Source organism: Xenopus tropicalis, chromosome 2 (assembly GCF_000004195.4).
Source record: "Xenopus tropicalis strain Nigerian chromosome 2, UCB_Xtro_10.0, whole genome shotgun sequence".
Lineage (NCBI taxonomy): Eukaryota > Metazoa > Chordata > Amphibia > Anura > Pipidae > Xenopus > Xenopus tropicalis.
Genome location: NC_030678.2, coordinates 27,597,879 through 27,742,057, shown reverse-complemented (window position 1 = coordinate 27,742,057; position 144,179 = coordinate 27,597,879). Strand labels below are relative to the sequence as shown.

The 144,179-nt window shown below is 41.0% G+C and overlaps 4 protein-coding genes and 3 long non-coding RNA genes across 8 annotated transcripts; 2 read left to right on the top strand and 5 right to left on the bottom strand.

Annotated features, from left to right (window-relative positions):
• Window positions 1-3,127: 3,127 nt before the first annotated feature.
• btg3 (BTG family member 3) lies at window positions 3,128-12,084 on the top strand. The gene is given in 5 exon segments (NM_001097371.1): window positions 3,128-3,221; window positions 5,882-6,060; window positions 6,561-6,698; window positions 9,982-10,192; window positions 11,463-12,084. Coding segments are annotated over 4 exon segments (750 nt in total). The 5' UTR covers window positions 3,128-3,221; window positions 5,882-5,887; the 3' UTR covers window positions 11,691-12,084.
• Window positions 12,085-55,508: 43,424 nt separating this feature from the next.
• cxadr (CXADR, Ig-like cell adhesion molecule) lies at window positions 55,509-81,561 on the top strand. 2 transcript variants are annotated; one of them, NM_001011084.1, is made up of 8 exons: window positions 56,579-56,753; window positions 68,928-69,097; window positions 69,859-70,060; window positions 71,165-71,320; window positions 71,947-72,069; window positions 72,549-72,687; window positions 74,414-74,600; window positions 80,553-81,561. In NM_001011084.1, exons 1-8 carry the CDS (start codon window positions 56,711-56,713, stop codon window positions 80,574-80,576), a joined length of 1,044 nt encoding a protein of 347 aa, NP_001011084.1. In that variant the 5' UTR covers window positions 56,579-56,710; the 3' UTR covers window positions 80,577-81,561. The 2 variants fall into 2 exon arrangements, with proteins under 2 accessions (XP_012812297.2, NP_001011084.1); XM_012956843.3 differs by lacking the exon at window positions 80,553-81,561 and having other exon boundaries at window positions 55,509-56,753; window positions 74,414-77,701.
• A 16,248-nt stretch (window positions 81,562-97,809) lies between these two features.
• On the bottom strand, window positions 97,810-98,652 carry LOC116408770. The gene is made up of 2 exons (XR_004221217.1): window positions 98,611-98,652; window positions 97,810-98,066 (listed from the first exon to the last, which is right to left on the bottom strand). It is a non-coding gene; the product is annotated as an uncharacterized LOC116408770 (long non-coding RNA).
• Window positions 98,653-98,686: 34 nt separating this feature from the next.
• Window positions 98,687-100,452, bottom strand: LOC116408769 (serine/threonine-protein kinase N2-like). The gene is made up of 3 exons (XM_031896617.1): window positions 100,215-100,452; window positions 100,016-100,096; window positions 98,687-99,868 (listed from the first exon to the last, which is right to left on the bottom strand). The coding sequence occupies exons 1-3, from the start codon at window positions 100,287-100,289 to the stop codon at window positions 99,704-99,706; spliced, it is 321 nt and encodes a 106-aa protein (XP_031752477.1). The 5' UTR covers window positions 100,290-100,452; the 3' UTR covers window positions 98,687-99,703.
• A 10,390-nt stretch (window positions 100,453-110,842) lies between these two features.
• LOC116408670 lies at window positions 110,843-115,230 on the bottom strand. Its single transcript, XR_004221137.1, has 2 exons — window positions 115,025-115,230; window positions 110,843-111,047 (listed from the first exon to the last, which is right to left on the bottom strand). It is a non-coding gene; the product is annotated as an uncharacterized LOC116408670 (long non-coding RNA).
• A 2,857-nt stretch (window positions 115,231-118,087) lies between these two features.
• LOC108645756 (serine/threonine-protein kinase N2) lies at window positions 118,088-121,609 on the bottom strand. The gene is made up of 8 exons (XM_031896616.1): window positions 121,529-121,609; window positions 121,289-121,365; window positions 120,939-121,081; window positions 120,513-120,620; window positions 120,314-120,394; window positions 119,030-120,126; window positions 118,871-118,932; window positions 118,088-118,324 (listed from the first exon to the last, which is right to left on the bottom strand). The coding sequence occupies exons 3-6, from the start codon at window positions 121,029-121,031 to the stop codon at window positions 119,962-119,964; spliced, it is 447 nt and encodes a 148-aa protein (XP_031752476.1). The 5' UTR covers window positions 121,032-121,081; window positions 121,289-121,365; window positions 121,529-121,609; the 3' UTR covers window positions 118,088-118,324; window positions 118,871-118,932; window positions 119,030-119,961.
• Window positions 121,610-121,626: 17 nt separating this feature from the next.
• LOC116408768 lies at window positions 121,627-123,762 on the bottom strand. The gene is made up of 2 exons (XR_004221216.1): window positions 122,247-123,762; window positions 121,627-122,165 (listed from the first exon to the last, which is right to left on the bottom strand). It is a non-coding gene; the product is annotated as an uncharacterized LOC116408768 (long non-coding RNA).
• Window positions 123,763-144,179: the final 20,417 nt, after the last annotated feature.

The following is a 144,179-nucleotide window of genomic DNA, read 5'->3' as shown; positions in this document are numbered from 1 at the left end:
GCTCAGCTCCGTTGTCTATGTGTAATGGGGAGGGGGGAGGGAGAGACCTTAGAAGCAGGCACGGGAGAGCTTAAAGGAGACATATCCTATAAAAATTATGAATGTACCAGTGAATTATACTCCTCTAGAAATAGAAGGATTGTGTTAAAAAAGTTGTGTTTTGGACTGATTTTTTGAGAAATTCGCCCAAAACCCCACCCATCCATTTCACTTCCTGCTGGCTGAATTCTCTGGATGAGCTGGGGAGCTGGCGGCCCTCCATACACTGCACTGTAGGATAGGAACCAATCAGCAGCTAGGCGGACCTGATAGGGAACTGAAGCCTGTATTTGCTTGTGTTAGTGCAGGGCTGTGATTGGCTCTCCCCCCTCCTACTGTGCTTCTGGCAGGGACCGTTAGGACACGCCCACTCTTCATTTCACACTGGACGGAAGTGATACGATCTATAGGGAGCTCCAAAAAAGGGGCCATTGTTACAGATAGGATTAATGTTTAGCCCAAAGGGAAACCAGCACCATATATTATTCATAATTGCCTACAAAATTAAGGTTTTTCCCCATTTATCCAATATGTCTCCTTTAAGCTGGCCTGTTAATTACATTCTTTGTGTGAAGAGCAGAGAGGGGGGGAAGCCCTTTGAAGTAGGTAGGCAATGGAAAGATCAAGCCTGCCTGCTATCTAGTTCACAACACCATGCAATGCTATGCAAGGGAGGGAGGAAGGGGGAGCTCCTTGAAACAAACGGCAAGCTGAATCCTCCCAGTTTATGAGGTAGTCCTTTTGACAGATTGAGAAGCTACAGTCGGGTTGCCAGACAGTCGGGTTCAGGATCTTCAGTAGGATTTATGTAGAGAAACAGGACTTTTAGGAAAAAACAGTCAACATGACCTATAGGTAAGTTTGGAAGTAGGTTCATTTTTTATAAGAAATTTTTTAGTGTCAGTATCACTTTAATATAACCCTAAAAATCACCAAAACTATTTTCTTTAAAATCTATCTGTTCTAGCCAGAAATGGTGCCCATCGATCAGTCTGTATGGGTTCCTGCCCTGTACCAACAACAGTGATAGTTACTCTTTTCTTCTATGCTTTTGTATTAATAGATTTGTGAGATTTGTGACTGAGAGCAAAAACATTGCACAATTTATTGGAATTCCACTGCCTCCCTCTGAGAATCGTGCTAGCAGCCAGACAATAGAATGGCATGCAATACTGGAACAGCCAGGCCTCATCATCCAACCTCACTAATGCTTTTATGGGAGCAAATCCCACCAAAATTGTCCCAACATCTAATGACAAACCTTCCCAGAAGGGCAGAGGCTGTTGTAGCAGCAAAGTTATGGTAGGTGTCTGGAAACCTTTGGCAGTATAGTGTATACCACACACACACAACACACACCTGCTTACCTTGCCATGGGAGCTTGGAATGTTGTTTGGAAGCAAACAGCTGATTTATTGCTATAGGCTGCTAGACTTGGAGCCAGCATTGCACTTGTTATTCCATTAATCCCTGAAAATAATAATGAAAAAAAGAAGATAAAAAATGGCAGGTTTAGCACTTTACACACTACCCTGCCATATAATGACCCTTGAGGCTTACATATGGGGGGGGTGTACACCAGTCATGGGCCCCATTTTTGTTACTGGAACCCCATTCCACTTGTAGTAGGCTAATAGCTGGAGCCTTGCTTACCTGTTATTATAAAGGCCTATGGTCGTTACACACGGGGGGGGGTACACCAATCACGGGCCCCATTTTTGTTATTGGAACCCCATTCCACTTGTAGTGGGCTAATAACTGGAGCCTTGCTTACGTGTTATTATGAAGCCCTACAGTGGTTACACATGGGGGGGGGTACACCAGTCATGGGCCCCATTTTTGTTATTGGAACCCCATTCCACTTGTAGTAGGCTAATAATACACATGGGGGGGCACTCCAGTCATGGGCTCCATTTTTTGTCATTGGGACCCCATTCCACTTGTAGTAGGCTAATAATACACATGGGGGGGTACTCCAGTCATGGGCTCCATTTTTTGTTATTGGAACCCCATTCCACTTGTAGTAGGCTAATAATACACATGGGGGGGCACTCCAGTCATGGGCTCCATTTTTTGTCATTGGGACCCCATTCCACTTGTAGTAGGCTAATAATACACATGGGGGGGTACTCCAGTCATGGGCTCCATTTTTTGTCATTGGGACCCCATTCCACTTGTAGTAGGCTAATAATACACATGGGGGGGTACTCCAGTCATGGGCTCCATTTTTGTTATTGAAACCCCATTCCACTTGTAGTAAGCTAATAACTGGGGCCTTGCTTACGTGTTATTATGAAGCCCTACAGTGGTTACACACGGGGGGGGGTACTCCAGTCAAGGGCCCCATTTTTGTTATTGGAACCCCATTCCACTTGTAGTAGGCTAATAATACACATGGGGGGGTACTCCAGTCATGGGCCCCATTTTTGTTATTGGAACCCCATTCCACTTGTAGTAGGCTAATAATACACATGGGGGGGGGTACTCCAGTCATGGGCCCCATTTTTGTCATTGGGACCCCATTCCACTTGCAGTGGGCTAATAACTGGGGCCTTGCTTACGTGTTATTATGAAGCCCTACATGGGGGGGGGGGGGGTACACCAGTCAAGAGCCCCATTTTTGTCATTGGAACCCCATTCCACTTGCAGTGGGCTAATAACTGGGGCCTTACGTGTGATGCCACAAGCAGTGCCTATGTACTGTTCCCGCAGTCACTGTACCAGCAGTAAGATACAGTAAAGTACCTGAGACACTATAAATACCACTCAGTGTCGCACATGCGCACGTAACACCACCCCACAAACCCTGTCATGCAGCACCGCGGTCTCTCACAGGGAAGCACAAAGCCCTTCCGCGTCCCCGCAGGTTAAGGTCCGCCTAACAGCACAATACTATTAGCGCTAAACCGATCAGCGCTTTACCTAAATCACACATTGTCAATGAAATGAAAAAAAAAAAAAAACTACGACCGAACCAAAGACTACTTAGTGCATCGCTATAGCAACAGGCTCCGCCTCTGTGTTCGCTCCGGATCCACGCCTACTGCGCCACCTAGAGGCTGCCGGCCCGCTCAGTTAATGGAGCGCAGTCCCGGATGGAGGTGTGACGTCAGTATGAGCGGGAGCCCAGGCGGGAGGTTTCTGTGAGCGGCACCGAGCGGCCTGTGGGAGAGCACAGATGGGTAAGGACACGTTTCCCCGGTTCTCCAGCTCCGTGTTAGCCCCTATAGCAGCAGCAGCCGAGCTAAACGGCACTTTCCTGGGAATGACCGAGGGCGGGCTGGTTCGGAACTACAACTCCCATCTGTCCTCCAGCTGTGCAGTTTGGTGTAGCTGTGCAACATCTGGTGGGGAGGAATGAATGTGGCTTGAGCAGATGTTTGCTTTCGGATAGGTGGCCAGTGGTTGCTATGGGTTACTAGACCTCTGCTAGTTTTATTATGATACAAAGGTGTATAATGTGCTGTGTGTGTGTGTGTGTGTATTATAAGCTGTGCTCTGCAGTACCTGTGTTGTATGATTCATTTGTACTGATAAGGCTGCTGAGATGCATCTGTGCGGTTGGTCGTGTTTAAACACAGAAGTTTCCCTAAATATAAATGCCGGCAGCTGGGGTACTGATTGGGCAGCTCCTGTGTATCCCAGTGCCAGTAGTGTGGGACCTGGTGGTTGTTGAGATGCAAGCGCAGAATTTCTCTTCCTGCCAGGCCAGGGCCTGTTTGGGACCTGCTTGGGATCAGTGAGTTGTAGTTCTACAGGAGTTGGTCTCATAGAGAGATAGATAGATGGGTACAGCCCAGTTTTGCTCCTGTAGAGCCTCTTGCGAGAGCAAAGCTCTCAGTCGTCATAATAAATAAATGGCTATAATTATTTATAATCTTTGGGGTAATGTATTAAAAGGTGCAAGATGGGATCCAGGTGTAGTCACGTACAGCAGCCAGCAATTATTTGAAACTAAATCTCTGGTTGCCAGGGGTTACTAGACCTGGGCAGACTTTGTTCCGTTTCTGACATTACTCAGTTTGGTTTCTGTCCAAAGCGGCAGCTTGAGGCCCAGTGAGACTTGCTTTCTAAAAGGTGCAAAGAGTGCAAGTGCCGTTACCCATAGCAACCAGTCAGACATTCTTTTTAATCGAATTTAAAGCTAACTGCGATCTGATTGATTGCCATTACTCATATTTCCCAATAGATCAGTACCCAGCAAGACCACTTGTTATTGCTGCTCTCAGTATTGACCTCCTTTTCATTTGGGTACAGAACTACGTGTTAACCCATGTGTTGCCATGCACTGCACGAGAATCATGTGTCTGAATTGTGTCATTACCTTGAGTTGTGCTTTACCTCCCAGTGTGTCTGGTGCTTTAGGGCAGAACAGATAGTAGCCCATTATAAATATGCAACAAATACCCCCTTTCCCCTCATAGATAAGCTATATAGCCTAGAAGGAAGGTGGGGCTTGCATGTATTGTACTGCCCCCCATATAACTGTGTCTGTAACATGAATGATTTACCTAGTAAAGGGGATGTTCACCTTTTTGTATTAACTTACGTATAATGTAGACCAGTGCTGTCCAACTGGCGGCCCCCCTCTGTGTGGCCCTTCACCTGTCTGGCTGCTTTGATGGCTTACCTTTTGTGTAAGCTTTAAATGGTATCAGTACTGAGATTACCTGGCCCCCTGCATGGTTCTCACCTCAGATTCAGGCTGTAATCCCCCTGCATTGTTTAAACATGTAATCCCCTGTGTTGTTCACACCTTTTAATCCCTGCATTATTCACCCCCTGCAGTGTTCACACCTCAGGCTCAGACTGTAATCACCCACATTGTTCACCTGTTCACACCTCAGACATTGTAGGTACTGCCTGGCCTTTGCTGCCTGTGTGTATGGCACACAGGGAGAATAGGGTAGGCAGATTATGGCACATAGGCAACATAGGGCAGGAAGTGTATGGCACGTACAGGCAGAGTATGGCACACACAGGCAGCATAGGGCAGGCAGAGTATGGCACACACAGGCAGCATAGTGCAGGCGCAGAGTATGGCACACACGGGCAGGGTAGGACAGGCAGAGTGCTGCCTGTGTGTGCCATACTCTGCTTGCCCTTTGCTGCCTGTGGGCGGTGAACCTGGCAGGGGTTTGTTCTGGGAGTTTATTAGCAGTTGAAAATAGCCATTAAATGGTCCCTAAGGTGTGTAATTATGTGCTGGGGGTTGCTGTGCTATCCACAGGGGAGGAGGAGGCATATAGATTTAAGGATATATCTTAATATGACATAATATAATTCTTTCACATATGAATAACGGTTGATATCCCTGCAGTAAGGGCCAAGCATTTGGGTTTTTGCTGCACTACCACCATTGTGATAAAATGGGTGTGGTTTGAAGTGGGTGTGGTTAAAAAAGAAGAGTGGTCAAAACTGGCTTCTATTAGAGGCCCTCCACCATGTATGCTAGAAAAATTCCGGCCCTCGGCACCGCAGAAGTTGGACAGCACTGATGTAGACAATGATATTCTAAGACCATTAGCAATTGGTTTTCATTTGAGATTTTAGGGTCTTCTTTACCTTAGCAACCAGCCAGTCATTTGAATGGAAACTAGAATATGAATAGGAGAGGGCCTGAAAAGAAAGATAATTAATACAAAATAATAATATTGTAAGCTCACAGAGCAATAGATTTTTTTTTTATCTACCAGGGTCAGTGACCCCCATTTGATAGGACATTCTGTATAAAGTTAAGTTACTCGTAAATGGGTGATTCATCTTCCATTTAATTGCAGTGCATTAATGCGCAGGTACGGATTCACCTCTCATATACAACATTGAATTTGTTTTCCTGCAGTTGAAGATGAAGAACGAAATAGCCGCCGTGGTGTTTTTTCTTTCCAAGCTGATAAGAAAGAATGAGAAAATAAGGAAGGAGGAGGTGGACAGGTTTTCAGAGGAACTGACGAGGCTGCTGTACGACAAGTTTGTGAATCACTGGTACCCAGCAACGCCAACGAAGGGTCAGGCATACAGGTATGTGTGGGAGTATGGTCTGTGCTCTAACAGGCAGGCAGCTAGCTGTGCGCTTATTGTGTGTACAGTATATTCAACTGAAAATTAGCTTTCAATATATTTTAAAGTGACCATACAGGCACAAATAAAATGTGATGCATGGTATACAGGGGATCGGGCAGGTTTGATTCACTGTGTAGGCCAGATGTGGTGTTAGAACTCCGTTCTGTGTTCTAAACCTCCCAAAGGTCACAATGGGGGCTTATTAACATTTTCATGTGGTTTGATAAGTTTCAGTCTATTTAACCCATTCCAGACCATAAGGAGGAATGTTGTCTTGACAGTCAGGAAAGTGTTCATTGTGAAAACACTCAAGCCTCAGTGTGCTCCATGGGTTATTCTCCACCTCTAGGTACAAAGGCCTGTGTCTCTGACTGACCCCATGATCGTTCCATGTTCAGTTTATTATAAAAACGTGTTGTCCTGTATCTAATTGGATGCAATGGTTTCTCTCTATTTAGATGTATCCGCGTCAACAAATTTCAAGGTCCTGATCCTGACCTCCTGAAAGCTTGCCTGAATAGCGGCCTGGAGTATGAAGACCTGGGACTGCCCAAGGAATTCACTTTATGGGTGGATCCATGGGAAGTGTGCTGCAGGTGAGGGGTTTTATATTTCATATTATTTATTCATTTATTATCAATTATATAGCACCAACATGTTCACACGGCATTTTAATATACATTCTTCATATAAGGCCTTGCCCCATTGACGCTTACAATCTAATGTTCCGATCACATTTACACTGTGGTCAGATTCAGCAGGAGCCAATTAACTTGCCTGTATGTTTTTGGAGGGAGGAAACCAGAGCACATGGAAGAAACCCAAACTGCCTGCAGAGGCCCCTGGCTGGAATTGAACCTACATTTCATTGACTTGTGACTAAGCTATCTGCTACTGATAACTAGGGAGACTAGTAGTGGGATCCTAGTGGTCAAACTCTGACTCAGAGCTGTTACTTTTTTTCTTTGGGAAAAGCCGCAGGCTTTTTTACAGAAATCTTAGACATATTGGATAAATGGGGAAAAAAAGGTAATTTTGTAGGCAATTATGAATAATATATGGTGCTGGTTTCCCTTTGGGCTAAACATTAACCCTATCTGTAACAATGGCCCCTTTATTGGAGCTCCCTATAGATCCTATCACTTCTCTGTCCGAGTTTGAAATGAAGAGTGGGCGTGTCCTAACGGTCCCTGCCAGAAGCACAGTAGGAGGGGGAGAGCCAATCACAGCCCTGCAGTCACACAAGCACAGACAGGCTTCAGTTCCCTATCAGGTCAGCCTAGCTGCTGATTGGTTCCAATCCTACAGTGCAGGGTACGGAGGGCCGCCGGCTCCCCAGCTCATCCAGAGAATTCAGCCAGCAGGAAGTGGAACAGATGGGCGGGGCTAGTAGGGTTTTGGTGGAATTTCTTAAAAAATCAGTCAGAAACACAACTTTTTAAGCACAATCCTTCTATATCTAGAGGAGTATAATTCCCTGGTACATTCATAATTTTTATAGGATATGTCTCCTTTAATTTTTATTATTAGTGTAAAAAAAAAAAAGGGCACTTGCAATTTGTTTGGAGTTTGGCTAAATCTAAGCTAATCATTCCTCAAACCCAGCTGTGTCTAATGTATTGGACCTTTTACAGGACGTAGAAATACTTTTAACCCTTTAAGCGCCAGCAGAAATTTACATTTCTGTTCCCCTCATTGCCAGACGTTTTGTAAACATTCTGTGCTCTCTCATTTTAGGGGCATTTACTGGATGGGGGGGGGGGGGGTTAGTTTAGGTAGGAAAACTATGTGGAGAACCTGAGCTTTCCAAATCTGCCTGAGTTTTGTGTATTTCTACTTCTGGAACAAACAAAAGGAATTCTGGGAATGAATTCCAAACTCTTAAAAAAAATCCCATTTACATAGGTTTATCCTATAGGCTACAGCTCACCCACTGGGTTTAAAGTGTAGTGCAGGGTTTTCTGATCAGCTTAGGTAGAGTCACCGTGTGGTAGTACTTCTGGAACACGATTTAGAGCTCTAAATACAAAAAAAGGGAAAATGGATATTTTTCATGATATAGGGATTTATGCCATTAACATATTTTATTTTATGGACAAAAATTCAACTGATTTGGAAAGCCTCATGTCTCTCGAATGTGCCAATACCTGATTTCAGACTTCTATAGATCAAAAACTCCCAGCAGTAATTTGCCAATTTTGCAAAGCAAGACAGCAGAATACAGCAAAAAAAACAAAATTCCTGGAACATTAGGTTTACCCCAGGAAACAATATATTTTTGAAAACTACACATTCTGCCGAATGAAATGGGTAACCATGTCTTTAAACTCCTAAGTACTAAACAGCAATGCTTTTCTGGAGTTAGCAGTTTCCTTAAAATATTAAGAAAATTTTCTGGCATTTAGAGACCCCAAAAGAAAGTTAGTGCACACATATTTCATGGCATATAAATCAGGCGTTATATTTTATTTGGTAGTAGAAATAAATGTCATAAAAGTGTGAAATAAGTAAGTTGACCCCCGAAAACCTCATATTTTCAGAAAATACATATTCTGCTGAATAAAACATTCTAAATATGAATGCCAGAGGCCCACTGCACAATATGCATAGATTTACCAAACTATGTGGCGTATAGAGGCACCCAAATTCATATATAGCAGACAAAATTTCCACGGGCAAAGACAAAGAATGGAAAAAAACAAGAAAAAAGAACAATGCGAAATGCAATAAAATCGCTAAAATCAATGTTTTTTGGGTTTTTTTCCGCCTTGCGTAATCTGCAGTCAGAATTATAGTTTGAGTATTTTGGCTTGGGCAAATTCGTTTTACGGACAAAATCAAGCGAACAACACCTATGCAGAACTAAAAATGCACCAAATCACAGAAAATTTAATAAAAGCACAGAAATAACATACAAAAGGTATTGCGCAGTGCAGTTAGCGATTTTTTTTCAGGAAAAAAAATGCAATAAAAAAAAAAACGTGTAAGTGTGTGTACACTTGGCAAAATGTGTGGTGTGTGAGTGCTGTGAGTGTGTTATGTTTTCTTTTATTAGGCAAAAAAAGACTTTGGGTTCTGTCCTTTTAAGGAATACAGCAGCTTAGTTCTGAACTAGGAAACACGGGATTGATTACTATTTTTGTTAAACTTTAAACCTTTTTAAAATCCATTCGGCTGTAGGCATATACACAGACAAGGTGGCACAGGTACTTTGTGCAGAGCCTATGTGCAAGTACAGTAGTGAAACCTTTTAAGCCTAGCACTTGTAGACAGGAATCTTTTAATGTAGGCAGCATTAACGAGCCTTGCCTCTGTGTGCTAATTTAATGCTACTGCAGGATTTAAGTGCATGTTGGTTGCCAGTATTGGTTCCAGTTGGGTGATTAATAGTAGTTTAGTAACCTATAGCAACCAATCTACAAGCTCTTGAGGTGGCCATACACATTAAGATCCACTCATTTGGTAAGGTCGCCAACGAGAGGATCTCCCAATATGCTCACCTAAGGTGGGGCAATATTGGGTTAATACGATTGTTAAGCCCTAGGGCCAAACTATCAAATTACAATGGCAGGAATAGGCGCTGACGGACTGCATCAAAATCAAACTTGGCTGGGTTTCAGCCAGATATCATTTGGGGTGGCTCGTTGGGGGCCCCACACACAGGCAGATTGGTGTAAAGGTTTTGAATCGGAATCTTAAATCTGCCTGTGTTTGGCCACCTTTACTCACCTAGTGCAGGTATAGTAAGAAGGAATTGTTTATTACTGACAGGGGGTGAACTTGGCTCTGACTACACTATTCTCCCTGACTCACTTTGGTGCTGTTGACATGAGATATTGTTTCCCTAACTGGGACCCATTTGTAATGCTTAATTGGCAGGTGCGGAGAGAAGAATCATGCATTCCTTGTTGCAAGCATTGAAAGTAAAGATAATGATAGGATGGAGATCTCTGAGCAAGTTACCCATGTGGTGGATAAAGCAGTGACATCCGATTACCATTCCGGATCCTCTTCAGATGATGAAGTCTACTTCAGTACTAGAAAAGCTCAGACTGGCCCCGGCTTCATAGGCGCAACTCACACACATCAGGTATTTCCAGAAAGCAGATTTCTACCCAAACCTAAAATATTTGTGTGCAAAAGAGCAGCGAAAGCAGATGAAAACTAGCCATTTTTCTATTGTTTTCAACTTTTCTCTCACTTTAGCAGCTCTGCTACCTGCTTAGCAAGATAAACAGTTGGTATGATGCAGACAATACAGCGGCATCCTGAGAAGAACAAAAATAGATCAAACAAGTTTCTAAAGTAACAGGGAGTTCTTTAGAACTATATAAACCAGCCCAACTGCATTGAACATGTAGAGCCGTTTGTCACAGGAATGTGTTGCCTCTAACTCTTGTTCCTCTGTATTCTTCCATGAATCTGAGCCCACAGCTTAAGCTAGCACTACAAAGGCCCAAGTTGAAGATCCAGTTGGACATGGACTGTGTGGGCAGTTTATTTGGCCTTCTGCTGGTGGGTCTGCACAAGCCCCTACTGTGATCTAATTATTCTTCTAGGGACCAGATCATTGGATAAGCCCAGTTGTGCCCACCACACAGGTCATGTGTTTAGGAGATCCCGTTTTCTGACAGCGTTACCAGATGTGTCATTAGTTCTGTGTATGTCCAGCTTTACTGTGTGGGCAGCCATCCTTTCACTGTGCATTAGCTCACAGGTGCTGAAAGAGGACTTTATTTTAAGCCTCTTTGGAAGGCCAACCTTTGGTCAGGGGCCCCATAGTTCATAACAAGGTTACAGGTATGAGAAAACAATGGAAGATCAATCATGGACAGAAAATGAGAGCTCACCCCAAATCTCATTAAGTGAACTTCAATCTGGGTTTATGGTGTCTCTTGTGGGACAAAGAGGGGCCCTCTCCCCTCAAATCTCCCCTAACTGGCCTTTTGGCTGAGCACCATTGCCAATGATCCTTTACCCCTGGGAGGCTAACACTACAGTTTGGGAATCTAGAAAGTTTATTACTGTGTTAGATCACTTTTATATGAAATTTTTGCTTTCATGATGGATCCCCTTTGTTCTTATTACAGCAAAAAAAAAGCAGAACTGCCCATAAACAATGTACCTTCAGCCATGTTTGTAAACGGAACCTCCATGGCAGATACAGTTCTTCAGGAACAATGTACTAAAAGCATAGCGGCGTAGAGGAAATTTAAAGGGAAAGTAAATTAGTTATGGAGAGGGTTATACTCCTTAGATGTATGTTGATAAATTCCATGCAACACATTAGTAATTGACAAACAGTCACTTTCACTGCAAGGAGCTCCTTAATCATTTCTCTGTTACCTTTCTTCCCCCAGGGTCTGGGAGTCAAGCTGCAACCAGTTCCAGCTTGGAATAAGTATCATAAGAGAAAGCAGGGGCCCCTCTATCAGTATGATCAGCGCATGATGGCGGGTTATGTGCAGCAACCAAGGGGAAGCAAGATGCACAGCCAGGTGCCATGGCTACCCCCGATCTTGCAGAATGACAGCAGCCACTGGGCTGGGCTACCTTTACTCCCTGCCGGCCCCCAATGCCTGGTGTAAATAATGTGTTCTATATATGTTCTCAGTAATGTACAAATTATACAAATGCAGTGGACCAAATTCTATAGAAAAAAGTATTTTCTACTTTAGTCTATATTTTTTTCTTTTTAATGTAACTTAACGTTTTTGCACTTTGGATAGCTTATATAGCGTTGTAGCAAGAAACACTTTAGTAGGGTTAGAGAAAGTGCCTCAATATTTTTAATATTGGAATTGTATTAATATAATATATATATTGTGACTTGCACATAATCATGTGACCTGTATTGTAATGAAATGCTGTTCTTTGATATTACTGTAGTAGAGTATTTATTTACAATTCATATTTTATGCTTTATGTAGACTAATGACAGTTTATTCTAATAATAAATTATTTTGTAACTCAGTATTGGAACCATGGATGTGGCCGTTGCCTTATTGTACTGCTAAATGTGTTACATGCAAAAGCAGAAATGTGACTGAAATATAATATGGAAACTCTAAAAGTGCTTTATTGAATGTTATTGACCTGACAATCTGAAAGAAGTGACAGCCAACTAGTGTGTCCCATTCCTTCCACGCCTTGGGTGGGCTAAGGAGTGATCAGCAGTAGCCAAGGAGATTGTGGAAGACGAGAGCACCAAGTAAGTGCAACATATCACCACTCCATGTTGCCCAGTGCTGTGCTTTTTATTCCTTGCTTTTAGGAGCAGTTACAAACAGACTAGGGCAGTGCTGTCCAACTTCTGTTGTACCGAGGGCCGGAATTTTTCCGACCTACATGGTGGAGGGCCGATAATGGAAGCCAGTTTTGAACACTCCCCTTTTTGAAACTGCACCCACTTGAAACCACACCCATGTTATCACATGACCATACCCATATTAATGGTTGTAGTACAGCAAAAACCTGCCATACTCTGCCTTCCCTACCCTGCCTGTGTGCCATACTCTGCCTTCCCTACCCTGCCTGTGTGCCATACATTCACTGTGTGTGCCATTCTTGGCTGGTTTGTGCCATACTTGGTCTATGTGTGCCATACTCTGCCTGCCCTACCCTGCCTGTGTGTGCCATACTCTGCATACCCTACCCTGCCTGTGTTTGCCATACTCTGCTTGCCCTATGCTGCCTGTGTGTATGGCACACACAGGCAGCCTACAGTGACACAATGCTGGCACTGCTCCTACAGTCTGCACAATAACTATATATTAAAAAAAAATTTAATTGAAGTACCACCTCAGTATATGTTCTTTTTGTAGTGTGCAGGGATTATTTGTGGGTTTCTACTGCTCCTGAGGTGTGAACAGGGGAACAATGGGGGTGATTACAGCCTGAGCCTGAGGTGTGAACACTGCAGGAGGTGAACAATGCAGAGATTAAAAGGTGTGAACAGTACAGGGGATTACATATTTAAACAATACAGCCTGAATCTGAGGTGAGAACCATGCAGGGGGGGCAGTTAATCACAGTACTGATACCATTTAGAGTTTACACAAAGGTAAGCCATCAAAGCAGCCAGACAGGTGGGGGGCCACACAGAGGGGGGTCGCGGGCCGCATGCGGCCCGCGGGCCGCCAGTTGGACAGCACTGGACTAGGGTATTTGGTTCCCCAGAGACAAAATGCCCTGTGTGCCCATAGCCCTAAACCTTATAATAGCCTTTGGGTAAATGAGTAACTGAAGGTTCATGGGAGATCATTGTAAACATCAGTGACATTTTTGCATGTAGTAGAGGAAAGTGTGCAGGAAGGGTGAGTGCTGGGGGCACAGACAGAACTTGAACAGCAGCTTTAATCTACACATTGGAGTTTGCATGCTGAAGCGGAGGGCAATGTATCAAGAGAAATATAATGTATTTAATGTAGGTTTAAATACTGACCCTGTACATAAATGCTGCTATCATGGCCTAAACCTAATCTATAAATCTAATCTATACTACTAGGGTCATTATCTGTCCCTCCCATCTTCTCTTCCACCCTATTCTGCCGGACACTATGAAAACAAACTTCTTGAAGTGACTGGCCCAAAGCACATGACTTCTCCAGGACCAGTAGAGCATTACTGTTCATTTGCTGTGTAAATTTGTCTAATAAAATTAGACAAATTAAAATAAAAGTTCAATTACTGTACTTTTGCATAACCCCCCCACCTCCACTACAAGGAAGGTGTGTATGGGTCAGCTTGCAGTTTTTATCTTTGCTTAAACTGCCATTGTTTCTGAAAGTGGGTAGTCATCACCTCCCATAGTCCTCCTTTGTGTTGTAGTCTCTCAAAACAATAAGCCAGAAAGCAGCATTACCTTGAAGCCTAGGAAACATGGCATAAAATCAGCGCGGTCAGTTGGTCAGAGCTGTAAATGGAAGTCATCATAGCCAGGACAACTCCAGAGTACATCTTTAGCGGGCTTAAAGATCCCAAGTTTTGCTCTGTGCCATGTTGGGTGGCACCAATAGGCCAAAAAGAACCACCACACAGGCAAGTTTTGGTGAAGTTGCTTGGGCTGAAGCGACATATGTGTCAGCTGACACTAGGCGTATATTTATCATGCTGTGTATAAAGTGGAGTGAAGCATTACTGGTGATGTTGCCCAGGGCAACCAATCAGCAATTAGATTTCAACAGTTAGAAAACCAAAGCAAAGTATCTGATTGGCTGCTATAAGCAACATCACTGGTAATGTTTTACTCCACTTTTTACACAGCATGATAAATATACCCCTAAGTGCCATCTTGTACTTATACCTCAGTTTCTGAAGGCATAAAGGAATTATTTGCATATTGTTCCTCAGCAAATAGTAAAATCCCTGATTTTGCTTAAAAATTCTGGTGCATGTGCATAAACAACAATGAAATTGAATCATCTTCAGGAATAAAATCTTTTATATAAACCTAAAATAACCACTGTAAACATGTACAAACCCCCATGTTATTCCAAAAATGTTAAAAAAATGCTAAAAATCTGCCCCAAGTGTTCTCCTACAGTACATTAAATGCAGTTCTAAATTCAGACCATTGGAGCGCTCTAAAGAAATGTAAAAAAAAACCCAGTGTATCTAAAGGTGGCCATACACAGGCCAAATTTAGCTGCTGATATCGCTCCTTTAGGCTGATTCAGCAGCTTATCTGCCTGTGTATGGGCATGAACAGCGGGCCTTCCAGCCCAGCATATGGCCTCAAATTGGGCAGATCTTGATCGGGCAGGTTTGATTTTACCATCTGATTGGGACAGCATTGGCTCGTTGATGCGGTCCCCAAACCCACAGCACCTATACCAGCCATTTTAATTTGATCATTTGGCCCTAGGGCCACAAATAAAAACCCGTTCCTTTTATCAAACGCCATGTTACAGTGCAGCATGTTCTTATGGTTTTGGTCACAGTTAATAATGTAAAACAAAGGGGGCAGGATGGTATGATATTACATTTGCTGTACATTGCTGCCTGCTCAAGCAGTGCTATATAAATATCCATGAAATTCATTTATATGCATTTAGACTTATAACAATTGCAGAAGATAACCACTAGAGGGTACTTTGCCACTTAGCCTCTTTAAATGTAACTCCCTTATTACATTTAGCCGGATACACATAGAAACAAGTGTATTTATGCTCTAATCACTTATTTTTGTCATCAGGGAAACATGAAAACAAACTCCCTGGGATTACTGCAGCAATATATTATTCACTAATAGTAAGCGCATTTGCTAAATGCATTAATGAGTATTTATTAGAGCCTTTTTTTTTTCGTGTGCCACGTCCCATACAGGCCAGTGTTATACAAAGCTTGTGACTGCCCCATAACAACAGTGCTGCTATCACCATGCTATGGGACTGGTTAAGGGACTGGGCATCTTATTAAAACAAAAGGAAGAATGTATGGTATAAATATATGGAAAATACTGCAAAAGAACCTGTGTTCAGGCTGCTATAAACTAAAGTTTGGCAAATTTTTAGCAGGACAATAGTCCCAAATGTAAGGTCAGAAAGGTAAATATGCCCCAATGGATCAGAGGCCACTCATTTAGATTAAAGGAACAGAACTTGCATTTGAAGCAGTGTAAGTGGTTTATCATGGGGGCAGTGAGGTTGGGGAATGCCCTTCCCAGTGATGTTGAGATGGCAGATTCTATTAAAGGGGTTGTTCATCTTTAAATACATTTTTAGTATAATGTACAGAGTGCTATTCAATTTTGGAGTCAAATTGCCATTGGTCTTCATTGTTTTTTATTTGCGGATTTTGTTCAGCAGCTCTCCAGTTTGAAATTTCAGCAGGTCAAATTTAACCAAGCAACCAGGCAGTGATTTGAAAATGAAACTGGAATATCAATAGAGGAGGCCATACATATAAAGATAAGTATTAAAAAAACAACAATGACAATAAAATAACCTCACAGAGCAATAGTTTTTTGGTTGCTGGGGTCAGTGACCACCATTAGAAAGCTGAAAAAAGTTAGAAGACAAATAATTCAAAAAGTAGAAAAAATGAAGACCAGTTGAAAAGTTGCTAAGAATATGCCATTCTATAACATAATAAAAGTTAACATGAAGTTGAATCACCCCTTTAATGCCTATAAAAGGGGCTTTGATGATTTCTTGAACAAGCATAATTTCAAAGGCTATTGTGATACTAATATCTACAGTTAGTAAAGCTATTGGTATATATAGTTTATATATATATAGGAAATTGTTATACAGGTATCGGACCCCTTATCCGGAAACCCGTTATCCAGAAAGCTCCGAATTACGGAATGCCTGTCTCCCATAGACTCCATTTTAATCAAATAATTCAGAATTTTAAAACTGATTTCCTTTTTCTCTGTAGAAATAAAACAGAACCTTGTAATTGATTCCAACTAAGATATAATTAATCATTATTGGATACAAAACAACCCTATTGGGTTTAATCAATGTTTTATTGATTTTTTAGTAGACTTAAGGTATTGAGATCCAAATTATGGAAAGACCCCTTATCCGGAATACCCTTGGTCCCGAGCATTCTGGATAATGGGTCCTATACCTGTACATAGTTTATATATGTGAGTATATAAATAGGTTGGTATTAGTGTGTGTATCTATGTGCAGTGGGGTTGAACTTGATGGACTTTGGTCTTTTTTTTTTAACCCAAATTAACTATGTAACTATGTAACTATGTAATAGCCCTGGCCTCTATCAAAACGCAAATTTGTGATGCTATTTTAAAATCAAGAAGCCAAGTTCCATTGGAGTGATCTGAACAATGTGCAGCAAATCTGTTTGGGAGCCATTTTGGCCCATTCTTCCAAACAGTGAGCCAAATACTGGGGCAAGATGTACACAATGTTTAGGCACAGTTGCAGTTGGTGCAAAGTGGCTGCTGCTTTATGCCCGACTTATCTCAGCACCAAGCGGAAGAAAATCCTGCCTTGATTAAAAGAAAAACAGAATGTTGAATTGAGGAAATAACAGTTTTTATAGTTACAGTTCAAGGTACGTTATATGTTTAATTATGTGAGTCAGCAAAGCAATCCGCAAAGTAATCCGCAAAGTCTGAGAAATGTTCTATAATTACTACTGTACTGCATGTGTGAATGTTGTTTGAGACACAAATCAAGACACGTCTCTGATTACCTACAACATAATAATTGGATTTCCTGGCTGCAAACTGACCTTCCTGCCTCCCACATATATATAGAAACTATATAAGCAAAGATTCTCACATTTTTTTTTGTTTGTTTTGTAAAAGATAAATGACTATAAATCAGGGATCAGTATTAATTATCTTTAGACCCCCTCGCCAAAATAAAATGATGCGTTTTCTACTTCAAATATTTGCCAATGCCAGAGCTTAAAGAGAAAATGTGACAAGGACACTGACATAAAAACAATATGTGTATTGTGTAAGCCCATTCCTGCCCTGGTAAAGTTCATCCACTGGCTTAGTAAATCAATAAACAGAAACTAAGCCTAAAATAACATAAAGGCATGAAAATAACTCAGCAGGGAATTTACTAGATGTAGTCACAGATGTATATTTTATTCCTGCTGGGTGAGTGTGTCCATCTGCCTAATGGAATGAATGGCATCCACAACAATATTTATATTCACTGACATGGAGAGGCCTCACCTAAACTACTATATTGCAGAAAGTCAGCCCATCCCCTGACTGTGCAGTTACATGCACAAATATACATGCTTGCACTTCTGTATTACTTACGACGACAGCAGACAAATCATACAAATTGAGCATTCTTTTAAATATATATTAGAGCATGGATGTCTACAAACAATTATCTGGGGAGCAAAGTTATCAACCAAAAGCAACATATATTAAGGCTTATATTACATTATATAATATTCTATATTGTACTGTGTTGCAGGCTTCCTAGACTACGCCTCCATACAGGGGCTAAGGGAATGCTTAGGAAATTTATATTATTGGCAAAGCCCAGAGTCGCTCACAGCTTCCATAATTGTGTAACTAGGGGGCGCTGTTTAAGTAGAGTATAAATCATGAGAATGGGTTGCACTATACATAACCTAATCATAGGTGATATTATTTGAGTTGGTCCATGTGAAGACACGCTTAGTGGAATTCAACGTAAAACTGCATGCGCGAGCAGTTCTGTGCCAAATGTATTTTATTGTGCCTGCACCAGCCAACAATCAGCAATACTTTCATTGAATAATTCATTAAATGCTTATCTATAGATCTGTGAAGAGACATATGTCATAGATCAGAGACTGATGGTGAGAAGGTAGGTAGCAAGGCAGCTAATGAGAGTGTATGAAATTTTATCATCATCATAGGAGGATTTTTTCCATTATAAGGCAGTAAAATGTTTGAATAAAGCAGTTTAGAAAACAGCTGTTGTGCATACAAATGTAACGGAAAGTGTGCATTTGAGGTGTGTGATGTGGACTGCAGGGGGGTCATAGTGCAGATAGGGTTAATAATTTCTCTCAGGTAATTAAAGGCAGTTGAGAGAGGAGCTGCCTGGAGGGGCTAAGGCACACGGGGAGATTAGTCGCCCGCGACAAAACTCCCTGTTCGCGGGCGACTAATCTCCCCGAGTTGCCTTCACCTGCCATCCCACCGGCGACAATGTAAGTCGCCCGCGACAAATCTCCTGTGTCTCGGGCGACTAATCTCCCCGAAATGCCATCCCACCGGCGAAAATGTAAATCCTCGAGCGGAAACTTGGCGATTTCATTGAAATCGCGCCGCCGCATATGCCATCCCACCGGCGATTTACATTTTCGCCGGTGGGATGGCATTTCGGGGAGATTAGTCGCCCGAGACACAGGATATTTGTCGTGTGCCAGAGCCCAAAGGGGCTGTACTCCCACACCTGGGGGTCACTCAGTGTGAGAGGTCTCTCAGAGTGAGGGGGTCATTCAGAGCAGGAAGGCTGCCTGCCTCTGTTAGGAACTCCCAGATAAGCTGGGGTGCTGCCTGCCACTGCAAGGAGCAGAGGGAGCCGTGGCCAAGTGTATGAGAGCTGAGAAAAGCCAGAGTGTTCCAGAGGCTGGGGAGCTGGTGTCCCGAGAGTCAGAAAGGCTTGGTGAGTGTTCCTGAGTCACCATGGAGGTCACTGGGGATAGTGAGAAGCCCAGGAAAGATCCAGATTGTGGAATTACCCTGGATGGTGAGAGTCCCATAGGGGAATAAGTTTGTTGTGTTCCTGTTATCTTTATGTTGGGAAGAGATTGCCCCAAATAAACCTGTTATTGCCAGAAGATGTGGGTTCCCTGTCTCTGCTCCAGATCCTCTGCTTACCTGCCTACCATAGCTAATTTCCCCTCATAATTATGTGCACAGGCAGACAGCATGTCACACAAGCAAATGAATAGCAGAGCTTAATATAGTAGTTGGGCACGAAATGCTATCTGCTGATATCACCATTAAACACATTGATGTTTGCTGAAAGAACAAAAGGCTATTCTCTTCTTACCCATTTCAACAGAACCTCTGAACCGTGAAAGGTATTTTTTGTTCAATCACTTTCAGCAAAAGGTTTCGTGTCATTTTCAAATCCCTGAGAAAAATTGATCCTAAATTCATTTGAACGCAGGATTTCTGACATGTTAACAAGTTGCTGAGATGTTCGATGCTCCGACTTGAGGTAATGATTTTTCCAAGAAGTGGAACATGACACATCAATGCAGATGCTCCCTGTGACCCCATGGGGAGTGTGTTAGTTGGTCTTGACTTCTAGGACAGGGTTGGAATATGATTCCGGGACCAGCGGTGTCTTTTCTGGAATCCCTACAGCTTCTTTCTGTTAGTATTGACTTTCAACAGTTTCACGAAGGCTCGCCTTTTGAAATAGCTATTGGTTTGCCAGCGATTTCCCTCCAAGGGTTTCTCTTTATAAACATGCTTGTCTATTTTGGCCAAAGAACAGTCCCAATCCAAGACTAGTTTTGTTTGCACTAATAAATGCATTATTCTCTTGATAATATTACACAGGAGTTAAAGAAAACAAACTCAACAATGGAGTTCATTCTGCTTTAACTGATCGAAGAATAAATTATACATTTTTTTATAACTAAAACCATAAATTCCATGTCATGCTGAGTGGATCACCAACATGTGTCTTTTTTGTCAGTCAGCAAGCCCACGTGACTGCACAATACTAATACTGTCCTTTCCGACTGTCACTTTAATGGTAACCGCCCTTCCCTTTGCACACTGGGCAACCTCCAGCCCAAAAATGCACACAAGCATTTTCAAAACTTGAAAACCTTGAAAAAACCTTGAAAACCTGAAAATGCAAATAGCACAATTTGGGGGTGAAATTCACCCCTTTGTCCCCAAAGAAGCGGTTGCTGTTAACATGAATGGCAAGTGGTAAGGACAATATCAGGGGGTCCCAGGTGTTTATTCATGGGTGGAGCATCTAGATATAAGACAATGTACAATTTTAACAAGATTTTTCCAGCAGGAAAGCACCATATGCTGTGTGTATTAAAAGACACAAACCAACCAATATTATTCAATAAGATGCTTGCTTTTAAACAGCCGACCAGTAAATGACTACCTGCTTATTGGCAGCTATAGGTGACTAGACTATTATGTCTACAAAAAAAAGATGGTTTTTTTTGGCCTGTGTCTAAGTGTAAATTGTTCTTTATTAAGCTTTAAAGGAGCAGTTCAGAGTAAAAATGAGCGGTGCTATGACGCGGTGATCGCCGATTGGCCAATCGCTGCGTCAATGTTACCAAGTCCTGCCCGGTTTTCCTAATTAGGGCTCTGGCACATGGGGAGATTAGTCGGCCGCGACAAATCTCCCTGGTTGCGGGCGACTAATCTCCCCAAAATGCCAATCCACCGGCGAAAAATGTAAATCGGCGGGGGGATGGCATACGTGGCATTGCGATTTCAGTGAAAGTTTTTTCTCAGGGCAACTTCCGCAATTTCACTGAAATCGCACCGCCGCGTAAATCGCCGGTGGGATGGCATTTCGTGGAGATTAGTCGCCCGCGAACAGGGAGATTTGTTGCGGGCGACTAATCTCCCTATGTGCCAGAGCCCTTAGGGAGACCATGCAGGAGGTTTTGACTTCGGCAGCCCTTCTGAAAACCGGGCTGTCTGGGTCAAACCCAGACAGGTGGCAACCCTACATGTAATGGGTTTCTGCACTGCTGCTTTTGCTGATTAAGACCTATAGTACAGGGGAAATTTTGTAGGACAGTGTCGGATTGACAGAATGCATTCTACAAGGCAGATGTAGTTGCATTTGTAAAAAATAATTAGAAAAATCAGATGTGTAAACTACATGGAAGCTGTGGTGTCTGACACAACGCTGCATGCTGAAATATATTGACCTACCATCCAAGTTTATCTGATCTGACTTACATTACAGCAGGGGGGAGGGCCAGAACCTGAAATCTCCAGTGTAGTTTAGCACTGGAAGAGACAAATTCAACAGACCAGTCTTTGCAACCTAGGTGTTTACTTTATTATGTTTCTGCTGTTGTTGGTTCCCAGTGTTTTGGCCTTGCTGTGATTGGGATTTTACTTCCTGACTTGGACTGCTTATTTAGATCAGACCTGGCCTGATATCTGAGACTGATTTTGTCTTTGTCTATATAGCTAAAGCTTGCCACTGAGGCAGGGGCGATTCTATCACCTGAGTTGCCCTGAGGTGGTTCCTGCTATTCTTTCCCCCCTCGCCCCCCGAGGTGCAACTGTGCTCTCTGCATTAGAAGAGACAAATAACCAGAAATTTGGCTCTTAGGGCTCTGGCACACGGGGGAGATGAGTCGCCTGCGATAAAACTCCCCTGCCATCCCACCGGCGAACATGTAAATCGCCGGCGGGATGGCAGACGCGACTCGCGAGTCTTTTTCGGCGATTCCCTGAAATTTCCCCGCCGCGTCTACCATCCCGCCGGCGACTTACATGTTCGCCGGTGGGATGGCAGGGGTAGGCAACTCGGGGAGATTAGTCGCCCGCGAAAAGGGAGTTTTATCGCGGGCGACTAATCTCCCCCGTGTGCCAGAGCCCTTAAAGTTACAGGAACAGCTTTTTCTTCTCAAGTTTCTTTGTACACAAGGACTGAACTTTGTGATGCAGTCTTTTTCAACTCAACAGTATACTGGCGGATCTACAGTAGTATATCTAGAACTTCAAAGAACTGACGCACACATGGATAAGTGTTTTGTTTGCTTGTTTATATATCCACAGGTAAATTATAAATTAGACAAAAAAATAAATAGTTATGTGCTAGAGCAGTGATCCCCAACCAGTGGCTCCTGAGTGGCCTCAAAGAGGTGCTTATCTTTATATTCTTGACTCAGATGTACTGCCATACAGAGCCTCCTATAGGCTGCCAGTCTATTACCAAATAGCTAATCACAGCCCTTATTTGGCTTCCCCATGAACTTTGAATCCTTGTGTTGCTCCCCAAATCTTTTTATATTTGAATGTGGCTCACTGGTCAAAAAAGGTTGGGGACCCCTGTGCTAGAGGATTCAATGTACAGTTGGGTTGAGGTTCCTACCTAAAGAACTTACAATCTACAATGCAAAGTGCAATATTATTTTCTGAGAAATGTAGTGCCAATAAAGGTGCATGCTATATAGCAGCTGCAAATGCGTGAGGCATCAATTTTGGCATCAGTATCTGATTTATTTGGCGTAAGTCAGCTGCAGCTATGGATTCAATCCACTAAGGGAACCTGGAGCCAGCAATTACTGAGCTCCCTTATGCCTAAGAACACAATTCATCACAGTGACTGAGTTGTCTCATTAGCAATCACAAATTCCTGAGGAGCATGTTTGGATGCAAGTACCTTGGTGATTAACATCAATGTGTGCTCAGTTTTGCATTCACCTTTTGAATTAGCTCTTTGGTCTACTTCCAAAAAACTAGATCTGGCACTGTATTGACTGCTTCTGCCCTTTCATTATGCAACCAGACTGACCAATGATCTGCCTGCTCTGTCCTGGGGCCAGTGATCTGCTAAGTTCAGGCCAGTGTAAAGTCATTCGGGGCACTTCACTTTTCTAAACTTGCATGATGTCCCACTGTGAAGGGCAGATGGAATGGCATTCGCTTTCCCAAAGTCGCCTGAAGTGTCCTTGCGAGGCAACGTCGGTCAACCGAAGTGATGCATATACCATCTCTACAGTGATTTACATTGTTGCCCGTGGGATGGCATACCAGGGAGATTAGTCACCCGCGGAAGTGAAGATTTATCGTGGGCGACTAATCTCCCAGTGTGCCACTGCCCTTAAGGCCAAGGCTGGTGAGATCTATGATTCATTACAAGCAGCAGAGCGTATATGTGACTCCTGCCCAACACCCAGCAAGAGAATTAAGTTAATTATGAGAGAGGAGAGCCACGGAACAAGTAAAAGGAATAGACATGTGAGAGCTGAACAGAGTTTTCTCTTTGTTAGTAAAAAGTTTTTACTTAATAGTAAACAACATTTAAAAGCAAAGTTTTACCTTAGCATTTTGCTGACTCCAAGTTAGGAGAGCCTTTTTTCTAAAGAAGAGCTAATCGTGCTGGATTTTATATACCTCTAAAGTAGTCATTTTATCAGCCTAAGCACATTTATGCCCAGGCTGCCGACAGAAGAGCAAAAAACAAAATGACAACAAAGTGTCTGTGGGCGCCTCTGCAGCTTCCTAATGGATATGTGTTTGTCAAAAGTGTCTCTGAAGATTTAGCTCTTGTGATTGAATAAATTCTGATTTGTGCCTCAGCTGTCATTATCCATTGCACTGCCCTTGTTTGCTGATGCTCCTTCCTTGGCTCTATCTAGTCTCAGTGTATATTAACATTAGCTCTGTTCACCTTTATTTTAGGTCAATGACAACACGAGGAGATGTCGCCCTGCACATAATCGCCTCTAGTGGTGACAAATAATCTTCTGTGAATGCTTTCCTACCGGCAAAAATATAAATTGGCAGTAGGAAAACATATGTGTCACTTATGCTTTCGAAGTCACTTGAAGTTGCCTTGCAGGCGACTTCGGAAAGCCAAAGCGACACATCTGTTTTCCTACCGGGAATTTACATTTTCACCAGTAGAAATGCATTCAGAGAAGATTACCTAAAGGGTACACATTGAAGGATTCGTATCATTGGTTTAGGTACAGAAATCATTTTTTTTTAAAGTTATATGTGAACAAATCCCCACCGAAAATGTTCATCTCATGCCAAGAAAGAGAAGATGAAACAGGATTGATCTGTTTGCAGCCACAATCAAACATACAGTATCTACAGTAATGCCAGGGGCCAATTAAGCAGATTGTACAATTTCCTCCCATTGTGTTTTTTACCAGGTGGATCATATGCCCCCCTGTAGCTCACTCGGCCTCAAAAGCATGAATTTTTAGGCCAATCTCTGCTCCATGTAGCTTCACTCAGGCTAACCCTATGCCTGTCAGTGGGGTTACAAACAGAACATACACACTGTGTGGCATCACAATGTGCCTCAGACTAATGTCACAATTATTAGAGAAATCTAAGCCAGTCACCAGATAAACCAAAAACAAAACATACTGAAAATCCAGTGTGAGCTCCAAAGGTTATAAATGTAATGTACAGATGTACAAAGAACAAACAGTCTGTGCATTAGTTAAAACAATAATACCCTAGCTACCTATCACAGTGCAAACTTTCCTAAATTACACACACAACTGGGCACTCATGAAAGAAAAATACAGGTATTTTATCCTTTATCCCTTAAGATATTTGTTGTACACATGTAAAGCTGGCCATACACGTGGCGATCCGACGATGTTTCGTACGACCATCGGTCGCACGAAACATCGTCAGATCCGCCACACACCATTCAGGGCTGAATCGGCAGGTAAGGAGGTAGAAACAATAGGATTTCTACCTCCTTCTGCCGATTCAGCTCTGAAGGGAGAATTTTGGTCAGGCGCCTTCTATGGCGCCCGACCAAAATTTTCTAACCTGGCCGATCGACGAGCCGACCGATTTCAGCAGCTTCCTGCGACATCGGTCGGCTCGTTGACATACCATACACGCACCGATTATCGTACGAAACGAGGTTTCGTACGATAATATCGGTGCGTGTATGGCCACCTTTAGGGCAACGTCACACAACAAACTAGCCACCTACTGTAAATCTCCTTTACCAGAGGCAACAAAAATCCTGCAAATGCTTTCTCACTAGCAATACTGTAAATCACCGGTGGAAAAACATATGTGTCACTTCAGATTTCCAAAGTCCCCCAAAGTTTCCTAGGAAGAGATTAGTTGTCCGCAGTGGCGAGGATTTATAGCGGACAACTAATCTCCTTAGGGCCATAAAGCCAGAAATGTGTTTTAGCATTTGGTAAGAATTAGGGGCACATTTACTAATCCACGAATCCTGAATGGGAAAAAATCGGATTGGAAACGAACATGTTGCGACTTTTTCGTATTTTTTGTGATTTTTCTGTCGCCGTCGCGACTTTTTCGCGAATTGTTGCGACTTTTTCGTATTGAGTGCTCGTAAATGGCGGGCAAACCTTTCCGACTTTGCATGATTTTGGAAGCCTCCCATAGGACTCAATGGCTCTCTGCAGCTCCAACCCGGCCCAAGGAAAGTCTCCCATAGGGCTCAATGGCACTCTGCAGCTCCAACCCGGCCCAAGGAAAGTCTCCCATAGGGCTCAATGGCACTCTGCAGCTCCAACCTGGCCCAAGGAAAGTCTCCCATAGGGCTCAATGGCACTCTGCAGCTCCAACCTGGCCCAAGGAAAGTCTCCCATAGGGCTCAATGGCACTCTGCAGCTCCAACCTGGCCCAAGGAAAGTCTCCCATAGGGCTCAATGGCACTCTGCAGCTCCAACCTGGCCCAAGGAAAGTCTCCCATAGGGCTCAATGGCACTCTGCAGCTCCAACCTGGCCAAGGTAAGCCTCCCATAGGGCTCAATGGCACTCTGCAGCTCCAACCTGGCCCGGAAAGTCTTCCCATAGGGCTCAATGGCACTCTGCAGCTCCAACCTGGCCCAAGGAAGTCTCCCATAGGGCTCAATGGCACTCGGCAGCTCCAACCCGGCCCAGGAAAGTCTCCCATAGGGCTCAATGGCACTCTGCAGCTCCAACCTGGCCCAAGGAAAGTCTCCCATAGGGCTCAATGGCACTCTGCAGCTCCAACCTGGCCCAAGGAAAGTCTCCCATAGGGCTCAATGGCACTCTGCAGCTCCAACCTGGCCCAAGGAAAGTCTCCCATAGGGCTCAATGGCACTCTGCAGCTCCAACCCGGCCCAAGGAAAGTCTCCCATAGGGCTCAATGGCACTCTGCAGCTCCAACCTGGCCCAAGGAAAGTCTCCCATAGGGCTCAATGGCACTCTGCAGCTCCAACCTGGCCCAAGGAAAGTCACAATACTGAAGCATGAATGAATCCAAAACTTTCGTACTCGGCGCGACAGTACGTTTTTTTCGCGGTGACGACGAAAAGTTTGCGACAATTCGCGAAAAAGTCGTGACAGCGACGAAAAAGTCGCACCGGTGACGAAAAATATCGCAGAAATACCGATCATTAAGGAAAAAACGCATTCGGATGCTTTTCGGATGTTTGTGGATTAGTAAATGTGCCCCTTAGTGTGTGTCTTTTTTTATATCAGCTTACCTGGTGTGAGCCCTCTATATGGGTATTTCTCCGTCTCAGACACCAATGCTGACTGAGTGTAATTGCAACCTCCTGTCACTGCTGGTACAGGCGACTTTTGGCCCGAAAATGAAAATCAAAGCATTTCCAGGCCAAACATCCCCCATACCAGCACTGACAGGCATTTCCCATTTCAGTCCAGTGGCCGGGGCAGTTGTAGACATTTTTTTCTCTGTTAGAGAACCGGCCAGGTGTGACAGTAGCCTAAAAACCACCTTTTACTGTTCCTTCCTCTTTCAGCTTCCTTTTCAGATCACACTCACCAACAATGTTTACAAGGAATAGAGTAACATATTTATTAGGGTTTAAGGAATACACAGGTCCATCAAAATGCAGTGCAAGTACAGATATGGGACCTGTTATCCAGAATGCTTAGGACCTGGATTTTTCTGGATAATTTAAATCTTCATGCTTAGTCTACTAAAAAGTCATTTAATTATTAAATGAACCAGACAAGACTGTTCTGCCCCCAATAAGGTTAATTATAGCTTAGTTGGGATCAAGTACAAGGTATTATGTTATTAGTATATAGAAAAAGGAAATACTCTGAAAAATGTTTAATTATTTGATTAAATGGAGTCTATGGATGATGGTCTTCCCATAATTCAGGGTTTCTGAATAATGGATCCCATACCTGTGCAGGTATGGGAGCTGTTATCCAGAATGCTCAGGACCTGTCTATTAAAAAATAATTTAAACATTAAATAAACCCAATAGGATTGTTTTGCCTCCAATAAGGATTAACTATATCTTAGCTGGGATAAAGGTACTGTTTTATTATTACAGATTAAAAATCTAAATTGTTGGATCAAAATGAAGTCTTTGGGAGATGGCCTTCCCATAATAACCCATAACAGGTTTCTGGATGACGGATCCCATACCTGTCCAGAGGGCAGGGGCGATTCTGGACATATCGCCGCCTGAGGCGGCTTCTGGATGCCGCCTTCCCCCCCCCCCCCGCTCCCCAGCGCTTACCTTCTGAGCGCAGGAGCGGGTCCGGGGGCGGTGAGATCGCTAGTGCAGAGAGCGCAATTGTGCTCTCTGCACTAGAAGAGCCGAATTTCCGGTTTAAAAACCGGAAATTCGGCTCTTAAAGTTACCAGGAGCGGCTTTTTGCCGCCCCTGGTAACTGGGGCGCTTCTGCCGCCTGAGGCAGAAGCGCCCCTGCCAGAGGGTGTACACAATGTACTCCTTAACACACACCCTGTAGTAACAATATAAAATACACGATCCTGCTGCTCTTTTGGGTTGTACCATTAGAGCAATGACACACTAGGTGATTAGTTGCTCTGCGATAGATCTTCTGTTCCGTGGGTGACTTATCTCCTGCATATGTTTCCCCACTGGCGAATCCCATTACTGGCGGTGGGAAAATATATACAGGAGATAAGTCACCCATGGTAGAGGAGATCTATTGCAGGGCGACTAATCACCTAGTTTGTAATTGCCTTTATATTCATTCACCAACCATGTACCCAGCAGAGTCTGTTAGAAAGAACAATGCACTCAGACTGGGGTCCCATTCATGTATTTTCTGTGATTAACAAATCCTATGTGTATACAAACCAGCATCTATGTATTAAAGCACAAGTTTTACTATTACTTGTATTATATTCCCAGTGTATAAAAGAGAGATTTCCTACACAACACAATGACTCACACTGCATTGCAGAAACCCTTGCTTTGTTATGAGCACACAATGCAAATGACTCCTCTCACACAAGGAAACATAAAATGAATTCAGTGAAACTGCAGCAGCAAATAACAGTGCATCTCTGGGATATCTTTTCCCTTAACATGACAGATTAACCATTAACTGCTCTGATTTACACTGGCAGGGAGAGTTCCATGGCTCAGCTGCGGAGTTACTATAAATACAGTTTTATCTCTCACACGGTAGGATATGAGCAATGCTTGATCCCTTACACTCTCTGTACTCTCTGTCTCTGTACTCTGTCATCAGAACTGTGTACTCACATTGGGCCGAAACCATTTTATCAGCTGACCCCGTGCCATATGTTGTGGGACCTTGTTACCACAGGTGGATTTGTCATTTTCCCTTTCCGTAGTTACACACATCAAAACAGAAAATAGAAAGCCTGTGGGCATTTTAGCACACTAAATAATTTTGATCTCATTTCAGCTTTGTATATTATATCTTAACCCCTGTTCCAATAAAGTACAGGATACTGGCAAAACCTGCTTTAAAGGAAAATATCAGCTTGTTATAGAAGAATTATGTTGTACCTCACACTTAAGGTCCCCATACACTGGCCGATCCGCTCGCTTGGCGATGTGGCCAAGTGAGCAGATCTTCTCCCAATATCACCACCTACGGGTGGGTGATATCAGGAGAATCCAAGATAATTCGATCGTTTGGCGCTGGGGCCAAACGATCGAATTATAATGGCGGGCATAGGAAAAGTCGGTCCGGGGACCGCATCAACGAGCCGATGACTAGATTTTCTAACCTGCCCGATCGAGATCTGGCTGATTTCAGGCCAGATATCGGTCGGGCAGGCCCGTCGGTAGTGCCCATACACAGGCCGATTAGCTGCCGAATCGGTCTAAGGGACTGATATCGGCAGCTAGAATCGGCCCGTGTATGGGGACCTTTACTTATCTCTGCCTAGACTTGGGTTGCCACCTCTTCCAGCTAAGAGGCAGGTAGGAGGCGGAGGTGACGTCATGAGGGGAGGGGTGGAGGTGACGTCATGGGGGGAGGGGCGGAGGTGGGCGTGGCATCACTCTGTTACAAAAACAGATCTGTTATCTGGAAACCCATTATTCAGAAAGCTCTAAGATCTCCCATAGACCTCATTTTAATTAAAGGAAAATTATACCCCCAGAATGAATACTTAACCATGTTAAGTGGCCTATTAAACAATCTCGACAAATTGTAATATATATATATATATATATATATCAGTAAATATTGCCCTTTTACATCCTTTTCCTTGATCCACCATTTAGTGATGGGCTCTGTGCTCCCTCAGAGATCAGCTGACAGGAAATAATGCAGCTCTGACTGTAACAGGAAGTAACGTGGGAGCAAAAGGCAGAACTCTGTCCATTAATTGGCTGATGGGGCCTAACATGTATGTGTGCCTTGGCTTGTTTGTGTGCACCGTGAATCCTATGATCCCAGGGGGCGGCCCTTAATTCTTAAAATGGCAATTTTCTATTTAGGATTATCCAATAGCACAAACTATTAAAAAAAGTATATTTTTTTGAAAATGGTTTATTTAGATGAAGCAGGGTTTTACATATGAGCTTGTTGATGCAATGTACTTTTATAGAGACCTACATTGTTTGGGGGTAAATGTAACTTTTAAAAATGATTTTCTTTGTAAAAATAAATGTGTTCTTTGTAGTTGATCCTAAGATATAATTACCCCTTATTGAAGGCAAAACAATCCTATTGGGTTTATTTAATGTTTAAATGTTTTTTTTAGAAGACTTAAAGAATTGTGATCCAAATAATGGAAAGACCCCTTATCTGGAAATCGCCAAGTCCCATACCTGTACTGTATGTCCCAGTGCAGAGACTTGCATGAGCGAAAGTGCTCTATGGATACATTTTATAGGAATGCAGTTTTGCATCCCTTATGGCTCCAATCCTTGTGCCAATGGCATTAGTTTTTTGTAAAAGCAAAAGAAGAAGAAAAAATACTGAGCTGTGTACAGAAAGTTCCCATAATGCCTCGGTCTTGCACAGAGACCCAGACCCGTGTACATGCTCAGTTAGTTGGACTATGAGTCAGCTACCTGCTGATTGGCTCAGATCCTCATTCCTAAGGGGGGGAGCAGGAGAGAGCTGCGTGTCTCTGGCACAGGAATTACAGACACAACAAATCTTTTGACTGAGAAGTCAGTGCAGCGTTTCTGTGTGTGCTTATGGCTGTATTCACATAGACCTTTCTGATAAAGCTTACTTAGTTTTTACCTTTCCTTCTCCTTTAACTAAGTAAAAATTCTGCCTCCTGGTCTTTGCAGAGAATACGTGGTATGAAAGTAATCTGTGTTTTACATGGGATGATTTCTGTAAGGAAGATATCAGGATATTACTGTGACATAATGAATCTTGCCTGCAGCTTTTGGCACATGCTTTCATCGGTGTTCTATAAGCAACCTGATTCCAACTGATTATAATGGAAAGCATTGCATTAGTGCCTAGAGACAAACAAATGTTATGTGCTGTACTATGAACTGAGCAAAAACCTTTTCTTAAAGTATATATACTCTGGTTTCATCCCACAGTCCAAAAAAAAGGTACTAGAGGTGCGTAAGTTCACCATGTCTGTGCGGGTTCCCTTTGGGCACTTTGGTTTGGCCCCAGACTCATTTAGCCAGTAGGCAGGGTTACTGTCTTCTGATGAAATGAAACCCTAGTAGGTGAATGTGACACAGGATTTAGACTGTAAGATCCATTGGAGCAGGGACTGATGAGAGTGATGAACAATCTACAAAAAGTGCTGTGTAACAATGATTGCATTATATGTTTAAGCAGTGATCCCCACCCAGTGGATCAGGGGCAACATGTTGCTCACCAACCCCTTGGATGTTGCTCCCAGTGCCCCCAAACCAGGTAGTTATTACTGAATTCCTGACTTGGTGGCAAGTTTTGAATAAAAACAAGATTTCCTACCAAATAAAGCCCCCTGTAAGCTGATAGTGTGCATAGAGGCTCCCTAATAGCCAATCTTAGCCCTTATTTGGCACCTCCATGAACATTTATGGTGCTTGTGTTGCTCCCCAAGTCTTTTTACATTTGACTGTGGCTCACAAGCTGCATGGGAACCAGTACCTCTATGGGAGTACACCTTTCATAGAAAATGTAAACCCTCCCACAAAAAATGTAATCAGTGAACAGCTTCTTTGATATTATTAAATACCTGCTACGCTGGTTGTTAAAAGGTTAATAGTAAGGCTGCAGCATCATTAATGACTTGGGATTTCTTCTCCTCCACTAACCAACTCGCCCTCCGCTCTTAGGAACTTAGGCTGATGCCACACCAGGCGTAGGGCTGATTTTTTGCGGCAAGCGGATAAACGCTTGCCGAAAAAATCAGCCCTACGCCTGGTGTGGCATCAGCCTTACTTTGGCTGTTGGCTACTCAACTCAGGTTACTAAACACACCCTACAGTCTAGCGGCTTAACCATTACAGTGATCATTTCAAGCACAGGACATTTTATTAAAGTAAGTTCTGCCTGTGTAAGCCTGCATTCTTCTTATACATCTTTCCAGCAGCCAGAATACTTTTGCTCTGCAAGGCTACAATTTTTAAAAACCACAGAAAATAAAAGAGGAAATAATAATAATTGCAAGTGACATGTAAAATTGCATTTAAAAAAAATAAAGGTAAAATTCAATTATGCCTTTGAGATACAGGGTAGGGGAAGAGTAGAAGGAGAAAGAAAAAAGTAAGGATATATGATGTAATTATTGACAGGATGCGTTTCATATATAAAGTATGCAAGTATATACTTCAATACATATGTAGGGATCCCCAGATTTGGGCCCCTTAGGTGGATTTCCCTTTAGACAGGCACTAGAGTGTGGCCTTATGGGATTTGGACACCTAAAGGTGGTCCTAGGGAGTTTCCCTGCAAGTTAACAGCAACCACTAGATGGCTCTGTGCTAAAAGTATAAAAAGGGATGACACAAACACTCTGAGAGGTTTTAGTCCTGGGACCTCCCTCTGTAAAAAGGTGTACAACAGGCTTGTGCTCTAGTTAGGAGATTTTGGTAATGGGTCGCTCTAGGAGTGACAGGCAGAATATTTAGACGGGCAGAGATCGCCCTACCAGGAGTAAGAGGGGTGTCTTGGCTATTTATGCTCAGAGGATCCTCAACTGCCTGGTAAGCAGCTACCCCAAGGGAGGGGCACAGTACCGGGAGTTGCAGGAAGTCCCAGTCCAAGGAGGACATTATAGAGTTTCCCAGGGAGGGGAGTTATAGTTCTACCTATACCTACCCTGGCTGGAGGCACTCCATTCAGTAATATTATACTGTTCTTCAATAGTAAGCGGGGGCTCAGGGCTCCTGGTAGAGCCAAAAGTAAGCTATTGAAAGGTGCAAGTAGCAGCACCGTTCCAAAAGTGGGCTACGCATAGGATAAACAACACCCACCATTTTACCATAGGACCTAATTAATCTGATAGTGGTAGTCACTCAAACTAAATCTTACATAGATGGTATCAACCCAGGTATCCCATAATTCCCTGTTTAAGATTTTCATATTATTATGGCACAGCATCTGGTACTCCCATCCACTGTCATTATATCTCCATCTGGTCAAAGGTAAGTAGATATCTCCCTGCAAGCTCCTCAGAGGCATACCAAGCCGTATCTCTATATGTATAGGAGAGTATCTGTCATCTTTGGGGAGAAAGGGTCTATAAATATTGTTCCCATGTTGTGAAAAATTTTTCTACCAGTGATTCTTTTCAGAAGGTAGTTTCTAGCCAATCCATATGGTATACCAGCTCTAGTTTATGTTTTACTAGTTCTAGGGGAGGAGGGGGTGAGGATATACAGTTTTGTAAGATAGATTTCCTTCCCACTACAAATACTATACCCAGGAATGTTTTATGGGCCTTAGGAATGCCTGTGATATCAGCAAAGATGGCCCAAGTTGGTGTATATGGATGTGAAGGTTGAAAGGAAGTAGTGCAGTACGAGGTGCATTTTGGCATTTTGGACACTTATCGGTGTTTGAACAGCCCATTTTGAATTTTAAAATGTAAAAGTGAACAGCCCCTTTAAAGGAGACATAGAGCATAACTAAGTACCCCCTAAGTCTTGTAGGCAGTAATGAATAATATATGGTGCTGGTTTCACTCTGGGCTAAAAATTATCTTTATCTATAAAAATGGCCCCTTTATTGCAGCTCCCCTGTTGTTGTTTCAAATAAAGGGTGGGCGTGGCCTAACAGTCCCTGCCAGAAGCACAGTAGGAGAGGGATAGCCAATCAAAGCCCTGCATTCACACAAACAAAGCTAGGTTTCAGTTCTCTATCAGGTAAGCCTAGCTGCTTAATGGTTCCTATCCTGCAGTGCAGGTGGCCCCCCTATACAGCCTGGGGAAGGAGGCAGCAGGAAGTGGAACAGATGGGTGGGGCTAGTAGGGGTTCTGGAGAAATTTTCAATAAGTCAACCTGAAACACTACTTTTTTTAAGCACATTCCTTCTATATTTAGAGAAGTATAAGGGACTGGGACATTCTTGCTTTCAGCACCAATGAAGCATTTTTATCATTGGTACTAAAAGCAACAGGAAAACTGTCAGTAGAAGGTAAAGCATTATTATTGCTTAAAAATGTGGACAGATATGGTTTTACTTGTTTCTTAGTGATGTTTATAAGAAACTGCCTATGCAGTTAGGGGATTTATATTTTCCTTTAATCCCCTGATGTTGTGTTGTGCAGCATAGCTCCCTCGCTCCCTGCTGTGCCATTTAAGCCTTCTAATTAAAGCACTGTAATACCTGCCAGGATCTTACCCGGAAGGCTCATAAACATAGCAGCAAAGTTGCACATGTCATTAACATTCTTAAGGTAAGCGAACCAGGTACCCAGCTTGCCAGATCAGCCCACGGGCCCAACATATGGAGAGCTACGTGGGGCCACATAGAGCATAGCCCTGTTCCTATGGTTCTGCAGAGCCCATGAATGGTCGCAATAGTTTCTAAACTGCCCAATTCCAAAACTGGTCGATATCTATAGTACATGGATTTCTGTTGGGCTCGGCAGGCACCACCATCATACACTAATAATCACCCAAAACTTTGTAATATTGATATGTGTATGGTCAGTTATAGCCTAAACTTTTAACCATAGCGAACACTGAGGAACATGGTTTTAAAGCAAAAGTTCCCATCTGAGGGACCTAATTTATGGTTTTAAAATAATTTGAATTCTGCCTCATTCCATCCTGCAACTGAAAATGCTGTCTGGCTGAGCCTGAATCTCATTTTCATCTTATTATATTACTTATACCCTGAATTTGTTCACCTTTATTTTAACTTTTAGTATGATGTGCAGAGTGCTACTCTTAGACACTTTGCAGTTGGTCTTCATTTTTTATTATGTGTGGTTTTTGAATTATTTAGCTTTTTGTTCAGCAGCTCTTCAGTTTGGGATTTTAGATCTAGTTGCTAGGGTCCAAATTACTCTAGCAACCAAGCAGTTGTCTGAGTGATCCATTAGAATATAAATAAGAGAAGCCTGAATAGAAAAATAAACAATAATTATAATAAATACAATTGTAGCCTCACAGAGCAACACATTTTTTACTTCTGTGGTCAGTAACATTTTAAAAACTGGAAAGAGTTGAAAAAATGCAAATACCTGTAATTAAAAAACTATAAAAAATAAAAACTGAAGACCAGTTGCTAAGTTGCTAAAAACTGCTCATTCTATAACATACTAAAAGTTAATTTGAAGGTTCTCTGGCCCTCTGCTATTTATTTTCTATTATGCTGCAGTTTGTCACCCCCCAGGTCAGGAGAATAAAGCACCAAACTGCAAGAGACAAGATTTAAATTCATCCATAACTGTTGACCAGAGCAGCGTTTCTACAAAATATACATAAATGCGCTTATTTTATTTGTTCTATCAAGACACAAACTTGACTTAAATTTGGAATAACGATGACTTTATTTGAATAATATGTTCTGCCTGGAGACTTATGTAACTTTATTTGTGCATAAAGTCTAAGGGGAAACTATGACCTACTTATAAGCAGTGTTTATGTTCTATTTCTTTGCCCTTAACTAGACCATAAATTATGAAAGGTTGTTTTATGGTATGTACAGACATTCCTTGTATTATTAACCTTTAGTTATATAGCCCTGACATGTCATGAGTCTCTTTACAGAGATTCATCATCACTCTCAGCAGTCCCTTGCTGTAAGGCTGTGCCAACCAACGAGATTGGTGCAACCTAGTGACGTCAAAGCACCTGCCCACCGTTGTGGCAACAATGCAGTGTTCCAAATTCAAAATAGAACTACTCCAAGACTTGGGTTCAATGCCTGATTATAGGTCCTGTGTGTGTGGTTTTGCTTTATATTATCTGATATTCTGGTTATTGACTCCGAATCAGTTTGCTCCCTTTGCCAACTGAGGGCACTGACATATCTCCCCCCTCCATTGTGGCTACAAGGAGGAAGTGCAGTGCCTGGTGGGTGAGAGGGGTGTGGTGGGCCCCGGACACCCCAGTATGACCCTGTACTTATTGCTAAATGCCTTAACCTGTGCCTGATATTTGACTCTGACTCTGCTTAATCCTTTGGATACCTTGTCATTAGACTGATCTGACTCATTCTTGTTTCCAGTTCTTGACAACTAATTAACCTGCCTGTGTAGCATATTTCTACAATGTATTTATAGTGTGAGCTGCCCTACTACTTGGCAAAGCATGCCAGGAACTATTGGCAAAGCATGCCAGGGACTATTGGCAAAGCATGCCAGGGACTATTGGGAAAGCATGCCAGGGACTATTGGGAAAGCATGCCAGGGACTATTGGCAAAGCATGCCAGGGACTATTGGAAAAGCATGCCAGGGACTATTGGGAAAGCATACCAGGGACTATTGGAAAAGCATGCCAGGGACTATTGGCAAAGCATGCCAGGGACTATTGGCAAAGCATGCCAGGGACTATTGGCAAAGCATGCCAGGGACTATTGGCAAAGCATGCCAGGGACTATTGGAAAAGCATGACTACTGGCATGTGGTTGGTTAGCAACAAACTAGACAGACTTTCCCCATTCTATTAGAGGCATATTGCAATAAATAGCCTGCAGAGCATTCACAGAATCAAGTTTGCCTCAGAGCACTGGATACTTTACATATGAAAACCTGTCCAGCCTGTAGGTCCAGCAGCAGGTTGCTGGTAAACGTTTCAAATTTCATTGAGTTACAATGCCCACTCCTTTTGACAGACAAAAAGCAGGTTATAACTGCTAGCCAAGCTGATATTTTTTTTATAAGCAGTCACAAAAAAAGCTTAATCGTATTAAATGGGCTCCATTGAATTGCATTGTCAATATTATGCTAGGATGTAAATTGCTTCATCCCTTATAGCTAATTAAGAAATATCATATATGAAGATTTTGTAACCAGGAGGTGGCCACGCTGGGGTTAATAGGGAAAATTATACTTAATAAACCATACTAAGCAAATGCATTGACCCACACCAACCAATAACCTGTTAGTTTTTGTTATTGCAAATACACTAGATCTGTTTCACTGGGGCTAGGCAAAACTGCTCCTGGTAACACATAGGGAAGGGAATGTAATAACAGGTGCAAAGTCTGATAGTGGTCTACTTAGGTTTCAGATAGTCAGCTTTTTGAAAACAAACATCTGACTGGTTGTTACGGGTTACTAGGCCTAGGCAAAAAACTATTTGTATTCACACACCTAACTGGCCACCTTTTAGACATTGTTTAGTTTTCATAATTCGATTTATTACTCATCTGTAATAATACCCCCATCATAGAAGCAGTTTTTAGCCCTGAGCTATTGTGCTGCTTTATACATGGGGCTTGGACTTCTAGTGGTTATCACTTGGGCAATCACTGAGCTCAGTGGTTTAAGGAATATTATTGAGTGTGTCTGAGACCAGTTGTATAAAGTTAGCGCCATGCTTTTAGTGCAACAGTTGCATTTAAATTCAAAACATTTCCAATAAATGACTACTACCCAGGTAACTGTTAACTTTAATGGCAAGAATAAGTGTGCACATAGGGGGGTTTTTGGTCACATACAGGTGCTTTTTCCAATCAAAACCCAGTAACAGGCACTTGCCATTAAAGCCAATAGCTGCCAACACGTGCTGTTTGGAGCGGTATTGGTGTTCTCTCTGCCTGAGGGGAAAACGTGCCAAGCAACATCAAGCTTTGAAAGCCATTCTTCTCTCCTACTGAACTGAGACCGATCCTGACCTGGGATTTTATACTGCAAAAATGTTCTTTTGTATTGCTTAGAAAAACAGGGCGCTACAAATGCTCTGCTGACATTTTTTCATTCATAAGCAATGTAGAAATTTTCTATAGATTTCTGAATGTGTAAGAGTAATTGTAATGTCTGTAAGGGTGCTTACCATGGGTGAGGCCTGAGTGTTGCTTATACAAAGCTTATGAAAAAGGGTGAGATCCTGTGGACATATCTTTATGTAAACTATGGTTGTATAGAGAGATTGATTTACAGTAATTGCAAGCAGCATAGCAAGTAGAATATAGGTACTGGTATGAATGAATAGCACACACTGAAAGGAGGAAACAAACGTTTACTGTTCTCCAAGAAAATAAACTGATATCTCCAACTTTATACAAGTTAACTTTTGTGCTTTGAGTTTTGCTGTTTTAGAGCTGATTCCTATTACTGCCTCTATTACAGATGTGAGACATTCTGAGCCAGTCGGCGGCTATGCCTCTGTAGTCTCTATACATTATAGCTCAAGGCACAGTTACAGTGTAGATTTATGGGAGTATCATGCAGGTTCCAGATTCCCAAAGCAAGCAGCAAAATAAAATACCAGTCAACGTCAAATAAATGTGCATATTACATTGTATAAAGTACAAGATACTTATTTGCTAACCTCAGTTATTTTTCATTTTTTTCAGGAGATGAATCCTAAATTATGGGGGAGATATATGGAAATATGGTAATAAGGAATTCTGTGAAATTCTTGCAAACAATGAGAAATGCCACCTATTATAAAAACATAAGGACTGTAACAACTCATGTCTGGATTTTCTATGGACAACTGACCTGAGAGTACATCCCCCCTGTCTTGGATCTAGTCCTATGGATACGATTCTCAAATGTTTTCCATGGGGTTTAGGCATTTGAGGTCCTGGGCATCAATGCTAATAGCCCTATATTCACATGTTCCATATATCTAGGGGCACATTTACTAACCCACCCATTTTCGTAATGATCGGTAATTTTGCGATTTTTTTTCGGCGTCTTTACGATTTTTGCGTAAAAACGCGAGTTTTTCGGTGTCTTTACGATTTTTGCGTAAAAACGCGAGTTTTTCGTAGCCATTACGAAAGTTGCGCAAAGTCGCGGTTTTTTCGTAGCGTTAAAACTTGCGCGAAACGTCGCGCCTTTTAAGTTTTAATGCTACAAAAAAGGCGCGACTTTGCGCGCAAGTGTTAACGCTACGAAAAAATCGCGACTTTGCGCAACTTTCGTAATGGCTACGAAAAACTCGCGTTTTTACGCAAAAATCGTAAAGACGCCGAAAAACTCGCGTTTTTACGCAAAAATCGTAAAGACGCCGAAAAAATCGCAAAAAATACGAAAAAGTTGCAAAATGTTCGTTTCCAATCGGAATTTTTCCAATTCGGATTCGAAATCGTGTCTTAGTAAATCAGCCCCCTAGTGTCTAGCTGGCCAGTTATTTATGTTATTGCCTCTAGGTCAAGGTGCCATGAGGGTTTCCCTGTGCAATTATTGCATTATGTATTTGCTATTACATCTTTCACTGCCACAGAGCCTAGTTTGGAAAACATACCCAGAGATTCTCATGAGGAGGTTCAGCTCGATATTCCTGGATGTCCAGCTCAAAGGCCAATCGGGGTGTTATCTGGGGTGAGAGCATAATTTGCATTATATTTCCTTGAAACTACAGTAAAGTTGGCCATACATGCACAGATATATTCATACAAAACAGTTTTGTACAATTTTTGGATCGTGTGTGGGCTTAGTCAGTTGGACAGGTTAGAAAATTCTAGTCAGATAATGATAATATCTGTGCATGTATTGCCTAGCTGACAATATCCATAGGTGAACTACAATGTATTTATGGGATATAACTTTCGTAGGACTGTTGTCTGGTAATTACTAAGCACCAAAACATTGTCAGATTGTAATCCTACAATTTCAGTCTGAATGTTAGTTTTAGATTGTTGCATTAAACGTACAGTTGATATCTGAACATGTAAAGGGGTCATTTACAAATGCAATGAAAAGCCTCTTTGATGAATAGTGGGCAATTGCCCCATTGTTGAAGGGGAGACCCTGCAGCTATCGCCACCCTGCACCTACCGGTAAGTCCAGGTTTCCAACAGCAGGTTGCATCAATAGATGCACTAGACTTGAGCCTAAGGAATCTGACACAATGTTTTGAATGTGCATTCCTTAAAGGAACAGTAACACCAAAAAATGAAAGAGCTTTAAAGTAATAAAAATATAATGCACTGTTGCCCTGCACTGGTAAAACTGGTGTGTTTGCTACAGTAACACTGGGCAGCCATTCAAGCTGGAAAAAAGGAGAAAAGGCACAGGTTACATAGCAGATAACAGATAAGTTCTGTAGAATACAATAGTGTTTTATCTGTTATCTGCTATGTGCCTGTGCCTTTTCTCCTTTGAATGGCTGCCTCTATGGCTACATAGCAGCTTATTTATATAAATTATAGTAGGCTTTCTGAAGTAAACACACAACTTTTACCAGTGCAGGGCAGCAGCACATTATATTTTAGTTACTTTTATACACTTTCATTTTTTGGTGTTACTGTTCCTTTAAGAACCCAGTGCTACAAGGCCGCAACAACTCCCCCCACCATGCTGCTGCAACATTTACTTTTGAAGTGGTTATTGTGACTTTTTGTTTTAGTCCTTGCCTATTGGAGTTTATTTACCTCTGATCATGTGACTACTTACTGACAATAGCATAGCAATGCCATCTCACTTCTGGCTATATAATATCAGAAAATCAAGGCTATCAATGATCTTTTGTCTCCAAGGCATCTTTATATTTACTGAATAAGGGTTGGCAATTATTTCTCCTGCTCAGTGAAATGTATAGGTATACTTTTACCTAAAAATCATTTTTTTCCCACAGATTCCACAGTGGCATCTGCTCTGCTTTCTAACGTGGCCATAAAAATGGTGCAATGCTTGCACTGTTATATTTATATGTTTTACTGTTTAATTTTTTTGAACACTGAGTACCACTCAAACTTGTGAGTACTTTTTTTATGCTCAAACCACAGGTATGGCAACTGTTATCCAGAATGCTTAGGACCAGGGGTTTTGCTGTAATTTTGATGACTATATGTTAATTCTGCTAAAAAATCCTCTACATGATTAAATAATAAATAACATGAAATAAACCCAATAGGAATGTTTGCCTCAAATAAGGAAAAATGTACATATTGGCAGGGATCAAGTACATGGTACTGTTTTATTATTACAGATAATTATTGCCTATACAATTAAAGTCACACAGTTAATAAGGATATGAATATGCATAAAAACATTATTTTTCTGAACACACCACACCAGAGATATATTCTGTCCCACCAGGCTCTCGCACTTTGCTGCAAATAGACAAGCAGTTTCCCTTTCAGTAGAAAAAACAATGCTCTGAATAGACTAAAGAAATTGGCGGGGGGGGGGGTACCCAGTGCTATTGTGTTAAACACGTAAATAGGTAAGAGTTTCAGTGAAAGAACACTATGAAAAGCTAAAATAAGACAAGACTTGTTACTGCCCCTATATAGAAAGCCTTTGATGATTTCAGACAAAAGTTGTTTCACTGAGTCCAGCAGTAATGACATGTAATATAATATTAAACATTTCTTGGTAAATATTTCATAATAAAGCTAACTAGTTAAACCTAGACCAGGATGTCTTGTAATCAAACAGGGATTTTTATGCCCATGATGGGGGGAATGTTGTCATTTATAACTCCCAGCAGCTGAAGGAGCATGAATTCCTTTGCTAATATCTTTTCACTGAAGCACAGTTGCTACACTGATTTGAAGAGGCATTGGGACAATAGCCTGGATACTGTTGAACGGTTGGCATAATGAAGTGATAAATAGTACCAGCCCCCAGACCGTTCCATTGGTTTCAAGGACACTGATAACTCTGGAATGCAGACAGCCTTGGGAGAATACACAAAGTAGGAAGGGGGTAGTGTTTAATCTGACAGACCCCCAGTATGTGTTTTGTGTGTGAGGGTGGGGGGCTATTTCACTTACAATTAGTATCCATGATGAGCTGTGCACAAACTGGTCGCTCTCGCTGGTAAATCAGTGAAACTAAAATCCATGGTTTAAAGTGATACAGAAAGGTTTGCCCTTACACTGCTTCTGCTATCACCTGCACTCATGTCCAGCAAATAGGTCCTACCTACCCAAGCAGCCCCCCACCAGCTCAATAAATAATGGTTATCTATGGCATCTTGCAGCATTTGCCAGAATCCAGATTGCCAGTCCCGGCCTGCCTGGATCAATGTTCTTCAAAATCTCTAGGGCAGGGAAGGGATAACAGCTGAGCTTGCTTACCCAGTACCACACTGGAATAGGAACTGGGTCCACCTAAAGCTGGCCATACACATTCAATTGTCTTATGATAAATGTTCAGTTGCCTCGAGAGGAGAGTCGCGGGCGACTAATCTCCCCGTGTGCCAGAGCCCTTAAATAACAAATCTAATGCTATTTTGGGCATTAAAATTGCCAGACAACAATGGTATGAAAGTTATGTCCCAGATATACATTGCAGGTCACCCATAGATATTGTCAGATAGGCAATATATGCACAGATATTATCAGAGCCCACACATGGTTGCTTCAGAAAATCCCAATGATCTAACTCATTACAGGTAACATGCAATATTTTAGGAGACTCACATTTGTGTAGGTGAATCTTTTTTTCTCCGCTCATCACAGTTCCATGTTGTTCCATTTTTTGTGTAATTTAATAATCACCCAAGTTCTTGTCTATCTTGGCATTCAGGCACTGCAAGGGCAGCTGATTTGGATAACTAGACATAGAGATGAGCAATCACGATCTGTAATTAACAACATGTTACATTATCTGAATGGAAACTACAGGCCAGCTACAATATAAACAATTGCAAGGCATTTCCTTTGGTTTTAACAACATCTGTTCATCAACTTGACTGGCTACAAGAAATCGTTACTATAGGGCTGGAAGCATCCATAAATCTACTTACAATGAATCACTCCTATGATTGATCTCTGTTTAATTGCCCAGAAAAGAAAAGAAGTCGATAATGGAGTGAGATCATATTATTCATGCTGTTCAGCTCAGGATGAAACTAGGGGGCCTTTGCTTTTCTGCTTATTTTTTTTTTTTATTGTTATTGACTTTCTTTTGCTCTCCTTTCTCTTTCTTAATTACTTCCTTTTCCCTTCTTTCCCTTTTTAATTTCTTGTTTCTTTTATTCACCTTATGGGTCACCAAGCACATGAAGCGCTGTATATTTTTGGTCAGTAACACTGAATCCCAAAACAAAACAATTTTAGAGCCATATTGAAATGGCTCATCTGTAAGGGTGTAATCTGCCCTCTCCTCTCTTGCACCTTCAGGAGTCACAGGGTCTGCTTCCTCTATTCTTACACCCTGGAAACTGATTTCCCATTTCAACCTGTTGGGAATTTCTAACAGTAATGGGTTACTGCAGCACAAATATGGCAGCCCACTCATAGACATCCAATAATGCAAAAGCATCAGACAATACTTTAATGGCAAGATTATACAGCTCATGCATAGACAATGTTATTATTTATTTAAAAAAAAAAAACAGTTTCATTTTAGGTGTATCTCTTTAAGGTGTCTATACACTGGCCGATAAAAGCTGCCAATTTTATTATTCTACCGAGACAACAACTTGTTTTTACAAGTATGGGGCCCACAGATGGGCCTGTACAACCAATATCTTGCAAAAATTCAGATATCAACTAAGCATATTTGATTATCGCACTGCATGACCAGATCAGACAAATCCCACCCAGCATGTGGGTGGCCAAATTTCCAAGATCCATTTGTTTGGTGATTTGACCAAATGACTGTGTATGACCAGCTTTATTAGCAGAACTAGACATATTAGTCTATATTTCTAGTGGGTTCTGAATCCATATACCAAAGTACCATATGAGTGATTGCATCTTAAAAGTGTCAGTACATCAAAACATAAATTCACCCAACAGTGCAAGGATTCCTGTCAGGCCGGGACTGGCAATCTGTGTATTCTGGCAAATGCCAGAGGGGCTGCTGTAAGATGCCATAGACAGTCACTATTTAGTAGGCTTTTGGGGAACTGTTTGGGCCTCTGTGTCCTTGAAATTTCCAGGTCTATTTGAATCCCAGTCCAGGCCTGTTTTCTGTCTCAAATGTTAGGTTCCTTAAGAGAACCTAGTACCTTCCACATTGTTGATAGTTAAAGCTGAATACAATCTATTGTTATCCATCAGACTGTGTCTGATGATGAGTCCATCATCAGACTTAATAGCAGAAATACTGGTGTACTTTGGAAGCCTTTCCTTATGATTGCTGCCTCGCCATATATATCTATAGGGCAATGGCGGGCGACAAATTTCCCTTTGTGCCATTGCCCTTATTTCATGAAAACTTAGTCTTGAGCCTGTTTGGTATATGATGATGATCATACTGGTGACATGGAGCTAACAGAATTAGGCACAGATAGGTGGCAGTTGTGACTAAAATAGAATCATACATTTAAAATAATGTTACTATATACATTTTGGATTTAACACCACTAATTAACTTACTCTAATTGTTTTTAAAAATCAAGAACATATTTGTAGCCCCTATTCCTGTTCAGGCATCATGAATTTAGGAGTGTTCCTAGGACACATGATCACAGAATCAGCACCTTCAGAATCCCTGTTATAGACAGAACAAAGTACAATCACAATAAGGGCAATGGCACATGTGTACAGGATAACTGCTACGTGCTATTTTTGCAAGTTAAATACACTCTGGTGTGATTTTTAGCAATAAATATTCGTGCAGGGTATATAACAGTTTTTTGTTTTTTTTTACCAAACGGGTGCAATCCATGGATGATAGCGAGTGTTTTGGTCACTGAAATGCAACTTGTGTGCGACAGTCCTAAGGGTAACCTCTCACCACATGCTTAGTACTTTGTGTGTGTGTGAATATAGCAGTGTAAAAACTCATATGCAAGCAAAGCAAGAAAAAAAAAAAGCCAGTGAAGCAGGGTACAGTATGAGACTTATGGGTAATAGGTATTCAATATAAGCAGAGCCCTTACATAGCCTCAGTTCTTTTTCTATGCCCGTTGCAGTAGAAGTAGAGAAGATGATTCTGCTGAGCTGCTTTCTATTCTACTAGACAGCCAACAGGTGTTCCAAAAATTGCCTACCTGTGGTTAGGGCCAGCATTAGAAGTCTGTTGTTCCCATACAACTTGGTCAACAACTGCTTTGCATATCCCAGGCATGGTGCTTATGTAAAAAAATGTTGCTGCCTGCCCTACCTCCAGCCTTAAATTGGCCAGGTTCCCTATAAGAGTCATGGTTTCATTCCTTTTCCATGATTTTAGAACAATGCTCAGAGGGCACAAAACATTGAGATTTTACCTTTGTGCCATAGACTTAATTATAAAGTAGAGATGTGCTGATTGCTTTGGTGAGACTGGGATTATGTACAAATCATTACAATGTATGGCATTCAAATCAATTTACAAACTGTTTTAAATTGATAGGGAATGATTCAATCAATTCTCTCCATAATTCACTGATTGATCTGAATTGCACCATTTTCAGACTAATCTTTCCCTAAACTATGTTAAATTGATTCCCAATACAGAATGCAGCTGATCTACAGACCTATATTTATTTGGAATGAGTACAGAGTTTAACCATAATAACCAAGTAACCCTTAAGAAGATTCACGTTTACAGAAAATGTGATTAACATCAGGCCGGGACTGGCGATCTGTGGATTGTGGCAAATGCCAGAGGGGCTGCTGTAAGATGCCATAGACAGTGACTAATTATTGGGCTGCTGGGGGGGCTGTTTGAGCCTCTGTGTACTTGGATTGCCAGGGCCTATTTAGAATCCCAGTCTAGACCTAATTAACATTATACCATGCCATAATGTTATACATATATACATATTGTACATAGATACACTAGCGTTCAACAGTTTGGAATTACCAAGAATTTTCAAGTTTTAGAAATTGAATCATGTATATACCAAGGTACCATTAAATTGATCAAAAATGATATTTAATATACTGACAGTGTTAAAACAATCTTTTTATTTCATAGATCTGTTCTATCCATCAACCTTTACATTTATTTGTAGATGAAAAGCTGTTGAAAAGGCACCCTTGATCCACGATGGAGAGCAGAAAGGTTTTCAAAATCTTGAGGTGAATGGTGGGCCTCAGTGAGAAATAATGCTATCAGGTAGTGGAGATAATCAAAATAGTTATTAGTATTATCCCCAGTACTGAAAATTCAGGGTTGATAGCCTCTATGTCTATGAACATAACACTGCAGAAAAAGAAAGATAAGCACTAAAAATATACTGTATAACCTACATATTCTACAGTTTGTCATGAAATGTTTCCTTGCTGACAAATAATTTAAATATGCTGCTAGCTTTCTTAATACTTATTATTTTTGTCTAAAGAGAACTTAATTGATTGCTGAAGACAATCCATATGAAGTAAAGTTATGATCATTTGTTATATGTATCATCTATTGATTAATTTTAATATGATTATTTTTATTTACAGAGTGTGGTGTTTTTGGATAATTAACTCTAAAAAGTGTCAGTTTACATCAATAAATCTTATGAATAGATAATAGATAGTGGACTGCACCATAAGGGCTCTGGCACACGAGGGAGTTTAGTCGCCAACGACAAATCTCCCTTGTTGCGGGCGACTAAACTCCCCGATATGACATTCCACCGGTGAAAATGTAAATCGCCGGTGGGATGGCATACGAGACGCGGCGTGGCGATTTGGGGAAATCGCCGAAGTTGCCTCGCCTATGCCATCCCACCGGCGATTTACATTTTCACCGGTGGGATGTCATATCGGGGAGTTTAGTTTAATCTTCTTTGTTGCGGGCGACTAAACTCCCTCGTGTGCCAGAGCCCTAAAAGAGTCTTGCCTCTCAGTGCTTAGTTGGGTTGTGGTTTAGATCAAATTGGCATTTTCTCTGATGGTGAATTTTAAAACATCTATGAATATTAAATGGTTACATGACTGGAGTTTAAGGGTGAGTTTGTAAATTGCCCCAAGACTACAGCATTAAAAATCAACTAAGCAATATTATAATCCTGAAGACAAACCAGAAAGTCTGGCATCTAAGTTTAGTGTATTTCCCAGTAGCTTTATATAGGGAACTGGTTACATTTAATCAATTAGACAAGCTGTAGTCTTTCTTCCACTTGCTTATTTAATAGGTGCCTTTCACTATATTCTCCTGGGAACCTATCTGCTGGTCTATTTGAGGACCATGAGGTCTGACACATCACAATACTTGTTTGGAATGTTCAAGTGCCTCTTAACAAGGTGCTTAAGTGTTCAAATACAAGTTTAAAAAAAAAAAAATCTGAAAAAAAAAAATGTCAGATGTCACCTGACTGGACCGGACGCTAGCTGTGGCTAGCTAAACAGACCACATATTTTTAGTGTGTACCCATAACATTTCTGAGCTTTGTATAATTGGTTAACCAAGCTGGTTTGTGCATATCAGCATTTTGCTAGATAAGCTTGTAGCAGTTGCTATGAAGTTGACTGAAGGTTTAACATACTGGATATGTATATGCCCTCCACTGTTTGTGTGATCCCAGTGCCCAGACCTATAGCAACCAATCAGAAATTTGCAGATAGTCCTATTAAAGCAGATGTTGATTTGTTGCTATTGGTTATTGCACTAGGGCAATGCCCACTATTAATAAATAAGCTGTTTTGTAGAACATTAATATTCTTCCTGCTTCTCAACACTGTAACACAACTGCTGGTGATTTTTCCCTCGGGAATTGTCATTTCGTTTTTAAAAACTTTGCCTAAAAACTGTCGTGCTCTGTGGTTGTTGTTTTTGTGGTTTCAATAATGTCTTGATGCAACCAGTTGTGTCATTCATGGGAACCTGGGAATTTGTGAAATAGATGAAAATGTAACAGTATTACAATCAGCCACGTCTTATTCAATTAGCCAGTGTTATCGGGACATCCAGGGCTGAAGCCCTTACCAGCTCTGTAACAAGGGCCCTTTGTTCTACATGACAGTGATTCAGCTGATTCAGGGGGTAGCACAAACAATAACTGGCTTTTACAGTCTAATCCATTCAAGCTCATCATTTTGTTAGCTGAAAAAATATTAATGTGCTTTCTGCAGCTACTCCCTTCAGGTCAATGAGGTCTTTATATGGCTCTTGATATCCAGATATGTATTTATTCAAACTACCTCTAGTGGATATAATTATGACTAAGTTCCACAACAGGCACACAAAATATGTCAGGCTGTTTCGTTAGATATGTTTTTCTGAATACATTTTAATTTTACCTACATCTTTGCATCTTTCCAGTGAATTTTGCTTTAGGGCAGTGATCCCCAACCAGTGGCTCGGGGGCAACATGTGCTCACCAACCCCTTGGATGTTGCTCTCGGTGCCCCCAAACCAGGTAGTTGTTTTTGAATTCCTGACTTGGGGGCAAGTTTTAGTTAAATAAAAACAAGATTTACAACCAAATAAAGCCCCCTGTGCATAGAGGCTCATTATAGCCACTCTTATCCCTTATTTGGCTCCTCCATGAACATTTATTGTGCTTGTGTTGCTCTCCAAGTCTTTTTACATTCGACTGTGGCTCACGAGTAAGAAAGGTTGGGGACCCCTACATTAGGGTGACAGCTTGGGATTGCCACAAGTAAAACATATTACTTGTGACAATCTGGATTAATCATGGGAAATTGCTTCCCTTCACAATTTTCTGAGATAAGTCAGATCACCGCAAGTAAAATGTTTTGCTCATGGCGATCCCAATGTTAGTCTATGACAAGACATTTTCGGTGAGATTTGTACTCAGTGCTCTGTTTATTTCTCATATAGCATGGTTGAGGGCCGGATTAAATTAGAATGATGTCAAATAGCAAATTCTATGGAGCCTTCAAGCAGACTGGGGGCCATAAAAATTCTATGGAGGGCCACATCCGGCCCACGAGCCTCCAGCTGGACAGTCCTGATTTATAACATCTAGTGACAAGGACTCAACTCTAGCAAGGTCCATAACCCTCAAGACACACAGGCACTGCAGCATACCCCACTATATGTTCAAAAATAATGTAATGAATGGGTGGTGAGGGATTAGATAGGTGGCTGGTGTGTATGGGTATGACATTGTGGTATGGCGGGGTGACTGTGAGATTTGGGGTTGTTCTTTTGGGGTTGTTTTTTTATTCGGTGTCTTGTTAAACCTGTAGTCCTAAACAATGGAATGGGTCCCCTAGAGGTGACCTGTGCTGTAGATGGGGATCACAGTTAGGGTGCGATTTCAGCAGGATAACTTTCCTCTCCTTGATACTCAGGAGGCATAGCATGAAGGCCAGAGTGAACTAATAGATAAGGGGCCCCTGTACAAGTGTTGGATCTCAATGCAGAGGGCTTGAACTAAAAGTGTTTGAAGAGCACACAGGACATCCTAACTGTCGTCAATTAAACAAACAATATGTATTTCTGTGTGCATGAGAAATCCTAAATTTGAACTGCCTTTTCAAGCATTTTTTGTAATGTACTTAAGGTTAAAATATGGCATAAAAATTGTGCAATACACAGTACATTGAGCAATACTCATAAGCGTTTAAACAATCAGTTGTGTTTTTAGGCATTACTTTAAATGAAGCATGCCTAATTCTTCTAGCATATAACACGTTCTAATTATCACCATGTGCAGTGCATAAAAAGACACAATACAAGAGCATGTTGAGTTGCTCCTTTTTTTATGCTTGGGACCTGGGGTTTAACGATTTAGGGATCTTTCTGTAATCTGGATCACCTGCTTAACATGAATTAAACCCAGTAGGGCTGTTTTGCCACCAAAATGCTGTATTATTATTACAGAGAAAAAGAAAATCATTTTAAAAAATCTTAATTACTTACTTAAAATAGACTCTATTGGAGATGGTCTTCCCTGAATTCAGAGCTTTTTGGATAACAGGTTTCCACCTAAGAAATCCCATACCTGTACATAAATAAATAAGAGTGTCTTTAAATCTTTCCACTCAAAGATATACATGAGACGTTCCCTTTCACTAAATACACCTTTAGAATCTGCATTATTTTCTAGGCAGAAAAAACACAGACGAGGAGATTTAATGAGAAAACAAGAGTTGGCTGCACCTGTCTGCTTCTTGCAATTTCAATTTGGCTCAGGAAATTAAGTCCCACAAAACGCCTTTAGCGATAAAAACAATTACTTAAACATAATGTGTAACAGTTATCTTTGATTAAACAGCCTTTCTTGCTTCTCATTCCTGCATACACCCACACATCCGTTCAAATGGAATGGGCAACTGTATAATTTGTCATTGTTACTGTAGAAAACAGAATCAATAATAACTGTTCAACTCACTGTAGAGAAGAAACATTAAATGGGAGAAGCATGTAAAATAACTGCACTAAAGCCATGCTTTCCATAAAGGGAACAAGCACTGCTGGTAGAGGATGACAGATGAAAACATCTCAATAACGCTAGGATATCTGCTTGGTTTTCAATAAACATTTACAGTGGTGCTCAAAAGTTTGTGAACAATATGGAATTTTCAGTTTCTGCATAAATATGACCAAAAATGTGATGTTTTTTAGACAAGTCCAAACATTAGATAATGAAATACAAATGAAACAAATTAGTCAAAAACATAATGCTTGTACATTTATTTATTGAGTCATAGTTAACTTATTTTTGTGTAGCAAAAGTCAGTGAAGCTCAGTCTTAAATAACTAGTGTGACCCCCTTTAGGAATTAATAGCTGCAACTTAACTGGTAACTGATCTATTGTGCACATCAGCTTGAAGGAATTTTAGCCCATTCCTTATTAAAAAACAGCTTCCACTCAGGGATGTTGGTGTGTTTCCTTGCATGAAGTCCCTCCATAACATTTTTATAGGAATAAGGACTTTCCTCTGCTTTAAACATTCTTGATGAAATGTCAGCTAGTGTGTTTAGGGAACTTGTCTTTCTGCATGACCCTTTGTCTATGGCCAGAAGCTCAAGAAACATAACCTGCCATTTTCCTGCGTTATTTGCTTGTACATTTCAGAAGTCATAGTTCCATCAATGATGGCAAGCCTTCCTGCTCCAGAAGAGTTATATGTAGGCAGAACAGTCAAATTTATGCTACCATATTTTAGAAGCTCCCCTGGCAGAGGGAAGACTCCACCTACTGGAAGGCGGTTTCTCATAATACATTGCCATGCAACACCATTCTCACCATTCCATCAGTGAGGGATAATCCCAAGAGATCTATATATAACACCAAGGATTTTCATAAGAACATGTCCATATCGCTTTAACTGCTGTAAACATCTGGACAGTGTTTAAAATGATCTCACAGTATGACTGAACCAGCAAGTGAAGTGAAAATGTACTTAGATATGAGAAGCACCCCAATATAAATGACTTAATTTGTATTTTTTATTAATTTCCACACTACAAGTATAAGCCAAACCTCATTTTTATTTAAATGTAGGAAAAGTTAGAAAGACAAATCCTTAGACATAATATCAGTGAAAAACCTTGCTGCTAGAGCTTTAAAACCCTTTGGATAATTGTAATCTTTGCAGTGAATCTGACCAGACTAACTACAGCCTCATTACATCATCACCTCTATCTCCTGTTTATTCTGCGCTCCAGACAGCAGGCAGATGTAGCACTCTCTATTCAAATACAGCCATATGTACGGGTGTAAGCAGATTATTTCTTTTTCAACTGGCTAGCAAAACTATAAGCACGCGGCTTCCAAGCACATTAAATCTTATTATATAAAAATATATATGTTTACAAGTCCAGAAGATCTCCCAACCACAAATGGGTGTTTTTAACATTGGTTCATCTGAAGAAAGGACATAATAGCGTTTTTCTCTTAATGTTCAACATAACAACACCAACAAATAATTTTACAAATAAATTATTGCTCTCACAGCCCTTACCTAGCGCACCGCAAATCAGAAAAAAACTACATTCACTAGAAATTCCTTTCCCCAGTCCTTGTCCACTATGGTTTGAGCTGCCTGAAACCAAGAAGCAATTACAAAAGCTAGCAAAAAACGTAAAAAAAAAAAAAACCCTACAAAGTCAGAAGTTGCGAAGTAAAAAGAAAGGCACAACAAAATAGCACAACAAACAAAACATTTTAAAGAGTACTATAATGGTGCAAAAAGTTCAGAAGTGTCAGATTCACTTTAATGAGTGAGCAAGAAAGGTGAAGCCTTGCTGGAGAAAGACCCAGAAATACCTGTAAATAATACATTTGATTGCAGCAATGATAGTCTTCAGGAGTTACAGTTAAAAAGCATTGTCCTGTATTAAAAGGGGTACAGACATGCAGGACAAGGAGAGGTATGTCATTATGCCCCTGCATAAAGCACCAGTAAAGTCACCTTTATTATCTATAATTCAGGACTTTTCTTTAATCTCCCGTGTGTCTAACTGGTACTTTTACATTTTTTTTTGTGTTTAAACTTCACTGAATGACCTAGATTTCACAGACAAACCTTACCTGATGGGCAAGTCTTCTCTATCAACATCATCTACAAGCCAAGTTGTGCTATCCTAAGTCATTGGTATAATTTCAAATTCTGCAGGTACAGACATACAGGAAAAGGAGATGTATGTAATTTTGCTCCTGCATTAAGCACCAGTAAAGTCACCTTTATTGTATGAAATATTAAGTTCTATAATTCAGGACTTTTCTTTTATCTCTTATGTCTCTAACTGGAAGTACTTTTACATTTTTTTTTGTTTTTCAACTTCACTGGCTGACCTAGATTTTGCAGACAAACCTTACCTGATGGGCAAGTCTTCCCTATCAACGTCATCTACATTACTGGTAAATTCAGAGTGAAGCCAAGTCATGCTATCCTAAAGTCATTGGTATAGTTTCAAATTCTGCAAGTGAAATGGACATCTTTACTGTATCCCACCTGTCCTGGATGTTTTCACTCTTAGACAAGCCTCATGAAATGATTCTAATGGATCTACATGTATGTAGGCAACCCAAGGGGTTATTATTTTTCCTACTGGCTCAGGAAGTATGTTATGGTTCCTATGCTCCATGGGAGTGAAGTATACCAGTGAATTGTCCCAGTGGATTGCAGTTGTAGTTACTGTCCATACACTATAATAGGAGCAAACACATGGTCCTCTCTCTTTGCACTCCACCTGCTGCAGTTGGAGGATGTGCTAGGAAACCTCTATTTGGTGAAATCTATAATTGTACTCAGGGAAGTACTGTACTTATGCCATGCAATAAAGTCTATATTTGTTAAAGAAGGAAAGGCAAAGTCACTTGGGGGTGCCAAAATGTTAGGCACCCCCAAGTGACTTAAATCGCTTACCTGTTACCCCAGGCTGATTCCCCGTCAGGAGAAAACAGCACCAGCCCGGGGTACCTGTAGCGGAGAGCTTCCTCCTTCCTTTTCCTAAAATGCCAGCGGTCAGCGCATGCCAAGTAGAGTGAAAAGCTAACTTTTCTGTTAAAGTTCGTCTTTTCACTCTACTGTGCATGCGCGCGCATGGAACCAGGAAGGAGGAAACGCTGGCAGCTACCCCGGGCTGGTGCTGTTCTCTTCGAACAGGGGCACCAACCCAGGGGTAAAAGGTAGGCGATTTAAGTCACTTGGGGGTGCCTAAAATTTTGGCACCCCCAAGTGACTTTGCCTTTCTTTCTCCTTTAACCCAGGTGTTTTTGTACATTATTATTTATTATGTTATTTATATAGCATCAAAACATGTCCGCATTGCTTTTTACATAATTTCATCATTCACATCAGTTCCTGCCCCAGTGGAGCTAACAATCCAAGGTCCCTATCACATTCTCCCTCAGTAGGGTCAGTTCTATCAGTTACCAGTTAACCTTTCTGTATAGTTTTGAAGTGTTAGGAAACCAAAATACCCAAAGGAAATCCATGAAGACAAGGGGAGAATTACAGTTCAGCAGCATGAAACTGGGCTTAGCTAAAAGGGTCGCAAATTAACAGCATTCTGGTGGTTGGCAGTGCAACCGTTTATACATCAGCTTTCAAAGGGTTACACATACTTTCACATTTTATGGATTCTGGCTGTGTATGGAGGTACGGTTTTTATTGTTGATATTTCACAGACCACATTTTTGTTAAAGTGACTTTTTTTGTTTTCACCATAATGTAAACTTATATGGTGAGAAGTAAAATGAGCTAGCTAGGGCATATTCTCCCAACGTTTAAAAAATCAAAAGGTGGGAAATTTTGCAATGTCTGTTCTCATCAAGCTGGTTACTACAAAGGGCTGTGAACAACAAACACTGATCTGTAAATTAGAGAAAGTTTAACATTTTTTTTTTCCTTGTTAAGATATTGACATCTTTTATGCTTCCATGGAGTAATCCATTTCCTGATATTCATGACTATTTCCATTTCCTTTCTGGCAAACAACAAAGGCCCTGTCTTGCTTTATGGCAGGAATTCTACACTCTGGATGAGAAGCATTGTCTCCCAGTCCAAAGCAGGATCAACTACCCTTTATGTGAATGGCCCATTAACATTTACTGCACTGCTGCCTGGAATGCTTTAATGAAGACAGTCAAACAAAATTAGGAGGTAACGTAACTGAGATATCTTACTGAAATTGTACATACATTTCTATTTGTACATTTAGTTGTTGAAAAGGTTTATTAAAATTGTCTATAACCCAATTTTTTACTACAAAAATTAACATAGCATCCATGTTAACTAAAATGTGATGGACTTTGTTTTGTCACATATGAAATTATTTATGGAAGTGTAAAAGCTAAGAGGTCTCATTTGCCAGATCAGGGCTGGAACTAGAGGTAGGTAGAATAGGAACATGCCTAGGGTGCAAAGGTTTCGGGGTGCTAGGCACGTTCCAGGTCCTAGAAGACAGCAGGATGTGCCTTCACTGATCACACCGCCCCCCACCTCCTCTCTGCTTGTTACTCTCAAATGTGCACCTGGAGGGCTGGGTACTATCTCCAGCTTGCCTAGGGCATATCTCCTGCTTGGCCTGGTGCTGCACACACGGACAGAACGCCACCTGTGCCGGACTAAGAAACATCATATTCAGGAAAATGTAATTTCAGGGTGTGTAAAAGCAGGGTTCTAGTGTATTTGTATTATACAATTAATTATATATAAAATTCACTAATAAATGTATATGGATAATTTTTAGCCAAAACGACTATAAGGCAAATTAAATGCACGTGGGTAGGATGATGGTAAAAAATAACCTGCAATTACCTAAGTGAACCAGGTATAATAAACCAGCCCTGGTGATTTTTCAGGTATGTCTAGTGTAAAGGCCCCCATACACGGGCCCGACTATCGCTGCTGATATCGGTCCCTTGGACCGATTCGGCAGCTAATCGGCCCGTGTATGGGGAGAACAGAGCGGCCTGGCCGACCGATATCTGGCCTGATCTCGATCGGCCAGGTTAGAAAATCCAATCGGATCGGGGACCGCATCGGCTCGTTAATGCGGTCCCCGAACCTACTGCCCCATAACCTCAAATGTAATCCGATCGTTTGGCCCCAGGGCCAAATGATCGGATTATTTTTTTTTTAAGTCCCTTGCTACCCGATATCGCCCACCCGTAGGTGGGGATATCGGGTGAAGATCCGCTCGCTTGGCGACATCGCCAAGCGTGCGGATCTTATAGTGTATGGTCACCTTAAGTTGCCCGGTTTCACACTTTAATATGGTTCATAATAGAACACCGTTTGTAAGCTCTTTTGGGCAGGGCTCTCTTCACCTATTGTATCGGTTATTGATTGCTTTATATGTTACTCTGTATGTCCAATGTATGTAACCCACTCATTGTACAGCACTGCGGAATATGTTGGCGCTTTATAAATAAATGTTAATAATAATAACTATTAAAATTAGTGTAAAAAAGGATTTTATTTTACTAAAAGGAATTATAGCCCTTAGTGTTCATTGGGTAACGATTAAAGAAGCAGGCACAGCTACTATTGGGGGGCCCAGGATGAATAGGGGGCTCAATGAGGCACTGACTTGGGCAGCTTCAATACACGGTTATACCCAAAAACCCTTGTTTCCATATATTATGGGGGTCCCTAGGCTGAATTAGTTGTAGGTAAGTCACTGCTTAGATTGTTTGCGCCATTGGGTAGGGATACACTGGAACTCAGTTACACACCATTCATGTTAATCACAACAAATAAAATGGCGGGCATTAAGTGCACATTACAGAGCCCTTGGCTGTACCTATGTGACCCCCTATCACTTGTAACTGTTTAGCTGAATCTAAATAAATACACTTGTATTCGCTGTATCTCCTTTACAGCCCGTAACTATTCAGTGTTAGTTGACGGAATAATTTCCCCGCTAAATAACTGTAGGGAACTTGCACCTCACACACTAATTCCCCGTTATCGCCCCGGGCCGGGCGGCGCTGGAGAGCACAGTCACAACCCAGCTCAGCCTTTGCCAAATGAACTGAGAAACTTGTGGCTCTGGCATTACAGCAACGCTTGAGGTTTCCCCCGCACAGAAACCAATCGTATCGCACTCTCCCGTCCCTCTCGCATCGCTGAGCAGCAGGGTAATCGCTCTCCCCTCAGCGGCCGGCCCGGTGGGTGGAGCCCTTCAGGAAGTGACGTCACGATTCACCTGCAGCGCGGTGGGCAGAGCTGGGAGAGCGCTAGCGCTAGAGATAGGGAGAGAGAGACAGGGAGACGCTGGGAGTGCGGGAAGTGCTGACGGCTCGGTATCGTCTTCGGAATCGGCACTTGTTCACCTGTGTGGGAAGCGCAGTAAGGCAAGAGGCGCCGGGCAGTAACAGGGAGGTGTGGCCGTGCCTGTAGCTGGAGATACTCGGAGCTTAGCACCCACTGGCACCGTCCTTCTGCTCCGCTATGGACTCACTCGCTGTCCTCTGGCTGCTGCTGCTCAGCTCCGGTAAGTGTCTGCCTTCCACCAACTGCTGTCTCCCCATTCTTCTCTTCGCCTCAGCCTGCAATGTGCATCCTGCGCACCTCCAGCCGCTGCGGCACTGCAGCTCCCACAACCCCCCACCTGTGGAGAGCGTTAGAAAGCTTTAGATTAATAGCCCCGTGTGTCCTGAATCGGGCCGCCAGGGATCATTGGGGGACACTAAGCAGGGGGATGTGGCCCAGCTGGGAAAGTTGTGTTTCCCAAGGGTGCAACATAAAGGGCCCTGGGGCCCCTACATCCCAGAGCCATGGGGCGGGGCATAGCAACTAGTACAAGGGACTTTATATTGTGCAATAGGGCTTTACATGGTCTGTATATACCTCATTGTTGCCCATAAAGCAGTCCCTTTAGTTCTTTCTTCCTGCATTACCCCCATTCTGATCTGGCTCTTTAAATTTCCACAATCCCCTGCCAGTTGCGAGGAGTCCCCCACCCAGGGTGCCCCACCTGATTATTATTGGGTGCCCCCTCCCAGCAGGACACCTTGTTTTAACCGGGAGGCTTGTGTAGCCAGTGACTCTTCAGTTCTTTAATTATAATGGAACCTGCAGGGGATGATGGGACTTGTAGTTTGCAGACAGATTCTATGGCAGACTTGCTTCTGCTACAGGCCCCATCAGTAAAAGGATAGGATGTTAAGCAGTGGCTGGGAGTGTAAATATAAATATTTTATTTTTTTGGGTTTCATTCTAATGTTCATCTCCATGCAGTCCCCCCATACTCCCCGGCCATGTGCTGCCCCTCTATCAGATGTGCAAGGGTTAAGCTGATCAGTTAGACCCTGCTGCACTATTGCTGTGGGGGGAGGGCAGACAAGTCACCCTGGGTTCTCCCAAACAAAAGGGTCACACTAGGAGCTTAGCTGGATTAGCCTTTTATTTTGTTTTAATGGTGAGTTCCCAAATGCTGCCTATTCATCTGTGACTCTGCTTCTCTAAGCACCAACATTTTGCGTTGAGTCTTGATTTTTAGGCTTTAGCCAAGTTGGGGAGCCTACATTAGTGGGGGTTGTCTGCCTCAAAAATCATTTTATTTTGCAGTTGCCTATTTCAGCCGCCCCTGTATTGTTTCATTTACCCAAGCACAGCAAAATAGCCCCCCCCTTATAATAAGTACACACTGAAGCTACATAATAACCTGATGATACTTACAACTCTAAGTTTTCTAGTGCACATGTACAGTAAATTAAAAAGTGAACACTCAGTTTGAAATCTATTTCCCCCTTAATTAGATTCCTTTCACTTTGTAGGGCTCTTGGGCTTGGGTGGTGGTTGTGTTAGCTAAAGTTTCTATAGAAAACAATGTGAGTGGGAGTGAATGTGGGTGAGGGGGTTGGTTGTATATATGAGAGAATACACAGGGTTGAACCCAGATTAGATAAGCAAATGCACTACCCACTACCCAAAGAAAGCATTTACACACGCGGTAGATGGGAGTGAATTGTATGTAAATTCCTACCAATTACTCTAACACTGTTCTGTTATCATTGAAACCTTGCCTTCGTATGTTTTGAGATATTCATCTACGGTACATTGCCCCGCTCCTGGATTCCCCGGGGCCATAAGCAAGATATTATAATCCTTTTTCTCTCCAGTTACTGCATATTCAGAAGAGAAAGCAATGCTGCCATTATAATAATCTTTGTGTTCTACTCATAAACAACTAAAACATGTTTATAGGGTTTTTCTGCCCTAGCCCAGTTATTGAAGATTTATTATGGGCCAGTCATATAGGTTTTCCTGGTATTTTTTTTCTTCGGTTGCCTCGTTTACTCATTTGTGCTGCTATCAAATGCTGATTAGTTGAGCTAATATTCCCTTTTTATATCTGCCAGGCTTCTGTACATGTTGTATTATCTCCCTTCCCGTGACACGGCTAAACCTGTAGAAGCCTGAATGAGCCCGCAGTGCTGCCTGTGCTCTCTGCCAGTATAACCTTACCCTTTTTATATCTGAGTGATCACTCACCTTAGAAGCAAACACTAGAGCCTTAGAAACATACTGGCAGATAGTCAGTCAGAGTGGTTACATAAAAGGAGGACAAAGCACATTCAAATCTTTGTTAGAGGATGTTTTTTCCCTAATAGATTCTCAGTCACCACCAGTGAATCTGTGTTGTGCAATGGTTTCAGGGAAGTTTGCCTCCCTCAGACATGTATGCTGGGAGTTGCCCTTTGTACTCCCCCAGTAGTGAGCTTATCTGCTAATGACTGGGGTATCTGCTGACTTTCAAACAGCGCAGTACTTAGTCTTTCCAGCTGACAGACACGTCCCTAGGATCCCTGCCAGTTATGTATTTCTTATCTGAACTTGTAAACTTTGAAGTTGATGTGCACGCACCACGGTTTCTTCTTTGCTTTTTTGTGCCAAAAACAGAAAAAGAAATCCACTAAAGTCATATTGTAACTACATCTTTGGTAAATTAAGTAACAAGTGTGGGTGCTGCCAAGGAGAGAGATTTTTTTTTGCCCTGCTTTTTTTTTTTTTTTTTTTAGTAAATAAGAAAAGTTGTGAATATGTAAAAATTGGCACTTGGCCATACTCAAGCTAACCTGTACAATACTCCGACTGATACTGTGCAAGCAGATAACATGGATTGTGACTTCTTATATTGTTCTGTAATCACCAAAACGATTGGAAGAGCAGGAAGGTGCTGATAAACAGACATTTTTCCATTAAGAAAAGGGCCCCCCATTTGCCATACATGCCCAGATGGCTGGGTAGTAGTTAAAATCGGGCAAATTGCCTGACCAAAACTAGGAATGCTGGGCCTGCTTTCAGTGCCCATTGGCAGTGTTTTAGCTTTCCCCACAATATTCAGGGGACATCTGAAATAATGAATGTGCTTCTATCTTAAGATGAGGCTCAAACATGCAGCTTATGTTAAAGAAGTTACTTGTATTCCATAGAGCTGCACTATTGCTTTCCACAACAGATACAATAGGATTTTGCCAAGAGGTAGTATATTGTGGGAGTAAGGAAAATGATGTTGATGGCTGAGGGCAAGTTCTGTAGATTTTTGGTACATATGTCAAGATTAGCCTGTTGAGCTGCACACACAGGTAGCCAAATAAATACCCTATTTATCATTTAGTGGTTGCCCTTACAGTTTGGGCAGAGATGACTGTTCATCCATATACTATAATAATGTGGATATCATTTTGCTTATTGTGCCATAGGCAGCATGTACAGGGAAACGCTGGGGCAGTGAATGTTATACAGAGGCACTAAAGATGGGCAAACACTAAAGCGCACGAGTGGTGCATGATACACATGGACAATGCGTGGATGAACTGCGCATGTACAAGTGCCACAACCACACAATAAAGGGGACTGATCAATGTGCATCCGCTGGCCTCGTGTATGTTACTAATTCTTTAAAGGTGCATATGTGTTCGAAAACACACAAGTATGTGCTAGAAGACATGCACAGATGGACCAACACCCATGGATATCCACAGCAGATATTAGAGAAGCTATTTAGCATACAGTAGAACAGGATAGTACTCAGTACTGTGCTCCTGCTAAATGTTTTTCAGTACATAGGAATGCCTGTGCCATCATTGGTATATTACTGGTAAATCTGTACATGCTGCAAGTTAACCTAGGGTTCTGTTCTTTGTGTCTATGCTTCGAGTTCCTGTATACTAGCCACCTGGGGCACCATCTGGGGGGCACAGTTATAGCAGGCTAGTGGCTTTTTATTCTTTAGTTGTGCCCAGCTGTGCTACACTTGTTTATCCTGGCCCCCCTGTTGTCAGTGAGCTGCAGACTTCCACAGGAAGGGCTGGGAGCTCAGGTGCCTGCATAGACTTTCCCACACAGCTTTCCCTACACTCATTTGTCAGTTAAAGGGATACTGTCATGGTTTTTATTGTTTACTTTTTAGTTCTACATTACACTGTTTACATAGCAAATAATTCACTCTACCATTTAAAATTTTATTCTTAAACCAACAATGTATTTTTTTTAGCTGTAATATTGGTGTGTAGGCGCCATCTCAGTGCATTGTGCCTGAGTCTGAGCTTCCAGAAGGAGCCAGCACTGCACTCCCAACTGAAAAATGGATTTTAATGCAGGATTCTGCAAAAAAAAAAAAAATAAAATGTTTTTTTTAAGTGACAGACGGGGAGATTAGTCGCGGGCAAATGTTCATATATCAGCTGTATGTTTAAGTGCAACAATCTGAAACTAACATTCAGACTGAAATTGTAGGATTAAGCCCCTAAAATACAAATCGGGGGATGTTCTGAACATGAAACAGTTGGCAGACACCAATTGTACGAAAGTGACTTCCATTGTAGGTGCCCCAAGGATATGCTCCAATACACAATACATGCACAGATTTTTTCGTGAGCCAACCAAAATTTTCTAACCTGGCCAATCGACTAAATAACCAGTCGCCACGGTATTAAAATTATCAGGACGATAATTCAGAGCCTACACATAGACCGAATATCGTACAAAACTAGGTTCATATGATTTTATTGCTGCGTGTCGGCAGCTTAAGTGTCCTAATGGGCCCTGGCTTTCCATTAAATAATAAAACTAATTGTGATATGCATTTATTAAAAAATCAATAAAATTATTTTATAAAAAAAAAAAGTGGTCCCTTGCCTGCAATTTCCCCCTGACAATCCACTAGCGCTTATTGCACAAATCTTTGTGCCGCTGGTTGGGCTACAGTGACACAATTGGCTGAGTTTTGGACGTCTCGGAACATCACCCGGTGTTATTATTCCATGGCTTTGCCTGGCACTAAAGCTAACCTTGCTCAGAAACAACCTGTGCACTGCTTTTCTGCTGTTCAGAAGTGGTAGCGATGATGGTTTCCAAGCAAAGAGCCAGATAGGTTTCTGTTTTAATGGAGAACCTGGGACCATTAAGGCCCCTGACCACAAATGTGTGTGTTGGTTTTTAAAGGAACAGTAACACCAAAAAATGTATATATTTCAAAGAAATTAAACTATAATGTGCTGCTGCCCTGCACTGGTAAAAGTTTTGTTTGCTTCAGAAACATTACTAGAGTTTATATAAACCCTGCTGTGTAGCCATGGGGGCAGCCATTCAAAAGGAGAAAAGGCACAGGTTATATAGCTGCTAACAGATAAACCCTGTAGAATACAATGGTGTCTTATCTGTTATCTGCTTTGTAACCTGTGCCTTTTCTCCTTTTTTTCAGCTTGAATGGCTGCCCCCATGGCTACACAGCAGCTTATTTATATAAACTATAGTTGGGTTTCTGAAGCAAACACCCCAGTTTTAACAGTGCAGGGCCACAGTACATTATATTTCAATTACTTTAAAACACTTTCATTTTTTGGTGTTACTGTTCCTTTAACCACTAGGCTCCCAGGGGGCAGCCCTGATGATTTCTGGTGGCAGCCTTGCTGGCCAATACGAAACGGCTGAAAGGTTTATTATCTGCTGCATAGTGTGGCAAAATTAAAAGTTTTATTATACCTTTTTTTTTTAATTGGTATGCCTTGTCATGCAGTTCATACTGTTATTCTCGTGCCTTTTTAGCAAGCTCTCCTACTGGTCAAAACCAATCACTAATAGCTAGCTGGCTTCTGCAGCCTTGTGTATTAGTCATATATATCCTTTATCATGTGAGCTATGGCTGCGTGCTAATGCTAAGGCTTATTCTCTAGTAAAACCACTTTTGTGTGCAATGCCTCCCCACGTCCCCCAGCTCACCCTTACTGACCTGTGTCACTATCCGACACAGACTGATGTAGAACAGCTTTTTGATTGAAAGCATACTTAGTGGTGGGACAGCATTCTGATAGGCTGGATGACAAATGTAAACAGTGCCCCAGTCTTTTAGAATTCCCAAGCCCTTATTCCACTCAAGTTTCTGCACCAAAATTGTCTCTGATGCATGTGTACACCACTAAACCACTAAGCCAATGGGAGCAAAGAAATAGCCTCATTGGCTATTGTTATCATTTGTTCCCCTATCCACACCTGAGCAGTGTTACTGTTGGCCAAATATAGGATAATATTAGTTGCTTACTTGGCTGTTTCTAGCTCTTTGCAACATATTGTCATTGTATGGGGCCAAAGCAACACTTCCGTATCACTGATAAATTAGATATCATTCCTAATGTTGAAATGCAAATTTAGTCCAGTGGATCTGAATGATCGGATGAGCCCATTTTGGCCCAAATTCCAGTCAAGATGCAGCAAATGATCTAGCCTCCGCATTCTGACGGTTCTCCATAAGCCCAGCGGTATGATTCAGTTGTTGACCCCTGGGCTGCTGGGTTTATGCCAATTTGACCCAAATCTGGATGAGGTCCACCTAATTGGCGACCATTCCAAATGAGCGGACCTAACCGTGTATGGCCACCTATTGGTGCTTCTGTACATGCACTGATAACATTCTAGTGCCTTTGCCGTTTGTTTTGAGGGTGGCATTGGTAATGTCAGCTGGCACGTGCCCTTGTACAGCTATTACTGTTTATTGTTTAGTTAGGCCCTGCCCAGCCGTGTGCTTATCTGTCACCTTCTTGTAAACCAAGGAGAGCCCATAATGGGGGGCAACTACCCTATACCACCCCACCCTCCTACATCCCATCTGCTCCACTACTGATATGGGCAAACATGTGCCAGGCTAATGGCACACAGAAGCAAAACGTATTTTGTTGTTTTTTTCTTCTTTTTCTTTTGCTATATTTTCTAAAAATATATTTACAAATTGGCTAATTTTGGCTATAGAAGCTTTTGTCTCTTGCTCTCCTAATTGTAAATCTGGCGCCGTCTCTGTACGAGGGTGATGTGTTTTGGCTCAGCCCCTGTTTGTTGGAGTCTATAACGGTCGCCTTCCCCTTTTGTGGAGCCCATGTCGTGGTGCTGTTAGTGCAGCGCAGTGCGCGCGGATGGAATTGTTTTCCATTGTTCGCTCGCTTGTTCCTAATCCCTGTGGAGCGAGGTCATCACTGTACTAGTTGCTAGGGAACCCAGACACAAACTGAACCTGACTCTAGCGACTTGCTGCAGTTTGCAGTGTTGCTTCTTCTGTTGTCAGCAAGGACTAATTATACTTCCATCACTGGACTGGGTTCATTGCATTGTAAATATTGCAGAATTCCTCTTTCATAGGAAGAATTGCAGATTTTGTCGTACAGCACATCATCACATAGAGCAAAAATATCCACCCAGTTAATGGAAATATCCTGATGAGGTTGATGTTAGTATAACCTTGGCCTCACCAGATGAGCAGATCTGTTATGAATATTTGGCTGTACTCCATGGCCAGATGCTTCCATAGAGGTGTCATTTCTCTAAGAGAAATCATACGTTCCTGATGAGATTTATTGCTTTTTCAGCATATTGTAAATGGGTACAAATTTGTGTAATATGGAGTAAATCAAACAATACTATCATTTATTCAAGCTTTTTCAATTCATTGTGCGGAAAGTCATTTTGGCATTTTACAGCCAATAGATTTGCCACATTAGTGCAAGTTAGAACACTATATTTATTCTGTAGAAAGCTTTACTTTTAGCCCTAAAAGCTCCTTCTTTTTGTTTAAGATAGCAGCTGACATTTTAGCTTGGGTTCTTCCTGCTTCCTGCTGCTGGTAGCTCAGATCACACATTCTGATTGGAGGGGGAGTGAATTATTCTGAATTCTTATAGGAGGGGGAGGGGGAGTAGGAGGAGGGAGAGAGGAGAGAGCTGCACCGACTCCAGCCCCGGGAATTAAGGATTTTTCTGAGAGAGGAAGTCAGATACTGTGCAGCGTTTCTGTGAGTGCTTATGGCTGTATTTACATAGACCTTTCTATGTAACATAGCATGCACAATATTTTAGTGTTTGATATAATGCATCATAACAATGTATCATCCCAAAACCCTCCGGTTGCTAACAGCCAGAGCTGCAGAGCTTGGAAGCCTTATGGGAAAGGAAAGTTCTGTGGGTGGTTGCCTCCTGCAAGGGCTTTTCATGTGGTTGACCTGTGCAGTCTGTATGATGTGAGCCCTGATGATTTTAGTCTTTGTTACTCAGATGCAGAAAAAAGACTTTTGGGAAACATTTAAAATAGTTACTGTTGGGCAAACCTGGCTGGTGGTTATATTTTTGAGAAGAATAATGGACAAGGAAAGCTATAGTTATTGCAGGGACCCCACGGTGGTTCTAAACATTTACCTTGCTCCTCTGGTTTAAAAATGTACCATCCCAGGGTACTAGTCAGACTTAGCGCATTCACAATAACAAATCCTTTGGGCATAGTCTGAAAGTATGTTTTGGGGACAGGGGAAACCTGGGAAGCTGGGAAATGGTGGCAGCCTACCCCAGGCCTGAGTGCTTCTTGAAGGATAGGAAAACTGGTCGAGGTAGGATGTTGATCCAAATGATTTGAAACTCTGGTGGGTTCCTAACAAATTCCCCAGTGACTGAGGAAAGCACATTATGTGTCAGGTTAAGCTCTTGGGCACACTTGCTTTTCAGAGATCTCTCCGTACAGGTCTGTTTATTTAAGAGTCTACCTGTTCCGTTTATGGAAGGCTGCAAGGTTTGCAATAAGACTGCATGCCTTTGATTTACTGAAATACACGCTGCCCTGTTTTTCTCTGTAATAGGCCTCTACCTATACTTCATGCCAAACAGTAACTGCTTTGCTCTCATCAGTAAAAAGAAAATCTTTTTGACACAGCCATTTTTTAATTGCAAGAAAAGCCTTTTAATTACAGTGTTACCCTGGCCCCTGTTATGTCTGTTTGGTAAAACTGACTAAAAGCAGGCTTTTTTTGTGGTTCACTAATTAAAAGCAAAATTTTAATTGCCTCAGTGTTTGGCTTATTTTAGAAGGGATAAGCCCTCTAATTCTTGTGCAATTAGCAACTAATTGAGTGACTCACAGTTTAGGACTAAGGCACACTCATACTCTGTTAGACCATTATAGCCGCTAGTGTGAGCTGCCTTGTAGTCTGTCCGTGCATTTTTTGTTAAAGGAACAGTAACACCAAAAAATGAAAGTGTATAAAAGTAACTAAAATATAATGTGCTGCTGCCCTGCACTGGTAAAAGTTGTGTGTTTACTTCAGAAAGTCTACTATAATTTATATAAATAAGCTGCTATGTAGCCATGGGGGCAGCCATTCAAAGGAGAAAAGGCACAGGCACATAGCAGATAACAGATAAAACACTATTGTATTCTACAGAACTTATCTGTTATCTGCTATGTAACCTGTGCCATTTCTCCTTTTTTCCAGCTTGAATGGCTGCCCCCGTGGCTACACAGCAGCTTATTATATAAATTATAGTAGTGTTACTGTAGCAAACACACCAGTTTTACCAGTGCAGGCAACAGTGCATTATATTTTTATTACTTGAAAGCTCTTTCATTTTTTGGTGTTACTGTTCCTTTAAAGGAGAAGGAAAGGTTAAGTCACTTGGGGGTGCCAAAATGTTAGGCACCCCCAAGTGACTTAGAACGCTTACCTTTTACCCCGGGCTGGTGCCCCTGTACGGAGAGAACAGCACCAGCCCGGGGCAGCTGCCGGCGCTACCTGCTTCCTCCTCGCTTGCGCGCGCATGCGCAGTAGAGTGAAAAGCCGAACTTAAACATTAAAGTCGGCTTTTCACTCTACTGCGCATGCGCCGGCCCACGGATTTCGCCAGCAGCGTGCAAAGGAAGGAGGAAGCGGTGTCTACAGGTGCCCCGGGCTGGTGCTGTTTTCTCCTAACAGGGGCACCAGCCCGGGGTACAAGGTAGGTCATGTAAGTCACTTGGGGGTGCCTAACATTTTGGCACTCCCAAGTGACTTAGCCTTTCCTTCTCCTTTAATCTAGTCACAAAACCTAATGTGCTTGTTTTAAATTGCCCATACACATTACAATTACAATCCTTTCCATGACCATTGCTAGCAGGAAAGACCAATCATCCACCCCACTAATGTTAAAGGCCCCCTATCACGATGATTTTGCTTCCCCCTCCAAAGCGCACCTGGAAGGGGAAGCAAAATCATTGTGATAGGCTAATAGAAAACCGCATTCTGGTTGGTTGGGAAACAATAGCTTTTTTTTTTTTGAAAAAAATCCTTGGTGTGGGCATATGCCTAAAGGTCCCCATACACTATAAGGCCGATATCGGCAGCTTCTATCGGCCCGTGTATGGGAGCCTTTAGCGAGGAGTCTCTCATATTACGGACATGCCCGCTAAATAACATGGTCGCCGGCACTGGGAGCTTCCTGCCTTTTTTTTTTTTTGTTTCCCCTGTCTGGAGTGCTGGCGCCGTTAGCCTGCACCTCTGTTGGAAGAAGCAAAATCATAGGTGCCCTTTAAGAGCTAAATTGTCAGCTATGTAGGTTGAAGTAGTTCTACCCCTATCTGACTATACAGCATTTACGTTTGTTGATGTTAGGGCGCCTTCAAAGGTGCCAATCAAAATTTTCAGCCCTGCCCGATTGACAAGACAACCATTTTCCAAGGCTTTTGCCAATATTAGATGCCTTATCTCCCACTGTATGATATTAATGGCCACCATTAGTGTAATTGGTGTAATGGTGTAATTACCATTGGTGTAATGCATTGCTTGTCAGACATTTTCAATTCAAGTCCCTTTGAAGGTCCTGCCTTTGGTCAGAGCCCTCTTAGCCGATGAAATCAGTACAGATATAGGAAAATATTGAGCTATCGGCCACAGTTCCAGTATATTTAGGACCATAAATATATATCGACTACAAATTTGACCCAACTGATCTTTCAAACTGGGCATTCAGGTGCATCCATAAAAGGATAAAGGAGATAAAGGATCAATAACAAGATAAAGGAGAGCGCTCTTCCTCACTCTGACTAACGTAGGAATGTGTGAGTCACGGCTTCTCAGCAATCCCTGCCCAAGTGCCTTTACCCCGGACTGACTGAGCAGTCTTACGTTCATTTACTGGGCCACAGCTACATCTCCCAGGCTATTTGGAGATAATATGACTTGTTCTATAACAGATAAAAACAAAAACTCTACAGTTTTTAAATCAATATCTCTAAAAGGTTTATTTGGTTAGGCCTCACATGACAGTAGCTAGCAATAGCTGTCATTTACCTGTGTCTTTCTTGAGCCAAGTAAATATGGCTTGTATCGAAAATGTTTAAATTTGTTATCCTTTCTATAATTGCTGCCTTTGTCTTATGCATATGCGTAGCATAGTATACAGATGTGTTAAAGGAGACATATCGTGTTATAATTAAGAATGTACGAGTGCATTATACTGGAAGGATTGTGTTTAAAAAAAAAAAAGTTGTGTTTTGGACTGATTTATTGACAAATTCGCCCCAAACCCCACTAGCCCCGCCCATCTGTTCCACTTCCTGCTGGCTGAATTCTCTGGATGCGCAAGGCAGCTGGCGGCTCTCAGTACAGGCACCAATAGGAACCAAACAGCAGCTAGGCTGACCTGATAGGGAACTGAAGCCTGTTTTTGCTTCTGTGGCTGCAGGGCTGTGATTGGCTATCCCTCTCCTACTGTGCTTCTGGCAGGGACTGTTAGGACACGCCCACCCCTTGTTTGGAACACGGACAGAGACCTGATAGGATCTATAGGAAGCTCCAATAAGGGGCCATTTTTACAGACAGTATTGATTTTTAGATCAGTGTAAAACCAGCACATTCATAATTGGGCGGGGGAAAAAAAATTAAGTTTTTGTTTTTTTTTATATCTCCAATAAGTCTCCTTTAAAACTAGGTAGGTTAGCTTGCTTTTGTGCCTTCTCTTCCCACATCTGCAATGTAAAATGAAATTGCTTTCGATTTCACTGCAATCTTTTTTGCAGAAGAAACTATAGATATTAACACACTAAGCAAAATGCATTGTCAATACAAGCTATTTATTGGGCTTGTATAGGACATTGTAGGTATTGCCCCTTTACAACTCTCTTGAGGCGCACAGGGGACAAGTTTGGCAAGATGGCGCTAGAGTGACAGATAATAAGCATGGGCTGCTAGAAGGGATAAATAACTGTAAATGGAGCAGGCATAGACCAGGCGCTACTTTAATAAATTCCAGCATGAATAAAGATATGGTTCAAGGAAGCTGTACCTTCTGTCAGTATAATAAGCCATTGGGCTTTAATTCTGTCATTATAATGTTAGCTGTGCAAAAAAAATTAATTGATTTTTGTTTTCTTTCAGCTTCTATGAGCGCCCTGCAGCTGGTGGCACCTGATCCAAAAACACTTATACTCCCTCAAGGTGATAAAGTGGATTTGGACTGTAAGTTTACGTTAGATCCTGAGGACACAGGGACACTTGATATTGAGTGGTCATTGGTGGCATCAGATACCCAACAAACAGATCAGCAGGTATGTTTTGACCCATATTATAGGGGGTGTTCACCTTTAAATTAACATATGTATGATGTAGAGCAGTTATTCCCAACCAGTGACTCTGGGGCAACATGTTGCTCCCCAACCCCTTTGATGTTGCTCTCAGTGCCCCCAAACCAGGTAGTTATTTTTGAATTCCTGACTTGGTGGCAAATTCTGGTTGAATAAAAACAAGATTTACTCCCAAATAAAGCCCCCTGTAGGCTTATAGTTCCTGGGTGACAAATAAGGGCTGCAATTGGCTATTTGGTAGCCTCTTTATGGACTGGCATCCTACAGGAGTCTCTGTTTGTTTGTTAGTACTCATGGTTTATATGCAACAAAAAATTTGCTTCCAAGTCAGGAATTCAAAAATAAGCACCTGCTTTGGGGCCGCTGGGAGCAACATCCAAGGGGTTGGTGAGCACCGTGTTGCTCTCGAGCCACTGGTTGGGGATCACTGCTCTACTGTATGAGTCCAGCTGCACGAAGAAGTAATTATTTGTGCTTCTAAAATGTTATGCCCTTAGGGTTGTGCCAAAAGGGGCATTGTTTCCACTGCTGTTCTCAAGCAGACAACAGAGGTGGACAAAACACACATTTACGCAGCATAATAAATCTGCCCCAAAGGACAAAATTCCCTCATGCTTTAGTGTCTATTTGAGGAGTATAATATGTACTTTGATAGCAAATCTAGATTCTAAATGAACTATAAAAGGCACTGTGTTCTTTGCTAATGGGGCATAATTTTTTTGCAGATCCTTACTTTTGCTGGAGACAAAACATATACAATGTATGACGAACTGAAAGGCAGAGTGCACTTTGTTTCTCTTGATCCCAAAAGCGGAGATGCAAGCATAGAAATCATCAACCTAAAGCAATCTGACAGTGGAACATATCAGTGCAAAGTAAAAAAAGTGCCAGGTGTGGCAAGCAAGAGGATTACGCTGTCCGTTTTGGGTAAGTCTGAAAAAATGTATAGCTGTCTGGAAACAAAATGGCCTGTTATGTGTGGATCATGGTTCATCACCTACCTTTAGGATCTGTAGCATCTCATAGTATTCCCGCTGACATCCGTATTATCCAAACCTACAGTTCAACTTGTTTAGGCTTTTGGTACTTCCTAATGATACATTTTAATCATCACTACAAAATTCCATGTGTACCATAGCCCCAAGAGGTAAAATTTGGCCATCTTAAAGCTGCATTCTGGCTCCGTGTTCTCAGCCTCTGTTGGCCCACTTAATGTGATACCCATGAGTTGCAGAGCACAGATAGAAATTATTTGTTGAACTATTTTATGTTCTACTGTTTAGTAAAAAGTCTGGGGTGTCCTCTTTATGGGCATTTTATACATTTCAGTAACAGCTGCAGAAGAACTCGTGCACTCTAGTAATAATTCAGCAAAGAGAGTAAACAATAGACTCCCAGATTATACTCTGTACAAGTACAAAGTAATGCTTATTGCCGTGTAGAACTGGCCTCAGCATTCTTTGAACATGTACTTGTACTGCGGTTAATGTGCAGAATGAATGTGTATTTTCAAACAGGACTCTACCTATGTTCACTGTAACTTTTATGGAAGGTGTAAGCCAGTCTTAAAATTCATTGGGATTATTAACAGGCTCTGTCTGGCTATATCCCCACAAAGAAGCAGTTTAAACTACTGTTGGTGGGACGTGAGCTTGCCCCCCATATGAGTTACACTAATGTATCCGCCATTTATTATTTTAATATTGTTATATACCCTTTCCCAGAAACCTTATCCGTATCCTAGCATGCCATTATCCAAAGGATTTTGGTGCCATATCACAACAAAAGTAAACCCACTTTTAAAACACTAATGCAATGAATAGGGCTTGTGCTGATTATACTTATGGATGGGTGCAATATGTTTGGTATGACCTGACTAGATCAAAGTCTATGGAACTAAGATCTCACACTAGCAAGTGTTTGTAGGAATACTAATAACTGTACAAAAATGCTAATAATGAACATAAATTCATAAAAATCACAATTTGATGATTTATAATGAGCTAATTTTGTATGTACACTTATTGCCAGTTAAACCAGCAAAAACACGGTGCTATGTTGAAGGGTCACAGGAAATTGGGCGGGATTTCAGCTTAAAATGTGAATCCAAAGATGGAACTACGCCCCTTACATACACGTGGCAGAAAATCAGCGGGCAAGACAAGAATTCTCCACCTGTACCACTAGGTATGTACATTGCCACTGCTCATTGCTGTTTTTAGGAAATAAGGGTGTGTATTGTTACACAAAGGAGGCCGTGGCCCCCTGATCTGTTGTGCAATATTTATAATGTTTGATGTTATTTTGTTGAAGTGCTTGCCTTGTATTTTAAGATTCACCTACTCAAGTTAAGCATAAATGGATACATAAGGAGTCTCGCTGACTAAGTTCAATCAAGCATGGATTTTGAATTTCCAGTGCTATTTATTGTGATTCCTTTTGAACCCATGCAGATAAATGAGTATAAAACTTCACAATACTCTTTTTGTTATATAGATGTAGTGTCTTTATTGCAGGGGTGCCCAAATGTAGGTTGGAATCTGCAAGTAACTTGAGGTATTAACCAGTGGGTTATTTATTTTGGTTGTGTTAATATCCCTTTAATTTGCAGACTCCTGTTAGGGACCTGGGTTGGTGACTGACGCAGCTTCTGGCCATAACATATCGGTAGTTGCCATTGTGCTTGGAGAGTTGGCCTTAGTACTGATAGACTGGGGCATACCACAGTGTGTTTTCGGTAACACTTTCTTTGATAGAGCAACATTTGAGGTGGTAGACCCTAGTGCTAAAACTTTTGCACTTTATTTTTGTAGATGCGACAACTGGAGTTCTGCCAGTGAAAAATGCATCCAAGGAATACAGCGGCACCTACAGGTGCTTATCTCACAACAGAGTCGGAAGTGATGAGTGTCTCCTTATACTTAATGTTGCTCCACGTGAGTATCCCTGCCTTTGTGACACAGTTCTGTTCATAAGGCCCTTGTAAGATGCATTCCCTTGTGTCATTTAGGACAATGTTACACTGCACTCACAGCTGCAGTAAATCAGTGCTACTGTGGGGCAGCAAAATCTCTTTAGTTTCTTTCCCATCGGAGGTAATGTACTGCACGACTAAACATGCCATTGCCCTTTAATGCCTGCTTTACACCACATTTTGCCTGCTGAGTTCTAAGTACAAGGGAATATTTGCTGGCATATTTGTGGTACTTATGTGTAAGGCAAACAAGCATTTGGTTACATATCGTGCCGACAGTTTGAGCCAATCTATAAGATCCCAGGAAAATGTCTGCTGGCCCTCACACCATCCAACACCAATCCCATGCAAAGTCAATACTTTATAGAGACTAAAATCTCAGCCCTTATGTTTTCACTACCCATACCACATCATTTATTTATTTATTTTTTTTCTTGACAGCTTCAAATGTTGCTGGAAAAATTGCCGGTGCAGTAATAGGAACATTGCTTGGCCTTATACTTTTGGCCCTCATCATATTTTGCTGTTGCAGAAAGCAAAAAGAGAAGAAGTATGAGAAAGAAGTACAGCACGAGATCAGGTAATATTAAAGCCTAGTCCCACAGGGTTTCCTAACTTTTCCTTCTAAGTGTGTATATTTTAATACCAGATGTCTGTCCTAAATCTTGCAGGTAGGTGTACTGGCATGTGATCAGTTGACCCTAGGGTGCTGTTAGCTATGTTGTAAAACACCAGTCCCTGAACACAAGGCAAAATGTCTATCCGTATATCTATCCAAGGGCTTTTGGAAATGGGCAGTAGTCCTTGAAATCTCTTGCTAGTCACTGTGTAATGTTTATGATGATAGCTTTTTATTTTTCATCTTCTGTCTGTGATTTAGTTAATTTGCTTTTGTTTATACCTTGTCTGTAGCAGGGACTTAAGTTTTCCTAAATGCTGACATTTTATAATCTGCTAACTTAGCCAATTAAAGGCTATATTTTCTGTCTTTGATTTGTGGCTAGCACAGTATAACACTATGCTGCTAGAGGTTATTTGCAACATGCTGATATAAAGGGTTTTACCTCACTCTGTATCTCTGCTTGCAGTGGGTGGGAAGGATATTAGATCACTGCATTCCAATTGGGCACAACCAAATTTAGCTCTTCAGGTAATGTTAATAGATAATAGAGTGTTCAAGGGGCTCCACAGGCTACTTTGTATCCCTGTTATTTTATTAGAACCATCCTCCTCCAGTCCTAAGGGATATGTGTGTTGTGGAAATGCCTTCTACCTTAATGGGGAGGCGGTTACCAGTGCAAACTCTGTCCTTGTAAACACTGCTGTGTGTAAAAATTCCTGATTGGCATCTAATTCTCTTCACTGCTTCACTTAAACTGCCATAGGTTACTTACAGGTTTCAGTAAATCTGTGTAATCTATTGTATGGTTCACATAGAGGACAGCACAACTAACTGCAAAAGTGGCTACACTTTTTTTGTCACCAATTTTTTTGTATTTTTAACCCACTTCATCTTTATTTGTATTAATAGTCATTAATAGAATCTGCATTCTGCCATTAGATGGCGCTGTATTGAAAACAGCAGAAAAGGCTCCATATATAATTGAAACAGCATCTGCCCACCCCTCTATATGAGCATTAATGTGTTCTATAAAGCATAAGTATGTTATGCAAGTCTGTATGCAGTCTTTCTGTATGATCCACACAGTCTTTAATTGTACAAATACCAACTGATACAGGAGGTAAAGAGGGCCCTGCTTATTAGAAAAACAGGCCTGTGCAACTGGGCACCCATTATGGCCTCTGTTCTGCTCAAGAGCTCTTCTGGCAAGTATACTGCCTAAGCACATGTAACCCCTCCTTCTAAGCATGGAAAATCTATCGTTTTAATAAGAATGAGTTTTTTATGAATCTCGATTTTTCTTTATACTGAAAAGGCAATACTTTTTTAAAATAAAAATCTCTAAAAAAAAAAAAATTACCATTTAGCCATAGAATAAATGTTTGTACTGGTGTGCTTTTTCTATATTTATTAAATTCATTTTTCCTCCTCAGCTTGGTAACCAGACACACAGAATTGTATTTCATGTATCTGATTTCCTCTGGGCTCCATTTACAGCCATACTTTGCAATAGACAGGCATTTGTTATGGATATTGGCTCATAGCTTCCTTTACCTACCTCTTAATGCATGCTCCATCTCTTCTATGTTTTGCTGTGTGTGTATATATATATATATATATATAATATATATGCATGCAGGGGAAATGTATAATTTCTAATTTTTGTTGCCTTTTTTTCTTACAGAGAGGATGTTGCTCCACCCAAAAGCCGCAATTCCACCGCTCGCAGTTACATTGGGAGTAACCACTCTTCTCTTGGCTCTCTGTCTCCCTCAAACATGGAAGGCTACTCCAAAGCACAGTACAATAAAATACCTAGTGAAGAGTTTGAGCGCCCCCCAAGCCACGCACCAAACTCCGTTCCTTCCAAGGTAGCTGGTCCAAATTTAAGTAGAATGGGAGCCATCCCTGTCATGATTCCAGCACAAAACAAAGATGGGTCCGTTGTGTAAATGAGCTGCATGGATGGATTAGTATTTGTGTTTTGCACAGTTTCACATTTGTTCTTTGTTTCCCGGTTCTTCACCTTCTCAGTGTGTGTATTGTTAGGGCAGGTTTGCCTTGGTTTGTCTTTGCTGCTGCAAGCTGGGGTTGCCCAGCCAAGCAAGTAGTAAATGTGTGTTTTTCTTAGGAAGATAATTTTTCTTCCTTATTGGCTTTTAAAAGTTGGAGATCAGTATCTGTTCCTCCTTAGATAAAGCAAAAGAAATAAGCTTGAGTAGGAATGGTTGGTGTTGTGGCACTTATGATTTACCTCTCTGCAGGGTTGCTGTAATGAATGATGGGGCCCTCCTGTACAGCCCACACCCCTTTGCAGGAAGCCCCAACACTTTTTTTTTTTTTCTTTTTAAAGTTTGGGACCCCACCTGGCTCAAAGAGGCTTGGGTCAGAAGTCCTGCCTTCCCAAAGATGGCCCTGCTGATGTTGAATTTGATTGAGATTCACAAGAGGGATGTCCAAATGTTGGCCTTCCAGCGCCTAGTGTGCTGGTCCCCAGGGTCTTGCTTGTCTGTCTGTTGTTCTATTAAATGCTGGAACTGAAAAGAAAATGAAGGGCCCATAGTTTTGTTTCCCCTTATCCCAAGGTATCGATACTGTAGTCTTGTGTACATTTCTATACCCTTGGGGTTGGTTGAGGAAATTGTAGCAATGGTTTGTGTGTATAAGCATAGCTTCTCTTCCGTAGCATTGCATTAAAATCATTCTCATATCAGAAGTGCACGAGAGCCACTAGTAATTAAATCCTGTATGGAGCTTTATTTATATGAATCTCGTATGGATGTAATTAAAAAGGTGGATGGGTGCTCCTCTTAGCAAGTTTCCTTGTAAGCAAGATGCCCTATGTACACCCTCACATTAAAACCATTATGTAATTTATTCTGTGCTTGTCTTTTAGTGAGGCCAGAATACTAAAACAGTAGATACAGTTCTGTATTAAGTTAGACTGAGAAGGACAGTCGTTGCAATGTTAAGTCCCAGAGGTGGGATCATTTGAGCCAAATGGTGCCAGGCATAGAAGCATTCATTAAGGCACTTGCGGTACAGCTCCAGGACCCTACTCGGCTGCACCCACTGCTTGTGTGAATAAGGAGTAGGCTTTATCTGCTGCTCATGGACCAACTGAGGGGCTGCTTGGAACTTGCATTGAGTTTATATGGAATGTCTGTTGCCCCCCCCCCCCCCCGCCCCTACCTGCCGACGTACAGCCTGTCCACCACATGGAGAAGTAACTTCCATCAGGCGACAGAAGCCATGACTGTTACCAATAGCCGAAACCACTTAAGGTATCGGGTATCTTTTTGCATTTGTTTCTATGCTGTGCTGTTATTTGGGTGCAACCAACCCACACTGGCTCTTGCTGCACAGCATCTCTTTTGGTTTCCCCTGAACTGTGCCTTTCGATACAAAACTTTCAAAGGAATGTAAACGTACCACCAAGGCCGTGCCTACCTTTTTTCTATCCAAGGTGCTTTAATGGGAAGGTACAGTCTTCAGGAAAAAGTCTTCTGCTCTTCCTTGCTCCACAGTAACGAGCTTTCTTGGATACCCAGCCTCATATCCAGGTCCCAAGGTGTAAGGGGAACGTCCCTTTCTCATTGGTTCTGTGGTTTCCTGGGACAAAACCCAACAGTGTTGCCTGAATATGACGGCAGGGTCTTGCTAGGTTTCTCTGTTCTTTCCACTTGGCAGAAATGCTGCCAATGTTATATTGTTCTGAAAGCATTATGTTGTTTTGTAAAGCCTGTTAATAATAATATTTATAGTTGGGGTACGCCTCTTTTTATATATCTCTACTACATACCTGATCTATTGCAGTCAAAATGTTCTGTTGTAAAGTAATTGTATGCCTTCCTAGTGCTGAAGTGAGCCAGGATTTGGGAGTCTGTTATTATAGTTTTTCTGTGAGTGGTGCAGATGTGCACTGCCTGTTTAAATTTTTAACAAATGGAATGAGTTGTCTGAATTGCATGCAATTCACATCGGGGATTTAAGATAAGATAGTGTTAGTGCTTGGTGCACCTCAGCAGCAGCACAGAGCACTAACGCCCATTGAAACCATATGTGTTTGACGCACCTATCTCCCATAAACATATTTATGATATCAGGAAAGTTCTGTTAAATAGGAAAAAAATATCTAAATGCTAGGAACCCTTGTGGATCTCCCCGTTTGGTCCTTAGTCAGTCTTTTCCCATTGATATGCTTGCTGGATTTCCAAGTCAAATCTGTAAATAAAAAGTAATTTAAAAAAATGCACAAAAATGCATACCAACCTCTTACTGTACAAACTCCCATTGCCCATCAGTGCAGTCTCTTACTGTACAAACTCCCATTGCCCATCAGCGCAGTCTCTTACTATACAAACTCACATTGCCCATCAGCGCAGTCTCTTACTATACAAACTCCCATTGCCCATCAGCGCAGTCTCTTACTATACAAACTCACATTGCCCATCAGCGCAGTCTCTTACTGTACAAACTCCCATTGCCCATCAGCGCTGTCTCTTACTGTACAAACTCCCATTGCCCATCAGTGCAGTCTCTTATTGTACAAACTCCCATTGCCCATCAGCGCAGTCTCTTACTGTACAAACTCCCATTGCCCATCAGCGCAGTCTCTTACTGTACAAACTCCCATTGCCCATCAGCGCAGTCTCTTACTGTACAAACTCCCATTGCCCATCAGCGCAGTCTCTTACTGTACAAACTCCCATTGCCCATCAGCGCAGTCTCTTACTGTACAAACTCCCATTGCCCATCAGCGCAGTCTCTTACAATAATCCTGTTAGTGACCAAAGCTGATAAAGTGGTTTACAGCCATCTCTCCCCTTCTGATGAATTTCAGTAAGAGAAGTGTGTTTGTTTTATTGTAATACATATACACTAAGGGCTTTCAGACTTGTATATTTTTTGTAGTTTTTTTTTTGTGAAAATTTTCTGTACTTTTTAAAATAAATATAATTGGTGAAATCCAGCCTTATCTGTTTCGGCTTTTTGTCTTGCAATATTGTTTTCCTTGCGGCTTTATAGCGGTGTCCCCTAACCTCGCACTGTCTCGCCCTCCATTTCCATCTGCTTTGCGCACTCTCATGCCTCTTGCCTTCTCATTAATCCATAATCAATGATCATTTTAAAGGAAAACTATACCCTTTCTGTAAGCAGAATTTGTGTTCTCATAATGACAAATAATGCCACAAATTTGGGCTACTTGCAACCCGCCTAGGATACCATGAACATATATGTAGCCCACTTATGGCTCAGCCAATGGGTGCACACAGCATTCTATATTTGCCTTGGTAGCAGTTAGTGAGAGCAGCCATACTGCTTGCTTTCCCAGATATTTCCCTATATTTCAGCAGAACAGCACCATTTATTTGTGACCACAATGGGTTCTGTTTACTGAGGTGTTGGGGAATCAGTATGTCGGCTCCCATTCCTGCAGTACAAGTTCAGAGGCTGTGAGCATGGTCAGTAATTTATGCACCTTTCTGTTATTTTTGGCTGAAAATAATCAGCACAGATAATTAAAAGGGTATAATTTTCCATTCAATTTCATGTTTCGTTATAGCGCAGATATTCTGTATGAAAGGTATGTAATTACATATGTTATTTCCATCGTTTCTGTAGGTAAGTTTCACTTCTGCCCATTTCCCCAATGGCTGCGGCCTGATGAGCTACTTCCTAGCGGAGAGGTTCATGAATGTCCCAGGCACCATTCCCCCAGCAGTACTTGCTTGTCATTAAAATGCAGACACCCCTAAAGGCCCACTGTACCTTTTTCCCCCAATAAATGTCCCTATGGAAAGTGTTATGGCAGCAGTACATATATCTGTCCGGCTGCTTGGGCATTTATAATAACATACCCCTGGGCAAGCCTCTTAGGGCTTCTATGACACCATGACTGTTGTAGTTGTGATCACAGTGTCCCTTTAAGCTGGCCACACAGGGCAATTCTCTGGTAACCACCTAGACCTTTGTCTGTGCCCCATACCGTGAATCAGAGAGTGGGATAGAATTCCTTACTAATTAAGCCAATCATGATGATTATACAGTAAGTCACATGGGAACGGAGCCAGAAGCCACGCAAGTCCTACAGACATGGAGGTGCCATGATGCCATTCTGGGAGGCCTTATTATATCATCCCATCCAATTGCTATAATCTCTTTAGCTGCACAGGAAACATTTTTTCTTTTGTTTTTTTTTACAATAGATTTCTAACATTTACTGAAAATTCAGCTGGGTTTGTTCAAGAGAAAACACATGCAATTTCTTGGTAATCCCAAAGTCCCAGGAACTGTGCTTGTGAGTCAGGGGATTATTGCAAGTACCACAGGGCCCACGGCTTTACCAATCGGGTCAACAGAGGGGCAATTATCAGGGCTTCTCCCTGTGTAACATTGCCCTTACGGTGGCCATAGATGCACAGATAAGGGTATGATTTTGCTATCAGTGAGTGTATGGGCAACTGGGAGCGAGCAGACACACCTTCCTTTGATGGTCAGTCCAGTCTGAAAATTACTGTGTCCCTGAAATGTAGTGCACTTTTCAATTTAATTATATTAATTAACACAAACTCAATGTCTTGATCAGAGTTTCTGCCATTCAGTATAATGTGCTTTAGAAAATATAATTTTCCCAGCCCTAAAAAAAACCAAAACAAAACCCTAGAAGCCTTTTTCTAACTAAACCCAGTACAATATCTTATTTATTTCAGCAAAACAAATGAGTAACACAATAAAATTCAGAGAACAAATATCACCAATGGGAATTGTTTGCTTTTTGAAGTATTAAGTTAAAATTCTACTGCCATCTAGTGGCCAGAAGGTGCTCATGTTTCAGTGGAAAGAATGTTACTGGGGCTCTCAACCCAGAATAAGAACTGATGTAGTGGTTTCTGAGATATTAGCAGCTGGAGACTAAAATTGCGGCTCTCTGTGTGAGTCAAAGTCCAAAACCATAGAGATAACTGACTGTATAGTCTGTGCATAGGCAGGTAAGCTGGCCATAGACATTAAATCCTTTGCCCAATTGGGCCAGTTACATAGTGGGCTAATTCAAGCTGATGAGATTGTTCCCCTTCTGGGCCAGATGGTGACAGGCACCTATGCAAGCTCTTCAGGAGAGGACCACATAAGAGCATGAGTGCAGTCTTTGCTCGATGGGATTTGCAAACCTGTCCAATATTTATCTGCAGGAGAGGGCCCATACACAGCTAGATAATATGCCAACTGGATGGGTCGCATTGGCAGCTTAAATGGGACCTGTCACCCTAAGATATAATGCCAAATTCTTTTTTGTCAAGCAAAATAAACTTCAGATATTAAGGCAAGCTTAATTTGGAAAGGACTTTTCTTATACAATTTTTTTTATGTCTGGGTGACAGGTCCCCTTTAAATCTGCCCATGTATGGCCGGCTATAGGAGGCGCTGTCAACCCGAAATTCTGATACTAGAAGTTTGAAAATGCTAAGGCTTTAGAAACCACTATAAAGAGAGAATGAATGCTATTAATTAAGTAGCTATTAATAAGTTTACATCAATTCTTTCTTTGGGGTTCAGATTTCCTATCTGGTTCAGGTTTTCATCTACACAGTCCGACACAAAGGGCCACCAACCCGGCCACATCATTGCCTCCCTCACTAGGGATTACTGCCGGGCAATTCCATGTCCACCAGGAAATAGGTTTATGTGAGTTCATGAAGATGCAGACTTAACAAAAGGGTGATAATGGGGACTGGATGCAAGTGTTACAAATCAGCAAAAATAATATTATTTATATATATAATTTACTTTAGAACTAACACTTTATTTTTTGCTTCATTAAGTATCAAGGCTTAACAGTGGTGTAGACATCGGGGAGGACATTCAACATGAGCTGCACTGGGATGGAAGCGCCTCTTTGACCTTGGCCTAAAAACTAATAATTCATTTGAAATTCCCAATTCCTGGACATATTGGAGTGGATTTCTGCTTTTTTGTTTTTTCAGTTTTTAAAGAAGAAATTACATTTCATTTTTTCTTAGGAAGAACTAAATATATAAATGTACGTTTCCTCCATTGGACTGCAAGGAATTCTTCCCAACACAAAGGAAGTGCAGGTTATATGGGCAATAACTGCTATAGACACATTCTTATGGAAGGAACGTCTGGTCAGTGACCAAGGAAACATTTCTTGGTCAAATGAATTTCAGGAATAAATATATTGGCACAAGTTGCTATAAAGGAACTCAGGTTGGGATTGATACACATCTATCAACTGTTGGCCAAGATGACCCCAAGATGGCAATCGGACCAGTCCCTGGACCAACCTTGTGCTTAAAGCTTATATCAGTAACCCTGTATTTTCCTACTTGCCAAAAGGTATCAAACCCCATCTTGATGCTGTCTAATGTATCTGCCGGTACAACTCTTTTTTACCATTTGGAATGGGTACCCTTGAGTCCGCTGGAAGGGGCTACTTGTAAATAAAGCATTAGAGAGATTATTATATGATTCCCTTATATTTTTATACATAGTTATCATATCCCCCTTAATTGCTTCTTCTTCAGTGTAAATAGCCCCAACGTGGCCAGTCTTTTTTTTTTTTATAACCAAGATTTTCCATGGACTTATTCTGGCATATTGGCATATTCTATATGGGGCCTTACCAGCCCTCTGTAAAGTAGAAGAATGACCCCCTCCTCCTCCAACGAATCTCTGTCCTTTTTAATACAGCTCAAACCTTGCTGCCATTCCTGCTTGCTACAGCAAACTTTATTATCCACATCGCTGTGGATTTTGTAAACAAGGATTTTTGGAATACTCCACGAGGACAAATGTAAAAAAAAAAAAAAAATCTATCGCCTGGGGGTTTCTATACGTTTACAGTGTTTCTACAAAATATTTGTGTATAAAAGGATTTTATTTCTGAAGATGTGTCATTTGGTTTCATTTTCATATCTTTTGCTCCAGAATTTCTATACAAAGTCAGAGCCCTTTGCTAGGGAAGTGCAGTATGTGAATAAGCCCTTTATGCTTCCTGGAACTGAGCTATAAATACAAGATGGCACTGACCATTGTCTCAGCTGAAACTTGGCCATACACAGGCTGATAAAAGCTGCTTATTGGCCTGTGTGTATCTGTCTGCCCATAGCAAATAGCTGGCTGAAAATCAGGCAAATATTGACTGGGCACATTTAAAAATCCTGTTGGGGTGATGATGTATCAGCTAGTTGATGTGGCCCTTACCCAGACAGCCTACATGCCAACCTCAGGCCTCCCACCATGGCCTTTAATCCTATGTGTACCAGCTCTGTTTGGTCTATTGGCGCCACACAACAACATGGCACAAATCAGAGACAAACTTATAACTGTGGAGCTGGCATTCTGGTACTGTTGTGTCTCTGTTACCTGTCACATAGAAAAGGTTATGTACAAAACAACCCCCCCCCCCCCCCCCATATGCCAGTGATGTTTGGAACTAGAGCACCCACCCAGGGTCTGAATTAGCATCTATAAACACTGGGGGGATTATACCCTGCCATTATCTATATAGTTTATGTATGTGAGTGTATAGATAGGTCAGTATGGGTCTGTATGTGAATGGATAGATAGTTCAGTATGGGTCTGTATGTGAGTGGATAGATAGGTCAGTGTGGGTCTGTATGTGAGTGTATAGATAGGTCAGTATGGGTCTGTATGTGAGTGTATAGATAGGTCAGTATGGGTCTGTATGTGAGTGGATAGATAGGTCAGTGTGGGTCTGTATGGGAGTGTATAGATAGGTCAGTATGGGTCTGTATGTGAGTGGATAGATAGGTCAGTGTGGGTCTGTATGTGAGTGTATAGATAGGTCAGTATGGGTCTGTATGTGAGTGTATAGATAGGTCAGTATGGGTCTGTATGTGAGTGGATAGATAGGTCAGTGTGGGTCTGTATGTGAGTGTATAGATAGGTCAGTGTGGGTCTGTATGTGAGTGTATAGATAGGTCAGTGTGGGTCTGTATGTGAGTGTATAGATAGGTCAGTGTGGGTCTGTATGTGAGTGTATAGATAGGTCAGTGTGGGTCTGTATGTGAGTGTATAGATAGGTCAGTGTGGGTCTGTATGTGAGTGTATAGATAGGTCAGTGTGGGTCTGTATGTGAGTGTATAGATAGGTCAGTGTGGGTCTGTATGTGGGTGTATAGATAGGTCAGTGTGGGTCTGTATGTGAGTGTATAGATAGGTCAGTGTGGGTCTGTATGTGAGTGTATAGATAGGTCAGTGTGGGTCTGTATGTGAGTGTATAGATAGGTCAGTGTGGGTCTGTATGTGAGTGTATAGATAGGTCAGTGTGGGTCTGTATGTGAGTGTATAGATAGGTCAGTGTGGGTCTGTATGTGAGTGTATAGATAGGTCAGTGTGGGTCTGTATGTGAGTGGATAGATAGGTCAGTGTGGGTCTGTATGTGAGTGTATAGATAGGTCAGTGTGGGTCTGTATGTGAGTGTATAGATAGGTCAGTGTGGGTCTGTATGTGAGTGTATAGATAGGTCAGTGTGGGTCTGTATGTGAGTGTATAGATAGGTCAGTGTGGGTCTGTATGTGAGTGTATAGATAGGTCAGTGTGGGTCAGTGTGGGTCTGTATGTGAGTGGATAGATAGGTCAGTGTGGGTCTGTATGGGTCTGTATGTGAGTGGATAGATAGGTCAGTGTGGGTCTGTATGTGAGTGTATAGATAGGTCAGTGTGGGTCTGTATGGGTCTGTATGTGAGTGGATAGATAGGTCAGTGTGGGTCTGTATGTGAGTGTATAGATAGGTCAGTGTGGGTCTGTATGGGTCTGTATGTGAGTGTATAGATAGGTCAGTGTGGGTCTGTATGTGAGTGTATAGATAGGTCAGTGTGGGTCTGTATGTGAGTGTATAGATAGGTCAGTGTGGGTCTGTATGTGAGTGTATAGATAGGTCAGTGTGGGTCTGTATGTGAGTGTATAGATAGGTCAGTGTGGGTCTGTATGTGAGTGTATAGATAGGTCAGTGTGGGTCTGTATGTGAGTGTATAGATAGGTCAGTGTGGGTCTGTATGGGTCTGTATGTGAGTGGATAGATAGGTCAGTGTGGGTCTGTATGTGAGTGGATAGATAGGTCAGTGTGGGTCTGTATGTGAGTGTATAGATAGGTCAGTGTGGGTCTGTATGTGAGTGTATAGATAGGTCAGTGTGGGTCTGTATGTGAGTGTATAGATAGGTCAGTGTGGGTCTGTATGGGTCTGTATGTGAGTGGATAGATAGGTCAGTGTGGGTCTGTATGTGAGTGGATAGATAGGTCAGTGTGGGTCTGTATGTGAGTGTATAGATAGGTCAGTGTGGGTCTGTATGTGAGTGTATAGATAGGTCAGTGTGGGTCTGTATGTGAGTGTATAGATAGGTCAGTGTGGGTCTGTATGGGTCTGTATGTGAGTGGATAGATAGGTCAGTATGGGTCTGTATGTGAGTGGATAGATAGGTCAGTGTGGGTCTGTATGTGAGTGGATAGATAGGTCAGTGTGGGTCTGTATGTGAGTGTATAGATAGGTCAGTATGGGTCTGTATGTGAGTGTATAGATAGGTCAGTGTGGGTCTGTATGTGAGTGTATAGATAGGTCAGTGTGGGTCTGTATGGGTCTGTATGTGAGTGGATAGATAGGTCAGTGTGGGTCTGTATGTGAGTGGATAGATAGGTCAGTGTGGGTCTGTATGTGAGTGTATAGATAGGTCAGTGTGGGTCTGTATGTGAGTGTATAGATAGGTCAGTGTGGGTCTGTATGTGAGTGTATAGATAGGTCAGTGTGGGTCTGTATGGGTCTGTATGTGAGTGGATAGATAGGTCAGTATGGGTCTGTATGTGAGTGGATAGATAGGTCAGTGTGGGTCTGTATGTGAGTGGATAGATAGGTCAGTGTGGGTCTGTATGTGAGTGTATAGATAGGTCAGTATGGGTCTGTATGTGAGTGTATAGATAGGTCAGTATGGGTCTGTATGTGAGTGTATAGATAGGTCAGTATGGGTCTGTATGTGAGTGTATAGATAGGTCAGTGTGGGTCTGTATGTGAGTGTATAGATAGGTCAGTGTGGGTCTGTATGTGAGTGGATAGATAGGTCAGTGTGGGTCTGTATGTGAGTGGATAGATAGGTCAGTGTGGGTCTGTATGTGAGTGTATAGATAGGTCAGTGTGGGTCTGTATGTGAGTGTATAGATAGGTCAGTGTGGGTCTGTATGTGAGTGTATAGATAGGTCAGTGTGGGTCTGTATGGGTCTGTATGTGAGTGGATAGATAGGTCAGTATGGGTCTGTATGTGAGTGGATAGATAGGTCAGTGTGGGTCTGTATGTGAGTGGATAGATAGGTCAGTGTGGGTCTGTATGTGAGTGTATAGATAGGTCAGTATGGGTCTGTATGTGAGTGTATAGATAGGTCAGTATGGGTCTGTATGTGAGTGGATAGATAGGTCAGTGTGGGTCTGTATGTGAGTGTATAGATAGGTCAGTGTGGGTCTGTATGTGAGTGTATAGATAGGTCAGTGTGGGTCTGTATGTGAGTGTATAGATAGGTCAGTGTGGGTCTGTATGTGAGTGTATAGATAGGTCAGTGTGGGTCTGTATGTGAGTGTATAGATAGGTCAGTGTGGGTCTGTATGTGAGTGTATAGATAGGTCAGTGTGGGTCTGTATGGGTCTGTATGTGAGTGGATAGATAGGTCAGTGTGGGTCTGTATGTGAGTGTATAGATAGGTCAGTATGGGTCTGTATGTGAGTGGATAGATAGGTCAGTATGGGTCTGTATGTGAGTGGATAGATAGGTCAGTATGGGTCTGTATGTGAGTGTATAGATAGGTCAGTATGGGTCTGTATGTGAGTGGATAGATAGGTCAGTGTGGGTCTGTATGTGAGTGTATAGATAGGTCAGTGTGGGTCTGTATGTGAGTGTATAGATAGGTCAGTGTGGGTCTGTATGTGAGTGTATAGATAGGTCAGTGTGGGTCTGTATGGGTCTGTATGTGAGTGGATAGATAGGTCAGTGTGGGTCTGTATGTGAGTGTATAGATAGGTCAGTGTGGGTCTGTATGTGAGTGTATAGATAGGTCAGTATGGGTCTGTATGTGAGTGTATAGATAGGTCAGTGTGGGTCTGTATGTGAGTGTATAGATAGGTCAGTGTGGGTCTGTATGGGTCTGTATGTGAGTGGATAGATAGGTCAGTGTGGGTCTGTATGTGAGTGTATAGATAGGTCAGTGTGGGTCTGTATGGGTCTGTATGTGAGTGGATAGATAGGTCAGTGTGGGTCTGTATGTGAGTGTATAGATAGGTCAGTGTGGGTCTGTATGTGAGTGTATAGATAGGTCAGTGTGGGTCTGTATGTGAGTGTATAGATAGGTCAGTGTGGGTCTGTATGGGTCTGTATGTGAGTGGATAGATAGGTCAGTGTGGGTCTGTATGTGAGTGTATAGATAGGTCAGTGTGGGTCTGTATGTGAGTGTATAGATAGGTCAGTGTGGGTCTGTATGTGAGTGGATAGATAGGTCAGTATGGGTCTGTATGTGAGTGGATAGATGGGTCAGTATGGGTTTATGTGTGCTGGGTTTACTTGGAAGGGTTGAACTTGATGGACTCTTTTTCCAACCCTATGTAACTATGTATTTTTAATATGCTTACGCCAAACTCAGTCTCGTTTCTGCTTTTGCATGTAACACAATTAGCAGTACATTAAAGGAGAAGGAAAGGCATTTTGGCATTTTACTGCCAATAGATTTGCCCCATAAGTGCCACCTTGAACACTATATTTATTCAGCAGAAACTATTACCATACCTGAGTAATTAGCTTTAGAAGATTTCTTTGTTTGTTTAAGATAGCAGTGGCCATTTTAGGTAGCTTCCTTCCTACAGTCTAGCTGTTATAGCTGAGATCACACATTCCTAAGGGAGAGAGGAGAGAACTGCACAGACTCTGGTTCCAATACTGAGTTACAAAATAATTTATTAGAATAAACTGTCATTAGTCTATATAAAGCATAAAATATGAATTGTAAATAAATACTCTACTACAGTAATATCAAAGAACAGCATTTCATTACAATACAGGTCACATGATTATGTGCAAGTCACAATATATATATTATATTAATACAATTCCAATATTAATTATATTGAGGCACTTTCTCTAACCCTACTAAGTGTCTGGCTATGGCCGTATATAAGCTACCCAAAGTGCAAAAACATTCAGCTCAGAATTTGGTCCACTGCATTTGTATCATTTGTACATTACTGAGAACATACAGTATATAGAACACATTATTTACACCAGGCATTGGGGGCCGGCGGGGAGTAAAGGTAGCCCAGCCCAGTGGCTGCTGTCGTTCTGGGGGTAACTAGTTTACTTTCTCTTTAAATTTCCTTAAAGGCAAGTAGCATAACCCTCTTCATAACTAAGAGTTCACTTTACCTTTAAACTTCTTTAAATGGTCGCTATAATTTTAGTACCAAAACGAAAACAATACATTCATATAAAGTTTAGCTCACTTAAATAATATAAAACATTTTGCAATGCTACTAAAATAATCAAGTTACCCTTTATTATCTCCCTTCAGCAGTAGCTTTGAGCCTCACTATGTCCAAGTGCAAAGGCACCCAGTGAGATTTGTTTCCCGGGGATAAATCTGCACTATTGCGCGTGACAAACCTCCCTAAAGTGATCTGGCATAACATGACGCTGTGTTGCTGCTGTATGAAGGGTAATAATAAACTGATACAAGGGCTCATTTACATCCACAAGTGCAGTGAGCAATGTGTACATTTGCACGCAGTCGCCATGTTTTTTTCCCCCATTCCCCCAAGAATTCCAGTATTGTTGCACCTCATACAAATGCAAATGAATATTCAGTCCAACTGGTATAATTATATTTTATTATTTTATAATAAAACATGCTTTATTCTTTTGGCACAAATACACTGGGGCAATTGACACAGGCTGCTGTGGGGACCCTAGAGCTACTGCCTAGTTCAAGGGTGGAGGTAGCTTCAGGGAAGCGTACCATGTACAACAATAAAGAAACGCACATAGTGCCCTCTGGCGTAATCACCTTTAATGAATAAGGTTTTACACGCAACTGGCTGTGGGGAATTTGCACGGCCACAACTGCCTGTTAAGACGTGGTCATTATATTAATAAAGAATGCCAATGTAAAGCCCCTCACCTGCAGCACACTTCCCATGGATGCACCCATAAAGTGAATTCCTTGGGCAGTCCCAGGTCTTCATACTCCAGGCCGCTATTCAGGCAAGCTTTCAGGAGGTCGGGATCAGGACATTAACATTTTGTGACATAGATACATGTAGATAGAGAGAAACCATTGCATTTCATAGAAATATGTTAATATATATTTATAATAAGCTATTACAACATGGAACTGTCATGGCCTCAGTAATAGACCCAGGGGTTTGTACGAACACTCAGCTGCAATGCTTTCCTAGACGTGGAGAATGCCCATGGAAAGTTTGAGTTACATAGGGTTGAAAAAAGACCAGAGTCCATCAAGTTCAACCCATCCAAGTAAATCCAGCACACACAACCCACACCTACCAATCTATACACTCACATACATAAACTATATATACAACCACTAGTACTAACTGTAGATATTACTATCACAATAGCCTTGGATATTCTGATTGTTCAAGAACTCATCCAGGCACCTCTTATAGGCATTAACAGAATCTGCCATTACCACATCACTAGAGTGTTTTGACAATTATTAAGACTTTTCTAACAGTCTGAAAAGGGTTAACCAGATTCATCAGAGCAGATCAACATGTTAATGAGAAGTCAAACCCCCTTTCTGTCCTATGGGGTGTTGAAGACACAGCCCTAAGCTCTAACATCCCATCGAATCACTAAAGTGACATACACAGCCATTAAAGGCTGCCAATTAGGCCCTTCAGGCCTGAGATGGCAGCTTATTGCTCCGTGTATGGTGCCTACCTTATTGATATCCATTCGGAAATTGGGCAGATACTGACAGTGCAGGTTTGATTTTCCAGTTGATCAAAGACTGTGTCTGTGGTTCTCATCCGGTGCCTCCTTAGTGGCAATTATGTTGCCCAGGGGCCAAATGATGGAATTAGCCCATTATTCCTCTCATCAAGGTGGGCATATTGGTGAAAGATTTGCTTGTTTGTCAACTTCACCAGACGAGTGGCTCTTTAGGGCTCTGGTACACGGGGAGATTAGTCGCCCGCGGCAAAACTCCCTGCTCACGGGCGACTAATCTCCCCGAGTTGCCTTCCCCCTGCCATCCCACCGGCGAACATGTAAGTCGCCGGCGAAATCGCGCCGCCGCGTCTGCCATCCCGCCGCCGACTTACATGTTCGCCAGTGGGATGGCAGGGGGAAGGCAACTCGGGGAGATTAGTCGCCCGCGAGCAGGGAGTTTTGCCGCGGGCGACTAATCTCCCCGTGTACCAGAGCCCTTACACTTATGGCCAACTTTAGGTACACAGATAATCACAATGCAAGTTAATGGGGTTTAGCAATTTGCAAATCTGAATGACTGTGTGTGACTAGGAATGATGCAAGCAACCCCTGGGAAATACTTAAACATGGCAGTGTGGTGCTCACAAGAAAAGAACCTTTGGAGTTGTGGTCTCCCCAAGGTTGCAATTACAGCCCTGCTTCCAATAAAGTTGTAAAATAAAAATTTGTAAATCCATGAAATCAGAGTGTAGGTTACTGATATCACAAAGCATTTCTTCCTTGTATGATATGATTCCTACCTGTACCTATATTCTACTTGCTATGCTGCTTGCAGTGACTGTAAATCAATCTCTGTATACAACCATAGTTTACATAAAGATATGTCCACAGGATCTCACCCTTTTTCAGAAGCTTTGTATAAGCAACACTCAGGCCTCACCCATGGTAAGCACCCTTACAGACATTACAATTACTCTTACACATTCAGAAATCTATAGAAAATTTCTACATTGCTTATGAATGAAAAAATGTCAGCAGAGCATTTGTAGCGCCCTGTTTTTCTAAGCAATACAAAAGAATATCTTTGCAGTATAAAATCCCAGGTCAGGATCGGTCTCAGTTCAGTAGGAGAGGAGAATGGCTCTTAAAGCTTATTGTCACTTGGCACGTTTTCCCCGCTGGTGGGGAGAGCACCAATAACAAACTAAACACACATTTTCCACCAATAACAAACTAAACACACATTTTCCACCAATAACAAACTAAACACACATTTTCCACCAATAACAAACTAAACAGCTTGTATAGACTCCTAGTAACTTCAGTGGAAAGCACCTGCACCCATGGGATTTCAGATGGAAAAAGTACACAACCCTTTTGTGACCATAAACCACCCTGTGACCATTAAAGTTTCAATTGTATTTTGCCTTTATACTAACTTTCAGTATGTAACTGCAACTTTCCAGTTTTCTTTTAATATTTATAGTGTTTGAATTTGCCTACTTCTTCTCACAGTTTCCAGCTTTCAAATGGGGGGTCACTGACCCCAACATCTAAAAAACAAATGCTCCGTGAGGCTAGTTTAATTGTTATTGCTGCTTTTATTAGTCATCTTTCTATTCAGCCCTTTCGTGTGAATATTTCATTTTCTCATTCAAATGCATGCCTGGTTTCTAGGATAATTAGGACCCTAGTGACAAGATAGCTGCTACAAATTAGAACTGGAGAGCTGCTGAACAACAAGCTAAATTACTCAAAACCCACAAATAATAAAAAATTCAAGTCAGTTGCATATTGTCTCAGAATATAATTCTCTACATCATGCTTAAAGTTAATTTAAAGGTATAGAACCACTTACAATTGCTGCCTTTGGAGTCATGGATTGGGTGGACTTTGCAGACCTCTAAATGTTAATATACACTGAGACTAGATAGAGCCAAGGAAGGAGCATCAGCAAACAAGGGCAGTGCAATGGATAATGACAGCTGAGGCACAAATCAGAATTTATTCAATCACAAGAGCTAAATCTTCAGAGACACTTTTGACAAACACATATCCATTAGGAAGCTGCAGAGGCGCCCACAGACACTTTGTTGTCATTTTGTTTTTTGCTCTTCTGTCGGCAGCCTGGGCATAAATGTGCTTAGGCTGATAAAATGACTACTTTAGAGGTATATAAAATCCAGCACGATTAGCTCTTCTTTAGAAAAAAAACTCTCCTAACTTGGAGTCAGCTAAACTTTGCTTTTAAATGACATTTACTACAGGTATGGGACCTGTTATCTGAATATTTGGGACCTAGGGTTTTCTGGATAAGGGATCTTTCCGTTTCTGAATCTCCATACCTTAAGACTACTAAAAAAAATGTAAACATTAAACAACCCAATAGGATTGTTTTGCCTCCAGTAAGGTTTAATTATATCTTAGATGGGATCAAGTACAGGTACTGTTTTATTATTACAGAGAAAAGGGAATCATTTAACCATTAAATAAACCCAATAGGGCTGTTCTGCCCCCAATAAGGGGTAATTATATCTTAGTTGGGATCAAGTACAGGTACTGTTTTATTGTTACAGAGAAAAGGGAATCATTTAACCATTAAATAAACCCAATAGGGCTGTTCTGCCCCCAATAAGGGTTAATTATATCTTAGATGGGATCAAGTACAGGTACTGTTTTATTATTACAGAGAAAAAGGAAATAATTTTTAAAAAATTCAAATTATTTTCTTATTATGGAGTCTATGGGAGATGGCCTTCCTATAATTTGGAGCTTTTTGGATAACAGGTTTCCAGATAATAGATCCCATACCTGTATTAAGTGAAATCTTTTTACTAAGTAGGGGAAATCTCTATTCCTTTTACTTGTTCCGTGGCACCTCCCTATCTCACATCTTTATTCTCTTCTTGTAGCCAAGTCCTTTTGCTTTTAATATTGACAATTTTAACACAATTCAACTAAATTGCTTTATTGCCCTATCCTACAGCTATTACAAATAATTTAGGTTTCAACAACCATTTTTCATCATAAAAAATGTTGCCCAGCAGTATTAAGCAATACACATTACCTCAGACTTATATTAAACTCACATTTTAAAATGCAAGACCTGAAGTTATTTTGGCACCCTCAGTGATTTAAACTTTAGCTCTTCTTTAATGACAGGAAATTCAAGACCTCGTTTAATGAGTCCATATACAGTAGATCACATTGTGGTGAAAAGCTTGTGGTAGTTCACATAAAAGAGCGTTAACTTCCATATAGTTCGGACTTGAATGAGGTCTTGAATTTCCTGTCATTAAAGAAGAGCTAAAGTTTAAATCACTGGGGATGCCAAAATGTTAGACACCCCCCAGTTATATAAATTGCTTACTTGATACCCTGGGCAAGTGTTACTCGGCTCCGGGTATTTCTGAAGAAGAATCTTAGTGCACCTCTCTGGATTCTTCTGTTTGTTTTGATATGGTCCAGGCAGGCGCAGAAGAGTGAAAGCTGAACTTAGAAACAAAAAGCCGGATTTCTCACTCTAGTGCAAGTGAATGCCCGCGCCCTGGAGAAAAGAGCAGAGGAAGCAAGATCGATCCAAAGAACTTCTGCAGAAATACCACCAAATGGCAACCACCAAAGTATCGTTTCCCTCTCCTTTAGCCTTGATTTTTCTACATTAATACTGATGCCTGCTTCATAGTCAAATATCTATTATAAAACAAAGGGTCTTTTAGAGCAGGCCTACTCATGGTTGCAGAAGATTAAACTATAATTACGATTTAAAAGTAAAAAGTATAATTGTCTAAAGTGAGAATCTTTGCTTATACAGTAATGTGGGAGGCAGGAAGGTCAGTTAGCAGCCGGGAAATCCAATTATTATGTTGTAGGTAATCAGAGATGTGATTTGTGTCTCAGACAACATTTACACATGCAGTACAGTAGTAATTATAGAACATTTCTCAGACTTTGCGGATTACTGACTCACATAATTAAACATACAGTATAATGTACCTTGAACTCATAAAAAAAACCCAACATTACTTCCTTAATTCAACATTCTTCATTTAATCAAGGCTTTTCTTCTCTGAGGTAAGTTAAGCTGAGCATAAATCAGCCTCCAGTCTGTAAGTGAGTGTAACTGTGCCTAGACATTGTGCACACAGAGCACATTGCAAAGGTATTTGGGACACTCGGAGTTATTTTAGCCCATTCTTCCAAACAGATTTTCTGCACGTTGTTTAGACTGGAATGAGGGCTGTGGCTGAACCATTGTGGGACATTTGCCTTTCTGACTGACTCGCTCCAGTGTTACTTTGGCCTTGTGCCTGTGAGGAACCTTTGCCGAGCTTTAGTTATTAGCAACTTAAACAGGTTCTCTAGCAGTATATCCCTGTATTTTAACATACGTTCATCCTTCTGTTTTAATCAGATGCCCATTCCCTTAACCAGTCCCATAGCATGGTGATAGCAGCACTGTACTTCACTGTTGGTATGGGGCAGTCACGAGCTTTGTATAACACTGGCCTGTATGGGACGTGGCACAATAGGAGAATCACATAAAAGCATGGCTGGAGTGTGCCAAAAATATTGAGAGTATCCCAGTTGCGGTGTGGGAAAAGGTAGGGCCAAGATAGAAAACTGATCCAAAAGTCAAAGCAATGTGTGCATAAGGCTGCACACACCTTAAAGGAGAACTGGAGCTTAACTAAAGAAGTAGGCTAAAATATTTTACTTTATGTTTTGGGCTTCTGTACCAGCCCAAGGCAACCACAGCCCTTTAGCAGGAATGATCTGTGCCCCAAAGATGCCCCAGTAGCCCCCCATCTTCTTTTCCACTGATTCCCTGCACATGCTCCGTGCTGCTGTCACTTACTGAGCTTAGGGACCAACTCACAATATACTGTATATATAGAATATAAATGTTACAATATAAGGCTGATTAGTAATTAATAGTTACTACATGGCAGCTCTGAAACCAGTACAATTAGCATCAGAATGTAATAATCATCCCTGTAGCGTCAGCTGATATGGCAGTAGCAAAATTAGGACATCTTGCTCAGTAGAGTTCATTTAGAGCTGTCATGATGCTCAATATTCCCTTTTTAATTTTGACCAGTAAATGAAATTGTTCCTAAATAATGGGTTTCTTTACTACTAAAAGAGGAGAGCAGCAGCATAGCTAGAAGGAACTTGGCTTAGCAGCAAAACCTGCTTAGGGCCAATATCTACCAAACCTTGGGATAGATGATCTGTTTCACATACATCTGGAGAAAAGGGAAAGGGGTCCCTATAAAACAGGATCTAAGGTGATAATTAAAACCCACTAACACACTTAGCAAATGTGCTTACTTTTAGTTACTGAGCCGTTAGCTCTATTGCTGCAGCAACCCCAGGAGTTTTATTTTTATACGTTATCCCTAAATACAAATACACTCATTTCTTAGTCTTACAATTTCTGATACAAACGGGAAAGCACCCTCTTGTGGTTTTCATAGAAGGGTTTTTTTTTTTGCAGGGCAATACAGGTATGGGACCTGTTATCCAGAATGCTCGGGACCTGGGGTTTTCCAGATAAGGGATCTTTCCATAATTTGGATCTCCCTACCTTTACTCTGTCAAAAATCATTTAAATGTTGAATAAACCCAATAGGATTGTTTTGCCTCCAATAAGGATTAATTAAATTAAATCAATGCCCGTCCCTGGTACAGAATCTCAGGAAAGGGGCATCTTTTATGAAACCTGCTGCTGAAACATCCAGACATGAATACGTTTATAGGGAATCAGCATTGGGCTGACACAGCAAACCAAAGCCAAGTGCTACACAAGAAATGAACACAGGATAAAGACTCTGGGTACCAAGCTCAAGGAGTTGTAAGCAGACCTTCGTAGGAGTGCTAATTAATACTATGCTTAAAATAGCATTACAGGTATAGGACCAGAATGCTGAGGACCAGCGGTATTCCAAATAAGGGGTCTTTCCGTCATTTGGATCTTCATACCTTAAGTCTTCTAAGAAATCAATAAAACATTAATTAAACCCAATAGGACTGTTCTGCCCCCAATAAGGGGTAATTATATCTTAGTTGGGATCAAGTACAGGTACTGTTTTATTATTACAGAGAAAAGGGAATCATTTAACCATTAAATAAACCCAATAGGGCTGTTCTGCCTCCAATAAGGGGTAATTACATCTTAGTTGGGATCAAGTACAGGTACTGTTTTATTATTACAGAGAAAAGGGAATCATTTAACCATTAAATAAACCCAATAGGGCTGTTCTGCCTCCAATAAGGGGTAATTATATCTTAGTTGGGATCAAGTACAGGTACTGTTTTATTATTACAGAGAAAAGGGAATCATTTAACCATTAAATAAACCCAATAGGGCTGTTCTGCCCCCAATAAGGGGTAATTATATCTTAGTTGGGATCAAGTACAGGTACTGTTTTATTATTACAGAGAAAAGGGAATCATTTAACCATTAAATAAACCCAATAGGGCTGTTCTGCCCCCAATAAGGGGTAATTATATCTTAGTTGGGATCAAGTACAGGTACTGTTTTATTATTACAGAGAAAAAGGAAATCATTTTTAAAAATTAGAATTATTTGCTTATAGTTGAGTCTATGGGAGATGGCCTTTCTGTAATTTGGAACTTTCTGCATAATGGGTTTCCAGATAAGGGATCCTATACCTATATTGGGTTCCTTTACCTCTGAAGAGGAGAATCCCCCAAGGCTGGTGGTTTTAGGATTAGGCATAGGGTCTTTGCGCTGTCCTTTCTTCCACACAACTGAAAATATATACAGGAGCCTGAAACAAGAGGATTCAGGAGGATTTAATGCTATCACCCGTACAAAACACACAGAAAATATTCCAACTAAACTCTCTTTGAGGTCCAGGTTACAGATACATGGAAACATTATTGTAGCAGTCATTAGGGCTGATTCACTAAGGTGTGTTAAAACGTGTGCTATTTATAGCATGCGCTAAAAATTTTATTGCGTCTAATTTTTCACGTCTTAACACGCGATTCACTAAAAGGATACTTGCGTTAATTTAGACGCAATGCTGTTTGTGTTATTTAAGTCGCAAAGACTTAAAACATTTTCGTGCAGTATTTGATGCAACGTGTCAATTTCAATGCAAAAAAGCATTCGATAACACTTTAGTGAATCAACCCTATAGTTCTTCTTTAGCCAATAATAGCAGAATTCATTCCATTACTTTGAGGGCTCTTCAGCCCATAGCAACTTGCAGGGGAAAATTAGTGACAACAAATTGTTGTGGATCACTTTCCAGTAATGGCATTGAGTAATGCTACTAATAGCTCAAACCAACACACAGTACAATAATTAAGGAGCTGTAATTAAAGATACATAACTCTCCAGGGAAAATACCATACAATCTGTAGTAACAGTAGGAATGCACTAAATTCAGAATTTGTAGGCAGGGCCAAAACCTTTCCTGCATGTAATGCACTAACCAGCATTTTAACCCTTGAAATGCACTATATCCAGCTGGAAATAATGTGTGTGAGGGCATCTCTACTCACCTGCTCAACTCACTGCCACCTCTCTCCCGTAATCTCAACAAAATCAGGGGCTTAGGATGGCCAACTTAGTGCCTCTGTGACACTCAGGAACCAGATTCTTTGACTGACCCATATCGTCATTGCCATCTCTCAAATGATTATTACAATTATTTTTTTAAATAAAAATTAAGCCTTTTCCCCATATTTAGGCACAGAGGCCTGCAGTTATTTGCACAATGCCCTATGCAGTAGGCACACTGAGGCCTAAAGGCTGGAAATTAAATATAAGTCATAATGGTTACAAGATGCAAAGCTTCACACATCCTACATTAATACCATGAAAACATACAAATACTTTGCGTCAGTGGAAGAAACCCAACATGCCCTGCCTTTGGGCACTATGGTTGGCACTGGAAGCATTGGAGATGTCAAAATGACCTGGCACTTCCATTTATTCCTGGGCTTAACCCTCACTGCATAAGGGATACAGAATACTGTCATGGGAAGACATGTTTTTTCAAAACGCATCAGTTAATAGGGCTGCTCCAACAGAATCCTGCACTGAGATTATTTTATATTTAATTTTTAAATTTCACATGTGGCTTCACATGGAGCTTGCCATATTCTTCATTTCTCAGGGTGCAACACTTGTGACTTGTCCTAAATATAAACTTCAGTCACACTTTACTGCTGCACTGCAAGTTGGAGTGATATCACCCCATATTACAGCGGGTATAGGCAAAGTCGGTTCGGGTACTGCATCAATCAGCTGATGCGGTCCCCGATCCGACTAGATTTTTTAACCTGCCCAATTTAAGGCCAGATATTGGTCTGGCAGGCCCGTCGGTAGTGCCCTACATGGGCCGATTAGCTGCCGAATCGGTCTAACGGACCGGTATCGGCAGCTAGAATCGGCCCAAGTATGGGAACCTTAACAATGATTGACATTAAATTTCAATTTAAGCTAACATTTTTGGGGCCACTGTGACTGCAAAACCAAGAAGTAAAGCAGTAAAAACAAATGTTAGCAAGTGAAAGTGGTTTCAGTTTCTTAAAATCCCAGATATGTCTAAATAAACATTAGGTTAAAAGTGTTCAGCACAAATCCTATTCATACGTTTAATGCTGAAAAGGGAGGCATAAAAACAGTGTATAGAGTTCCCCAGCAAATTGTCACACCTCCATTGAGAGTACATTTTCTCTATGCTCTATGCCCTGCTCTCAATATTAAAATCACTCAAATAATATATCAGGGCAGGGGTTAATCTTTTTGGGAAATTAATTTCTTTTTCCTTTTTATTTGACTTCCACCTTCACTCACTGCACTTCTGCTGGACTCTGAGCTGCAGAGTAGCATCTTGGCCTCTCCCCTCTGTGTCAGTCTGTGCCAATACTTTGGCCCCTCTGTGTTGCCCTGTTATTGGGAGATGAACATTTTTAATAAAATTTATGAGCAACCCATATGCAGGCGCTAAGCCACAAATCCATAGCAACAGGCAAACATGGCACATCATTCCCTTATTGCTTCTCTCTGACCTTCCATTGGCCAATGACCGATGCCAATATCTCCATCCAAGATCTTTAATCAATACACAGATGATATTCTTGAAAAGCAAGATTTTTTATTTGTATTATAATATACATAAAGTGAGCAGAACAAACAAGTTATGTATGAAATGGTGCCTATTAGGGGAGGAAAAGTGGGTGGCGGTTTGCAGGTGGGGTACAGGCTTCTTTCTTTACACAGACTCCGATGAGTGTTTGGTACAATATTCATTATACAATCTATGATCTTCATCACGGAATAAGATTTCTTTTGACTGTTGCAACTCTCTGTCTCACATCTGTGTCTCACATCTAAGAAACAGAATCAAAGAAGGATTTAAATCTAAAGGGCAACTAAAGTGCTGGTATAAGGAGCCTAATAATTAAATTGACATTGTAGGTGATTTAATGATATATTTTATATTTAATAAAGCAAATTAACCAGTTGCTGCTACAGGGCAGGGGGAAATAGTGTGCAAAGACTAAATCTAACAAATTAGAAATGCTCACTGCTCCCCGACAGTGAGAGCCCCATATTTAGTATCACAATTACATTACTAACCTCCATTGGTTAACTGTGCCAATAAATTTAACTTAACTACTTATATACTGAATTTACAGATATATTAAACTAAAAAGAAACCTGTTAAATATCAATCTGCCGCTTCTTCTGAACAAAATGATTCCACACGTGCATGGATGCACCTAAACTCACACCCACCAAACACCCTAAAACTGGGGCAATAGCCAAATTTGGGGCTGTGCTCTAGGTGCACTCCTAGCAGATTTTCAGTCTAAACATCCCCCTTACTTGTAAAATACCCCCACAAACTATATATTCCTTGAAAGTGCACACCTGCAGCTATTTGGAGATGCCATGCCATGCAGAATTGTGGACACAGTTCTCTGTGCTTTGGCCTGAAATGAAAAAAACAAACAAATTAAAATTTCTCCCCAAAACTGCAATAACTGGAGAAGAAAATGCCCAATTTAGCCCCAAATATATTTTACTTACGTGTATCTGTTTAGTGGAGCATCTTTCGACCCTTTAGTTTAATCTGTACTTCACTGCTCTGAAAGGTGAGTATTTGAGATGCCAACTACAAAGCTTGTGGCATTTGCTAAAGAGGTGACGCCAAGTCTAATCGTGCTCGATGTTCGTGTAGACATTCGGTTTTTTGCAGCTGTGGCGCTCGGCGGCTAAAAACAAAATATTTGCTGCCAGAAATAAAGGTAGCCTCAGTACTTTGTCAGTTCAATCAAGTTCCCTGTTTCTCTCCAAGCATCTCAGCTATGACTTCAGCACAGTACTAATTACTATTCATAATAAATAAAAATGCTACAAATATCATATAGTATTAAAATGCAAACTGGCCCAATCTACCAGCAAACCATTGCTTTCTTTTTACAACTGCAAACAAAAAATCGAGCAAAAATCACTTTACAAAAAACTAGTAAAATCTAAAATGTTTCCTAGAAATACAGATAACAATGGCAGCTTATGAGGCATTAGTGAAAAAATAACTTTGTGGCATCAGAAGGAGAGATGAAATCATCGGTAGGCAAGATGAATTATCATGATCATCACACACCACAAATTATTAGGGGCCCTGTGTGTTACCTAATACCTCAATTGGCTACTACCCAGTGCTATCCATAACCTAAGGAACATTTTAGGCAAAGAAAATCCCTAACTAACTAAATACACTGTTTCTCACCTTGCCACTAGATCTTACTTGCCTGTTATACAGGTGAGGTTTTAGAATATTATACAAAGTGTGAGAAGACTATTCCTATATTAGCCTAATCAGTCAGAGATTACTGAGGTGGGACACCTGAGCATCACTTTATATGAATGGACTTCTTATATGGATATGGACTGGCCCTCCACCCTCCCCATCTATTCCGTCTACTTATCAGATGTTCCTTCAGCGGTAACTGATGTTCTTTCAGAATCCTCTGAATGCCTCTTGCAGCTCTGATGGAATCCTTGCAGCAGTTGGTGGCAGTGCTGGAGCTTGGCATCCAGGGTTCTCTTGGCTCTCCAGGTCTTCGTTGCCCAGTACATATGGAGCCGTAATTCTTCGCTGTAACAGATGGTCCCAGTCCATATCCTAAAAGACAGGTGATATTTCACAATGAGTATCTGGTCCAAAAAGTACAGAAAAGTAAAGCTGAAATTACATTAAACATGAAGAATTTATCAATATTCATTAGTGCTTTTCTGTCTGTAAATCAAAATAAATAGAATAGAAACTTACTCTAAAGAAGGGGTGCTCTTTAATCATTTCAGCCCCGGCGTCACCCGAACCGAGGCGAAATTCAGGATCTTTCTCTAACAGCTACAAAAAGAAATCAAACATTGTTATTAACTCATTAATGTTTTTAATTCTTATGTCTATTTTATTATTCTTCTGGGAGAGTATCCACCCAGGAAATACAAGCAATTTTCCAACTTACTTCTTGTATTAGAGTACAGGCATCCTCTGATAGGTCTTCCGGGAATATGATGTCATCATAGAGGATGCTTTTCATTTGCTCAACCGGATCCTTGTTGTTGAATGGTAACTGAGAAAGTGAATAATTATTCCTTTAGTGAAACAACTAAAAGATTTGTTGCAATACCAACTTAGTGCAGGCTCTGTACTGAACTACATCTCTCATGTGCAGCTGGTCATACAGATACCATTTCTTAGTACAGCACCATGGGGGTATTTCTTATATAAATGATAAAGGGAAGCCAAACAGTAATATTCATGATATATAATTTCTGAGAGTATAGGTAGTTATGCTTGTAAATATGGAGATTATAATGAGTCACATTATAAAATGCCAATAGCAATGATTCCCCAATGTAAGTTTATAATATAGGAATTGTGCTTACCTCATACAGGAGCATAACATAAATAGTTATTCCTAGGGCCCACCAGTCAGCGGCCATGCCGTATCCAAGTTTCATATAGATCTCCGGGGCCATGTATGTTCTTGTTCCGCACACGGTGTTCGTGCGGTCGCTGTATCCAAATCCTTAAACACAAGAAACACTGTGAGGAAACTGCAACCTGGGACCCTAATGTAAAGTAATGAGGGACTTTCCTCAACTGCTTGCTTCCAAACTACACACCCACTCAGATCTGTTTATGCCACTTACATATAACACTATATCTAAATGTAATAATACCTAATAATCTGATCTTATCCCCTGTATGCTCCAGAATTATAAGCAACACTTACTGTCTTTGCTGAGGCCGAAGTCTACGATCTTAAGGTAGCCATCCCGGTCCAACAGCAAATTCTCCAGCTTCAGATCTCTGAATTAAAACCAAGTCAATAGTTTAGTAGTTATACATATATAATCCTTATAATAACAGCAAGCAAATTATTACAGTGCTACAAGATAGATTAGCAGTGTTCTTAGTAGTGTTATCAGCTCCATCTGGAAATAAAGATGATTTTAGTGTTATTAATGCTTACCTATGGACAATGCCAAGCTGATGTAATGCCTCCAGGCCAAGGACAACGCATGCGGTGTAAAACCTGAATAGAGAAAATATAAAATTCAGTTACTTTAATTTTTTTTTTATATATAAGATAATATGTGCAAGAATTAAGGTGATTCCCATTCTACTTACATGACGTCAGGTTCTTCTAGTTCCACTGATCTTATGAAGTCAAACATGTCTCCTCCAGGTAGATATTCCATGACGTAGAACAGGTGAGACTCCGTCTGGAAGGTTCCATGTAATGACACCAGGAACGGGTGGTTAGCAGAACTTACCCTCTGAAGGATTTCCTTCTCATGGAAGACACTGTGGGGAAAATCATCCCATTATCACCACATCTTTATGAACAGACACAGGGCAATACAGCAGATAATAACCAAATGCAAATGATTTAAAGGAATGTGAGGTAAAACAGATACTAAATATAAAAAGAGAAAACTGTCCTACATATAAAGCTGAATATAACAAGAAAAGATGACACAGATATGACCAATATTAATCTCTCCCCTATCACTGACCTGTCCAAATTGCCCTTTTCTAAAACGTGTTCTTTTTTCAGGGCCTTGATGGCATATAGCACTTCGGTGTTCTTGTGCTCGGCTAGGAATACCTGGAGTCAGAAGACAGAAAGTTTAATCACTCTGGGTAAATCAGTAGTAACTAAAACCTAATTGTGCAATGAGTCGCTCACCTTCCCGAATCCTCCTTCTCCCAACACTTGACCCAGGTTGAATTGGTCAAGTGAGGGAGATCCGGGCTCAACAGGGCTGAAAAATAAAATAAAGAAAATGTAATATATGTTTTGTTCATGTTTACAGACAAGAATAATCTAATATACAGTTTATTTGGTGACTTTTTGAAGCATCCAATCACCAGAGGGTATTGGCCAGTTACTGATACCCCTCTAATGAGAAGAGAACTATAATAGAATTAAGCTTTACAAACAGTGCAAATTAGGCAATATTAATATTTTGATATATAAGCAACTTACAATTCTAAACCAAAACAATAGAATATGCCCCAAATCAGATACCTGGTAGATGGTCCTTCTGCGCCCTGTATTTTATTGGCAACATCTGAGCCAAATTCAGAGATGTTGAGCTGCAAACAAAGGACAAATGAGTATTGTGCGCAGAATAAACATTACATGAATTTCATACGTGCAGCACTGAGAAGCAAAGAATAAAGAATAATATCTGTAGAATCTACTTACTTCTGATGGAAGACTGGAAGAGGTGGAATTATCTTCCTTTGGCTCAGACTCTTGCTCCTGATTGGGAACAATGTGTCCGCTGTTATTGGACGTGCCAGCATCACAATCAGGAGCTTCTGAAACAAAAGCAGAAATGGAACAATATAGTCTCAACATGATGATACACAGTTTATTATAATATTACAATATTAGGCCTACACTTTATAAAAAATAGTATAAATACTCTCCTATTTAAATATATAAGTATCCTATTGGAACAAAAGATAAATGTCCATACAATTCACATAAATGCACTAAGAATAATATTATTAACCATAAATTAATTAATTAATTAAATTCATAAATTTTAAGAAGTCAGTGTATCATCCAACTTACCCAATAAAAATGGCATCGCTGGTGGTTGATATGGTGGTACATATTTATTTGCTTTCACGCAAATCTTCACCAGGGCCTCTGAAGTAATAACTACCCCAGGGACCTCCACTGTGGCATCCTACAGAGGTAAAGCATAGTAAGAATCCAACAATTACACGCGTGTGTGTGTGTTTGTATATATTTCACACCCATACAATGTACTTACGAATGAAAGCCAGTTGAAATTGGTGGGGCTGGCTGTATCCCTGGGGATAGTCTCTGCTGGCTCCGAGCCCTCAGGCTCATGAAGAGGAATGGCCCCTCCGATGTTGTGGGAAGAGCCAGGGTCCTCTTCATACCCAGCAGGAAGTAGAGATTCTACAAGAATAAAAACACAACAGATGTCATTATTATCTGGCAGTGGGGTCCTTTTCAGAACTGAAATTGGTTTCCCAGATGTGCAACTCTAACTAAAATGTGCTTTTTAGTATTGGTCACACTTACCTATGAACGATGGCTGTGCCAGGTGGTCGGGCAGCTCTAAGGTGGCAGTAAACTCCACCAGAGAGTCACGCACATCGTTGATCTCTACGATCTCCACAAAAGCATTTTCATGCTCAATAGAAAGAATCGAGTTCTGTGGAAGGAAAAAAAATAAGTTAAAATTATAATACACTCCCCCACCAGTTCAGATGATTGTTTTTCATATATTAATTGTGGTAAAAAATATTCTGCCATTATACTGCAAAAAATCCAGGGTATGAAAAAATGTATTTTGTGGCCATTAATTAAGGATGAAAGTGCCAATTGCGTAGGATTTGGTGTATCAGTACAAAGTGTGTGTGTAATTATCTGTCTCATATATGTAAGTAGAGCTCCATGGGCCCAGGTGTTTGATCCTGGCCCTCCATCCATTTTGCCCTGAACTCTCACACCCTCCCATGCCAGTGCCACCATATTCTTTATCCCAGGTAAAAGGACAAAAGGAAACGTGAGCAGCCTTACCTCGACTTTACTCTTCTTGCAACCCATCACTTTTTCTCCTGTAATAGAGAAGAAAGATTGGTATCTTTCACAGCTAATATGGAGGGGAAATAAAAGCTGCAGAACACGGACAGGGCATGACCATAGTGTCTCTTTATACTCTCCTAAATGCTTGACCTATCACATACTAGTGTGTGTTTAGCCAGTATCGGAATAGGCCTCCAAGGGCCCAGTGGGGGAACCTAATATCCACAGCTCACATTCAAATACTAGCTATAAATACTGCTATATGTTGTGAGTTATGCAGAAAATAAGAAAGGGCTGATGGGAATTGTTCTTGGCTGAAGCCCACTGGGATCTGCTGAGGCTGGTCTAACCATCTCTATTGTGTGGGGTCCAGAAAAGGACTTGGCTTAGTGCAAGTGTATGAGAAAATACACATTAGCAGCAACTATGGCCCCGCTACAAAGTGACAAACACACAGACAAAAAACAGATCAAAGTGATACTGGCAGATCCCTGCACAGTTGTGTTGCTATATTTTAATATTTCTATTCATAAAGCTGCTGCCCAACTACCATTGGGCGGGACAATGTACCCGATTGGTTTAAGACACTGTTTACATCTGTGTTACCCCAAAACCAGGGGTCAAAGCTGCAGCAGCCAGGCATAGGTTTAGTAATAAACAGTTGGGTTGGTGCCAGAAAAGCTTTTATTGTGATACAGATACATCCCTATATGATCCATAATAACTGTAGTCTCACCAAGCCCAGATATATCCCACACTCCTGTATTTGTAAGTAGGAGAAGCCAAAGGGAAACTGTTGATATGGTGTAAAAGTACCAATGACATAACTTTAGATTTTAAAATTATTGTAAGGTTTATTGGTTTCCATTTGGGCTCCAACCTGTGGCCCTGCAGCGGATTTGCAGCTCCCAGAATCCCCAAACAGACAACCAGTCACATCTTTGCTGTTGTTTTCTAAATTGTAGGTGACCGTTCAAATTCAATTGCTGATATCACCAGTGATATTGGATAAACGCTATAATAAATATGCCCCTGAGTGTAGGTGTGTGAGAAAATACACATTATCAGCAGCACCTGTTGCCCTGCAGCTGTTACTAAACTACAACTCCCACCATCATCCAACAGAGTTTGGCAGTTGGCTAGACACCCCCCTAAATGAGTATAGAATCTGGCAACTGCCACTTCAAAATGATAGACAAACAGACACAACTAATCAAAGTGATTCTGACAGATCCCTACACATTTGTGTTGATATGTTTTAATATTTCCATCCATGAAGCTGCTGCCCAACTGCCATTAACTGCCATCCTGGCTCTTTAGCACTGTCAGTGGCACAGGGAATGTGCAGAAATCTCTGCCTGCTGCTAAATAAATAATGCTACAGGATGTGCAATTCCTCCCTATTCATAAATGATAACCATAAAGCTGTAATATTTAGCTGAAAAATGTACTTACAGAGAGAGCAGGTAACAAGCTGCAATCACTAGAGATAATGCTAAGCATCTGACTGGAGGCAGCCAATCTCCTGAGGCTAAAGCAGGCTTGGGGGCGGGACAATGCGCCTGATTGGTTGAAGACACTGTTTACATCAATGTTACCCCAAAACCACGTGTCACAGCTGCAGCAGCCAGGCATAGGTTTAGTAATAAACAGTTGGGTTTGTGTCAGAAAAGCTTTAATTGTGATACAGATACATCTCTATAAGATCCATAATAACTGTAGTCACACCAAGCCCAGATATATCCCATGTTCCTGTATTTGTAGGAGAAACCAAAGGGAAACTGTTGTAAAAGCACCGATGACATAACTTAACAACAAAAATTATTGTAAGATTTATTGCTTTCCATTTGGGCTCCCAGAATCCCCAAATAGACTTGTGCTGCAAGCTGAACATTTCTGCCTCTGCACAGTCACAGACACAGAGATCCAAAGCAAAATATTCACTCCCCAGTGTAAATACCCAAATATGTGCAAGAAAATGCCTCTTGTGTAGTGTTCATTAACTAAACCCTAAGACTTGCGATCCCCCACTATAATTCAATACTAAAGATCATATATATATATATATCAAAAATAGGAACCACTGGCATTCACGTATAAAGCGCACAAAAATGCCTGGGTGCAGCCATCAAAGCAGGAACAGAAATGGATAACGAAGAAGCTGCTTTCACAGGACTTATTTTACACATAAGTCCTGTGAGAGCGGCTTCTTCGTTATCCATTTCTATATATATATATATATAAATCCAAAAAGTCAAGTGCACACCAGGGTACATTTCAGTCTCCTTCTAAGACCTTTATCAAGACCATATACACGTGTATATGGTCTAATAAAGGTCTTAGAAGGAGACCGAAATGTTGGCCTGTTTTATTGGTATGAATAAATAAAAGTAATGTTTTAATTTTAAAAGAATACCCTGGTGTGCACCTGACTTTTTGGATTTCTGGATAATTGGATACATGGAGGTAGCACCCAGGTAATTTACGCCATGGGTTTGGTGTGCTGAAAATCTGTGGACTGTATATATATATATATATATATATAAATAATAAAAAAAATAACAAATTCAATCCTATTTTAAAATGTTCCCTGGATACAATGAGTGCGATTAACAAGAACCTCCCCAACTAATACAGCTTGTACATTGCCCTACTGAGATGTTTGTTGCCTTATTTACTATTCCAACATGGAGATAATGAGACATCAGTTAAATCTGATCAGGTTTACTAGAGGGGTGGGCACACATAGGTCCATTAAACAGTTCTGGTAGCCCTCCTTGTCTCCCAGCAATCTATATGTAATAAAGTGTGCTGTAATGGCTAGAACCTAAAAGTAAATATAATAAGGGCCTACCATACAGCTTGTTTTTGTGGAAACTACCAATCAGTGCAGGTATCAGAATTTCTGTGCCCATAAGCCACTGACCCACCAGGTCTTAGCAGCCTTGAGTAGTATCTGGCTCCGCTCCCCCACCCCTTTATTCATTGAATGAGGAAATTTGTGCTACTCTTCAATAACCAGTGCCAATGCCAATAGGAAAGCATGATGTACTGAGGGTTTGTGCACTCATAACATAACAGTTTCCCATAAAAACATTTAGTAGTTTCTGGGCCCTGCAGGAATCCAGTGATCCAAATTTGCCAGTATTCTTTTTGCCTTAAAATTTACTCAACCCAGTTAAGAGCTGATATACTTGCCTATATGGATATCAGTTCCGTGAGGTTGGGAAATTCATGTTTTTTAAATATGTATAGTTTTCTATAAAAATCATTCCTGAATTGGAATTATTTTGGTAATTTATACCTTTTTTGATCCTTAGTTTGTGGGTGGTCAAGCTATCACATGGGGCATTAAAAAAAATAAATAAATGAAAAGACAGTTTCCCCCAACAGCAAAACAGGGGAAAGTTGTGCTCAACCACTAAATTTACATACATATAGACAACAACAAGAGGTCCTCTGCACTCACCCATTATCAATATATATAGGACATTAAGACATTCTGTGCATTAAGCTACTAAGAAATGCCCTCCCCAACTACGTAGTTGGCCAGCTTGAAGTATATTGCAATGTATGGACAAACAATCCCTGTTTTGTTTAAAGGGAAGGGCATTTCTTAGTAGCTTAATGCACAGAATGTATTAATGTCCTATATATTGATAATGGGTGAGTGCAGAGTTTCCCCCAATAAGCATGCAGGCTCTATTAGCTCATAGCTCTGGTGGGGGAAACAGTGTTTAGAAGTTCCCTTTAGGGCTGTGGCAGACAGGGAGATTAGTCGCTGCGGTGGGATGGCATACGCGGCACCGAAATCGCCAAAGTTTCCTCTCAAGGCAAATTTTGCCATCCCACCGGTGATTTACATTCTAGCTGGTGGGATGGCATTTCAGGGAGATTAGTCGCCCGCGACAAGGGAGATTTGTCGTGGGCGACTAATCTCCTCGTCTTTCACGGCCCTTAAAGTCAACCACCAGGCCTGCTTACATGTAAACATGTTTCTTATGTAGTTGCAATGCTGATGATCAATGCCCATACCTGGTACAGAATCTCAGGAAAGGGGCATCTTTTATGAAACCTGCTGCTGAAACATCCAGACATGAATACATTTATAGGGAATCAGCATTGGGCTGACACAGCAAACCAAAGCCAAGTGCTACACAAGAAATGAACACAGGATAAAGACTCTGGGTACCAAGCTCAAGGAGTTGTAAGCAGACCCTCGTAGGAGTGCTAATTAATACTATGCTTAAAATAGCATTACAGGTATAGGACCTGTTATCCAGAATGCTCGGGACCAAGGGTATTCCGGATAAGGGGTCTTTCTGTTATTTGGATCGTCATACCTTAAATCTACTAAGAAATCAATAAAACATTAATTAAACCCAATAGGATTGCTCTGCCCCCAATAAGGATTAATTATATCTTAGTTGGGATCAAATACAAAGCACTGTTTTATTTTTACAGAGATAAAGGAAATCAATTTTAAAAATCTGATTTGATTAAAATGGAGTCTATGGGAGAAAGGCTTTCCGTAATTTGGAGCTTTCTGGATATCGAGATTCCCGATAAGGGACCCCATACCTGTATAAGGGCTACATGCAAATGTGCGGGGATGTTTCTAGATACATGTGAAGATGTAACTGAATAGACTAATATTACTAATGCTCTGGGTAGGTCTAAAACTAGTGTGACTTTGAAAGGTTCCCAAGAGCCACAGTGATGCTTCCAGTGTCCCAAATAAAAACCAAAAGCTTTAGCCAATCTCCTGTGTTTAGGAATAAGAAGTGAGCCAGTTGGGACCAGATAGCACTCAGTGTCAGGGAAGCAACACAAATGGTTTTGGGCTTCTGCACATTTATAATAAATACAGAGAACTCTGTAACTGTAAGGACTACACCAGACCTATGTATGAACCTATAAACATCCATCCCGTGGCGCACCATTAGTTACTGTACTGCAGCTCCGCTATATAAGTGAGCTAATGAGGGCTTCAGTTCAGCCACCACTAAAGGGACAACAAAACCCTTTATAATAACAAATGCAATGTGCACTTGTGCAAAGTCTGGGAAGGTAATAATGCAAGGGATAGCAGACCTGTGGGAGGGATCTGAGGGGAGGCTTTCTTTCCTCTTGATCTTGTTCCGGGACCCCCGAGCCCAGATGCACAAGTTACATTGCTTCTTCTTCTGCAAGTCTGAATCCACGAGCAAATATCCCGGAGCAGATAGGGGAGATGCATTCGGCCAGGCTTCCTTACATTATCATATCTAGAAAGAAGAGATACAAGGAAGTTACATAACTTAACTTGTTTATTAATAACCTGGAGGAGGACATAGACAGTACTGTTTCTATTTGTGCTAATGACACTAAATTGTGCAAAACTATAAGTTCCATGCAGGATGCTGCCGCTTTGCAGAGCGATTTGGAAAAAAATTGGAAAACTGGGCAGCAAACTGGAAAATGAGATTCAATGTTGATAAGTGCAAAATTATGCACTTTGGTAGAAATAATATAAACGCGAACTATCTACTGAATGGTAGTGTGTTGGGTGTTTCCTTAATGGAGAAGGATCTAGGGGTTTTTGTAGATAACAAGTTGTCTAATTCCAGGCAGTGTCATTCTGTGGCTACTAAAGCAAATAAAGTGCTTCTATAAAAAAGGGCATTGACTCAAGGGATGAGAACATATTTTTGCCCCTTTATAGGTCCCTGGTAAGGCCTCATCTTGAGTATGTAGTGGAGTTTTGAGCTCCAGTCCTTAAGAAGGAACTAAACTGGTTAAGGGGATGGTTAAGGGGATGGAAGATTTAAACTATGAGGTTAGACTGTCGAGGTTGGGGTTGTTTTCTCTGGAAAAGAGGCGCTTGCGAGGGGACATGATTACTCTGTACAAGTACATTAGAGGGGATTATAGGCAGATGGGGGCTGTTCTTTTTTCCCATAAAAACAATCAACGCACCAGAGGCCACCCCTTTAGATTAGAGGAACAGAGCTTCCATTTGAAGCAGCGTAGGGGGTTTTCACGGTGAGGGCAGTGAGGTTGGGGAATGCCCTTCCTAGTGATGTGGTAATGGCAGATTCTGTTAATGCCTATAAGAGGGGCCTGGATGAGTTCTTGCACAATCAGAATATCCAAGGCTATTGTGATACTAATATCTACAGTTAGTACTAGTGGTTGTATATATAGTTTATGTATGTGAGTGTATAGATTGGTAGGTGTGGGTTGTGTGTGCTGGATTTACTTGGATGGGTTGAACCTGATGGACTCTGGTTTTTTCAACCCTATGTAACTACAGTATATGTAGAAACTATATGTAGTATATGCAGATCCCTTACTGAAATGCATCTTTGCTGACCTCTGCACATGTGATGGGTGGGTGTTTACAAACAGGAAGGAAGAATTCCAACAGCAGTCAGTTGTTTTGTAGCTGAGGTATCTACTGTTTGCATGGTAAGGTAAGCAGTGATTAAAGGTGAAGTTCACTGTGAAATTTACTTTTACCATAATATAATAATTGATACTTTGAGAAAGTTTGCATTAGGCCTTGTTGTCTTGGAAGAACTGGGTTTGATTCTTACATGAACTCCAAAGTGTTGGGCAAATCACTTAGGGGCCGATATATTATTAACAAGTACATTTATAAAATTATTTTTAGCTCTGAGAAATCTGCCAGTTTGTCTCACACACACACACACACACACACACACACACACACACACACACTACTGCTCACTATGCCCAAGCTTTGTAGATTTCTCTGGAGAAGGACACCACTGTGCCTGCTGCAAGACACTGTAACACTTGTTTGGCTCTTTCTTAGAATGGGCCTTCGCTTAGGTGGAAGAGACCTGGAGGAAGCTAAGGGTGTAGTTAAACTACAACTCACTGTAGCTGTGTAGTGCAAGTGCAATAAATATGGCCGCCAGAAAGAGTTCCAAATGGGAAAGACACAATTATTTCTGTTGGTGAGGTTAATGGACAGAAATATAGTAAAATATTAAACATTACCATGCTCATAGGGAGGGAAAGTTCAGCATTGATATTAATACAGGGGTTGATCTTATTAGCAGTCACTCGCAGGCGCAGGGCTTCAGGATGGTACCGACGCTACTTGCAATGATCCCTTTGCCCACTCCAGAGATGATCCCTCCCGTCACCAGTATGTACTTCATCGGGGCTCTAGGTGCCGTGCACTGGTACCGGAACAGATTTCTGAAACAGAACATTTATTTGAAGCCTTCACTTTATAAATCAATTAAACTGAACATTCATTAAATAAATATTTATTAAAAGATTACTTTTTAAAAAAAATCTATATTTTGCATTTTGTGTGTCCATTTTTCAACTCTAGCCCTTTGAAATCGAAGGCCTGTAAACTCCTCAACCTATAGCACCAATGGCTAATTCATTCAAAGCTGTTCTGCATGGCTGTAAGGAAACCACCGCAGCCTGCAGTATGCAACATAGATTATTAATATTAAGATTCAATGGACTGAATTTTAAGTGGTAACTTCAAAATAATTAAGTGGAGGGATCTACTCTGTTTATTTCCGGTTAAGGGATCCCATATCTGTACTACTTATGTCAAATTGAAATTGTCCAGATTGACTAAATAATTTACAGGATCAAATGTCATAGAATTCTGATGGATCCTGATGGATTCCCAACAGTATTACTATTATCTTCGTTACTGACACTCTTCTAATGGTCAGTTTGTGTATATTTATATTCATATATAGATATTATCAACATGAAATATAAAACAAATTGCAACCCCCCTACCAGCAGAAGTTCTTAGTTCTAACTGTGCCCCCCATTGCGCTACAGTGGCTCGGGCTGTTTGGAATGCCAAATGCCGGTGAGTTATTGTGGCAGCTTTATTCCCTTTCAGCATAAAAAATTATAGTGTTGTAATTTTGAGAAAAAGTATGTTAACGGGATTCTGCCATTATTTTTATGGTATACTTTTTATTTCTAAATTACACTGTTTACATAGCGAATAATTCACTCTACCATGTACCATGTTTATAAAACGTTTTAAAATTTGGGGACATTACAATAAATCCATAAAACTATAAGATACTTTTTATTCATTTTTTGACATTTTTACAATTTGGCAATCAACACTTTAAGAGCTGTGTACTTTCCAACACTTTTGTGAATCCCCCCTATAGAGTTATAACTACCCTAAAACAGGGGTAGAAACACCAAAAAGGAGACCCATGTAAAATTGATAAAAAGGTTCAATCTGCAGGACTGACTGTAACATTAAATTTGTGCCTTAACTTTTCATACATTTGCCTTTAAAGGAGAAGGAAAGGCAAAGTCACTTGGGTGTGCCCCAAGTGACTTGAATCGCTTACCTTATACCTTATAGGAAGCGCTGCATGTACCCCGGGCTGGTGCTGTTCTCTCCCAACAGGGGCACCAGCCCGGGGTACCTGCAGCGCTTCCTCCTGTATCGCTCACGCGCATGCGCAGGACAGTGAAAAGCTGAACTTTAACAGAGAAGTTGGATTCTCACTCTACTGCGCATGCGCCTATTGTGTTAGTCACAGTGAAACGAAGGTGGAAGGAGGAAGCGCATCGCTCCAGGTACCCCTGGCTGGTGCTGTTTTCTCCTAACGAGGTAAGCGATTAAAGTCACTTGGGGGTGCTTAACATTATAGCACCCCCAAGTGACTTAGCCTTTCCTTCTCCTTTAAATACCCTTTTATCAAGTGTGCAAGAATATTACAGACTGCAGGCAGGGGTTTCTGCTTAACTTCGGCTTTGACCCTGGGCACTAACCCATCAGCGCTTCCCCTGCTCTACGGCTGGGCTCCCTAAAAACCAGCGGGCACTATTTGCAATGCACCACTGGCTGCAAGTTTTTAAAGGTGACGTGTTCCCTGTTAATCCAGAAATCCATTACTAGCATTGCGATAGCAGCACTGTGCTTCACTGTTGGTATGGGGCAGTCACGAGCTTTGTATAACACTGGCCTGTATGGGACGTGGTACAATAGGAGAATCACGTGAAAGCATGGCTGGAGTGTGCCAAAAATATTGAGAGTATCCCCAGTTGCGGTGTGGGAAAAGGTAGGGCCAAGATAGAAAACTGATCCAAACGTCAAAGCAATGTGTGCATAAGGCTGCACACACCTTAAAGGAGAACTGGAGCTTAACTTAAGAAGTAGGCTAAAATATTTACTTTATGTTTTGGGCTTCTGTACTGCCCAAGGCAACCACAGCCCTTTAGCAGGAATGATCTGTGCCCCAAAGATGCCCCAGTAGCCCCCATCTTCTTTTCCACTGATTCCCTGCACATGCTCCGTGCTGTCACTTACTGAGCTTAGGGACCCACCCACAATATACTGTATATTGTGAGAGATGCAATGGGAAAGAGCATTGTTTGGTGTGTTTTCCACCAGTGTTTAAGGTGGGATACAAATGGCACCAGGTAAAATGCCTGGTTTTACAGCAGGTAATGCTGTGTTGGAGTAAATCTCCCTTTAAGGTTTTTGATTTGGCCAGCTGTAGGGAGCTGCCTCATTAGGCTGCAGGTGAGCAGCCAATAAAAAGGGCTGTGTGATTACATAGAGAGTGGGAGTTGGAATCGAACCTTGACTGAGTGAAGGTCACTCTCAGAGCAGGGGGGCTGCCGGTGTCAGGAACTCCCAGAGGAGCTGGGGGTGCCACCTGCCACTGCAGGGAGCAGAGGGAGTTATGACCCGATGGATAAGTGCTGAGAGGGCTCAGCAAGGCTTAATGTGAAGCCTGAGTGTTCCGGAGTGTGGAACTAACCCTGGAAGGTGAGAACCCTGAAGAAGGGACAAATCACAACCCTGAACTGTATGTTGATGAACTGTTTGTTTCTGTTGGGAAGAATTGGCCCTGAAGAAACCTGAGTTTTGCCTGAAAATGTGGTGTCCCTGTCTCTATGCTCCAGATCCTCTGCATGCCTGCCTGCCTACCATTGCTAATTCCCCAAAAATTGCGTGTACAGGCAGTCACAATATATAGAATAGAAATGCCACAATATAAGGTTGATTAGTAATTAATAGTTACTACATGGCAGCTCTGAAACCAGTGCAATTAGCATTAGAATGTAATAATCATCCCTGTAGCGTCAGCTGATATGGCAGTAGCAAAATTAGGACATCTTGCTCAGTAGAGTTCATTTAGAGCTGTCATGATGCTCAATATTCCCTTTTTAATTTTGACCAGTAAATGAAATTGTTCCTAAATAATGGGTTTCTTTACTACTAAAAGAGGAGAGCAGCAGCATAGCTAGAAGGAACTTGGCTTAGCAGCAAAACCTGCTTAGGGCCAATATCTACCAAACCTTGGGATAGATGATCTGTTTCACATACATCTGGAGAAAAGGGAAAGGGGTCCCTATAAAACAGGATCTAAGGTGATAATTAAAACCCACTAACACACTTAGCAAATGTGCTTACTTTTAGTTACTGAGCCGTTAGCTCTATTGCTGCAGCAACCCCAGGAGTTTTATTTTTATACGTTATCCCTAAATACAAATACAGGTATGGGACCTATTATATAGAATGCTCAGGACCTGGGGTTTTCTGGATAAGAGATTTTTCTGTAATTCAGATCTCCTACCTAATGTCTGCTAAAAACATTACTTAAAAAATCATTAAACCCAATAGGATTGTTTTGCCTCCAATAAGGATTAATTATATCTTAGTTGGGATCAACTACAAGGTACTGTTCTATTATTACAGAAAAAAAGAAAATCATCTTTAAAAATGTGAATTATTTGATTAAAATGGAGTCTATGGGAGATGGCCTTTCCGTAATTCGGAACTTTCTGGATAATGGGTTTCCAGATAAGAGGTCTGACACTTGTACACTAATTTCTTAGTTTTACAGTTTCTGATACAAACGGGAAAAACACCCTCTTGTGGTTTTCTTTGCAATAGTTGTTGGTCTAAATGCACTGAATTCCAACACCATACACGTGTGTTTGGACATAGATTTTTATGTATATAGAGCTACTTGTGCATGCAGCATTGTACAGCAAAAATGACAGTAACATACTATCCTAGCCAAACTACTTTTTATCATTTATATATAATTGTGACAAAAGCCATAAGAATATGTTACATTGGAAAATGAAATTTGATAATAGAAGGATTTTTTTTATAGCATGCTTCACCTATGCAGGGCAATATTGGGTTCCTTTACCTCTGAAGAGGAGAATCCCCCAAGGCTGGTTTTAGGATTAGGCATAGGGTCTTTGCGCTGTCCTTTCTTCCACACAACTGAAAATATATACAGGAGCCTGAAACAAGAGGATTCAGGAGGATTTAATGCTATCACCCGTACAAAACACACAGAAAATATTTCAACTAAACTCTCTTTGAGGTCCAGGTTACAGATACATGGAAACATTATTGTAGCAGTCAGTGACAACAAATTGTTGTGGATCACTTTCCAGTAATGGCATTGAGTAATGCTACTAATAGCTCAAACCAACACACAATACAATAATTAAGGAGCTGCAATTAAAGATACATGGGGTCTGTATGGGAGTGGAAAGATAGGTCAGTATGGGTCTGTATGTGAGTGGATAGATAGGTCAGTATGGGTCTGTATGTGAGTGGATAGATAGGTCAGTATGGGTCTGTATGTGAGTGGATAGATAGGTCAGTATGGGTCTGTAGGTGAGTGGATAGATAGGTCAGTATGGGTCTGTAGGTGAGTGGATAGATAGGTCAGTATGGGTCTGTAGGTGAGTGGATAGATAGGTCAGTATGGGTCTGTAGGTGAGTGGATAGATAGGTCAGTATGGGTCTGTAGGTGAGTGGATAGATAGGTCAGTATGGGTCTGTATGGGAGTGGATAGATAGGTCAGTATGGGTCTGTATGGGAGTGGATAGATAGGTCAGTATGGGTCTGTATGGGAGTGGATAGATAGGTCAGTATGGGTCTGTATGGGAGTGGATAGATAGGTCAGTATGGGTCTGTATGGGAGTGGATAGATAGGTCAGTATGGGTCTGTATGGGAGTGGATAGATAGGTCAGTATGGGTCTGTATGGGAGTGGATAGATAGATCAGTATGGGTCTGTATGTGAGTGGATAGATAGGTCAGTATGGGTCTGTATGGGAGTGGATAGATAGGTCAGTATGGGTCTGTAGGTGAGTGTATAGATAGGTCAGTATGGGTCTGTAGGTGAGTGGATAGATAGGTCAGTATGGGTCTGTAGGTGAGCTATGACCTATGTCTGTATGGGTGTATAGAAGCAGGGGATACCCATATTCCAAGTAAATTATATACAGTGAGAAGTAGGGGATACTAGTATCCCAAGTCAGTGGTCGGCAAAGTGCGGCTCGCGAGCCACAAGCGGCTCTTTAACCCGCGCAAGTTGGCTCTTTTAGGTGCGGGCTCGCAGAATTGCATTTTCATTGCCATAGCAATGGGAGACGCGATGCGGTGGGAGACGTGGCAGGGATACGCAGTGCAAGGGAGGCTCTTCCAGGTGCGGCCTCGCGAGCGACATTAGGCCCTCTACACATGAAGCCAGTGAAGATCTGTGTTGCCCTTTAAACAGACCTGTACATTATTGACAAGAGAAACCACCTTAGGAACCAATATACTGTATAATCCCATATTCATGTGCTTGCATCACCAGTTTAGTTTCTTTTTTAATTAATGGGGCACCAAAGATTTTGTGCAATGTTCCATTGGCCCAATCTGTCTGTGTGCCCCCTCTGTATATACTTGTTTAGCATTATTACAATGGCTCCTCCTTTATCTGCCTTACATGTAAACATATATTTTTTTTCAGTGACTTTAAAGGAGACATATTGGATACATAGAAAATAATAATATATGGTGCTGGTTTCACATTGGTCCCTATAACAGTTATACTATAACTAGAAGATCTGTCAGCTTTACGCAGAAACCCATTATCCAGAAAAGGTCATCTCCCATAGACTCTATTTTAATCAAATAATTCATATTTTAAAAAATTATTTGCTTTTTCTCTGTAATAATAAAACAGTACCTGTACTTGATCCCAACTAAGATATAATTACCCCTTATTGGGGGCAGAACAGCCCTATTGGGTTTATTTAATGGTTAAATGATTCCCTTTTCTCTGTAATAATAAAACAGTACCTGTACTTGATCCCAACTAAGATATAATTACCCCTTATTGGGGGCAGAACAGTCCTATTGGGTTTATTTAATGGTTAAATGATTCCCTTTTCTCTGTAATAATAAAACAGTACCTGTACTTGATCCCAACTAAGATATAATTACCCCTTATTGGGGGGCAGAACAGTCCTATTGGGTTTAATTACTGTTTAAACATTTTTTTTTCATTAGATTTAAGGTAGGAGATTGGAATTACGGAAAGACCCCTTATCCGGAAAACCCTAGGTCCTGAGCATTTTATATTTCAAGTTTAAAAAATTTGGTTCTCAAAAAGAGTTTCAATCGCTATTTTGTTGATATTTGGCTCAGCTGACTAATAGGTTTGCCCACCACTGTCCCAAGTACATTATATACAGTGAGACACAGTGGATTCCCATATCCCAAGTACATTATATACAATGAGAAGCAGGGGATTCCCATATCCCAGGTACATTATATACAATGAGAAGCAGGGGATTCCCATATCCCAGGTACATTATATACAGTGAGAAGCAGGGGATTCCCATATCCCAGGTACATTATATACAATGAGAAGCAGGGGATTCCCATATCCCAAGTACATTATATACAATGAGAAGCAGGGGATTCCCATATCCCAGGTACATTATATACAATGAGAAGCAGGGGATTCCCATATCCCAGGTACATTATATACAGTGAGAAGCAAGTGATACCCATATCTCTATGCTCTATGCCCTGGGCTCAATATTAAAATCACTCAACTAATATATCAGGGCAGGGGTTAATCTTTTTGGGAAATTCATTTCTTTTTCCTTTTTTTTGACTTCCACCTTCACCCACTGCACTTCTACTGGACTCTGAGCTGCAGAGTAGCATCTTGGCCTCTCCCCTCTGTGTCAGTCTGTGCCAATACTTTGGCCCCTCTGTGTTGCCGTTATTGGGAGATGAACATTATTAATAAAATCACATTTATGAGCAACCCATATGCAGGCGCTAAGCCACAAATCCATAGCAATAGGCAAACATGGCACATCATTCCCTGATTGCTTCTCTCTGACCTCCCATTGGTCAATGACCGATGCCAATATCTCCATCCAAAATCTTTAATCAATACACAGATGATATTCTTGAAAAGCAAGATTTTTTATTTGTATTATAATATACATAAAGTGAGCAGAACAAACAAGTTATGTATGAAATGGTGGCGTGGGTGGCGGTTTGCAAGTGGGGTACAGGCTTCTTTCTTTACACAGACTCCGATGAGTGTTTGGTACAATATTCATTATACAATCTATGATCTTCATCACGGAATAAGATTTCTTTTGACTGTTGCAACTCTCTGTCTCACATCTGTGTCTCACATCTAAGAAACAGAATCAAAGAAGGATTTAAATCTAAAGGGCAACTAAAGTGCTGGTATAAGGAGCCTAATAATTAAATTGACATTGTAGGTGATTTAATGATATATTTTATATTTTTAATAAAGCAAATTAACCAGTTGCTGCTACAGGGCAGGGTGAAATAGTGTGCAAAGACTAAATCTAACAAATTAGAAATGCTCACTGCTCCCCGACAGTGAGAGCCCCATATTTAGTATCACAATTACATTACTAACCTCCATTGGTTAACTGTGCCAATAAATTTAACTTAACTACTTATATACTGAATTTACAGATATATTAAACTAAAAAGAAACCTGTTAAATATCAATCTGCCGCTTCTTCTGAACAAAATGATTCCACACGTGCATGGATGCACCTAAACTCACACCCACCAAACACCCTAAAACTGGGGCAATAGCCAAATTTGGGGCTGTGCTCTAGGTGCACTCCTAGCAGATTTTCAGTCTAAACATCCCCCTTACTTGTAAAATACCCCCACAAACTATATATTCCTTGAAAGTGCACACCTGCAGCTATTTGGAGATGCCATGCCATGCAGAATTGTGGACACAGTTCTCTGTGCTTTGGCCTGAAATGAAAAAAACAAACAAATTTAAATTTCTCCCCAAAACTGCAATAACTGGAGAAGAAAATGCCCAATTTAGCCCCAAATATATTTTACTTACGTGTATCTGTTTAGTGGAGCATCTTTCGACCCTTTAGTTTCATCTGTACTTCACTGCTCTGAAAGGTGAGTATTTGAGATGCCAACTACAAAGCTTGTGGCATTTGCTAAAGAGGTGACGCCAAGTCTAATCGTGCTCGATGTTCGTGTAGACATTCTTTTTGCAGCTGTGGCGCTCGGCGGCTAAAAACAAAATATTTACTGCCCAGAAATAAAGGTAGCCTCAGTACTTTGTCAGTTCAATCAAGTTCCCTGTTTCTCTCCAAGCATCTCAGCTATGCCTTCAGCACAGTACTAATTACTATTCATAATAAATAAAAAGGCTACAAATATCATATAGTATTAAAATGCAAACTGGCCCAATCTACCAGCAAACCATTGCTTTCTTTTTACAACTGCAAACAAAAAATCGAGCAAAAATCACTTTACAAAAAACTAGTAAAATCTAAAATGTTTCCTAGAAATACAGATAACAATGGCAGCTTATGAGGCATTAGTGAAAAAATAACTTTGTGGCATCAGAAGGAGAGATGAAATCATCAGTAGGCAAGATGAATTATCATGATCATCACACACCACAAATTTTTAGGGGCCCTGTGTGTTACCTAATACCTCAATTGGCTACAACCCAGTGCTATCCATAACCTAAGGAACATTTTAGGCAAAGAAAATCCCTAACTAACTAAATACACTGTTTCTCACCTTGCCACTAGATCTTACTTGCCTGTTATACAGGTGAGGTTTTAGAATATTATACAAAGTGTGAGAAGACTATTCCTATATTAGCCTAATCAGTCAGAGATTACTGAGGTGGGACACCTGAGCATCACTTTATATGAATGGACTTCTTATATGGATATGGACTGGCCCTCCACCCTCCCCATCTATTCCGTCTACTTATCAGATGTTCCTTCAGCGGTAACTGATGTTCTTTCAGAATCCTCTGAATGCCTCTTGCAGCTCTGATGGAATCCTTGCAGCAGTTGGTGGCAGTGCTGGAGCTTGGCATCCAGGGTTCTCTTGGCTCTCCAGGTCTTCGTTGCCCAGTACATATGGAGCTGTAATTCTTCGCTGTAACAGATGGTCCCAGTCCATATCCTAAAAGACAGGTGATATTTCACAATGAGTATCTGGTCTAAAAACTAGAATAACTGGAAAAAGAAATTATAATGCATTACGAGGCTACGGAAAAATAAAGCTGAAATTACATTAAACATGAAGAATTTATCAATATTCATTAGTGCTTTTCTGTCTGTAAATCAAAATAAATGGAATAGAAACTTACTTTAAAGAAGGGGTGCTCTTTAATCATTTCAGCCCCGGCGTCACCCGAACCGAGGCGAAATTCAGGATCTTTCTCTAACAGCTACAAAAAGAAATCAAACATTGTTATTAACTCATTAATGTTTTTAATTCTTATGTCTATTTTATTATTCTTCTGGGAAAGTATCCACCCAGGAAATACAAGCAATTTTCCAACTTACTTCTTGTATTAGAGTACAGGCATCCTCTGATAGGTCTTCCGGGAATATGATGTCATCATAGAGGATGCTTTTCATTTGCTCAACTGGATCCTTGTTGTTGAATGGTAACTGAGAAAGTGAATAATTATTCCTTTAGTGAAACAACTAAAAGATTTGTTGCAATACCAACTTAGTGCAGGCTCTGTACTGAACTACATCTCTCATGTGCAGCTGGTCATACAGATACCATTTCTTAGTACAGCACCATGGGGGTATTTCTTATATAAATGATAAAGGGAAGCCAAACATAGTAATATTCATGATATATAATTTCTGAGAGTATAGGTAGTTATGCTTGTAAATATGGAGATTATAATGAGTCACATTATAAAATGCCAATAGCAATGATTCCCCAATGTAAGTTGATAATATAGGAATTGTGCTTACCTCATACAGGAGCATAACATAAATGGTAATTCCTAGGGCCCACCAGTCAGCGGCCATGCCGTATCCAAGTTTCAGATAGATCTCCGGGGCCATGTATGTTCTTGTTCCGCACACGGTGTTCGTGCGGTCGCTGTATCCAAATCCTTAAACACAAGAAACACTGTGAGGAAACTGCAACCTGGGGCCCTAATGTAAAGTAATGAGGGACTTTCCTCAACTGCTTGCTTCCAAACTACACACCCACTCAGATCTGTTTATGCCACTTACGTATAACACTATATCTAAATATAATAATACCTAATAATCTGATCTTATCCCATGTATGCTCCAGAATTATAAGCAACACTTACTGTCTTTGCTGAGGCCGAAGTCTACGATCTTAAGGTAGCCATCCCGGTCCAACAGCAAATTCTCCAGCTTTAGATCTCTGAATTAAAACCAAGTCAATAGTTTAGTAGTTATACATATATAATCCTTATAATAACATCAAACAAATTATTACAGTGCTACAAGATAGATTAGCAGTGTTCTTAGTAGTGTTACCAGCTCCATCTGGAAATAAAGATGATTTTAGTGTTATTAATGCTTACCTATGGACAATGCCAAGCTGATGTAATGCCTCCAGGCCAAGGACAACGCATGCGGTGTAAAACCTGAATAGAGAAAATATAAAATTCAGTTACTTTAATTTTTTATATATATAAGCTGATTTGTGCGAGAATTAAGGTGATTCCCATTCTACTTACATGACGTCAGGTTCTTCAAGTTCCACTGATCTTATAAAGTCAAACATGTCACCTCCAGGTAGATATTCCATGACGTAGAACAGGTGGGACGCCGTCTGGAAGGTTCCATGTAATGACACCAGGAACGGATGGTTAGCAGAACTTACCCTCTGGAGGATTTCCTTCTCATGGAAGACACTGTGGGGAAAATCATCCCATTATCACCACATCTTTATGAACAGACACAGGGCAATACAGCAGATAATAACCAAATGCAAATGATTTAAAGGAATGTGAGGAAAAACAGATACTAAGTATAAAAAGAGAAAACTGTCCTACATATAAAGCTGAATATAACAAGAAAAGATGACACAGATATGGCCAATATTAATCTCTCCCCTATCACTGACCTGTCCAAATTGCCCTTTTCCAAAACGTGTTCTTTTTTTAGGGCCTTGATGGCATATAGCACTTCGGTGTTCTTGTGCTCGGCTAGGAATACCTGGAGTCAGAAGACAGAAAGTTTAATCACTCTGGGTAAATCAGTAGTAACTAAAACCTAATTGTGCAATGAGTCGCTCACCTTCCCGAATCCTCCTTCTCCCAACACTTGACCCAGGTTGAATTGATCAAGTGAGGGAGATCCGGGCTCAACAGGGCTGAAAAATAAAATAAAGAAAATGTAATATATGTTTTGTTCATGTTTACAGACAAGAATAATCTAATATACAGTTTATTTGGTGACTTTTTGTAGCATCCAATCACAAGAGGGTATTGGCCAGTTACTGTTCTTACCCTCTAATGAGAAGGGAACTATAATAGAATTAAGCTTTACAAACAGTGCAAATTAGGCAATATTAATATTTTGATATATAAGCAAGTTACAATTCTAAACCAAAACAAGAGAATATGCCCCAAATCAGATACCTGGTAGATGGTCCTTCTGCGCCCTGTATTTTATTGGCAATATCTGAGCCAAATTCAGAGATGTTGAGCTGCAAACAAAGGACAAATGAGTATTATGCGCAGAATAAACATTGCATGAATTTCATATGTGCAGCACTGAGAATGAATGAGAACCCTGAAGCAAAGAATAAAGAATAATATCTGTAGAATCTACTTACTTCTGATGGAAGACTGGAAGAGGTGGAATTATCTTCCTTTGGCTCAGACTGTTGCTCCTGATTGGGAACAATGTGTCCGCTGTTATTGGACGTGCCAGCATCACAATCAGGAGCTTCTGAAACGGAAGCAGAAATGGAACAATATAGTCTCAACATGATGATACACAGTTTATTATAATATTACAATATTAGACCTAAACTTTATAAAAAGTATAAATACTCTCCTATTTAAATATATAAGTATCCTATTGGAATGAAACATAAATGTCCATACAATTCACATAAATGCACTATGAATAATATTATTAACCATAAATTAATTAATTAATTAAATTAATAAATTTTAAGAAGTCAGTGTATCATCCAACTTACCCAATAAAAATGGCATCGCTGGTGGTTCATATGGTGGTACATATTTATTTGCTTTCACGCAAATCTTCACCAGGGCCTCTGAAGTAATAACTACCCCAGGGACCTCCACCTTGGCATCCTACAGAGGTAAAGCATAGTAAGAATCCAACAATTACATGTGTGTGTTTGTATATATTTCACACCCATACAATGTACTTACGAATGAAAGCCAGTTGAAATTGGTGGGGCTGGCTGTATCCCTGGGGATAGTCTCTGCTGGCTCCGAGCCCTCAGGCTCATGAAGAGGAATGGCCCCTCCGATGTTGTGGGAAGAGCCAGGGTCCTCTTCATACCCAGCAGGAAGTAGAGATTCTACAAGAATAAAAACACAACAGATGTCATTATTATCTGGCAGTGGGGTCCTTATCAGAACTGAAATTGGTTTCCCAGATGTGCAACTCTAATTAAAATGTGCTTTTTAGTATCAATCACACTTACCTATGAACGATGGCTGTGCCAGGTGGTCGGGCAGCTCTAAGGTGGCAGTAAACTCCACCAGAGAGTCACGCACATCGGTGATCTCTACGATCTCCACAAAAGCATTTTCATGCTCAATAGAAAGAATCGAGTTCTGTGAAAGGAAAAAAAATAAGTTAAAATTATAATACACTCCCCCACCAGTTAAGATGATTGTTTTTCATATATTAATTGTGGTAAAAAATATTCTGCCATTATACTGCAAAAAATCCAGGGTATGAAAACATTTATTTTGTGGCCATTAATTAAGGATGAAAGTGCCAATTGCGTAGGATTTGGTGTATCAGTACAAAGTGTGTGTGTAATTATCTGTCTCATATATGTAAGTAGAGCTCCATGGGCCCAGGTGTTTGATCCTGGCCCTCCATCCATTTTGCCCTGAACTCTCACACCCTCCCATGCCAGTGCCACCATATTCTTTATCCCAGGTAAAAGGACAAAAGGAAACGTGAGCAGCTTACCTCGACTTTACTCTTCTTGCAACCCATCACTTTTTCTCCTGTAATAGAGAAGAAAGATTGGTATCTTTCACAGCTAATATGGAGGGGAAATAAAAGCTGCAGAACACGGACAGGGCATGACCATAATGTCTCTTTATACTCTCCTAAATGCTTGACCTATCACATACTAGTGTGTGTTTAGCCAGTATCGGAATAGGCCTCCAAGGGCCCAGTGGGGGAACCTAATATCCACAGCTCACATTCAAATATTAGCTATAAATACTGCTATATGTTGTGAGTTATGCAGAAAATAAGAAAGGGCTGATGGGAATTGTTCTTGGCTGAAGCCCACTGGGATCTGCTGAGGCTGCTCCAACCATCTCTATTGTGTGGGGTCCAGAAAAGGACTTGGCTTAGTGCAGGTGTATGAGAAAATACACATTAGCAGCAACTATGGCCCCGCTACAAAGTGACAAACACACAGACAAAAAACAGATCAAAGTGATACTGGCAGATCCCTGCACAGTTGTGTTGCTATATTGTAATATTTCTATTCATAAAGCTGCTGCCCAACTACCATTGGGCGGGACAATGTACCCGATTGGTTTAAGACACTGTTTACATCTGTGTTACCCCAAAACCAGGGGTCAAAGCTGCAGCAGCCAGGCATAGGTTTAGTAATAAACAGTTGGGTTTGTGCCAGAAAAGCTTTTATTGTGATACAGATACATCCCTATATGATCCATAATAACTGTAGTCACACCAAGCCCAGATATATCCCATGTTCCTGTATTTGTAGGTAGGAGAAGCCAAAGGAGAAACTGTTGATATGGTGTAAAAGTACCAATTACATAACTTTTAAAAAGATTGTAAGGTTTATTGGTTTCCATTTGGGCTCCAACCTGTGGCCCTGCAGCGGATTTGCAGCTCCCAGAATCCCCAAATAGACAACCAGTCACATCTTTGCTGTTGTTTTCTAAATTGTAGGTGACCGTTCAAATTCAATTGCTGATATCACCAGTGATATTGGATAAACGCTATAATAAATATGCCCCTGAGTGTAGGTGTGTGAGAAAATACACATTATCAGCAGCACCTGTTGCCCTGTAGCTGTTACTAAACTACAACTCCCATCATCATCCAACAGAGTTTGGCAGTTGGCTAGACACCCCCCTAAATGAGTATAGAATCTGGCAACTGCCACTTCAAAAGGATAGACAAACAGACACAACTAATCAAAGTGATTTTGACAGATCCCTACACATTTGTGTTGATATGTTTTAATATTTCCATCCATGAAGCTGCTGCCCAACTGCCATTAACTGCCATCCTGGCTCTTTAGCACTGTCAGTGGCACAGGGAATGTGCAGAAATCTCTGCCTGCTGCTAAATAAATAAAGCTACAACATGTGCAATTCCTCCCTATTCATAAATGATAACCATAAAGCTGTAATATTTAGCTGAAAAATGTACTTACAGAGAGAGCAGGTAACAAGCTGCAATCACTAGAGATAATGCTAAGCATCTGACTGGAGGCAGCCAATCTCCTGAGGCTAAAGCAGGCTTGGGGGCGGGACAATGCACCTGATTGGTTGAAGACACTGTTTACATCAATGTTACCCCAAAACCATGTGTCACAGCTGCAGCAGCCAGGCATAGGTTTAGTAATAAACAGTTGGGTTTGTGCCAGAAAAGCTTTTATTGTGATACAGATACATCCCTATAAGATCCATAATAACTGTAGTCACACCAAGCCCAGATATATCCCATGCTCCTGTATTTGTAGGAGAAACCAAAGGGAAACTGTTGTAAAAGCACCGATGACATAACTTTTTAAAATTATTGTAAGATTTATTGCTTTCCATTTGGGCTCCCAGAATCCCCAAATAGACTTGTGCTGCAAGCTGAACATTTCTGCCTCTGCACAGTCACAGACACAGAGATCCAAAAGCAAAATATTCACTCCCCAGTGTAAATACCTAAATATGTGCAAGAAAATGCCTTGTGTGTAGTGTTCATTAACTAAACCCTAAGACTTGTGATCCCCCACTATAATTCAATACTAAAGATCATATATATATATATCAAAAATAGGAACCACTGGCATTCACGTATAAAGCGCACAAAAATGCCTGGGTGCAGCCATCAAAGCAGGAACAGAAATGGATAACGAAGAAGCCGCTTTCACAGGACTTATTTTACACATAAGTCCTGTGAGAGCGGCTTCTTCGTTATCCATTTCTATTTATATATATATATACTGTATATATATAAATCCAAAAAGTCAAGTACACACCAGGGTACATTTCAGTCTCCTTCTAAGACCTTTATCAAGACCATATACACGTGTATATGGTCTAATAAAGGTCTTAGAAGGAGACCGAAATGTTGGCCTGTTTTATCGGTATGAATAAATAAAAGTAATGTTTTAATTTTAAAAGAATACCCTGGTGTGCACCTGACTTTTTGGGTTTCTGGATAATTGAATACATGGAGGTAGAACCCAGGTAATTTACGCCATGGGTTTGGTGTGCTGAAAATCTGTGGACTGAATATATATATATATATAAATAATAAAAAAAATAACAAATTCAATCCTATTTTAAAATGTTCCCTGGATACAATGAGTGCGATTAACAAGAACCTCCCCAACTAATACAGCTTGTACATTGCACTACTGAGATGGTTGTTGCCTTATTTACTATTCCAACATGGAGATAATGAGACATCAGTTAAATCTGATCAGGTTTACTAGAGGGGTGGGCACACATAGGTCCATTAAACAGTTCTGGTAGCCCTCCTTGTCTCCCAGCAATCTATATATAATAAAGTGTGCTGTAATGGCTAGAACCTAAAAGTAACTATAATAAGGGCCTACCATACAGCTTGTTTTTGTGGAAGCAGCGTGCATTAAACAGATACTGCCATCCTGCGCCACTAAATGCTGCTGTGCTTTCAGGGGGTAGGCCACAAGCAACTACCAATCAGTGCAGGTATCAGAATTTCTGTGCCCATAAGCCACTGACCCACCAGGTCTTAGCAGCCTTGAGTAGTATCTGGCTCCGCTCCCCCACCCCTTTATTCATTGAATGAGGAAATTTGTGCTACTCTTCAATAACCAGTGCCAATGCCAATAGGAAAGCATGATGTACTGAGGGTTTGTGCACTCATAACATAACAGTTTCCCATAAAAACATTTAGTAGTTTCTGGGCCCTGCAGGAATCCAGTGATTCAAATTTGCCAGTATTCTTTTTGCCTTAAAATTTACTCAACCCAGTTAAGAGCTGATATACTTGCCTATATGGATATCAGTTCCGTGAGGTTGGGAAATTCATGTTTTTTAAATATGTATAGTTTCCTATAAAAATCATTCCTGAATTGGAATTATTTTGGTAATTTATACCACTTTTGATCCTTAGTTTGTGGGTGGTCAAGCTTTCGCATTGGGGCATTAAAAAAAATAAATAAATGAAAAGACAGTTTCCCCCAACAGCAAAACAGGGGAAAGTTGTGCTCAACCACTAAATTTACATACATATAGACAACAACAAGAGGTCCTCTGCACTCACCCATTATCAATATATATAGGACATTAAGACATTCTGTGCATTAAGCTACTAAGAAATGCCCTCCCCAACTACGTAGTTGGCCAGCTTGAAGTATATTGCAAAGTATGGACAAACAATCCCTGTTTTGTTTAAAGGGAAGGGCATTTCTTAGTAGCTTAATGCACAGAATGTATTAATGTCCTATATATTGATAATGGGTGAGTGCAGAGTTTCCCCCAATAAGCATGCAGGCTCTATTAGCTCATAGCTCTGGTGGGGGAAACAGTGTTTAGAAGTTCCCTTTAGGGCTGTGGCAGACAGGGAGATTAGTCGCTGTGGTGGGATGGCATACGCGGCACCGAAATCGCCAAAGTTTCCTCTCAAGGCAAATTTTGCCATCCCACCGGTGATTTACATTCTAGCTGGTGGGATGGCATTTCAGGGAGATTAGTCGCCCGTGACAAGGGAGATTTGTCGTGGGCGACTAATCTCCTCGTCTTTCACGGACCTTAAAGTCAACCACCAGGCCTGCTTACATGTAAACATGCTTCTTATGTAGTTGCAATGCTGATGATCAATGCCCATCCCTGGTACAGAATCTGAGGAAAGGGGCATCTTTTATGAAACCTGCTGCTGAAACATCCAGACATGAATACGTTTATAGGGAATCAGCATTGGGCTGACACAGCAAACCAAAGCCAAGTGCTACACAAGAAATGAACACAGGATAAAGACTCTGGGTACCAAGCTCAAGGAGTTATAAGCAGACTCTCGTAGGAGTGCTAATTAATACTATGCTTAAAATAGCATTACAGGTATAGGACCTGTTATCCAGAATGCTCGGGACCAAGGGTATTCCGGATAAGGGGTCTTTCTGTCATTTGGATCGTCATACCTTAAGTCTACTAAGAAATCAATAAAACATTAATTAAACCCAATAGGATTGCTTTGCCCCCAATAAGGATTAATTATATCTTAGCTGGGATCAAATACAGGTACTGTTTTATTATTACAGAGATAAAGGAAATCAATTTTAAAAATCTGAATTATTTGATTAAAATGGAGTCTATGGGAGAAAGGCTTTCCGTAATTCGGAGCTTTCTGGATATCGAGATTCCCGATAAGGGATCCCATACCTGTATAAGGGCTACATGCAAATGTGTGGAGATGTTTCTAGATACAAGTGAAAATGTAACTGAATAGACTAATATTACTAATGCTCTGGGTAGGTCTAAAACTAGTGTGACTTTGAAAGGTTCCCAAGAGCCACAATGATGCTTCCAGTGTCCCAAATAAAAACCAAAAGCTTTAGCCAATCTCCTGTGTTTAGGAATAAGAAGTGAGTCAGTTGGGACCAGATAGCACTCAGTGTCAGGGAAGCAACACAAATGGTTTTGGGCTTCTGCACATTTATAATAAATACAGAGAACTCTGTAACTGTAAGGACTACACCAGACCTATGTATGAACCTATAAACACCCATCCCGTGGCACACCATTAGTTACTGTACTGCAGCTCCGCTATATAAGTGAGCTAATGAGGGCTTGAGTTCAGCCACCACTAAAGGGACAACAAAACCCTTTATAATAACAAATGCAATGTGCATTTGTGCAAAGTCTGGGAAGGTAATAATGCAAGGGATAGCAGACCTGTGGGAGGGATCTGAGGGGAGGCTTTCTTTCCTCTTGATCTTGTTCCGGGACCCCCGAGCCCAGATGCACAAGTTACATTGCTTCTTCTTCTGCAAGTCTGAATCCACGAGCAAATATCCCGGAGCAGATAGGGGAGATGCATTCGGCCAGGCTTCCTTACATTATCATATCTAGAAAGAAGAGATACAAGGAAGTTACATAACTTAACTTGTTTATTAATAACCTGGAGGGGGACATAGACAGTACTGTTTCTATTTGTGCTAATGACACTAAATTGTGCAAAACTATAAGTTCCATGCAGGATGCTGCCGCTTTGCAGAGCGATTTGGAAAAAAATTGCAAAACTGGGCAGCAAACTGGAAAATGAGGTTCAATGTTGATAAGTGCAAAATTATGCACTTTGGTAGAAATAATATAAATGCGAACTATCTACTGAATGGTAGTGTGTTGGGTGTTTCCTTAATGGAGAAGGATCTAGGGGTTTTTGTAGATAACAAGTTGTCTAATTCCAGGCAGTGTCATTCTGTGGCTACTAAAGCAAATAAAGTGCTGTCTTGTATAAAAAAGGGCATTGACTCAAGGGATGAGAACATAATTTTTCCCCTTTATAGGTCCTTGGTAAGGCCTCACCTTCAGTATACGGTGCAGTTTTGGGCTCCAGTCCTTAAGAAGGAACTAAACTGGTTAAGGGGATGGTTAAGGGGATGGAAGATTTAAACTATGAGGTTAGACTGTCAGGGTTGGGGTTGTTTTCTCTGGAAAAGAGGCGCTTGTGAGGGGACATGATTACTCTGTACAAGTACATTAGAGGGGATTATAGGCAGATAGGGGCTGTTCTTTTTTCCCATAAAAACAATCAACGCACCAGAGGCCACCCCTTTAGATTAGAGGAGCGGAGCTTCCATTTGAAGCAGCGTAGGTGGTTTTTCACGGTGAGGGCAGTGAGGTTGGGGAATGCCCTTCCTAGAGATGTGGTAATGGCAGATTCTGTTAATGCCTATAAGAGGGGCCTGGATGAGTTCTTGATCAAGCAGAATATCCAAGGCTATTGTGATACTAATATCTACAGTTAGTATTAGTGGTTGTATATATAGTTTATGTATGTGAGTGTATAGATTGGTAGGTGTGGGTTGTGTGTGCTGGGTTTACTTGGATGGGTTGAACTTGATGGACTCTGGTCTTTTTTTAACCCTATGTAACTATGTAACATAAGGAGCAATATCAGTTTATTACAGAGGGAACACAAAGAGGCAATGCTATTATTTTCTTGGAACAATATAAATTAGGAAAGGAAATCACATTTTATATTTTCACTGAACCAGTATACAAATAACAGCAAAAGATTCAGTGAAAATAAAACCACATTTTAATAGCTCAAAGATTTTTCAAAACATAATACAAAACAAATTCAAATATATACTATACTCCTCCTCTGATGAAGCACTTTGTGCGAAACGCGTTAGGAGAGGCACTAGGATGCACCTTGTCACTGTTTGGTATAGTATATATTTGAATTTGTTTTGTATTATGTTTTGAAAAAATCTTTGAGCCATTAAAATGTGGTTTTATTTTCACTGAATCTTTTGCTGTTATTATTTTCTTGGGCAGCACTGTGCAACTTTATCCAAGCAATGGCCCGATATCTTCCCAGGCTGCATTATATTAAAGTGATTGTAAGTTCTATTAAGCAGGACCCTCTTTAACTCTTGTATCGATTAGTTTTGGTATGTTTGATACTGTACAGCAGTGCTGTCCAACTGGCGGCCCGCGACCCCCCTCTGTGTGGCCCCCCACCTGTCTGGCTGCTTTGATGGCTTACTCTTGTGTAAGCTTTAAATGGTATCAGTACTGTGATTAACTGCCCCCCCTGCATTGTTCTCACCTCAGATTCAGGCTGTAATCAGGCTGTATTGTTTAAATATGTAATCCCCTGTGTTGTTCACACCTTTTAATCTCTGCATTGTTCACCCCCTGCAGTGTTCACACCTCAGGCTCAGGCTGTAATCACCCCCATTGTTCCCCTGTTCACACCTCAGGAGCAGTAGAAACCCACAAATAATCCCTGCACACTACAAAAAGAACATATACTGAGGTGGTACTGCAATTAAAAAGTTTTTAAATATATAGTTATTGTGCAGACTGTAGGAGTAGTGCCAGCATTGTGTCACTGTAGGCTGCCTGTGTGTGCCATACAGGCAGAGTATGGCACACACAAAGGCAGGGTAGGGCAAGCAGAGTATGGCACACACAGGCAGGGTAGGGAAGGCAGAGTATGGCACACACAGGTAGAGTAGGGCAGGCAGAGTATGGCACACACAGGCCAAGTTTGGCACAAACCAGCCAAGAATGGCACACACAGTGAAAGTATGGCACACACAGGCAGGGTAGGGCAGGCAGAGTATGGCACACACAGGCCAAGTATGGCACAAACCAGCCAAGAATGGCACACACAGTGAAAGTATGGCACGCAGGCAGGGTAGGGCAGGCAGAGTATGGCACACACAGGCAGGGTAGGGAAGGCAGAGTATGGCACACACAAAGGCAGGGTAGGGCAGGCAGAGTATGGCACACAGGCAGGGTAGGGCAGGCAGAGTATGGAAGGTTTTTGCTGTACTACAACCATTAATATGGGTATGGTCATGTGATAACATGGGTGTGGTTTCAAGTGGGTGCGGTTTCAAAAAGGGGAGTGGTCAAAACTGGCTTCCATTATCGGCCCTCCACCACGTAGGTCGGAAAAATTCCGGCCCTCGGTACAACAGAAGTTGGACAGCACTGCTGTACAGCATTGCAGATCCCTTACTGAAATGCATCTTTGCTGACCTCTGCACATGTGATGGGTGGGTGTTTACAAACAGGAAGGAAGAATTCCAACAGCAGTCAGTTGTTTTGTAGCTGAGGTATCTACTGTTTGCATGGTAAGGTAAGCAGTGATTAAAGGTGAAGTTCACTGTAACATTTACTTTTACCATAATATAATAATTGATACTTTGAGAAAGTTTGCATTAGGCCTTGTGGTCTGGAAGTACTGGGTTTGATTCTTGCATTAACTCCAAAGTGTTGGGCAAATCACTTAGGGGCCGATATATTATTAACAAGTACATTTATAAAATTATTTTCAGCTCTGAGAAATCTGCCAGTTTGTCTCACACACACACACACACACACACACACACTACTGCTCACTATGCCCAACCTTTGTATATTTCTCTGGAGAAGGACACCACTGTGCCTGCTGCAAGACACTGTAACACTTGTTTGGCTATGAAAGGGTTAAAACCAGGCTAGTAGTGATATAAGAGCATGTGTTACATGCAACTCTCTTTCTTAGGATGGGCCTTCGCTTAGGACGAGACCTGAAGGAAGCTAAGGGTGTAGTTAAACTACAACTCACTATAGCTGTGTAGTGCAAATTCAATAAATATGGCCGCCAGAAAGAGTTCCAAATGGGAAAGACACAATTATTTCTGTTGGTGAGGTTAATGGACAGAAATACAGTAAAATATTAAACAATACCATGCTCATAGGGAGGGAAAGTTCAGCATCGATATTAATACAGGGGTCGATCTTATTAGCAGTCACTCGCAGGCGCAGGGCTTCAGGATGGTACCGACGCTACTTGCAATGATCCCTTTGCCCACTCCAGCGATGATCCCTCCCGTCACCAGTATGTACTTCATCGGGGCTCTAGGTGCCGTGCACTGGTACCGGAACAGATTTCTGAAACAGAACATTTATTTAAAGTCTTCACTTTATAAATCAAACTATTAAACTGAACATTCATTAAATGTATATTTATTAAAAGATGCTTTTTTTTTAAAAAAATCTATATTTTGCATTTTGTGTGTCCATTTTTCAAATCTAGCCCTTTGAAATCGAAGGCCTGTAAACTCCTCAACCTATAGCACCAATGGCTAATTCATTCAAAGCTGTTCTGCATGGCTGCAAGGAAACCACCGCAGCTTGCAGTATGCAACATAGATTATTAGTATTAAGACCCAATGAACTGAATTTTAGGTGGTAACTTCAAAATAATTAAGTGGAGGGATCCACTCTGTTTATTTCCGGTTAAGGGATCCCATATCTGTACTACTTATTTCAAATTGAAATTGTCCAGATAGACTAAAGAATTTACAGGATCAAATGTCATAGAATTCTGATGGATCCTGATGGATTCCCAACAGTATTACTATTATCTTCATTACTGACACTCTTCTAATGGTCAGTTTGTGGACAATGGATGTCTCGTCACTTTATACAGTGATACCCACCAATGAAAGCATAGCTAACATCAAGAATCACCCTGCGACTCACCTTGATAACAGCAGACCGCCCACAGAATTCCTTATTGAACTATTAACACACTGTCTAACACGGAACTACTTCAAATTTGAACATTCATATTATCTACAGATCAGTGGCACCAGTATGGGTTCGAATGTGGCACCATCCTTCGCCAATCTTTTTATGTCCCAATATGAACATTTATCTTACCTATCTACGGGAAATACATACATAGAATGTTTCGCTTTATCGATGATTTGCTCCTGTTGTGGACGGGCACAGCCACCCAATTTTGGTCTATGATTGATGACCTGAATTCTCTTTCCACAACTATACGCTTTACAGCACATTTTGATCCAACCACCATCTCATTTCTGGATTTGGAATTGAGTATTATGGGGTCTGCACTCACAACCACAACATACAGGAAGGACACTGACTGGAACACACTGCTACATTCTTCATCCTGTCACCCACCACATATTCTACAAAGTATCCCGTATTCACAGATGGTACGTATGATGAGGAATAATTCAGACCCACTTAAACTACAATATCAACTGGATGAATTGGAGACACGATTCACCCAAAGGGGCTACAACCCAAGGGTATTAAAGACAGCAAGGAACAAGGTAACACCCCTTACTCAAGCTTCGGTACTTGGAACAGGGGTTGGGACATTGAGGACAACAGAGGAGAGACTCACTTTCTTGACAACATTTGCTCCGGACAAAAAACCCCTCACTGAAGCGATTTTCTATCATTGGTCCGTTCTTGAAAAGAACCGCAGCCTACCCCCCATTTTCAGACATCCACCTCGCATAGCGTATAGGAGGGGGCGCAGCCTGAGGGACATGCTAGTCAAAACTGATCCTGGCCATTGCTATCAATCCACCACCCCGAATACCTGGCTTTCCTCTACTCGTGAGGGCTGCTTCAAGTGCCCTAGTTGCACGACTTGTAATGCCTTGATCTCAGGATCTACGTTTAGTCACCCACATACTGGTCAACAGATAGGAATACAGCATCGACTAACTTGTACTTCAAAGTACATAATTTACTTTATTAAATGTCCATGTGGCCTTATGTACAGTACATAGGGAAAACGGTGACAACATTTAGAGACCGTATGGCCAACCATCGATCGGCAATACGAGCAGCTTTAGTATCTGGAGAAGCAAGCACACCGGTGGCAGCCCATTTTCTTGTACAGAAACACACCCTGGCCAGCTTAAGATGCATGGTGATTGACCATGTTCCACCCTTAATTCGTGGAGGGGATCGTGACAAACTTCTCCTACAGAGGGAACTCCAATGGATGCACCGACTCAACACCATTAGCCCCCATGGTCTGAATGAACTGGTGTCCTACTCTGCATTTTACCTCTAGGTTGATTATTACCTCAGTATATCCAGTCCACACCTCTCTGGAACAGTGCTGTGTGTACCTTGACATTATGACTCCATATACGTAACTATTAATCATGACTCGGTCTCACTAGCTGTAATATGTACTATAGGCCTTTTGAAATTGTATTCAGCAGCCTTGAAACAATATGTACAACTATGCTACAAAGTAAGAAGTTTGTATCTAGTTTATGTCTTTTGATACATTTCTATACCTGCAGGTCAGTCAGGAACTTTTGCCTGACTTTGCATTCTTTGATACACAGTTGATGGTGTATTACTCTTTCTTGTCTTGACTTAACTCTATTTCTATTTAAGTTTGCTTGTCTCTCATATCTTTCTATCTAAGTCTGCTTCTCTCACATATCTTCCTACGGCTGGGAACCTGTGTTGATACTTCAAAAAAACACACCACTGGAAGCATTATTTTTCAATCTATATCTTTATTTATTTTTTATAAAAATGTTTTTATACTTTTTGCTTTATTTGTTGAAACAACAGACGTAGTAAAACTTGGCTTATAACCCCATTTTAGTAGCGCTATTAATTGCAGGGTTCATTCCCCTCCTTCAGCCTTGTAAGCACCACCTCATTTGTGAATGCCGTGGTTGAGTGACAGAAGCGCTCCACATAAAATAGATATAGTCCACCTGGGTTTCAATAGCCTAAGCACGGGGAACGTAACTCTGATCTGGGGGTTTCATGTGTGTCACGGCAGTAAACTTTGATCCACTGCGACCCCCTATCCTATGAGTGTTCCCCACTTAAGAAGGTAATCTCCTGCAATGGAGTATACGATTATAAATACAGAATTTCCACTTACAACAGAGTGGTAAGATCGTGAACCTTACTACACCCGGGCGAGTGGACTTATTATGGATATCCTTACTGAACACGAGTTAGTTAATGAACGGACTGACGGCGAGTGGGGCGGTCACCATGGTAACCCGGCTCAGAACTACAGTTCAGGTACGGTGCCGATCGGGGGAGACTTCCTTCTGATCCCCAACCCCTGTGTGCATAGCGCTCTGAAGCTACTACCTACTACGAACCCCTTGGTATGAAGTGATCGCAAGTGTGGGCGCATGAAGGGGATAGACAGCGCGATGTGGTAACCATGCCAACGCGCTTTACAGTGTACGGTATTTTCAGCGATTTATTTACTCCTTCCAGCCCTAAGATTAGTTCCTTGTGCTAAAGATATCAGCTACATAGAATTTACCCTTGCGACTCCCATTTTACTATAACTTGATCCTTAACCATACCCAATGCCCACAGTGTGTGAGTTATAGTTCAACAGTACGGGACAGCCTTCTACACCGAATAATTATTTCTCTACATTCACCTGCTTCTTTCTTCCTTGATCTTTGACTTGTTACGTGATGTTGACGTTTTATTCATGAATTTTGTATATAAATATAGGTATATGTTTGTTTATGTACCCAATTTCTGGTGATTGGTGATTGGTTTGACACATAGTGACGTCATGAACTACATTTTGGCGCAAAACTGGGTTTAAGAGTGGGTTTGTAACTTTTTCTGTTAACTTTGAGAAAGGCTGTGGATATGGCCGAAACGTTAGTTTGACGTGTTTTCATCAATAAATACTTTTTGATCACATTAAGTCCTGTGAGTGCGGCATCTACTTTGGACTATATTCATATATAGATTTTATCAACATGAAATAGAAAACAAATTGCAACCCCCCTACCAGCAGAAGTTCTTAGTTCTACCTGTGCCCCCCATTGCGCTACAGTGGCTCGGGCTGTTTGGAATGCCAAATGCTGGCGAGTTATTGTGGCAGCTTTATTCCCTTTCAGCATAAAAAATTATAGTGTTGTAATTTTGAGAAAAAGTATGTTAACGGGATTCTGCCATTATTTTTATGGTATACTTTTTATTTCTAAATTACACTGTTTACATAGCAAATAATTCACTCTACCATGTACCATGTTTATAAAACTTTTTAAAATTTGGGGACATTACAACAAATCCATAAAACTATAAGATACCTTTTATTCATTTTTCTACATTTTTACAATTTGGCAATCAACACTTTAAGAGCTGTGTACTTTCCAACACTTTTGTGAATCCCCCCTATAGAGTTATAACTACCCTACAACAGGGGTAGAAACACCAAAAAGGAGACCCATGTAAAATTGATAAAAAGGTTCAATCTGCAGGACTGACTGTAACATAAAATGTGTGCCTTAACTTTTCATACATTTGCCTTTAAATGCCCTTTCATCAAGTGTGCAAGAATATTACAGACTGCCGGCAGGGGTTTCTGCTTAACTTCGGCTTTGACCCTGGGCACTAACCCATCAGCGCTTCCCCTGCTCTACGGCTGGGCTCCCTAAAAACCAGCGGGCACTATTTGCAATGCACCACTGGCTGCAAGTTTTTAAAGGTGACGTGTTCCCTGTTAATCCAGAAATCCATTACTAGCATTGCGATAGCAGCACTGTGCTTCACTGTTGGTATGGGGCAGTCACGAGCTTTGTATAACACTGGCCTGTATGGGACGTGGTACAATAGGAGAATCACGTGAAAGCATGGCTGGAGTGTGCCAAAAATATTGAGAGTATCCCAGTTGCGGTGTGGGAAAAGGTAGGGCCAAGATAGAAAACTGATCCAAACGTCAAAGCAATGTGTGCATAAGGCTGCACACACCTTAACCCTTTAAGTGCCAGCCGAATTCGTCATTTCAGTTCCCCCCAGTGCCAGACGTTTTGTGAACATTCTGTGCTCTCTCAATGTAGGGGCTTTTACTGGGGGCAGGGTTAAGTTTAGGTAGGCAAACTATATATTGTTTTTTTCAAGAGAACCTGAGCTTTCCAAATCTACCTGAGTTTTTGTGTATTTCCACTTCTGGAACAAGATTTAGAGCTTGAAATACAAAAAAAAAAGAAAAAATGCTATTTTTCATGATATAAGGATTTCTACCAGAAACACATTTTATTTTATGGACAAAAATTCAACTGATTTGGAAAGCCTCATGTCTCCCGAACGTGCCAATACCTGATATGTATAGTTTTATTGAGATTTCTGACTTCTATAGATCAAAAACTCCCAGCAGTAAATTACTAAATTTTCAAAGCATTACAGCAGAATACGGCATACTTTACATTCCAAAGCCAAAAATCCTGGAACATTAGGTTTACCCCAGGAAACCATACATTTTTGAAAACTACACATTCTGACGAATCCGAAATGGGTAACTATGTCTTCCAACTCCTAAGTACCAAACGGCAATGCTTTACTGAATTTAGCATTTTCTATAAAAAATTATGAAAATTCTAAAAAATCACCTCAAATCTTCCATTTTCAAGCACCTTATCTCCCACATAACATTAGGTACGAAGAAAACACACCCTAAATATGAAAGCCAGGGGTCCACTGAACAGTTTGATGCCCATTGTGCATAGGATCACCGATGTATCTGGAATTTAGAGACCCCAAAAGGAAGTTAGTACATACAAATTGCCCAGGAGATCTCTTTAGCTACTGAAAATTCAACACATTTACTGCATTTTCTGTGGGGTAAAAACACAAAAAAATACATTGACCCCCCAAAATCATATATTTTTTGGAAAGTACACATTCGGACGAATTCAAAATTGGTACCCATGTCTTTCTACTCCAAACTACTGAGTCGCAATTCTTTCCCAAAATTGCCAGTTTTGATGAAATACCTAAAATCACATCAAATCTTCCACTTTCAAGCACCTTATCTCCCACATAACATTAGGTACCAAAAGAACACACCCTAAATATGAAAGCCAAGGGTCCGCTGAACAGTTTGATGCCCATTGTGCATAGGAACACCAATGTATCTGGCATTTAGAGACCCCATAAGGAAGTTAGTGCATACAAATTGCCCAGGAGATCTCTTTAGCTACTGAAAATTCAATACGTTTACTGCATTTTCTGTGGGGTAAAAACCCAAAAAATACATTGACCCCCCAAAACCATATATTTTTGGAAAGTACACATTCGGGCGAATTCAAAATTGGTACCCATGTCTTTCTACTCCAAACTACAGAGTCGTAGTGCTTTCCCAAAATTGGCAGTTTTGATGAAATACCTAAAAATCACATCAAATCTTCCAGTTTCAAGCACCATATCTCCCACATAACATTAGGTACCATGAAAACACACCCTAAATATGAAAGCCAAGGATCCGCTGAACAGTTTGATGCCCATTGTGAATAGGATCAGCACTGTATCTGGCATTTAGAGACCCCATAAGGACGTCAGTGCATAGAGATTGCCCCAGAGGTCTCTTTAGCTACTGAAAATTCAACACGTTTACTGCATTTTCTGTGGGGTAAAAACACAAAAAAAATACATTGACCCCCCAAAACCATATATTTTTGGAAAGTACACATTCGGGCGAATTCAAAATTGGTACCCATGTCTTTCTACTCCAAACTACAGAGTCGCAGTGCTTTCCCAAAATTGCTAGTTTTGGTGAAATACCTGAAAAACACATCAAATCTTCCACTTTCAAGCACCTTATCTCCCACATAACATTAGCTACCAAGAAAACACACCCGAAATATGAAAGCCTAGGGTCCGCTGAACAGTTTGATGCCCATTGTGCATAGGATCAGCACTGTATCTGGCATTTAGAGACCCCATAAGGACGTCAGTGCATAGAGATTGCCCCAGAGGTCTCTTTAGCTACTGAAAATTCAACACGTCTACTGCATTTTCTGTGGGGTAAAAACACAAAAAAATACATTGACCCCCCAAAACCATATATTTTTGGAAAGTACACATTCGGGCGAATTCAAAATTGGTACCCATGTCTTTCTACTCCAAACTACAGAGTCGCAGTGCTTTCCCAAAATTGCTAGTTGTGGTGAAATACCTGAAAATCACATCAAATCTTCCACTTTCAAGCACCATATCTCCCACATAACATTAGGTACCAAGAAAACACACCCTAAATATGAAAGCCAAGGGTCCGCTGAACAGTTTGATGCCCATTGTGCATAGGATCAGCACTGTATCTGGCATTTAGAGACCCCATAAGGACGTCAGTGCATAGAGATTGCCCCAGAGGTCTCTTTAGCTACTGAAAATTCAACACGTCTACTGCATTTTCTGTGGGGTAAAAACACAAAAAAATACATTGACCCCCCAAAACCATATATTTTTGGAAAGTACACATTCGGGCGAATTCAAAATTGGTACCCATGTCTTTCTACTCCAAACTACAGAGTCGCAGTGCTTTCCCAAAATTGCTAGTTGTGGTGAAATACCTGAAAATCACATCAAATCTTCCACTTTCAAGCACCATATCTCCCACATAACATTAGGTACCAAGAAAACACACCCTAAATATGAAAGCCAAGGGTCCGCTGAACAGTTTGATGCCCATTGTGCATAGGATCAGCACTGTATCTGGCATTTAGAGACCCCATAAGGACGTCAGTGCATAGAGATTGCCCCAGAGGTCTCTTTAGCTACTGAAAATTCAACACGTTTACTGCATTTTCTGTGGGGTAAAAACACACAAAAATACATTGACCCCCCAAAACCATATATTTTTGGAAAGTACACATTCGGGCGAATTCAAAATTGGTACCCATGTCTTTCTACTCCAAACTACAGAGTCGCAGTGCTTTCCCAAAATTGCTAGTTTTGGTGAAATACCTGAAAAACACATCAAATCTTCCACTTTCAAGCACCTTATCTCCCACATAACATTAGGTACCAAGAAAACACACCCTAAATATGAAAGCCTAGGGTCCGCTGAACAGTTTGATGCCCATTGTGAATAGGATCAGCACTGTATCTGGCATTTAGAGACCCCATAAGGACGTCAGTGCATAGAGATTGCCCCAGAGGTCTCTTTAGCTACTGAAAATTCAACACGTTTACTGCATTTTCTGTGGGGTAAAAACACACAAAAATACATTGACCCCCCAAAACCATATATTTTTGGAAAGTACACATTCGGGCGAATTCAAAATTGGTACCCATGTCTTTCTACTCCAAACTACAGAGTCGCAGTGCTTTCCCAAAATTGCTAGTTTTGGTGAAATACCTGAAAATCACATCAAATCTTCCACTTTCCAGCACCATATCTCCCACATAACATTAGGTACCAAGAAAACACACCCTAAATATGAAAGCCAAGGGTCCGCTGAACAGTTTGATGCCCATTGTGCATAGGATCAGCACTGTATCTGGCATTTAGAGACCCCATAAGGACGTCAGTGCATAGAGATTGCCCCAGAGGTCTCTTTAGCTACTGAAAATTCAACACGATTACTGCATTTTCTGTGGGGTAAAAACACACAAAAATACATTGACCCCCCAAAACCATATATTTTTGGAAAGTACACATTCGGGCGAATTCAAAATTGGTACCCATGTCTTTCTACTCCAAACTACAGAGTCGCAGTGCTTTCCCAAAATTGCTAGTTTTGGTGAAATACCTGAAAATCACATCAAATCTTCCACTTTCAAGCACCATATCTCCCACATAACATTAGGTACCAAGAAAACACACCCTAAATAGGAAAACCAAGGGTCCGCTGAACAGTTTGATGCCCATTGTGCATAGGATCACCGATGTATCTGGCATTTAGAGACCCCAAAAGGAAGTTAGCGCATACAAAGTGTATACACTGCAATATAAGCTACCGGCATGTGCATTATGCGGCATAAGACCCCCTAACAGTAAGGAGACCCTAGAAAACTATACATTTTCCGAAAGTACACAATCTGACAAAACAAAAATGGGTAAATACATCTTTCTACTGCAAACTACCAAACTACAAAGCTATGCTAAACAGAACGATTTTTTTGACATTTCTGAAAATTGTCACAAAGCTTGCATTTTACCCCATTATGTACCCCCACATTTTGTACCGTATCAACATAAAACATTCTAAATATGAACGCCAGGGGTCTACTGAACAGTTTGATGCCCTATATGCATAGATTTACCAAACTATGTGGGGTACAGGGGCACCCAAGTAAAAATAGTGCATATGAATTTTCACATAAGATGCTTCGGCTCATGCAGTTTTTGCACCCGGTATGTGTATTATGTGCCATACGACCACCTAACAGTAAGGAGACCCTAGAAAACCATATATTTTCCGAAAGTACACATTCTGACAAAACAAAAATGGGTAAATACATCTTTCTACTACAAACTACCAAACTACAAAGCTATGCTAAACAGAACGGTTTTTATGACATTTCTGAAAATTGTCACAAAGCTTGCATTTTACCCCATTATGTACCCCCACATTTTGTACCGTATCAACATAAAACATTCTAAATATGAACTCCAGGGGTCTACTGAATAGTTTGATGCCCTATATGCATAGATTTACCAAACTATGTGGGGTACAGGGGCACCCAAGTAAAAATAGTGCATATGAATTTTCACATAAGATGCTTCGGTTCATGCAGTTTTTGCACCCGGTATGTGTATTATGTGCCATACGACCACCTAACAGTAAGGAGACCCTAGAAAACCATATATTTTCCGAAAGTACACATTCTGACAAAACAAAAATGGGTAAATACATCTTTCTACTACAAACTACCAAACTACAAAGCTATGCTAAACAGAACGGTTTTTATGACATTTCTGAAAATTGTCACAAAGCTTGCATTTTACCCCCATTATTTACCCCCACATTTTGTACCGTATCAACATAAAACATTCTAAATATGAACGCCAGGGGTCTACTGAACAGTTTGATGCCCTATATGCATAGATTTACCAAACTATGTGGGGTACAGGGGCACCCAAGTAAAAATAGTGCATATGAATTTTCACATAAGATGCTTCGGCTCATGCAGTTTTTGCACCCGGTATGTGTATTATGTGCCATACGACCACCTAACAGTAAGGAGACCCTAGAAAACCATATATTTTCCGAAAGTACACATTCTGGCAAAACAAAAATGGGTAAATACATCTTTCTATTACAAACTACCAAACTACAAAGCTATGCTAAACAGAACGGTTTTTATGACATTTCTGAAAATTGTCACAAAGCTTGCATTTTACCCCATTATTTACCCCCACATTTTGTACCGTATCAACATAAAACATTCTAAATATGAACGCCAGGGGTCTACTGAACAGTTTGATGCCCTATATGCATAGATTTACCAAACTATGTGGGGTACAGGGGCACCCAAGTAAAAATAGTGCATATGAATTTTCACATAAGATGCTTCGGCTCATGCAGTTTTTGCACCCGGTATGTGTATTATGTGCCATACGACCACCTAACAGTAAGGAGACCCTAGAAAACCATATATTTTCCGAAAGTACACATTCTGACAAAACAAAAATGGGTAAATACATCTTTCTACTACAAACTACCAAACTACAAAGCTATGCTAAACAGAACGGTTTTTATGACATTTCTGAAAATTGTCACAAAGCTTGCATTTTACCCCATTATTTACCCCCACATTTTGTACCGTATCAACATAAAACATTCTAAATATGAACGCCAGGGGTCTACTGAACAGTTTGATGCCCTATATGCATAGATTTACCAAACTATGTGGGGTACAGGGGCACCCAAGTAAAAATAGTGCATATGAATTTTCACATAAGATGCTTCGGCTCATGCAGTTTTTGCACCCGGTATGTGTATTATGTGCCATACGACCACCTAACAGTAAGGAGACCCTAGAAAACCATATATTTTCCGAAAGTACACATTCTGACAAAACAAAAATGGGTAAATACATCTTTCTACTACAAACTACCAAACTACAAAGCTATGCTAAACAGAACGGTTTTTATGACATTTCTGAAAATTGTCACAAAGCTTGCATTTTACCCCATTATGTACCCCCACATTTTGTACCGTATCAACATAAAACATTCTAAATATGAACGCCAGGGGTCTACTGAACAGTTTGATGCCCTATATGCATAGATTTACCAAACTATGTGGGGTACAGGGGCACCCAAGTAAAAATAGTGCATATGAATTTTCACATAAGATGCTTCGGCTCATGCAGTTTTTGCACCCGGTATGTGTATTATGTGCCATACGAGCCCCTAACAGTAAAGAGACCCTAGAAACCCATATATTTTCCGAAAGTACACATTCTGACAAAACAAAAATGGGTAAATAAAACTTTCTACTGCAAACTACCAAACTACAAAGCT

Bases quoted from the DNA above. Each gene is read 5' to 3' on its own strand.
- cxadr (XM_012956843.3), top strand. From the start codon at position 56,711: ATGGACTCACTCGCTGTCCTCTGGCTGCTGCTGCTCAGCTCCG. The intron at 71,321-71,946 runs GTATGTACATTG...TTATTTTTGTAG, and splicing joins TTCTCCACCTGTACCACTAG to ATGCGACAACTGGAGTTCTG. The intron at 72,688-74,413 runs GTAATATTAAAG...TTTTTCTTACAG, and splicing joins GAAGTACAGCACGAGATCAG to AGAGGATGTTGCTCCACCCA.
- LOC116408769 (XM_031896617.1), bottom strand. From the start codon at position 100,289: ATGAAAAGCATCCTCTATGATGACATCATATTCCCGGAAGACCTATCA. The intron at 100,097-100,214 runs GTAAGTTGGAAA...TTCTTTTTGTAG, and splicing joins CCTGTACTCTAATACAAGAA to CTGTTAGAGAAAGATCCTGA. The intron at 99,869-100,015 runs GTAAGTTTCTAT...CCTGTCTTTTAG, and splicing joins AAGAGCACCCCTTCTTTAGA to GATATGGACTGGGACCATCT.
- LOC108645756 (XM_031896616.1), bottom strand. From the start codon at position 121,031: ATGGCCCCGGAGATCTATCTGAAACTTGGATACGGCATGGCCGCTGAC. The intron at 120,621-120,938 runs GTAAGCACAATT...TCACTTTCTCAG, and splicing joins ATGTTATGCTCCTGTATGAG to TTACCATTCAACAACAAGGA. The intron at 120,395-120,512 runs GTAAGTTGGAAA...TTCTTTTTGTAG, and splicing joins CCTGTACTCTAATACAAGAA to CTGTTAGAGAAAGATCCTGA.